The sequence below is a fragment of the Styela clava genome, chromosome 12 (assembly GCF_964204865.1).
Source record: "Styela clava chromosome 12, kaStyClav1.hap1.2, whole genome shotgun sequence".
NCBI classification, from domain to species: Eukaryota; Metazoa; Chordata; class Ascidiacea; order Stolidobranchia; family Styelidae; genus Styela; species Styela clava.
Genome location: NC_135261.1, coordinates 7,681,164 through 7,825,342, shown reverse-complemented (window position 1 = coordinate 7,825,342; position 144,179 = coordinate 7,681,164). Strand labels below are relative to the sequence as shown.

General features: G+C 34.4%; 16 protein-coding genes and 1 long non-coding RNA gene across 23 annotated transcripts in view; 11 read left to right on the top strand and 6 right to left on the bottom strand.

Annotated features, from left to right (window-relative positions):
* LOC144411658 (uncharacterized) overlaps positions 1 to 341 on the top strand; it is a 3,298-nt gene extending 2,957 nt beyond the window's left edge. For both annotated transcript variants that reach the window (XM_078118571.1, XM_078118570.1), the window contains exon 6: positions 1 to 341. This exon is cut by the window's left edge and continues 67 nt beyond it. In XM_078118571.1, coding sequence (XP_077974697.1) covers positions 1 to 321 — 321 coding nt within the window. In that variant the 3' untranslated portion in view covers positions 322 to 341.
* A 3,820-nt stretch (positions 342 to 4,161) lies between these two features.
* LOC120329878 (lactadherin-like) lies at positions 4,162 to 10,597 on the bottom strand. Its single transcript, XM_078118383.1, has 7 exons — positions 10,579 to 10,597; positions 8,107 to 8,168; positions 7,814 to 7,829; positions 6,957 to 7,199; positions 6,661 to 6,786; positions 6,381 to 6,559; positions 4,162 to 5,986 (listed from the first exon to the last, which is right to left on the bottom strand). The coding sequence occupies exons 1-7, from the start codon at positions 10,595 to 10,597 to the stop codon at positions 5,849 to 5,851; spliced, it is 783 nt and encodes a 260-aa protein (XP_077974509.1). The 3' UTR covers positions 4,162 to 5,848.
* Positions 10,598 to 11,091: 494 nt separating this feature from the next.
* On the bottom strand, positions 11,092 to 14,237 carry LOC144430583 (lactadherin-like). Its single transcript, XM_078118600.1, has 5 exons — positions 13,894 to 14,237; positions 13,544 to 13,573; positions 13,138 to 13,251; positions 12,348 to 12,517; positions 11,092 to 11,754 (listed from the first exon to the last, which is right to left on the bottom strand). Exons 1-5 carry the CDS (start codon positions 14,201 to 14,203, stop codon positions 11,617 to 11,619), a joined length of 762 nt encoding a protein of 253 aa, XP_077974726.1. The 5' UTR covers positions 14,204 to 14,237; the 3' UTR covers positions 11,092 to 11,616.
* Positions 14,238 to 15,104: 867 nt separating this feature from the next.
* On the bottom strand, positions 15,105 to 18,306 carry LOC144430802 (lactadherin-like). Its single transcript, XM_078118930.1, has 5 exons — positions 17,950 to 18,306; positions 16,687 to 16,716; positions 16,057 to 16,185; positions 15,636 to 15,805; positions 15,105 to 15,404 (listed from the first exon to the last, which is right to left on the bottom strand). Exons 1-5 carry the CDS (start codon positions 18,236 to 18,238, stop codon positions 15,267 to 15,269), a joined length of 756 nt encoding a protein of 251 aa, XP_077975056.1. The 5' UTR covers positions 18,239 to 18,306; the 3' UTR covers positions 15,105 to 15,266.
* A 3,977-nt stretch (positions 18,307 to 22,283) lies between these two features.
* Positions 22,284 to 27,166, top strand: LOC120329597 (uncharacterized). The gene is made up of 8 exons (XM_039396257.2): positions 22,284 to 23,216; positions 23,570 to 24,201; positions 24,428 to 24,542; positions 24,708 to 24,809; positions 25,071 to 25,242; positions 25,440 to 25,665; positions 25,886 to 26,008; positions 26,561 to 27,166. The coding sequence occupies exons 1-8, from the start codon at positions 22,390 to 22,392 to the stop codon at positions 26,716 to 26,718; spliced, it is 2,355 nt and encodes a 784-aa protein (XP_039252191.2). The 5' UTR covers positions 22,284 to 22,389; the 3' UTR covers positions 26,719 to 27,166.
* Positions 27,167 to 29,264: 2,098 nt separating this feature from the next.
* On the top strand, positions 29,265 to 31,029 carry LOC120330497 (uncharacterized). Its single transcript, XM_039397466.2, has 5 exons — positions 29,265 to 29,387; positions 29,551 to 29,636; positions 29,966 to 30,136; positions 30,469 to 30,712; positions 30,874 to 31,029. The coding sequence occupies exons 1-5, from the start codon at positions 29,286 to 29,288 to the stop codon at positions 30,937 to 30,939; spliced, it is 669 nt and encodes a 222-aa protein (XP_039253400.2). The 5' UTR covers positions 29,265 to 29,285; the 3' UTR covers positions 30,940 to 31,029.
* A 7,710-nt stretch (positions 31,030 to 38,739) lies between these two features.
* Positions 38,740 to 49,832, bottom strand: LOC120330196 (G-protein coupled receptor 84-like). The gene is made up of 9 exons (XM_039397058.2): positions 49,643 to 49,832; positions 47,959 to 48,159; positions 45,269 to 45,397; positions 41,889 to 42,090; positions 41,121 to 41,246; positions 40,830 to 41,038; positions 40,254 to 40,347; positions 39,891 to 40,027; positions 38,740 to 39,784 (listed from the first exon to the last, which is right to left on the bottom strand). The coding sequence occupies exons 1-9, from the start codon at positions 49,810 to 49,812 to the stop codon at positions 39,619 to 39,621; spliced, it is 1,434 nt and encodes a 477-aa protein (XP_039252992.2). The 5' UTR covers positions 49,813 to 49,832; the 3' UTR covers positions 38,740 to 39,618.
* A 14,956-nt stretch (positions 49,833 to 64,788) lies between these two features.
* On the top strand, positions 64,789 to 67,970 carry LOC144430355 (uncharacterized). 2 transcript variants are annotated; one of them, XR_013479484.1, is made up of 3 exons: positions 64,789 to 64,905; positions 65,602 to 65,793; positions 66,572 to 66,968. It is a non-coding gene; the product is annotated as an uncharacterized LOC144430355 (long non-coding RNA). The 2 variants fall into 2 exon arrangements; XR_013479483.1 differs by lacking the exon at positions 64,789 to 64,905 and adding an exon at positions 67,746 to 67,970 and having other exon boundaries at positions 65,463 to 65,793; positions 66,572 to 66,730.
* An 804-nt stretch (positions 67,971 to 68,774) lies between these two features.
* Positions 68,775 to 77,319, top strand: LOC120329589 (uncharacterized). The gene has a single exon (XM_039396246.2). The coding sequence runs from the start codon at positions 69,429 to 69,431 to the stop codon at positions 72,390 to 72,392; it is 2,964 nt and encodes a 987-aa protein (XP_039252180.2). The 5' UTR covers positions 68,775 to 69,428; the 3' UTR covers positions 72,393 to 77,319.
* A 4-nt stretch (positions 77,320 to 77,323) lies between these two features.
* On the top strand, positions 77,324 to 80,686 carry LOC120329590 (N(4)-(Beta-N-acetylglucosaminyl)-L-asparaginase-like). Its single transcript, XM_039396247.2, has one exon. The coding sequence runs from the start codon at positions 77,340 to 77,342 to the stop codon at positions 78,387 to 78,389; it is 1,050 nt and encodes a 349-aa protein (XP_039252181.2). The 5' UTR covers positions 77,324 to 77,339; the 3' UTR covers positions 78,390 to 80,686.
* A 9,843-nt stretch (positions 80,687 to 90,529) lies between these two features.
* On the top strand, positions 90,530 to 93,098 carry LOC120330277 (NEDD8-conjugating enzyme Ubc12-like). Its single transcript, XM_039397162.2, has one exon. The coding sequence runs from the start codon at positions 90,895 to 90,897 to the stop codon at positions 91,441 to 91,443; it is 549 nt and encodes a 182-aa protein (XP_039253096.1). The 5' UTR covers positions 90,530 to 90,894; the 3' UTR covers positions 91,444 to 93,098.
* LOC120330275 (fanconi-associated nuclease 1-like) lies at positions 93,014 to 111,676 on the top strand. Of its 4 annotated transcripts, none has more exons than XM_039397156.2 (15): positions 93,014 to 93,166; positions 93,607 to 94,394; positions 95,261 to 95,434; positions 95,934 to 96,151; positions 97,068 to 97,189; positions 97,811 to 97,953; positions 98,959 to 99,108; positions 99,897 to 99,988; positions 101,355 to 101,604; positions 101,975 to 102,114; positions 102,451 to 102,574; positions 103,042 to 103,188; positions 103,782 to 103,892; positions 104,120 to 104,248; positions 111,466 to 111,676. In XM_039397156.2, the coding sequence occupies exons 1-15, from the start codon at positions 93,016 to 93,018 to the stop codon at positions 111,607 to 111,609; spliced, it is 2,883 nt and encodes a 960-aa protein (XP_039253090.2). In that variant the 5' UTR covers positions 93,014 to 93,015; the 3' UTR covers positions 111,610 to 111,676. The 4 variants fall into 4 exon arrangements, 3 of the variants coding, with proteins under 3 accessions (XP_039253090.2, XP_077974423.1, XP_039253091.2); XM_078118297.1 differs by lacking the exon at positions 111,466 to 111,676 and adding an exon at positions 107,143 to 107,689; XM_039397157.2 differs by lacking the exon at positions 111,466 to 111,676 and adding an exon at positions 104,911 to 107,127.
* Positions 107,827 to 109,683, top strand: LOC120342578 (uncharacterized). Of its 2 annotated transcripts, none has more exons than XM_039411464.2 (3): positions 107,827 to 108,081; positions 108,564 to 108,683; positions 108,937 to 109,683. In XM_039411464.2, the coding sequence occupies exons 1-3, from the start codon at positions 107,996 to 107,998 to the stop codon at positions 109,085 to 109,087; spliced, it is 357 nt and encodes a 118-aa protein (XP_039267398.2). In that variant the 5' UTR covers positions 107,827 to 107,995; the 3' UTR covers positions 109,088 to 109,683. The 2 variants fall into 2 exon arrangements, with proteins under 2 accessions (XP_039267398.2, XP_039267397.2); XM_039411463.2 differs by having other exon boundaries at positions 107,847 to 108,084; positions 108,937 to 109,655.
* A 368-nt stretch (positions 111,677 to 112,044) lies between the features above and the next one.
* On the bottom strand, positions 112,045 to 114,761 carry LOC120330276 (putative MFS-type transporter C09D4.1). The gene is made up of 3 exons (XM_039397161.2): positions 114,062 to 114,761; positions 112,994 to 113,655; positions 112,045 to 112,903 (listed from the first exon to the last, which is right to left on the bottom strand). The coding sequence occupies exons 1-3, from the start codon at positions 114,358 to 114,360 to the stop codon at positions 112,506 to 112,508; spliced, it is 1,359 nt and encodes a 452-aa protein (XP_039253095.1). The 5' UTR covers positions 114,361 to 114,761; the 3' UTR covers positions 112,045 to 112,505.
* Positions 114,762 to 117,822: 3,061 nt separating this feature from the next.
* On the bottom strand, positions 117,823 to 118,731 carry LOC144430448 (uncharacterized). Its single transcript, XM_078118382.1, has one exon. The coding sequence runs from the start codon at positions 118,729 to 118,731 to the stop codon at positions 117,823 to 117,825; it is 909 nt and encodes a 302-aa protein (XP_077974508.1).
* A 12,514-nt stretch (positions 118,732 to 131,245) lies between these two features.
* Positions 131,246 to 132,550, top strand: LOC120329983 (putative methyltransferase DDB_G0268948). The gene has a single exon (XM_078118857.1). The coding sequence runs from the start codon at positions 131,268 to 131,270 to the stop codon at positions 132,156 to 132,158; it is 891 nt and encodes a 296-aa protein (XP_077974983.1). The 5' UTR covers positions 131,246 to 131,267; the 3' UTR covers positions 132,159 to 132,550.
* A 6,987-nt stretch (positions 132,551 to 139,537) lies between these two features.
* On the top strand, positions 139,538 to 140,164 carry LOC120329876 (putative methyltransferase DDB_G0268948). The gene has a single exon (XM_039396669.2). It carries the CDS (start codon positions 139,538 to 139,540, stop codon positions 140,162 to 140,164), a length of 627 nt encoding a protein of 208 aa, XP_039252603.2.
* The last annotated feature ends 4,015 nt before the right edge of the window (positions 140,165 to 144,179 follow it).

Below are 144,179 nucleotides of genomic sequence, written 5' to 3'. Positions count from 1 at the left end.
GAGCTGTACACTGTTGTCAAGAAAACAAAAACAAAAAGTCAAATCAAGGAAAATGTTTTATACGAAGCAAATTCTGAACCCGAAAGAGTCGGCGACATTGAACTTTATACCATTGTAGACAAGAAAGGACCAAAAAAAGATGTAAGTGAAACGAATATAACAGAAAATATATTGTACGATGGAAATACAGACGCACAACCTGGCGAGGGGGATTTATACACAGTTGTCGATAAGAAAAACAAGAAGAACAACTCCGATAAAACCACCAGTGCGGTAACAGGAGGCGATGTTTACTCTGTGGTTGACAAAAAGAAAAATTAAAAATTTATCGTTAAAAAGATTTGTACGAATCTGTTTATAGTCAAAATTTTCAATTTCTAAGCAGAGTGTTTGCAACAGAATAAAGAATAAAATATGCTTGATACCCTTTTCTTTGTAATTGATTATTGTGAGTCAAATATGATTTTAATTCCTCATTTTAATTTTATATATATCATTTATCAGACGTAATCACAAAAATATTTATATCCATTCAGACTTAATATCGTTCAGGATATAATATATAATAAATACATTTTTGCATAATATAGATTTGTAATATTAACTTGCAGCACGCATAGTCTAGTGCTTCTGCTCTAGATGTCACCTTTCCCATCGAAAAGTTTAGATGATTAAGTCTCGGTAACATGTTTCTCCACTTCTACCATTTTTTTCATAAAAAAAACGAGTTAAAAAATAATAAAAATCAAAGTTGAAAAATTAAAATGATGTAAATACTATTATACCATATTTTATTGTAATAAAATAATAATAAGACGCTTAAATATATGTTTTTGAAAGTTACGTAAGATCCAAAATTGGGGGTCATTTGTTCAAAACGTCTTATCGACTATCATAGCCTAAAAATAATATCCCACTTTGAATTGAGACCAATTTAGCCTTCAACTTCGAAAAGATCATCCCAAGGAAAACGTAAAAATATTTTTATGACAAATGTGTATTCTGATTTCGTATATTGTTGTACTTGATTGCATCAAACTGCAATGGAATTACATGCTATGCAATACATGTATACAGGGGTGGTCGTCACGTCTTGATCTCGAGTAGTCGATCGCGTCTAATGTTGGGTTGGGTTAATTTGAATTTAATATTATTCCCCAAAAAGTTGCCTTGAACCAGTTTCATGCAGCGCCTGTTGTGTGTTTTTAAACAGGAAGAATACAGTACTGTACATGCGCAAAATACGATATACACATACACTATTTGAGTCTGGGAAAGTCCGAGATAGAGCATATTATTGTGCGTAACAAATACAAACTTCGCTGATGCCAAGGTTCTGGCAGGAATGAACGTGCCGAATATTGTGTGTCTTGACTGACAAACAATCCTACAATAACTTTTGCAGTATGTGAAAGTTATTGTCTTACTCCAAGAGTAGTTTGTTTAATTTTAAAATTAATTTCTACTCGCAACGGCAGCAGTGACATCAGAATGCAAAATTTTTTCTAATTCCGAGCGAGCGAAGAATTGGACTCGGAGGAAATTGTAAATTAGACACTGAAGTTTGATCAGTCATGTAACATTTATAGTTTGAAAATATATATTTTTTGCTGTTTAAATAAGGCATAAATACTAATACAAGTTTTTACGATTTACGACTAAAAATTAGACAGACTGTAGATCCGAATTGTACTATTTGAATACATCTTAAATAGATGATCGAAAGCAGGTTGGCCACCCCTGCTATACATGTTTAATTCAATGCGACATCCATTGTGATTCTGGTCTTAAACTGATAGAGGTTTGTAAAATCTTCGTCACCTTTCATTGCCATTGATCACGAAAACAGCCCTTCTACCGGCATTATAATGTACTAAGCGTAAGATGTATTAGTCGAGTCAGCCATTTGCTGTAAATATTAATACAATACATACCTCGGTAGGTTTGTGAAGTCAGAACACAACAACGGCTAAAAAAATGGATTCGAAATTGAAATGAACAACAACAGACTGGTGAAATTAAGCAGATCTACACTGAGGCAAGATGCGAAAGGTCAAAGGTCATTTAAAATTATTCCCAGGAACTAACATAAACAGTAAAATTACATTGATTTTCAAAGAATAAATTAATAATATAAATAATATAAGTAAGTGGCCTCCTAGCTTCTTTATATCCTGAAAATTCGAAATTTATCGGGCCATTAGTTGCGAGAAGAGCGATTTTTCACAAAAACAACAATCACAAATTCAACAGCAACAACCGCAACAAAAATTTAAGCGGAATAATTCATATTAAATTCTAAATAATCCACAAATACACTTCATGTCCAATGAGGCCAAATTTAACGCAATACGAAAAATTTAGTCTTACCTGCGTATGCCAACCATGACTTTAGAATACAAAAATGAAACCTTGTGATAATTTTGTTAATTATTTGGTGGGTAAAAAATGAGCGCACGGTCTCGCCATATATTTTCCTACCAAAAATACTACATAGGAAACTGCACATATCCGGAAACTGATTTCGTTTCCTATTTTGGCCTATAGTAGTTGAACTGTATTTTGCGTATTCACACAGGCAATTAATAATACGGTGACGTCTTGAAATATTTTTCGTCAGACGTAATTGAACCTCATTGATAATCTTTTCTTTGAAAAAACATGCTTGATTTTGTTAAAAAATACGTCATTTTAAGAACATTTTTGCTTCGCTTGAAAATATGAGAATAATAACCGACAAACTGACTCACTCAATAGACCTAAGGTTTTTTTGACTATATATCGCTGAATACGTGATTTATGGGCAAACAATAGTTTACAAATTGGCCGAGTGATGAATTATCCGAAGCTGTGCCTATACTTATACTATATATCTATACTTCTTTCGTCCTAGTCCTGATGGAACACCTCATCACTGTTATGATTACTAACCTTCAGACACAATATGACTTGCGATAAAACTTGTAATACATTAATATTTTGTGAAGCTCTTAAAAATTTCGCTACGAGCAAAGCTATTAGTATGTCGACGATAAAAGAAAGTCAATCAATTCAGAATTCTTTTCTGATTGAAGTATCGAATCCAGGATTTGAATTATATCAGATTCCAAACTTGCGATTGTAATGTTAATCTACTGCGTTGAGAACAAAGGTATAGCATATTGATCGAGAATTCCATTCAGTTTCGCAGTCTATTTATTACACTTACCGGTACATCACGCTGGTATTTTTATTGCGTGCAGAAATATAATCATGTTTTATAAATGGAAAATATACGACAATATGTGGATGGAAATTGCATCAGATTTATTACAGAATTCATTATCATAAAATCCTGTCGTCAATTTGTCCTCTTGTTGTCATGGTGAAAGCTGGTTAATTAAACTTCAGCCGTCTTATATGAACTATATGAAAGACTTACTCGATTCGTTGTAGTTAACTCATTGTTCCAAATTTTAATAAATTTTCAAACCAGAAAAAAACATGTTGCTATATCCTGTAAATACTCCGTAGTTGCATTACTCGTGAGTCATTTTATACCGCAACAAGACAAATGCGCAGTCATACACTTGACTCATACAATAATATCCGTTGATATGATATTGTTTTTGCTTGTATACTACCAGTTATCAGGCTACCATTAAAATACAGGCGAACCAATTAAAATGAAATATTTATACACTCCACTCTGAGCAGGCGTTATTCGAATGAAGCAAGGCAGCAATGCTCAAAGGTATGGACACGATGACCAAAACGAAGTAGTAGGGATATGCAATCTTTAACAGTATACTACTACTGGTACCGCAGTTTCACGACTTTGCCTGACCCTGATATTGTAACGAACGCAAACGTGGAACTGCCACAAGGTACGCAGGAATTTCGGGAATAAATAAAAGTAATACCCCTTCAGCGACAAGAACAATTATTAACAACTTTATAAGTCCAATGGCAATTCATGTCCAATAAAGATGATATGTTTTGTAACCATAGCTGGAGAAATATATACGTCAACGTGGATTCACGAAACAAAGTATTCCAGCGAAACTTTAATAACGTGTTAGAATAAGAGAGAACTGGCAGAATGTATAATACTGTCATAAAACTTTTAATTGCACTTTTAAAGTTATTTTTAAAGTATATATCAAACTAATATCTGTCCATGTCCTTGCTTTTCGTAGGCTTAAATTACAAGGAGTTAAAAATAAGACAATGGCAATAAAGCATATGGTGTTGTTCTACACATTCCACATAGTCAACTGTATAAAAATCTGTGATTTTGGTAAAGTAACTTTTGACCTGCATTTAGACCTGAGTACTCTTTTTTTGCAATGCAATTTTTTTCAAGACGTGTGCAAAATTCGTCTGCAAATTTCCGAAACTGTACAATTTTATTGATCTCATGAATATTTTAAACAAAATTCGTAACGTAGTGTAACTTAGGGGAAATCTTTTCCATTGATAATAGCTTTTGTGTCTATGTAAGCTATTCATGTTTACCAGAAACTTTCTTATCAATGTGTGGGAAAAACCAACTTCATGTATACTGCACAGAGATAATAGCTTTTGTGTCTATGTAAGCTTCATTCCCATCATAAATGGACTCATGTGACCTCCACCCATTGCATCTTTATTTGAAAAAAGTATGAGGGCTATGTAAAACTGATTTTGTTTTGTTGCAGCAATATGTTTTTGGACAGTGTATTTAGGAACAATACATGCATATTGCATATACGCAAAATAGCAGGAAAAATACAGAAAAAAGGCACTAAATAAAAACCACGTTGAAGAAGCAGAAATCATTGAATGTGAATGTGAACAAAGTGAACAAACATGAAAACAAATTGTTGGAAGCTAGAAAAGGGTAAAAAAAAAAAATTCGTAATCGCTCTGTACTTAGGATATAGATCTTCAGTCTCAAAGAAACATACATATGGTGAGTATGAAAAGATTACTTGAACGCTAAATTTGCAGTCGTAAAAAAAATCAGAAGTAGTTATATACCATAAAACAGTTGCTGAAGGAAAATTCCAAGACATCAGTCCCCCCCTCCCAAAAGAAAAAAAATCGTCGATAAGAATGCCTCAGCCGAGTTGGAATAGCCCATACAGAAAAAAAATATGACGGCTATGAAACAAAAAGCTAAAATAAAAATGAAGTGTAGATAGAAGATTATTTAATCGTTATTACTGTATTCGATTGGTATAATGTCCTTAGCATACACGAATACGTCAGACTTATGTCCAAATATTCAAAATCCAGATGGGAAGTCAGTTATATAACGTACAGTACATATTGTCGATGTATGTTCGAAACTTCCAATGCAAATAATTGGAAGAATTTCGATCAATTATTTTTTTAAAAAGGCCCTTAATCGCAACTTTCGCTCCGTACAAGTCGTTGTACAAGCTTTCACGATGCGACAAGAGGCCAAAAGTTTTGTCCCCCTAGTGTGGCCAGCCATGTAAGAGTGACGTAAAAAGTTACATTTTATGAACAATATTTTCAGTGTTACAAAAGAAAAAAGGAGAAACAATAAACCTCGTGCCAAAACTAAATTTAACCGCAATCTCAACAGATTTTTTAGTTTTGGCTCTAGTTTGATGGTGGCAGCATCCGACGCGTCAGCATGAATCACCCAACGGGCCGGATTTGACCTACGGGCCATAGTTTTCCCATGTCAGGGCTAGGCCATTGCGCTCCTCTATATACTTATACGTATATATATCTATAAATATTACATAATTATAAATGTCCCAACTCAAATTGTAAATAGTAAATTCCGAATATGAAGTGTATGTGGCGTGCTCCAAATTCCATATTTATATTCCAAAATTCCCAGTCTCCTACTTTAGCATTTCAAAAGTTCAATTCGCATGCTCATCCATTCATTGTAAGTAACTGGGTAAATTCTGAAATATATTGCAATGATAGGTTTCAGGAAGTAGTTTTTTACGATTGTGTTTTTGTCCGAATTCCCCGGGAAAATCTAAAATAAGGAATTTATTAAATTTATTATCATAAAATGTTATTTCAATGCTGATAATAATGAGAGCTCTTTATAAGAAGTTTTCAAGTTTTTAAACCAATACATACAGTGGTTCACAAAAGGTGGCGCTCCCCACAAAGGGTGGCGTGAAAATAATCAAAAATAGAAATATTCGTTAAATTAGATCTTGCCCGTTTTATTTTGGTTATCTGCATTTGTAAACTTTCGAAATTTTTTTATTATTCTCTTTCCATCCACGTATTTTTGCATGAAACATGCCTTCATTGCCTACTACAATCTACGCCTTACTATCTATTATTTGTTCCACACAAGTCTGTATGAAACAAGCGTTGATGTATTTCCAAAAATCAAATAATGTAATATAATTATGTACCTTGACAGTCCCATTCTCTTCATACATACGAAGTTCCGTGGCATCATTTCCATACGAAATTTTGTAAGTTCTTACAAATTGGTGGCAACAATTGAATCTTCCTTGCGTTGCTATGCCCGTAATTTTCGTTGGAGTTTCCAAATCAACCTGCAGCCAGTCAGTTGGGTTGTTCGGCGTGCCTAAAAAAATATTATAGAGATTCAAAATATTTCTATAAATAAATATGGACAAATGTAAAAAAATCAATTGAGGTGTTAAATATAAAAAATAGAGCACTCACTGTGTCCTGCGCACCAAGCTACCGATGAGTTGAGAGGAGCGTTTGTTACCCAGCAGTCTTGATGAAAAGATGATGCCGTAATGCTTGATATGGGAATTTCTCCAGATGCAATTCCAGCGTAGCAAGCTGAATATAAAAGAAAATACAAAGACGATGCTTAAATATACGAACACGAAAACCAAATAAAATGAGAACAGGGAGGCCAAAGAATTGGAATAAATAAAAGTAATAGTTTCCGAACTCATCCTAATAAGTCTTGAAAAAAATTTTGTTTCATACCAAAAATTAAGACTTACTCGGTCTTCCAGTCGTCGCCAAATTTGTGGTTGACGAAGTCAGAGCAACAGCCGTGGAAATAGCCTTAGCTTTGCTGGTAGCAGCATTATTAGCGCTTCCTTTGATTGTGGGAGTGGTCAGTGGGGGTAACTTAACTCTATTGTGATCATTACGAATAAGCTCTGCCTTTATTTCCACGTTTTCAGTGTCAAAATCTTCATTCAAGATAGAGGTGATTCTATTTCTTAATTCTTTTTCCAGATCTAAAAATAATTTGATTAAACGTTGAGATTTTAAATACAATAAAGAGTGGATTAAATTGAAAATCAAACTGTCCGCATTTCAGAATAAGACAATTACACGTTATGCAATTTACATTAGGCTGAAAAACGACAAATTTCAATATCTTATTATATGTATATTTTATAAAAGTTTGTCATATGTTTATTTTTCAAAATATGTTCTCTCTAAATTAGATCAATCAATTCGTGAAGTTCATACATTGAATAAATTAGACAGAAAATACAATATTTCATAACTTTTACTCTATAAAATCTGAACTATGCACACATATATTATATCATACCTAATAATACACTATATGCTGAAATATATATATCATCATAATACAGTAATTAAATTTTTTTGTGACGTGATTCCATTAATTACTGGGTGACACGCAACATGCAGTAGAAGTGATATTTGATTGAAGAACGCTAATGAGTAACGTTGATGAAATAATGTATGGACTGTTATATTTTTTTCATAATCTTGTAAATTATTCAATCACAACGAAAGCAAAATTATCTGAATAAAAATCGATAAATGATGAAATAAAAGCTAACAATATTGATGTGAAAAAATAGACTTTGCCCACCTTTCAAATTTGTAGACTGAAAAATAAAAATATCACAATAAATAAATTATATTGAATTATTATTTCAACAAACGTATGAAGTAATAAATTTTTATCTGAAAATATAGGACGACTGTTCAGGATTCTCAAATCGACAATACAAAATGTATTGTGACGTATTATTAGAAATAAATGTAAGAAATAGATATTTCTCTACCATACAAGCTGAGTAAACAGTTTTACAGTAAAAAATTCAAATATTTTTGACACATGTTGACATACATCGGATGCTTATTTATTTTAGTTTTACTTACCTCGATAGTGAATTCAAAATATTTCCCACCGCATGATCCACAAGATTGTTCCGTAGTTTGAGCTGAACGATAAAAGCAATTAATATTTTTGTCAATGGGTTGATTAGTAATATTTTTACAGAGACTATCGATTACGGTATCCACTGAAGATTAAAATATTACAAAACGCCTGGTTATTACTGTAGGAAAAAAATGTAGTTTTTTTTCCATTGCAACCAAGTTAAAAGCAAATTTATTTATAATTGACAACAATGAACATGTTATCGAATATTACGATATAAAATATATAAACTCGTATCTGTAATAATGGTTGCACGCCTCTGTGCTAGTTGATTAAAAGATCAATCCAGCTGGCAAGTTTAGTTTTTGAACTAATTCGCATCTGGTTTTCGCGCACTGAGATCACGGCAAAAAGTTTGGTTTTGGAGTCTCTACATGTACGTTGATACTATGCTACATCAACATCTTTACCCTACATCTGACCTAACTCAATGTCCAACTGCTCTCAATCAAAACGATATAGAATGTTACCGTGTGTACTCAATCGCCTTTTTAAATTCAATTAAATCGAATCAATTCGTGTATCAGCAAAAGTTTTATAGTTTAAAAATATATTATTAATTACCTCATTAAATTTTTGTGCGTATAGTTGCAATAGCGCTATTATTTAGTTTAATTACTGTGTCAACTTTTATTTCCTGGTTCAAAAATTATGCAATGTTTACTGCAGTGTCAGGTAATGGTATAACGAGAGAAATATCTTGCTCGGATTTTACTTAAAAAAGTCAATTATGTATAAGTTAGGTTTGATACTGCAATTGCATAAAACATAATTAAAATATGTTCAAATATTCTAAAAAAAATACCTAAATAAAAAATAATAATATGTCAATACATATTATAACAAATTAATTAGAAATAAACCGGGGACAAAAACCAAATGCCTCGTAATCAGAGAGTTATTCATAAACTTGCACAATGCCTCAAATATAGATTAGTAGTTCCTTCTCCATACGGTTTATCGAAAAGTAGGTTGACCTTCGACCTTTGTTTTACCTTACTTATCCTTTTCTGTTTCTTGTGATGGGTAAATTTTTATTGACCAGAGCAGTGGTTCTTAACCTTTTTTGAATAATTTACCCCTTTATCAAACAAGGTTACAAGATTTACCCGAAATACATCAGATATTAAAAATTCGTCAGGTAAAGTATAAATAGCTCTAAATTCAGACGCGAAGTCTCTCTCTCTCTCCCTTTCTTTTTTATACCCCGTCTTCGCCTCTGTATTGGGCTTCAGTTCGGCGTGAAAAATAAGAGAGTGGGGTTCGATGGGAAAAGAGTGGTGTGGCAGGGGGAGGGGGGGATGTATGCGGTGGGATATTGAAGTGATAGAGAGTTGAGAAAATAGTTCGGAGTGGGAAAATGAAATCATCGATCACAAAAAGCTTTCAGGATGATTTCTCCAATCGTATGTGCTTTTTGCACAGAACACTCTGGGGAATATAAAGACCATCGTGAAAAAGATACGTCAACTCAATATATAAAAAATCGCTCTGATCAGGGGCGCAGCTAAGATTTAGACACAGGGTTAAAATCCATTCCCTTCTGAAACAGTCGTCGCGATTACGCGCTCGTTAAAAGACCCCACTTTTGCAGCCGACTTTCCTCAATTCCCTGGCAATTATGAGAATCTAAAATGTCTTTCTATAGTAATTTAATTGTGTTCAACGTAACTTGCGCTTGTTTCTTCTTACGGCAAAGGAAAAACATTACTACTCTAAAGTCTAAATTACCAAGGTAATCTGCAAACATGAAAATATGAGATGAACTGCCCGATTATATTTAGCTTTGATCCTATTTTTTTGATTTTGCGAATTCGTAATCGCCGTTAGAAAAGATCTGATATAAATTCACATAAATTACAATTTAATTTAGGGCAATAAAAATACACATGAAATATATTAGTAAATCAAAAATACATATTGCTCGCCTCGAAATCCCCTCCGAAAGGCTATTGAAGTGCCTTCGCCGCGAATACGCCACTTTCTCAGCAGGCACAATTGACTGTTTTTCGATTTCATTGACGCTATGGATTCCAACGCCGACTGAACATAATGTGTGCTATAGACACAGGAATTTTTGGGATTCACAATGGATAAAGAGGCGTTTTTAATCGTCGCATGCCTCCTATGACAAAACTTCTATTGTTTTGGGTTTTATTTTTAGTATTTTATATTGCCGATTTTCAAGCAATAAATTAGCGTTACTAAATGAATAATCCAAAGCCAAATAATTAAATTATTTTTGTTTTGACATATCCCCGCCGATGAACATAAGACATACTTTTGTTGAAGGAAATATGTGATTTAGCGAGAATAAACACCGACGTTAAGGTGTTTACGACCAAAATAACAAGCCACGCTGACAAAAAGATCGACGATTATAGTAAACTGCAATCGCACACGTTACTAACGATTTTTTGAGTCCTCCATGTCTTTTAAAGGAGGGGGGTCAAAATTTATTGAAAAGAACTCGACTTATTTATGGGTGTTGGTTTCCAGTTTCGTTTTAAATAGGACCACTATTAATAAATAATACGCTGACACTGATTTCTCGTAACAAAACAAGCAAATAGATATGTTTTGCGTTTGTTCAAAATATTTTTTCCTAATAACGAAATTTACCCCCAGGAATGAAGAAATTTAGCCCCAGGGGTAAATTTACCCCAGGCTAGGAAATGCTGGCACTAGAATAATTGTTACACTATCATATCAAAGCAATCTGAAGACAAATTTTAGATTTAGGATTACGAATATTTATTTTATTTATGCTGATTACTATTTTTGTACCCTTCAACTCCTGTTGATAGGATATAGCAATATCCCGTTACGTAAGATTTTCACATCTTTTTCTACGCAAGTTTCTTCATGGAAAGGCCTTGAACTGAACGCGGGATAATCAGCTGCAAGAAGGCGCACGATCAATGTAAATTTTTATTATGTATTCACAACGCAATATGTATTAAGTGAAAAATACACAAATTTATAAACTATAAAATTCAACTATAACCCACATACTGTGTGAAAGTTTAGATGAATATTTAGATAGATAAATTATACCTTTTTCTCGCTATTCTCTTAAATTTTGATCGTTCGACTCATTTGGATTACAGTACAAAATAGTTTCACGACTATGAGAATTCAAAAAAAAAAACATAAAAAATTTGCTTAAACATTTACAAAATTAATTTGTATGGAAAAATAAATTAGGCCAGTTAGTCACAATTGATGAAATGAAATTTCTTAGTTCTATATTCTCTTTCAAATATCGACCTAATAATAGATTCTTTCTATTTGGTTCAATCTTCTATCAATTAAAAAAGGTATTTTAATATAAGTTTTCTACATTATTGCTTTCCGTGTTATATATATTTGTGGAATGTTTTAAATTTTACAGAGTGATCATTCAATCTTTTTAATGTTTTTGGATTTGATCGTAATTCAGATGTTGTTCAGCAATCTAACAACTCTATGCGCATACTTCTCCAATCATTGAATGCAAGAGGATGAATTCTAAAGTATCGCGCAGTGATGGATTCGCGGAAGTATCTTTTCACGATCGTGTTCTTGTCGGAATTTCCGGAGAATATCTGAAAATTGATACAAAAATGAAAACATTATTGATTTAGGACAGATTTTATTAATAAATTCTTACCAATATTTTCCACATCTTATTTATTGCTACAGCTTTTTATTTGGTAGTCCCGTAGTATGTGTACCAGGTTATGGTTAGGCTATGATTTTATTTCGATTTTCTGTATTTTAGTTCTATTACGAGTTCGGGGACTGTCTGTGTTAGCCAAGTGAATATACCCCCTGCCCATAGGTTCCAGTTCTTTTAAACAACTTGATATAACGTAGGCGAACAAAATTAGTTGCCTCCATATTGGTACACATACTTCTGGAGCGCCGTTTATTTTATAGTATTTTCAAAGTCCTCTCCATTGACATTTTATAATACTAATCAGATACAGGAACGTGTAAGCTTTTTATTTACTTCACAAAGAAGGAATTCATGTCTTTACTATAAAACGACAAATAAAATGTCATTTTGCTGATTCCAAAAAATACTGTGTGAAAAATACATGTGATACCTTGATGATTGCGTTACTGTAATTTAAAGCACTTTTATGATGTTATGTTTTGTTCATTGAAACATGTGCAAAACATTGACAAATTTAACCTTCGGTGATCCATTTTCTTCGTATATTGTGAGATTGCTCACGCTATTTCCATATGAAACTTTGTACGTTTTTATCCATTGGGGGCAACAATCAAACCTTCCTCGCGTTGCTATGCCAGTAATTTGCTTTGGACTTTTCAGATCAACCTGAACCCATTGGTTTGCGTCATCTGAATAGCAATATAATATAGAATAATATATAAAAGTATAGTATTTCAAATATTTTGTTATGAAGAGTCGTGAGTACAGAAGTTATACAACAAGACGAATTAGAAGAGAGACCTAATTAAGTTACAAACTAAAAATCACATTGAAGCCTGAGAGAAGTAGAAAAAAAAAACCATGAGTGCGATGCTCAAATATATGGACACTAAGACCAAAACAAGGTAGTACGATGCAATCTATCACAGTAGACAAATAACATCAATTTCACAGAAATTTTTTGAAATAAACAGAAGTAATAGCCTTCTAGCAAAAAATTCAATCTTCGACCTCTGAATATTTCGAAGCAATTTTCTCATAACAATAAGAAGAAAAAAATACCAACAAGAACAACAACAACATAATAATAAAACGATCCATATGTACAATTCCAATACAATAAGAAAGACACCAGAGTTCAAATATTACTGAGTAAGGAAGACAACTGTGTAGTGGCAAAAAAAGGAAATGTGCTGAATATATGTGAGGTGTAAGTAAGAAAATGGGGCAAAAAAACAAGTATAAACAAGCAATAGGAAGGGTGAAGAAGGAGTACGAATAAAATGAAGAATAACACAATGACACTCACTTGTTCCTGCACACCAAGCACCGCCGGAATTGATATGAACGTTTTTCAGCTGGCAGGATCCATGAGTTGATGAGGCCGTAATTTTTCCAGAAGCAATTCCAGCGTAGCATAATGCTTTGGAGTTGAAAGAAAATTTGAAGTTAAAATAATAATCCAGCTTGATAGTTTCATATAGATACGTCTCACCAGAAGTATGTGCGAGAAACTATTGAGTTCGGTCAGGGGTTATCAGAACAATTTATTTTATTGTGTCCTTTTTGTGGTCCCATTTTAACGCTAAATCCTGGCATTACTATGTTATCATCATTAAATGCATTCCATATTAACATAAAAAAAATTTTAACTGCGAGAACAGAAATAATATACCTCTGTTTTATATATATCATAAGTGAGATATACATGTTACCTGATCTTTTGCTGACCATTCTCTGTGCATCTGAAAAATCGAAAAAGAAGGATAAAAGTTTGGCTGTCATACTTAGCTTTATAATAATTATTTTTCATGTCTTTACTGTGCCAAACCAACTGCGGGAAATACCAATATGTTAGTTTTGTGAAAAATGTGTTCCTATTGCACCAGAACATAGAAATTTTATTCGATTCCATCGATATTTTAAAATTCCTGTCATGATTGGTTTATTTTATTCTCAAAACCGTGGCCCCGCAAAAAGTTTTTATCCTATAATGAGAGGATCTTTGTTATTACAATTTATTATGTAAATCAGCTATTATTCCCAAACGTTATAATGAACTGACGCTGTAATTCTCTTATCTGTTGCTTGAGTTCTTCCACCACACTGAGATCACATTTGCAAGTTCCTTTTGGCCCACTTGGCCCTCTTGAACCAAAGGGCCCTCGAGGTCCTGCAGGCCCTCTCTTTCCGGGTTTTCCTTGGCAGGTACCAATAGCACACGACGAGTCAGAATTTCCATTATCACGATTTAGGATGTTCTGTATGGCGGACAATTTAGATTGACAAGACCCATGTTCCTGACTCAAAGATTGTTTCCAAAAAATGGCAAAGAGTAAAAATATTATAATAGATATTTTAAAATTACAGCTCATTTTATTTTTTTTCTTCTGAAAATGTAAAAATACAATCTTCAAATTATTAATATGCTAAATATTATGATATAAATACTCTGAAAGCGGCTTACAATGCGATGCAACCTCGGATAAAACCAAAAATATAATTCTGCCGAGCATATGCCGAATGTTGACGAACATTCAAGTTGACGAGGAAGAATTACCTTTGAGGAATGGGTACAGGAAGGAAACCATCGAGCTTAATAAGCTGTAACCAAGCCCGCTTATTAAGTGAAATGTAACAAGCATAGGTACTGCAGAAACATATTAACAGTTTCCTTAACGCAATATCTACGTAATCTTGCAAGATTTGAATTTTTGCATTTATTGAGCGTTTGTTATTATTATGTTGTTGTTGTGGTTGTTGCTATTTTTCTTCTTATCGTTATGGAGAAATCGTCATCCTCCTAGACCAATTGCTTTTAAATTTTCACTGGTTAAAGATTGTATTTTTCGCTAAAAAGCTATTTGTTTTATTCTGTGGACTTCATGGGATTATTTTGTGGAATTCTGTGGACTTTATGGATTCGTTTTTTGTGTTTTATGATGTAACAAAAAATTGCGCACCTTGTGGCGGCTCCGCGTTTGCGTTAGTCGTGAAGATTGTGGTGCCGGTGGGATACTGTGACAGCTTGCATACTCGTACACGTTAATATATATTCGAGCATCGCTCTCTTAATAAATGTTGATATACTAATCACTTTAATGCTTTGGAGTTAAAAGCAGTAAAGGTGCGCATTTGTACTAACCTCATCACCTAACTATAATTGAACTGACTGTCGACCATCAACATTTTGATTATTACGTTTGTATACCTTACTTTCCTAAAGTGGAACTCTGAAAGTCATCTTCTTTAGAATTAATACAAATCTTCATCGTTCTTTGTACTATGTTTATTGAATTTACAATTTCGTTCAATACAAGCATCCCGTAAAAGCGTTATGAGGCTATAAAATTTCATTAGTATATTACAATTTAAAGATATAGTTGACGCATATTGTGTAACTAGTCTCTACTGATCTTCCAATATTTTTATTCTTTCTCAACAATCCAATAATTCGATTCGCATACTCATCCAACCTTTGAAAGTTACCGGATGAATTTTGAAATACCTTGCGGTGATTGGCTTCTGGAAGTAGTTTTTTACGACTGTGTTCTTGTCAGAATTTCCCGAAAATATCTGAAGCAAATCACAAAAAGAACATTAAAATAGTTCAAATTTTCCCCCTTGGTTATTCAATTAGTTCAATTAGTAGATTGATTGCAAAAAAGTTATTTTGCATATTATTTACGTCTCCCTTTCATCAAAATTAGATCGACATTTTCAACAGTTCATTTTGCAGCAAGTGATATTAAATTGAAAATTCTTACAAATCGCACAAGTTGGCCCTCATGATAAGCAGGTACTGACCTTTGCTGATCCTTTTTCTTTGTAGGTCGTTAGACTTGTGACAGTATCGCCATAAGATATTGAGTATGTTTTGACAAACTGGATGCAGCAGTCAATTCTTCCTTGCGTTGCTATGCCCATAATTCGTCTTGGAGATTTCAAATCTACTTGCACCCACTGATTTACATTGTCTGATAAATATAAACATTTAGATTGAGTCAAAGAATTGTTTTGACATGAGATACGTGAAAAAAAAATACATTAAAATCGGGAGTTTAGTTGTGAGATTCACTGAGTTAGATAAGTTTGATAAATTTGAACATTTTTCAGATTGTTAAGAGCCAAATGATTGCTTTGACGCAGAGGTATTTGAAAAATTTTATATGAAAATGAGGTGTGAACTTGTGAGATTCACGAAGTTGGATGAATATATAAAACTCACTTATTTTGGCACACCATGCTGCACCTGAGTTGAGTGGAACGTTACTTAGTTTGCATGTACTATGAACTGATGATGCCGTAACACTTGCTATTGGTATTTCTCCAGATGAAATTCCAGCATAGCATATTGCTTTAAAACAAAAAATATAACAATTTTTGTTACATATACAGTGCTGATTTGATAATTACGGTATTTATGTTTCTGCATAAACTACGATTAAGCTCAAAGCAGATCATCAACACGCATGGTCCATATTTGAAAATTAAAAACGTACTTGCAAACTGAGAAAAAATTAAGTCAACATAGAAATCTATCAGGTTATCGAAATATCAATCAAAAATCGTTAATTGATAGGGTGAAGGTTGTTTTGAATTTCTTGCTTTGCAATAAATGACACATTTTTTTTTCGAAATTTAGTATAACAAGTATGGCATCATATGTGGTATTTATGAAATTATAAATAAACGACAGGGAGATAATAAATTGATAATAAATAATTGAGATAACTTCATATTTACAAAAAAGTTGAAAATGAAGTCGGTTTGTCTCTTTCAAAGTCTTGACTTTGTATCTGGTGTTATACCGACGAATATTAAATTTGTTCAGTTAGGTTTAAAAGAGTTCACTTACATAATTTTTTGCTGACAAAACGTTGAAATTCTAAGAAAACAAAATACACATTATTTTTATTTTTAAAGTTACTACCGATTGAGTTTCAAGATTCAATTTATTTGGCCGAATGTCGGTTTATTTGTCGAATGTAGGTAATAATACAGAATGTGATCACCATATCATCACTAAATCAAAACTAATTTGCATATTAATCATTAAATTAATCAGTTCATGCTGTACGATCCCTGGGTTGTGCTGGGCGGATAGAATAAGTAAATTTGATTTACTGTTTGGAAAGATCCTTGCTCGAAGCAAAGCTGATTTCCGCTTTTACAAAACGACATTAATATATTTTTATTGTAGATTTAGGTTTAACTAAAAAAGTTCAATAACGCAAAACAAAAATTTCCAAATGTTATTGTAGCACCTGAGGCGATGAAAATTGAGCGTATTCAGTGAACATGACCGGATTTAGATTACAAAATTTATTCGTTAAACTGATGCGGTTGAGTTCCGAATGATAACATCGACCCAAATTTGGCATGCAATGTGAACGTCATATATCTCAAAGGATTTAATTTCCCCTTTCTTCTAAAAAGTTGAATGTTTACATTCTCTATAGTCTACTATCTTTATTTGTTGATTACAAGTAGACCCGAGTATTATGTAATATTGCTATTTTTGTTGTTATTGGGGTTTGTAAAAAAGTTTCAATGCAACTACTGAATTAATCAATTTTCTACTACTTTCATTTCATTTCAAATACGTTCCAGATCTCGACGTCAATTTTTCACACCAAATTTTGTTTTGCACGTTATGTAACTTTACGTCACGCTTGTCCATAGGTTTTTATATTAAACTCGTTGCCTATGTAAGGCCTTACTAGTATCTCTGCGCCAATTTCGTATCCACCAAGAAGAGAATTGCTCTTTTCTAATAAAACATTATGCGTGAAATATGATGTGATTTTCTGTGTTACTCTTTATCCAGTTGCAAATATACATTTTTTTGTCATAGATACCGCTGCTGTTTGAAAATTATTGAGAGTAAATCTGTGTACTGATAAAGTAAAAATTGGGAACTTTAAAAATTTAATTTAACAACGTATAGTATTGATTTATGTGAGTCGTTATAAAAGGCCGCAGTCGCACAACAATGTCAAATCAATCCCCAATCAAGGTAAATCCAAAAAGTTGAAGAAAACAATTATTGCTTGTATGCTTGATTTTTGAAATTATTTAAAAAAGCATTTTCAAACAGGCGGTTACAATAATAACAGACCTTCAAGTTCTTTAATTCTTTCTTGGAGCTTTTCAACAATGCTAATATCACATTTACATGATCCTGGGGGTCCTTTTCGTCCCTGGGGGCCTGTGGGCCCAATCGATCCCCTTTTGCCAGGCCTTCCTTGACACGAATTCCCACATACGTTGTCACTATCTTTATTTAAAAGTTCTCGCACAATGGAAAGTGTGGTCGAACAACTTGTTCCGACTTCGTCAGCAAATGACACATGCATCAATGTCCAAAGAGAAATCAAGCAAATAATTTTCCACAAAGTTGTTATCATGTTGACTAAGAAAATGACTTTTATAAATATGTAATTATTAATTGAAAAGTCTGTCAATTTTAATGTTAAATTTTTTCGCAAATTATAACTGGAGTCAGTTACAACAAAAGGCAAGAAGAATTAATATTTTTTTAAACTTTTGGTATTTTTATCCTACAAAATAACTGATAACTGATAAATACGACAGGTATATAAAGTTCAAAATTTGCAAAATATTCAGACATTTGATCTTTTAGGATGTTATCTTATCCCAAAAGTTTCAACGGTGAAAATATATAAGCTAAATAAACTTTTGTATCGTTTTCAGTTGGGAGATTGGTCAGAATGATTTCACGATCTCACAAATTGAGCTCACTCTGTCCGGCTGGCAAACTATTCTCGCCTGAAAAATGCTATAAACAGATACAACTGTCCATGAACGACATCACCAACGTTTATCGTTCACCATAGAAATCAAAAGAGATTTTTCGTTAACTTCAATTGCTGAAATGCAACCAACGGCACTAATGGGGATATTTTGACTTTTGTTACTCATTTATTTAGTTATTTATGCTTAACTATAGCTGTTCAATAATATCTCTATTTATTTGTTGGTCCCAAATTTGGATTTGCTTGCTCATGCTGAAATATACAACCTTTCTACGAGTTTTGAGGCCGACAACGAAGCGGTATTTTAAAAACAAGTTCATTCCAGTCAACTAACGTTCACAAATAAAGTTTAGTAATTCAGAGACAAATGCAACAAATGCTTCGTGTTTTTGATATCTCTCATTTCAACGCTCTTTTCATTCTCTGAAACGCATAATATCTCTTGGAATGACACATTCCTATTCCTATTACTTATCCTTACGTAGCATCAGATAATCTTGTCCCTCGGGCTGTATCGGAATCAAAAACGTTCATTTCATAATCACAATAATTGTTATTTATTGCATATTTCGTATCCGAAATTAAGCACATATTAGTATGATCATGAATTACGAGCTAAGTTGGTGTCAATTAATTCTGTGATTTGAACGCACGCAATGAACCCAATTGATGACGCAAAAAATTAATCCGAACTTTTGCGATCACAGCACAGCATTGGTAAATAATAACTGGGAAAATGCATTAAATTCCTATCCATCTTTACTGTCAATTAGGCAATATACACTAAATCTTAAAAACAAATGCGCATATGCCTTAGGTTAGTTCAGCAGTGCTATCACCCGTCTACACATATCAAATTCACGGAGTACAACGGATGTTTAAGATAATTTATTGATAAATTTCATTTAATCGGGCCACAGTAACTATATTAAAAAATCTCTTTATTTCAGGCTGAGCCAAATAATGTTACAGATATTAAGGTACTCCTGAAGTATGCGCACCAAGATGTCGCATAACCTGAACCCTAACCTGGTACACAACCATAGTTCAGGTTGTGCGCCATCTTAGTGCGCATAGTTCAGGAGGTCCGATATTGATAATTAACAACGCTGGGTCGAATTTTAGTCAATATATGTGTCTTCCCTTCGTCTTTATTAAATGACTGAAAGGCATTTACCTGATACAATAATATCTCTATGTGAGATTGCAGAAGAATTTATAATTGTTTTTTTCCCACAATATGAAGTAGGTTCTGGGAAACTGCCTCGCATTTAAATATTGTACATATCAATACCAATTTACCTTTTTGACAATTTAACCAAAACTGTTATCACACCTGACGTCGTTCCATTAATTTCCCCAGCCGTACAGTTGTTTTCAAATGTCTCATCATTTGATTCCATGCACATCCTCAAAATAAAAAAAATAAAAAAGAGAGCGATCCCTAAATATATGGACATGGAAACCAAAACGAAGTTAGTAGGGATATGCAAACTTTTACAGAAGACTACCGGTACAGCGGTGTTCACAACTAACTCCATTGCGGAACCACCACAAGGTGCGCAATATTTGATGACGACATTGCGCACAAAATAACAAATCTCATACAGCCCACAGATATTTTCAAAATAAATGAAAGTAATAGCCTTTTAGCGAAAAAAAAAAACAATCTTTGACCACTGAACATTTCAAAGCAATTGGTCTAATGGATAATGAGAAAAGCGATGCAAAGACGAGAACACCACCACCAACAACAACATATTAACAAAACGATCCATATGTACATTTCGTGTCCGATAATAGTTTGTTGCTAACTAGCAAAAAATTATCAGCGTTCGGACCGAAACGACAATACATGCATAAGACAAAATTCTCAGCATAAATTAAAAAAAATCATAGGTATATTGTATACGGATGATATGAATATATTTGTATATATTCTAAAATATTTGCATCAATATCATCATTTGAAAAGCTGTCATTTTTAAATTTACAGTACGTACAGACGACAGGATAATTTTGCACAAAATTGATAGACAACTAAAAATTTGTTTACTTAACTTCTGTCAATAGATTTATTGCAAATTGCAAAACCGCAATTTTAGTTTAAACGGAAAACAATTAAATGTAAATAATTTGCTGTCACTCATATACATATATCATATACATGGAAGTTTTTGTCCTCTTTTCACTCTTTCTTCTAATGATTTGATACATACGTACTTTAAAATTCGAGCAAACTAGATACATAGGAACTATTATTTAAATATCCAGATAAGACTCTGCACGAGATAGTGAACGCGGATTTCCTAATTTTGATTTTCCAAGCCCAACAATCATTTAATGAAAATCAGTGTCAAATTTGCAATAATATTCAAATCGATCCTCTTGAATTGAATTTTACTTTGTGAATGTATAGAATATTTCCCACTATAATATAAAATTAAAAAGTTTAGAGATATGTGATTAAGTGCATGTTGTAAGTAAACAAGGTTTTGTAGTTACTTGGAATTTTATAAGTACTTTCTATAGTACCAAATGTTTCTACTTAACAGAAAGCTAAAGCTAAAAATCGTCTACTTCAAATGGGATATTTATATAAATACGTTTAAACATCGTCTACTTCAAATGAGATATTTATATAAATATGTTTGCAATACATTCTAATTTGCAAAAATAAATATGACAATGTCATAAAACAAATGTTTGACAATTTATAAGTTTTTATTCCTAAAGCTTTTGTTGGAAATAATACCACATATTAATTTTCATTGTGTACAAGATGCAACCAAAACTTGAAATAAGATCTTTTGCAAATATTAAAATCTATATAAATATATTCATTTAATCTAATCACTTTAGCAGCTATTAATTTGAAAGTCATGGTATTCAATGCTAACGACATTGGCAGAATTATATCAACGAGGAGCGAATCATTTTACACTTCGAGCACGAGGCGATATTCCGCCACATTGTCATCACCTTAGTTTCAGTGACAAAATTTCTAGTCAGTATGACGAACACTTTTCAGCAGGAAGTCCAGAAAGCCAATATCTTAGCAAAGTAAAAAAACTTGGAGTTTGAAAAAGCAAGTTGGTAAGTGACAGAGAAAAGTGTGATTTTCAGGTGTTATTTTGACAAATATCAAGGTGGCAGAAAAATATATATGTGTTAAGTTTGTATAATAGGAAAAATATTCAATCAAATTTTGATTTTCATTATTATTATACCTGGATTCTAAACTTCACGGTATTGTAACTATGTAACAATGAAAATATTTTTCAATGTAATCTAATGAAAACCACATTACATTATATGTCACATAAATTTAACAAATTTGTTAAAATTATTCTCTCCTTCTCCCACTGAAAAGCTAAATCAGCCTGGCTTTCTTAGATTTCCTCTGAATTAATGAGAACTTTTTTCCAATGCATAAAAAACTCACTCAATTCAATAATAACAATTCTTTTTTGAAATATATCATATCGATCGCGAGATTGATGGGTATACCACTGTGTGTGAACAGTTGATGGTACTGAGAAATGAAGATCTATATTTATTTACGAGTGTACAAAATAGTATTTTTCAAAATGATTCATTAGAATAATAATGCAAATATAACTTTTTTATTAGACCTATTGGAAATTGATTTTTATTTGTATTTATGCAGTAGGTAAAATAAAATAGTAAGTGAATTTAGTAGATTAATCTACAAATTCAACCTGGTTGGTTTCAGAAAACTAAGTTCCGGGCCGCTGTTTATATTTAGTTCAAAAACAAGTATGGATACTAGAGAACCAACAAATATGCTCATTGCCGAAGAGAATAACATTAATCAGACGTTAGGAAATGACACTGAGAGTTCTCCTTGTACACAAATAAGTTACAACGACAGTTTTCAGAAGGCATCACATTTTTTATCAAAAATATATTCATCTCATGATGCAGAGTTTCCCGAACAAAATCCCGTCAATGAGGTCTTTGAATTTGAAAATGTGCAACGCAAAATGCGATTGCTCTCTAATGAAAATCAGACTCAAGGGCAAATTTCGGATAATTTTACTATAGAACATCTAATATCAACAACCCTCAATGAAAGAAAAAGATTTCTATCGCATAACGAGCATTATTGCGACTCACCAATACCAAAGCGATCATACATGGAGATTTCAACGAACAATGTTGATGAATCAGTTTACATCTCAGAAAACAATGTTTGGACAAATACAAATGGCATAGTTTCTTATGAAAATACATGTCCAGATTATTATGAAAACAATCCCACATCTGATCAAGCTAAAGTTTTCTCTAGCTTGTCAAAGATGAACGAATCACCTCACACAGCTGAAGAGAACAATTTCAAGTCAACGTCTCCGGACAAAATATTTTGTACTTTAAATCATTCAGTCGATAACGCACATACTGATTTCCATCGACTAGAAACTTTTGGGGGTCTTTATTTGGACAGTGAAGATATGACGATCCCAAACCCACTCGCAACTGAAACTTCAAATATCAATATGTACGGTCATTCAGACGCTCTAAGTATTCGCCAACCAGACAATTCATCAGAAATATTTCATCAATACAGTACAGGAAATTATAATAGGTAATTAAATGTATACATTAAGAGAAACATTTTTTGCGTTTGGTGAAAGGTTTGATTCCAGTTTAAGGTTGTTTTGCAATATTTTCAAATCGACGTCAAAGAAACAGTATATATATTTTATGTTGAATTTTCGGTACGTCGCCATCGTGACACACCATATGTGAATTGTGAATTGAACATCAATTATTATTTTGGGATCAAGCGATTCGTGTTTATCAAAATATATATATTAGTAAGTGTTAGGATTATTAGAATTAAATATAAATATTATTCGATTTATGTTATGCTGATTTTTTGACAGTTGCAAAAATAATATTCCTAGAATGACTAATATTGTGAATAATTTTTTTCAGTCACAACTACGAACTAGACAAGGAAGACAGACAATTTAACGAACAATCGCCCACTCCCAAATTCGCTGAATTACAGGCGCATCTTCCTACAGTGGATTGTTATTCACACCAGCCACACCCTCACAATTCCCACACACAACATGGTCCTAATATATATTCTGGCATTGACAATATTCAATATGACGTCAATGGAGTTCCCACCCTACCTAATAACATGGGGACGCCATATAACGAGGACTCCTGGAACTGCTCAAACTTGCCAGTTCAGCAACCTTATTTCGTTCAAGAAACTAACAACGATTCTTGTTCTAACTTTGAATCCAACTATAAAACTCACTTTAATCAATATTGTAACGATGCAAACTATAACACGGAGACGATGCCAAACGATATGTACAGATTTTATGAAAATTCAAATGACTATGCCGCCAATCTTACGGCGCTTTCAGAGGCTCACACAATGATGTCAACAAATCAAAGGACTGAAGATGAAGACGATGACGTAATTTTAGTTTCAGAATCTCCTGCAACGTCTCAATGCGCATCACAACAATTGAATTATACTAATCAAAACATTATGGTTGGCAATTCACATCGGATGAAATTTTACAACAACGAACATGTTCCCGCAGGTATAAATGTGTTTGCAAAATGTTATCGACAGGGTTCATTCAATAGCACTGAAGCATAAAATGCAACTTAGAATTTATAACTTTCAATTATGCTGTTGATGAAAATTAACCTTTTTTGTAATATAGGCATAAAATCAGAGAGCAAACCTTGTTGAAAATGTCTGGTTTTTTATAAGTGAACTCTTCTTCTCGATTGATGTAATATTATATAATATTTATTATTCAGGTCTTCCGAAGTTGAAAGAATATTCCAGCTCAATTCAACTCGAACTTTTGAGTCATGAACTCTGGCAGAAATTTCACGAAATCGGTACGGAGATGATAATCACGAAGGCTGGAAGGTGAGCCTTGTGAATTAATTTAACTGGAATTGAGTCGTAAACTTTAAACTTGTAGTTTACTTCATTTAAGGTAAAATTAAATTCTTGAAATAAGGAATTATCTTTTTCAATTTTTTGGATGAAATAACCCCAGTCACTCAATTTTGTATTGCTTTTTTTTTTCAGACGTATGTTTCCAACATTGAAAATCAATATTACTGGCCTTCAACCACAAAGAAAATACATAATGGCTGTGGATGTATTACCGATTGATAACAAAAGATATAGGTACGACAAAAATATCGTTGAATGGTTTTCGCTTACTTGAGTTTTGATTCATCCTTGTTTATATGCTTTATACAATTTGAATCTTTCTCATTTTTATTTTTTTTGCAATTTTTCTGCAATTCTTTTCCATATTTAATCACGTCACAGCAATAAAATACTTTTACCTTACTTTTTATCATCACTTCTTTGACTCAGTTCTCTCGTTTCTTCTTTCGCCTTTCTTTCACATTTCTCTCTTTCTCTTCTCCTTACATTACCTAGATATGCTTATACAAGTTCCCAATGGATTGCAGCTGGAAACGTTACTTCGGATGTTCCAAAACGTACTTACGTTCACCCAGAGTCACCCGCTACAGGAGAAACATGGATGAAACAAACAGTCGTTTTTGATAAAATGAAGCTGACAAACAATGAAGGAAACGAAAAAGGACATGTGAGACATATTTCAGGATTGTTTTTTTTGCATTCATTTTAAATACATGTCCCATTTCCCAGCCCGATTTTTTTTAATTTCAATACTTACAAGTCGAATTGATATGAAAGAGTTTTAATGGCTCATGAGTTCAGTTTCTATAATTTTGCATACATGCTAGCACGATTAGGAACTAATTGAGTACTTTCAATTTTCAGATCATCTTACATTCAATGCACAAATACCAACCTCGCATACATTTGATTGAGTGTGAAGGAAATGGAGTGCGTGAATGTGAAACGGTAATTCTCACGCAAAGCGTAGACACATCGCAGGAAAACGTGATCACGTTTGTATTTGCCGAGACACAGTTTACCACTGTTACAGCTTACCAGAATCAACAAATAACGAAATTAAAAATTGATAAAAATCCTTTTGCAAAAGGTAAGATATGTGAATGTCCAAATTACAATTATTGGCCTAAAAAAGTTTGAAGTATTGGAAATATCCGTTTAGTCTAGAAAACCCCGATAATTGAAAAAAAAAAACAGAAAAAATTATCAGTTCCAGAAATTATAATTCGGCAATTGCAAATTTTAGTTGATCCTGTAAAAGAACAAAACGAAATTATTTTATAGACTAATGTTAACTTTTGTTTTGCAAGGTTTCAGAGATACGAGCAGAAGCTGTAAGGCACAGGATACTGATAAAGCATCTGGCATCACACAATCGTGTTCGTTGTTTAGACAGCCGCCTCCTCCAGTTGTTACTATCGGTCCAAATCATGGTGTGTATAGCATTTTGAATACCCATATTTTGGAATTTTAAATGCCTTTCATAGTAATATAAAACTCAATGTACATGTGTCTTCGTTTGTCCCCGTTATCGCGGCTGACTTTAAGGTTTGATTTTGTGCAGCATTTGACAGTGAATGAACCTCCTAATATAGTGATTCTCTTCTGTCATAAATTACAGCAAACTTATAAAAAAATAAAATAATTAATAAGAAAATAAATTTTTGGCAATGCCTTCATTTAATTTTAAAGGTTTAATCTGTTGTAGATTCATGAATTGATTATAAATTGCTTTATTAATCCCTTTGCAGCGTTAAGTATGAAACGGTGTTTTTAAATTAACGAACATTAACTTGTGGTCACTCGCATTACTTTCAGCATTGGACATATCTTCCATGTGATAAATAATAGGATGGATCAATGCTGCATAAGCTTTGAGAAATTTCTGTTGACAGCTCATCATGATATCTCTAATTTTTTATTTACTCTGACCGTACGCCGGCGCGTAAGAATATAAAACAGAATTTATAATTTTTATTATTTAGATTTTACGAACGCAACGGGGAATTTTCAACTACAAAATGTGAATCAAACTCAACCTATGCAAGCACAATACCAAGCTATGGCTCACTTTAGACCGACATCTACAATGGAGCAACTTCAGCAAAACGAAATGTCAGGACTCGTGAATTGGGCCTTATAGTTACATTAATATGAGATGTCCAAATAAAATAATATAATAAGGCGATCTTGAGAAATCATAGACCGAAATATATGTTTAAGCGGGTCGGAACGTTTTCACTGTGAGTGAAAAACGAAATATGTCATGTTCTATAAGTTTGAAAATGTGATTATTTTTAATGTTTCATAAGTTTACAGGACAATTGTATTTGTAAAATAAAATAACATGAGATTAAATCGAGCAATAACCCTGATAAACTGAAAAGTTATAAAAATGTTACGATATAAAAATGTGCATTCAATTAACTGTGTACTCCGTGATATTACACAGCGACAGATGTTCGATTTTCTGTCCTGTCGATAACGTGAACTCTATATGATCTATCAATTTTAGTTGTCTCTCAAAATTTACTTTTTTTGTCGTTTTTACATGTTAAAATTCAACGTGAAGAATATATTTTATGGGGGTAGACCCTTTGTTGCTTTAACAAAACTGTTTGAATGCAGAGATGCCAGGTTACCGTTCAGGTTTATTGATGCTGGCAGTGATTTCCCATAGGGCTGGATATACCTAAAAATTCCTGATTTTCAGTATTTAAAAATAACAAATACTATATTCGTTTGTACGCGACGTGGCATCAGGCCAAATGCAATGAAAAACGGTACTTGCTAGATTCAATGACGATCAAAGCTCCTCGGTGATGATTCGTATAAAGTGAAGTCATAAACCATATGCTCCTTATAAAAAAGATTTATAAAAAAAAGTTATAAAAAGTATATCCAAACTTCTGTTATATTAAACTGGATAAAGGTGTACTTTATAGTAGTGGTATATAATTGCGCTGCAAAACAACATTACATTTGATATAACATTGAGTGATAATGATGCTGTTTGTGAACCAGAAAATAATTCAGAAATTTTGTTTGAAATCGATTGGGTTTCTGCGGGAATACCTACTTATCCTTCTTCTAGGCTTTTGTATTGGTGGATTCGTTTCGTGTGGAAGATGTGAATATCCATACTCATTAAGTTTTCAGTTGGAGAATATTTTTATCTCGGGGTAAAAATGAGATGCTGTGTGACAAAGATGAGTAAACAATTACGACAGTCGGTTGGTTTCTTCGTTCTTATACAAACAAAGTATTGTGATCAAACTCAAAAATAACGTTGTAACTCTGCATTCAATTTATAAATACATTGGCATAATGACAGATAAGATCTTCAAACGACGAGACAAAAATTTGTGTAAAATACTCAAATTATTTAAAAAACTTAGTTTTTGAAGTTTACTCTAAATTTGACATGGACATTTTCATCCAGTTTCAAATTATTTTATATTTTATAACAAATCCAGTGAACTAAGAGACTGATTTTGTTTAATATAATCCAGGTCCATTTTGCCACTTTGTAAAAGCCCATCAGAAATTCCCCCATTCATTCATAACAATGGGATATTTGTGTAGGGATCATTACGCAGTTCACTAAAGCTACATTTAATTAACGCTGCGGTTAGTATAAGCAAACTGTGGCTTATAATTCCATAAACAGTTTAGAGAAATTAAAAGCACTTCATGTCCTTATCAATACATAATAAACAAAGTTCTTGTGAAATGTCAAAATTGTTCATTGACATTCATTCGCATCCATAACCAAAGCTTGATAAATAGTGCATCAACGTACAAGTCCCTTTTGATTCTCTGTTTCACTTCATTGTTTGAATATGAAACGTCGCATGTTCTATCCCGACTTACTTAAGCAAAGCGTTGGGTTGGTGTAAACAGAGCATTATGAAATATATAAACATACGCGAAGATTATTGGTATTATTTTAACAAAGCCCTTCAGTGAAAAATCAAGAAAATAGTTCAGAAGAAATTAATACTCTTCCTTTTATCAAATATATTAAGATATCTATGACAGTTAAAAAATATTAAGAAAATATATTTATCCTATCTCATAGTAGTGTATAGTAGGTAGACCAACATGCAGAAGCAGAAACTTAATTACTTCAATGTACTGTTTATCCTTTGTGGTTTTGAATGTAGATTCTCAATAAACAAATTTAACATTTTCGTGAGAACTCCGTTTATTATACCACAATTAGTACTTTAAATATTTTTAATACAAGATGAGTTTTATAAGATTAGGAAACCTCAGAAATACAATAATAAAATGTGACCTTCACGACCTACGTAAGGAAACTTACAACGAAAAATAAACTTTGTCCCAATCTTCAACTAAATATGAGAAATTGCCTCTGATTGGCCCACGAATATATGCGGTATTTTTCGTCCATATTAAATCTTTCCCTCGTTTGTTTAGATCCGCATATTGAATCAATATAATAGATTTTTTATAATAATAAACGCCAGTTGTTTAGTCAGTTCAAGTTTACTGAAATAAGTTGAGAATATTTTTCTATCAAGATTTGAAGAAGATATCAAATTTATTATAGATTTCGTTTTATTAACATTTAGGTTTTCGCGCATTTGGCTCATAATGTGTAGGTTTAAAATAGTTAATTAGAACTTGTTTATGTAATGTTATACTTATGTTTCAGAAAGCTTAGGTAAGGAAATATATAAAACAATGAAGATAATAATCTTTGTTCTTCTGATTGTTGGGGTCTGCGGATACAGAAACGAGAAAGAAGTCAATCTTGAAGAATTCTATGCTACATTTGATCATGAAGTATGTTAGTAGGATGTATAAATTTTGCAAATATGTATTCTTGTTCGACATTTCGCCAGACAAAAATACTGAGTACATTAAAATAATTGTTTAATTTCCAATCTTAAAAAAGTAAGTCTGAAGATTTCCATCGATCTATTGAACATTGAAATGCCATTTTCAGATCACTGTCTACTCTGCAAAAAAGTTTGATTTCCCGAAAGAAGAAGAACTTGATTTCAAAAGCACTCCAGAATGCGGAAATTTCGAGTAATTTGTACTTTTAATTTTGAAATAATTTTATTTTTTATATTAAACCGAGAACATTTAATTTTTCTTCCTGCGTATTGGTTTTAATCATAAATGCATCCTCGAATCAAATGAAATTTTTATATAGGACGGCAAGTATAGATCAGTATACTATCATCAAAATCTTTTCATGTAAACAACAACATATTTTGTATATAAAACATATCATAGGTTTATTTTAAAATTACATTCTGTCAAGAAAAATGACGATTTTGCTTAGTGAATCTGATATACTGATAAATCAATATGACGTTTTTTTGCAACCGATGATGAGACAATTTCATGTACAGAAAATTCCCCAACCCGAAAGATTCATGTCCTGCTCCAAAAGGCTACAGCGGTGACTTTGTTTCTAATTGCAAGGAAAGAAAATGTATTCAGAAATCCTTCTACGGTTCAACAAAATGCAGAAAAGTTATTCGATTATTTAAGCCTTTTCCTCACGCCGCAGTTGAATGCAAGTAAGTTGCTTGGTTATTCAATTTCGTAATGTTTGATTCAACACTATTACGAACACTTTATAAAATGATATGTGCCGTAAATATACACAATGTTCTCAATATATACATTGTTTTGAACCAAATATATTTGATACTAAAAACTAAGAACACCAGGGCAATCAATTGGTATAATCGCGGATGTACATATTTAAAAAGGTATGTTCTCGGTGCATTAAAATAGAAGAAAATGCCCAGTTTGTCATTTGTTGTGTCAACTTGAATACTAAAAATTGTGTCAACTTGAATACTAAGTTGTGTCAACTTGAATACTAAAAAAAATCATTTTTATTTAGAAAAATGTATGCAAGCTGTAAGTTGGTAAAATCCCACGACCACAAGGAACCACCAAAAGACGGGAAACCCCATTTGTATCCGGAACCCACGAAAAATGAAGAACCACATCTTTATCCCGAGCCAGAAAAAGATGAAGATGGTAAAGAGATCTCTTGTAAATGCTACACTATTTGGTGCTTCCGTGATATACAAACAATCTACGAGGAAAACGGGAAGTTATACAAAGGGAATGTTGTTATAAAGGTGCGTTGTTATGATACCTGATTAGTAATAATTAATTATAATACCTGACTTTTATTGTATTTTAATCCGAGCCGAAACTACGCTGGTCAAGTGCCAGCTTTTCCGGAGTATTTTATTTGTGATAATAATACCGAAATGATCAAATATTAACTTATTTCCAGACACCATGTGGATGCGACTGCAGGACTGCATACGATGGTTATGGTTATTCCGGAAGAAGAAGATGAAGAAATAGCCGATTTTGATAAATATTCTTTCATGTACAAATAATCATTTATGTACATAAATGATTTGAAATATATGTGGATTACAATAAATGGACTCATGAGTCTGTCTTGTCAGATGATTAATCAGAAAATCAATGACATAACCTTGCCTGTGGCGTTGTCAGAGAAAAATATTTGCGGTTGAATAACGCATTATTTTGTCTCAAAAAAAAAAAACTGGAGCAGCGTAAAATATTTTATACAGTGCCTCTAGCCGTGGGCGAAATACTTGTCCATTCCCACCCGCTTTACGTGCTGCTAAGTGATATTCTCTATATTCTAATATAGAATTTTTCTTCAAGTATATACGAAATACTAATACAAAAAAGGAATTTGGAGTGTAATGTAAATCAATAATGCCGAAGGATTGGCCGCGAATCTGACATGACTTTTATTTTTCATTCGAGCAGATGGCCCATCTCCACCTTTGTACGCGACGTGGTATCAGGTCAGACGCAATAAGAAACGGTATGTGCCAGATTCAATGACAATCAGTATTCCTCGGTGATGATTTGCACAAGTAAAATCAAAAACCATGCCTTATTTTAAAAGTGTTCAATAAAAAATGTTATAAAAAGTTGATTCAAACTTCTGTGATATTAATCTGGATGTAGGTGTACTGTATAGTAGTGGTATATAACTGCGCAATAACATGCTAGCTCCATAATAGCTGTTATTTCCATCGTGACTTGAAACATTTGTCCAAATGTGTCTTTAAAAATTAGAGAACACAAAACAACAATACAGTTGATAAAAAAAATTAACTGAAACAATGTTGACCGTAAACCAGAAAATACTAAAAATTAATTGTTTCAAATCGATTGGGTTTCTGTGAGACTACTTATCCCTATTTTATGCTTTTGTGCCGGGGGATTCGTTTTGTGTGAAAGATGTAAATATCCACAGCCATTAAGTTTACCGTTGGAGTATATACAGTAGAGAATAAACAGAAATTTTTCAGTCCAGGGTAGACAAGAGATGTTTTGTGAAAAAGATGAGTAAACAACTACGACAGTTGGTTGGTTTTTTCGTTCTTATCCAAACAAAATATTGTGATAAAACTAAAAATATTGTTGTTTAGTTCAAACAATTTTTTCTGTAAGATTCATTAAGGCAATAATTATTTTTCGGAAAAGCTATCCCTAATCTAGAAAGCAGTTTTTATGCAAACAGTCTGCAACTCCTACCGTCTTGTGGATTCGTTCAACGAAGTGAAGTCGCACAACATGATAGGACGTCCATTAAGGTTTCATATTTTTTATTGTTCTGTTATTCACCAATAAACCATGATTTGGTTTATGTCTTGTAAGTTCTGTCACAAGTATATGGGACTGACGGTCAAATTTATGCTAGGCTATGCGCCTAGAATGCGTAACATCGGGTTAATTATTGATCTTGCACTGACATTTGAATAATGATATAGCGGCGTTACGTGTTAGCAAATATCGATGCGCTCTGTTACACATGCGGGATAAACGAAAAGTCTTGGGTGACGTAATACGCATTGTTGGTAACACCACGTCGCCTTAGCGACGCAGTCGAGGCTACAGAATATTGAACATATTTGCCTATAAAATGTAAATGTCTCAGTGTAAATTCATTGCGAAAGTGCCCATAGAAAGATATTCAAAATCTCTTGATATAGTGTCGATTGCACATTAGGTATTTTTTATACAACGAGCGTACAGATTTGTTCAAGGAAAGGACTGAGGGTTTAAAAAAATTTTTTTGGTATTTAAAATTTGCTTTCACATAATATTTTCATACGCACTTAAATTCTCCTAAAACATACGAAAAATATAAAATTGAAATCACGACATGAATAGTCCCATTCGCCAGCTTTCATGCAGTATGTAACATTTGGAATACTCATTGCATGTGGTTCATTAAACATGAGAGCAGAAAGTTGATTGATCATGACACGAGTTCGAGAAGTTTTTTTTTTATATCTTATAACAAATCGAGTGAAATAATTGACCGATTTTGTTTATTATAATTCAGGTCGTTTTTCCCACTTTGTAAAAGCCCATAAGAAATTCTACCAGTCAAAATATACAATTACTGTATGAAGTTTTCAAACCTATATATAATTAATTATATTTTGGCGTTTGAAACACACAAACAAGTACAGGCATTTTTGGTAAGGAGGACAATCGTTTACATTTTTAGGATACATTAAAGATTCATAACAATAGGATATTTGTGTAGGAATTATTACGCAGTTCACTAAAGCTACATTTTAATCAACGCTGCGGTTAGTAGAGGCAAACTGTGGCTCATAATCCCATAAACAGTTTAGAGAAATTGAAAACACTTTCATGTACTTATCAATACATAATAAACAGAGTTCTTGTAAAATGTCAAAATTGTTTATTGAGATCCAATTGCATTCATAACCACGGCTTGATGTATAGCGCATTAACGTACAAGTCCGATTTGATTCTCTGTTTTACTTCATTGTTTGAATATAAAACGTCGCATGTGCTATCCCGACGTACTTGTGCAAAGCATCGTGTTGGTGTGAATAGGGCTTCATAAAATATATAAACATACGAGAAGATTATTGTTGTTATTTTAACAAAGCCCTTCAATGAAAAAACGAGAAAACCGTTCAGAAGAAACTAATGCTCTTCTTTTTATCAAATATATTAAGATATCTATGACAGTCTAAAAAAATATTAGGAAATTATATTTATCCTATCTCATATAGTAGTGTATAGTAGGTAGACCAACATGCGGAAGAAGAAACTTAATTACTTCAATGTACTGTTTATCCTTAGTGGTTTTGAATGTAGATTCTCAATAAACAAATTTAACATTTTCGTGAGAACTCCATTTATTATACCACAATTAGTACTTTAAATATTTTCAATACAAGATGAGTTTTATAGATTAGGAAACCTCAGAAATACAATGATAAAATGTGATCTTCACGACCTACGTAATGAAACTTACAACGAAAAATCAACTTTTTCCCAATCTTCAACTAAATATGAGAAATTGCCTTTGATTGGCCCACGAATATATTCGGTATTTTTCGTCTATATCGAATCTTTCCCTCGTCTGTTTAGATCCTCATTTTGAATCAATATATTAGTTTTTTTATTAGTTAGTTCAAGTTTACTGAAATAAGTTGAGAATATTTTTCTATCAAGATTTGAAGAAGATATCAAATTTATTATAGATTTCGTTTTATTAACATTTAGGTTTTCGCGCATTCGGCTCATAATGTGTAGGTTTAAAATAGTTAATTAGAACTTGTTTATGTAATGTTATACTTATGTTTCAGAACGCTTAGGTAAAAAAATATATCAAACAATGAAGATAATAATCTTTGTTCTTCTGATTGTTGGAGTCTGCGGATACAGAAACAAGAAAGAAGTCAATCTTGAAGAATTCTATGCTACATTTGATCATGAAGTATGTTAGTATGATGTATAAATTTTGCAAATCTGTATTCTTGTTCGACATTTCGTCAGACAAAAATACTGAGTACATTAAAATAATTGTTCAATTTCCAATTTTAAAAAAGTAAGTCTGAAGATTTCCATCGATCTATTTAACATTGAAATGCCATTTTCAGATCACTGTCTACTCCGCAAAAAAGTTTCTTTTCCCGAAAGAAAAAGGACTTGATTTCAAAAACACTCCAGAATGCAGAGATTTTAAGTAATTTGTACTTTTAATTTAAATTAATAATTTTATTTTTGCATTGAACCTTGCACTGCAAATATAGATCAGTAGATATTAAGGTTTTACGCGCATTTTGCTCATATTGTGTAGGTTTGAAATAGTGAATTAGAACTTGTTTATGTAATGTTATACTTATGTTTCAGAAAGCTTGTGTAAAAATATATCAAACAATGAAGATTGTAATCTTCGTTCTCTTGATTGTTGGAGTTTTCGGAGACAAAAAGAAAAAAGAAGTTAATCTTGAAGAATTCTATGCTACATTCGACCAAGAAGTATGTTAGTATGACGTATAAGTTTTGCAAAAATGTATTCTTGTTCTTCAATGCGTAAGACTAAAATGCTGAATATATCACAAAGATTATTCAATTTCCACTCTCAAAAAATGTAGCTCTAAAAACTTTTTTGATCTATTTCACATTGAAATGCTATTTTCAGATATCTGTTCACTCTGCAAGAAAGTTTAATTTCCCGAAAGAAAAAGGAATCGATTTCAAAAACACTCCCGAATGCGGAAATTTCGAGTAATTTGCTTTTAATTTGAAATTATTGCATTTTTTACTGAACCGAAAACATTTTATTTTATTCCTGCGTATTGGTTTTATTCATAAATGCATCACCGAATGAAATAAAATTATTTTATCTTTGAAGGCAAGTATAGATCAGTATGCTATCATCGAAATTTCCCCATATAAACAACAACATATCTTGTATATCGAACATATAATATGTTTATTCTAAAATTAAATTCTGTCAATGAAAATGACGATTTCGTTTAGTAAATCGGATATATATACTGATAAATCAATTTGACGTTTGTTTTCAACCGATGATAAAATACTTCAATGCACAGGAAATTTCCCACATCGAATTATTCATGTCCTGCTCCAAAAGACATCGGCTGCAGCGGTGACTTTGTTTCTGATTGCAAGAAAAGAAAATGTATTCAGAAATCCTTCTACGGTTCAACAAAATGCAGAAAAGTGGTTCGATTATTTAAGCCTCTTCCTCACGCTGCAGTTGAATGCAAGTAAGTTGCTTGGTTATTCAATTTCGTAACAATCAATAACGCATCAATATAAAATGTTAGAATTTCAGCGATATTTGTTACAAACACTGATCAATGTGGAAGTGTCAACATATGTGAGCAGAAATCGAAGAATTTTAGAGCTACTTTTTTTGAGAGTGGAAATTGAATAATCTTTGTGATATATTCAGCATTTTAGTCTTACGCATTGAAGAACAAGAATACATTTTTGCAAAACTTATACGTCATACTAACATACTTCTTGGTCGAATGTAGCATAGAATTCTTCAAGATTGACTTCTTTCTTCTTTCTGTCTCCGAAAACTCCCACAATCAAGAGAACGAAGATTACAATTTTCATTGTTTGATATATTTTTACACAAGCTTTCTGAAACATAAGTATAACATTACATAAACAAGTTCTAATTGACTATTTCAAACCTACACAATATGAGCAAAATGCGCGTAAAACCTTAATATTAATAAAAAGAAATCTATAATAAATTTGATATCTTCTTCAAATCTCGATAGCAAAATATTATCTACTTTTTTCAGCAAACTCGAGCTAATTAAACGCCTGGCGTTTCTTATCATAAAAATCCATTTAAGTTGATTCAATATGAATGATCCAGACGGACGAGGGAAAGATTTAATATGGACGAAAAATATCGCATATATTCGTGGGCCAATCAGAGACTGTGTCAATTTCTCATATTAGTTGAAGATTGAAAAAAAGTTGATTTTTCATTGAAAGTTTCATTACGTATGTCGTGAAGATCACATTTTATCATTGTGTTTCTGAGGTTTCCTAATCTTGTAAGCTCATTCTGTATTGGCAATATTTAAAGTAGTAATTGTGGTTAAATAAACGGAGTTCTCATGAAAATGTTAAATTTGTTTATTGCGAACATGCATTCATAACCACAAAGGATAAACATTACATTGAACTAATTAAGTTTCCTTTCCCACATGTTCGTCTACCTACTATATACTACTATGATTTAGGATAAATATAATTTCTTGATATTTTATCAGAATGTCATGCAAATTTAAATTATATCAAAAAAATGAATTTTAATATTTCCTTCTGTATACCTTTCTCATTCTTTCACTGAGGGGCTTTGTTAAAATTCACATCTTATATGTTTATAGCTTCATGGCGCTGCATGCCAGTGCGAACAACTTCCCTTTTTTAGCATCGAAACGGATTTTTTTTTCGCTAGTAAACTTGGGGAAACGACTTCTCCATATGAGCTCATCTACCTACCGGGTGTATATTCATTTGGGCGAATTCTTCGATTTCTCACATATGTTGACACTTCCACATTGATCAGTGTTTGTTCTGCAGTATTGTCGTAACCAATATCGCTGAAATTCTAACATTTTATATTGATGCTAGGAGACATCTGTTTTTGGACACGAAATGGCCCTATAAATCGTTTTATTATTATGTTGTTATTTTTAGAATTCTTTGTAAAGTTCATGTTCTTGTTGTTACGAAAAAATCGCTTTTCCCTTTCACTACTAAACGCATTGCTTTAAAATTTTAATTGATAAAAGATTGTTGTTGTCGCTAGAATGCTATTTATTTCATTTATTCCTATATGTTCTATGAATCCTAGGATATCTGGTATTTTCAAAATTTCGCTGTAATATTTTTTATTCACGGGAACACTGTTTTTAATCCGCCAAGCGTAACGGCTGTCGGTGACGCACTGTAGGTAGGTACGGTAAGTTAGTGTAATGTTAATGATTTAATATCACAGTTGTGAGTTTAATCATTTGTATTTTAATTCACGTTGGTACAAGATGCATGGATAATCATTATCGCGGGAGCTGGCAAAGCTATTGCATTCCGGGCACCGGTACCAGAAGTCACGATGGTCTACAGTTTCAGCTTCGTCCAGTTTTTTTTTTCTTTTTTTTTTCTTGGTGATTGTTTGAAAAAGTATATTAAAATCCAAACCCTAGCATTCTTATTGATATTGTCTGAAAGCCTTAACTAAATTCTTCGAATTATTGATAATTAAATTTTTTGATATCTAATTCGATCTTGACGTGTTAATAATTTGGTCCATCGTTAGTCATGATACCATTGTTTTTGACAGAATATCTCGAAAAAGTGTTTTAAATTAGATTGGTACTACCACCATCTCAATTTCTGGTTCCAGATTTGCATGAATAAGCTCAAAACCAATTTACGTTTTTCATAGCACCAATAATTTAAATTACGTGTATATCGATGATCATAAGATCGGATATGCTCATAAAAAGCGGAAAGTTCATTTGCATACTTATAAAATACAGCTTTTTATAACTCCATTTCTAATCCAAACTATAGAAAACTGGACGCACTGATTTATACACCATTGAACCAACCAGTTACAATAGCAACGCACCTTTTAAACAACATGTTTGTGTGTGAGAATGTGAAAATCGTTATACGTGGCGTGAAAAAATAATTATAATTTATATTAAAATGAAAAAGCAATTACGACAAACTGAGTATTTCTTTCAATTTTAAACTATAAATTATTGACGCCCGGCATGTTTGGAACTTCAGTAATGTAATGATTGATGTTACTGCATATTTTAGAAAGAGGAATGCAATAATCATTTTTTTTCTTATTCAAATTCGTTCCAGAAAAAGCTCAACAATAATATCTTACGTACAACTATCATGGGATATCACGCTATTACCCTTGGTATCACACCCGATGATATGTCAAAAATATCCACACGTTGATCTCGTATTTGATATCGAAGATTTAATTCCTCATAAGTCGAAGGATTATCATATGAACACCAATTTATGAGTGCGGATCGAAGTTTAAATCGTTTGAATATCATTCTACCCATTACAGTAGTTGGTACTATAGAGAATGAAAATAATGGAACCAAGTTTCCATACATGATTTTCAACATCTGTGAATTACAATTAATTGGAGCGATAAAGTTTTTCATTTTTCTTACGCTACATGATTAACCAGAAAGTTAATAATGTAACTTATCTCTGAGTAATTGTATCAGTTGACGTTGCATTTACTAGGACAAACACAAAGACAACAAAGCTTCAGAAATAAATCAACATTCAATTTATTAACAAGAATACCAACAATCAAATTTCCTATTTTTTCATTTTTTTTTATTTTCACATACATGCCTTATACTTTACAATGAAACTGATAAGTGTGTGTGGGTGTTGAACAACTCATATTATAGCATTGTAAACTATGAATCCCATGTTAAAGTAGAAATGCAAGATAAAAGTGTAATATTACTTGTCAAATGATTGAATGAATTATGATTTAGTGCATTGTCGTATATTTGGTAAGCGGCGGAATAAAACTAGGGGAGTATCAACGGATATCTGCAGTCTGATATTTTATTATTGTGAGTATGATGATAACACTGATATTGTAAAAAAAAGGAAATAATGAAAATAATAAATAATGAATTTAAACAAACGAGGAGGAATAAAAAGACAACATACGATTGAGATAATCGTTATATTCATAAAAATGCATTGGATATTCATGCATACAGATAGATATTCCGTAAGGAAGTATAAAATGATTTTATCATATTTCCCGGACACAAACTTGTTTCTATACTGTGATTACAGCTCACGGTAGATGAAAATAAGAGGAACTTTTCTAAAACCATTGTATGTCGAAAGTTTACCACAAGACCGTCAAATTGCTAACATTGACATAGTGGGGATATTTCTGCCAGAAAATTTCACAAAAAGAGCATTTCAAACAAAGTCAATTTCACATTTATTGTGTTACAGAATACAACAGAAATCTAAGTACGATCAATCCATATAATACAAAGTTTGAAACAAAGAAAGAATATCTTTGCCTTGCGAAATAAAATGGTTGAATTGGGAATGATGGATACAATCACAATAGGAACTATATTTAATGATGATCTAACGAAAATAACGAAATCACACAACGCTTAATAATTTTCTTGTATTCATTCCGCATGCGGCGATGGAGAGCAACATACACTAACGGATTGACGCAACTGTTGAACCATGACACGTTTGATGCTGCCATGTGAAACAACGGACTCAACGATTTTCTGTGGAAATAAATAAAAAAAACACGGGTTAATAAAATGAGAAAGACGGCAAATAAGTGAACAAAGCTAAAAAATTAACAAAAATAGTATGACAATGCATACGCACCTCGATGGTAGAAGATTAACAACGAGACTTGGTAAAAATAAAACTGTAAATGTAATCCATATGATTACACTAACATATATCATTCTCTGCTCTTTGTTGAAACGTTGCTGCTCTCCGACAGAACAAGAGCGGTTACTCTGAAATATGATTATGAGAGTATTTACTGAATGAGTTTATTAAAAGAACTCTGGGTGAGGGAACCAAAAAGTGAGGCATAAAATTCGAAAAATGTCTACAATCTCTAGCAACTATTATGAAGGTAATTGTAACTTCTTTAATATGGTAATTTATTATCAAGTTGAAGGCACTTTTTTCTGTCTTTTAAATTGTTATACCTGACATTATTATCAATGGGAAACTCACCAAAAAGCTTTTGTTCCTAGCGGCACTATTTACGCACTTATTTGCGTAGTCGTCCTCTTTGTTGCGGCAAATTTTCAACAACTTTTTCAGACGTCTAAACATAAAGTAATTGTGGTTTAGTTATACTATAAAAAATTCAAAATACTTTCGGTAAATATGTTGTGAATAATTCTCTATAAATACAAAAGACCAATGCTCGTTTATATGGATACGAAAGCCGCGCACCAGTACCGGTATTTATGTCTTCACTGAGTTTGCTGAAACAATCGACGTACAAGCGCAACGGAATAAAGTGCTCCGTACGTCATAAAAGATGTTCACGTACATTGAAATGAAGACGCAGAAATATGTGTATAATACCAGGCCTCTTAGATATTTAAAAGCAGTTATAGTCTCTAAGTGAACTCTTTCATCTTCAATTACTGAAAATTTCAAATTGAATTGTTCATCAGTTACCGTGAATGCGATTTTCCCCAACAACGAAACCACTAACGAAAAGAAAATATCAATATTTACATCCAGAGTCCACTAATTTTTTTTTACGTAAAACTTTCAAAACAAATTAAATATTCTAACGTTTTTTTCTCAGTATGTTCTGTTTCTGGATATTCCATTTCAAAATCCATTCTGTGGTTGTTATTCTCAGTTTGTTTCATCGAATCTTTTTTCTGAATCATGTGTATAAGTTGTTGATCTGTTGATGAGCGATGTTTCGCTAGAACAGGGCTGTCGCATCCTTTGTTCAAAACAGTTAATTCTCCATACCGCGCTGATTCAATCCGTTCCTGTGCAAATTTTAAATTATCGATAGAAATAAAATTAAATTTCGAAAGAAATAATACTCTATCGACGTAAAACAATACACACTCTGTATTCTCTGCATCCTGCATTCTCTCTTAGTCTGATATTACTCTGGTGCACTCGTTTCCATATGAATATATACGCCACAATCATTATAACGAGCGGTAGGAACTGAAACACGACTCGGACGACCTTAAAAAACAATAGAAGTAGTAAATAGCTGCAAAATGTAATTTTTTTTATTCACTATTTCCAACCAAATGTACTCAATGTGAGCAAAATTACATTTAAATATCTGAACAGTCATAATGGATGTTTTTCCCGATTATCGACCACCTCGTTTTACTACAAAGTCATTGCTAATGAGCAGGATGTTTTAAGAGTGACAAAACAGTCAAAATATTCGCACTCGCTCATAAACTTTTTTCCGCTGAGAAGGGCATGTTCATACATGGTAGAAAATCTAGAGCTCATTTTTCTACATATTCGTAAGTTTTTAGTTTTTGAGAGTTTTTATAATTTAGGTATATGAATAAATGAACTCAATGGTCATTTGTTTCAGAGAAATTTCAGTTTGGTTTCAGTGATCATAAACTAAGAATCCATAGAATTTAATGGTAATGCTGCGATAGACTATGCTAAAATTAGCTTCTAATTCTTTAGATGACAGGTAACTGGATTTTTTAATTAAAATGCTGATTATGATCACGTGAACAGGTGAACACTCTTAAAATGAGAATGAAAAATTGCAATGGTGAAGGATAGTAAGAATTGTCCTGGGTTTTGGTTCAATAGTCGGGAAAACATCCATTGAATGCAACAATAAAAATATACCTGCATATAAGGTCCCCATCCATCGATATTGATGAAGGTACAGAGAAATTCACGTTCCTTCCATCCGATTGGCGTTCGCGGTATTCCGTTTGAATTATTGATAATTGCCGCAACAAGAAACGGTAGAAGAAATGCTGGTGCAATCAACCAACTTGACAATAAAATCACTGACGACCATTTTGATGAATAGAGAGTCACGTATCTGAATGTGGTAAATGAATTACGCTATAAGAAAAATCAAAATTCAAGTCGGAGATCGAGAATTTTATAAACAAAATTGACATTTCATGACCAGGGTTTTCGTAAACAATTTTCTCATTGGAGAGAATTGTAGAATTGGCCCTATGGGAGAAACAGCGCATAGAATTACGAGCAGTGGTCATTGTAAAGTACTATACGCAGTGATTACATCAATTTAAAGTTCAGAGCAGGAATTTGAAAATCTCAAACAAAAAGAGTGGAAACTGTTTATTTAAATTGTAATGTCACGAAAATTTTTGATATTCTGATATGCCTTTCACATCTCCTGAAATAGTTTTGATTACGAGTCATATGATTACTTTTCGAGTGTCCAACTTCAGCCACAATCAGATTTTTGTTTTGATTAAATCATGTTACATCGGCCAAAAGTGAAAGATGATATTTTGCTGCCTTGGGAAACATGGGTTTGCTTGTGAACTTTGTGACCGAAAGACGACAAAATAATATATTTTGTGAAAAATGTTTCCTATGCTGGCTCATTTATATTTCAATCAAGAATAATACAATTATTTTATATCTGACTTGTCAAATTTTTCTATATTAAAAATATACATAATTAAACGGAGTGTACTTATTTTTGCAAATGCATTTGCATAATCGTATTCTGACATTTTTCAGCCGCCATTGAATGTAAATTATACAAGTAAGACGTCGTTCAATATATTGATATGACCTTTACGTAGACAAGAATTAAAATATGTCGGAAGCTGAATACAACGCAACCTTCACATCATAACAGATACGTAATGATAGACGGGATACAGTTTGAGAACACGAAATATTCATCAGATGTGTAGTGAAAAATATTCCGTAAACTTATCCATATTTTCTGGATTGAAATTAGGCCACAGCCTCGCGCAGTAACCGGCAGATAACTGAATATATCATGCCAGCGAATTTTCTTTTTTCTTTCTAACCATGTGAACATTAATTATTCAAGATTAAAATGTTCTTATGAGATTAAGAGTAGGGAATTTGGAGCAATGTTGTCAAAACAATTTCGACAAAAACGATTCAAAACAATTTCGACAGTAGTTAGATAGGATTTTTCATATAATAAAAGGTGAAAAATGAATATACGAACATCTAACTAATTTCTCGTCTGCGATACATTGGTCTGGATTGCAAAGAAAATGATTCAAAATTATTTTCCACGATACTGTGTAGCAAAGCCATATAAACTGTGACGCAGATGATACTGATTTCAAGACCAACTCACTATAGCGAGTTCGGGTAATTTCATTCGAAATAGTCCAGATATATTCTACTTGATAAATAGTTAAAAACGTCTTAGTCAAAGAACGCTTCGTATGAAACACATGAATATTCCATTCCAATGTCAGCATACTCGAATGCTTTTTTATTGTATTATTTTTTGAACATTCCAGCACGCATGTTTTTAAAAATGTTTTCAAGCTCTTGTAAATGTGATATAAACATTGAAATATGATAAGGAGGAAATAAATTGGATCTATCGCCTGAAAAATATTTGTGTTTCTCTAGTCAACGAATGATATTGCTTTTGAGGTTTGCGGGCCATTTCTCATATTTGGTCAGATATTTATTTAGTCACGATAACATTTCCCAGGATATATGGCGGACAAGATTTGGTCACTCATTTTCAAGTAGTTCCTTTTTTTATGTGCCCCAGCTTTTTCTAGTTATTTATCTTATGCAGAAGCGTGGGACCCTATAGCGATTGCAGAAGCGATTACACAAAGACTTTTTTATTTTTATATTTCAACATTAAAATCAGAATTTTTGAAGCCAAGAAAACAATTCGCCAGTGCGTCAATCTCAGTATCAGATTTGTGGTCAATATCGAATGCGTAAGTGCTTGTACTGAAAGAAATTATTGGACACGAAATGGAACTAGGGATCACCTTATCTTCTTCAAATGTTACAATATTTAACTTCAAAATACGCAGAAATATAGTCTAATTCAGTTGTGTGCCCTCAAATTTCTTTAGTGATGATCTTAATTTCATCAGTGGTTAGACATATTGATCGGGTGGATACTTATCAGTCGCTGTTTTCAATAAAGTAATTATATTACTGTACAATAAGTAATTCTACAGGGAAATAGGACTAAAAAGATATGGTGACTCATTTGAAATTTCAATCAGACCTATTTACATTTCTCGGTGGCATGCAGTATGTTCGAATTTAATCATTTAGATTCGCATAAATATTGAATTTTACGGGTTAGGAATATTCCAATTTGGTTCGCGATTTCACTGCGATTGAAGATAAATACAATTCACATTCCTACCGGCATTCCAATAGCATTCCTACCGGCACTGCTTTATTGTCATGAATGGTACTCTGTAAGCGGTTATACCGCAGATGCGAAAATGTCACCATCTACTGCATATCAGTCTAATATTTGAATGCCTAGCAGAATTGTGGTATTCGTTTTTGTAAACCAATCTGAACGGCTAAATGCAATGACCACAGATTCATATGACTATAGAAATTTTTATATTTTAAATGCTAGGTGAAAATATTTAGATCTGAAACAAATCTGTCTGTATTGTATTCATCTAGTAAATACCGTATTTACCGATAACATAATAAATGAGCAATAATTCAATAAAACTAAAAAACCTACTAACATGTATATCCACTCCAGCCTTATGCTAAACAGGCTGTTCATGAAGGTGTATTATTATGAACATTTTTGATCAACACAGTCTTTTAAAAGACGCTTTTTTCGCGCATTTCACACCAAACAAAATCATGTTTCAGCATCCATTGATATCGAGATAGCTATCATTCTTGGAATAACCGGAATCTTTCCGGTTCAGCCCGTCTCTTCAATGTTTTACACGCTGGGTAAGTTTATAATGTCTCTAATGTGAAACTTTCAATTTTTAGAACGCTCACACACTCACTCACAAATTCTGTATAAAACTCACTTAACATGAGAAAATTCAAAGATATTTCAATCGCACTTCAATCGCTCACCCATTCACCGCACCAAAATTAATTACCTGTTATTGTACAAAAATTCAATTAAACTTGTTGGGCTATAAAATCGCAAGATCTTTCAAACGACGCGGTCGTTGAATGTCAACGTGCTTATCACTCATTGCATTCATCGCATGAGAATTAATTACCTGTCAGGAAACACGATTCCAACAAATCTATTCATTGTGATTGCAAGAAGACAAACCACTGATGTGTAACCGCAACAAAAATAAAAGAATGCTTGAATTGAACAGGTTACGTGATCATTTCCAAACGGCCTGTAACAGAAAATATTTTTATTGAATTTTCAAATATAATGAACTGTCCCGCTGTCTTTACAGCAGCCTTTGCGGAAAAAGTCATTCAAATTGAGATCACATTTCTATCCCTATTTCTAAATGTTGGATTGAAGTTACAACGATTTTTCGAGTCGTGTTTGAACTAAAGTGAGGTTCGGGCATCATTATTAAGACTTCGCCAAGAAACAATTTTTGGACCTCTCGAAGTATGCGCACCAAAATGGCGCACAACCTGAACTCAGGTTGTGTACCAGGTTAGGGTTCAGGCTGTGCGACATCTTGGTGCGCATACTTCAAGAGTACCCAATTTTTTCCCAATCCCTATGATAATTATGCTTCAAAAATCAACCCTTCTGTCAAATTGGCAGCTTGACACAGGAGAACATTGACATGGCGATTGCAACATTTCACCATACCTACACCTAAAAAGCTGAGCGCTAGGTTTGGGGTCCCAGTTAGGGTTGGGGAATCATATGAAGATACCCCACCTCAATCGATCAGGCTACATCATGTGAAGATCTCTCCTTCCCCTCAAGTCAGTTCGGGGAAGATAAGCATTTGATCCGTAAAACGAATTTGAAAAAATCTTCCAAAAAGTTTGTACTTACTAATAAAAGTAGAAACAAGAAAAAAGGTTTAGAATAAAATCACTGAAGTATATTTTCTATGTTCACAACACAATGGTGATGCCCCGGACAATATGAGCCAATAAAACGCCAAACCGTTTGGATAAACAGTACCGATGCATCTACACCTTCGTAAGACAAACGCCATTTGTGTATATAAGATTTTATTTTTGTTTACTTTGTGAGTATCCCAGACATAACAACAGTCCTAAAATACGCAATGGCCCATCTTGGTAGTCATACGAAGCTACTCATAGTAGACAACTGGTATGAAGAGATTTGAATCGAATATTTTTTTAATGAGAATTATAGGATTTCCATCAGAAATAGCAAATATATATTGGAAATGTCATTTGCATCACAATGCAAATATCAAATAAATTAACAGTGGGAAATGTCAATATCGTTCGATATTTTATAGTGAAAATATGACAAGTATAATATTTTATAATTTCAAATATTTGATAGGTTTGGATTTTCCAATTAAATAATTATTTTCAGAAATATAAAATTAGAGCTTGAAGTCTTTATGCGCAATAAAAAAAATTATTTATAAAAGCTAGTTTTAAAACAAATATACATGAAACAAATATTTTGGCTCAAAAATAACAAAGTCAGATAGTCCAATTTTTGTATATATATGTATATTTGTTCTCGTTAACGTCAGTGTTGGATCCAAAAATTTCTGACTTTGAAACAAAATTCGTTTTACAAAATGCCAGTGTTTTGACAACACTAAGACAAAGATATATTTAAGAGACTACGTACGGATTTGATTGCTTACATCGCCGCAGGATAACATTTCAGGATTTATTTCGTTAAAAATAAGCAATTTGCTTTCTTTGTGTCACGGTGGAATTTATATTAGTGAATATCCAATTAAAGATGAAATAAAAATCATCCTAATTCTAATTTATACGAAGTAATATTCGCGCGGATTTTAAAAGTTGTCTTTGTATAGACAAAATTCAGCTATATGCCGGTGTGAATGTATTGTAATATATATATATACAGTATACGGAAACCTTGGCTAATTTTGTAAAACTACAAAAATCCTAATAATTTTAAAAGTAATTCAACTGGTTTACTCAATTTTGTTAGATTGGACATTTTATCACCTCGGTGTAACATTACATCGCTTCTATTTGTTTATGTTTGGTTCAGGTTAATTAGTACGCCAAATAGTGAAGGTATGGCCGGGTCTGAACAACGAAGACAAATTTTGATGCACAGCATCAGTCATCTTAAAGATGTTGGCATTCCCGCTTCTGCTGTAAGTACTGTTCAACGTCATTAGCGGTTACGTTATGAGTTGTTGATGTAATTTGTGGCGTTAATTAGGTAATGAATGTGCCAGTACTGCTTAGGTCAACCGTGAAACCTTATATTTTGTAACTTGATAAAGGCACTAACTCCAATATGATTCGCTGATATTGTTTACATTTGATTGAATAAATAAAAAAATAATAATATAAAATTATAAAAATGCCGAAAATGACAATAGCGCTTAGCGGAAGGAGTACCCGCATTATCTCAGCAAATATGTCCCTTTTTTATCCTTAAAGCTAAAATGTCCGCATGTTTCACATTTTCAACAGACTGTAAATGCGATTACGGTAAACAAGTGCCGGAAGGTCTTAACCTTTCAATACAAAACTTGCATTGTTTCGACCTGTCTGGCCAGATTATATTCTACGCTTTTGTCTGGGTAGTAAAATCGAATGACAAAAAAGGCTTTTTGAGTAAGAGGGTAAATTAAATCATAAATCAGATGATTTATCGTTTAACCCTCATTTCCCTAGAAGGGTTCAATGTCCAGTCACACTTCAGAAATAATTGAAGCAATTCGACCCAGCATATTCACAATTAACACGCTTCAGTAAACATAGTAATAAAATTTCATGCATAACTTACCATTCCATGTATATATATCCTGCAACGTTGAACGGCAACATACAAGATGCAGTGAGTAAATCGACCAAACTTAAATTAACTATGAAAAGATTGAAAACATTTCGTCGCAGTTTCCTGTTTTTACAGAATGCTATTATTGTCATTGAGTTTCCAAACGTTCCAAGAAAAATGGCGAATAGGCCAATTGTGACTCCCAGATATCTGTAAAACATTTTGTATATCTCGATTTCAATAAAATAAAGGAGTGAAAGTTCCAATTGACATCAAATGTAGTCCGCGATCATATTTTAATCATCAGTTCACACGTAATAATAAAACCCATGACAGTGACTATTAAAAGTATATCAATAGACTATCTGTTAAATGCATTTTAATTGTATAACAGTGGAAGACGAATTTCACATATTTGAGAAATATTCACATCGAGAGTTAGGGTTTTCCCCAAATTCTCACGAGTCATCGCCGTAAGGTACGAAGCAGGCGACTTCATTTTCGATGACGTCATATTTAGTTTCGTTCGTATTCGTATTTTCGGACATCTCGATGACCTCATAATGATCGATGTGCTTACTCAAACCCGTCGAATACAGAGCTTGTATTTACGTCTATTTGTGCTTATTGGATAACCAATAAGTTTGTGACGTACACAATAATATTATTAAACAGAGTTTGAATGGAAACCGAAAACTTCCACGACTTAATTTTTCAAGCAAGGCGCTCGTAGCGGTGAGGATTTTTACCATGTTCTGGACAACGATATGATAAAGTTTCTGGAAAAACATATAAATCGAGATTCATGACAAAACTGATAGTTATTTTTTCGAAAGACTACAAAAATAATATTGATGGGACAAGAAATTCCTAAAATGCCGGCCAGTAGTATCGTAAATTAACGGAGCAATTATTTTTATTTTTTTTTGGTAGATTAAAAAGCAGTCGTGAGAAGACGATATAAAGACATATTCGATGTTAATTATCCTAAATTAAGGGAATTATATTTAAACAAATTTTGTAACTAATCAAATTACAACTATGCGAAGTAAAAGTTGCGGCACTCTTGAAATACTCTACTCCAATTATATAATTTCAAGTTTCAGAATTATATATTTCACAGCAAATATCGACAAATTTTACTTCATAAAATCATTTTTATTCTGGAATAATGGCAATTTTCATTGAAAACATTGATATTAAATATCTAAACTATAACGCAGTCAGCCCGAACATTCAAACTTATGGTCAGCCAACGAAGGCTGGCGTTGCCCTGCGAAGAGTTCGTTGGCAGGCGGTATACTTTTCCAAGTTAAAATGCTTAAACATTTTTGTAACATTAGAGACATGTGCTATCGGGCGGTATAAAAAAATAAAATTTGTGTCAGATTTATGATATTTTCTGATGAGACCCTCAAAGTTTACACAAAATAGTTCAGTATGCAATGACAAAAATTGCATAAATTGTTCCAAAACATTGATTTTTGAAATCCCGTTTTTGTTCAGTTTTAAACCAGTTGCAATGCGAAAAAAGTTTATTGTCCCTGGTTTATGTTTATATCAATCCACCCATGTCCACCCGTTGCTCACAATAAAAAGATCCCATTGAATAGTTGAATAAATTAAATTATTCGAAAATAATCATATTTCACGCATGTTAAACCTTATATATACAGAAAATAACAAAATTTACCGGAAGCTTTCTTGTCCTTCATTCACTCTGAAAGCAGTTTGATTCGTTGTGTCGAAAATATTATTCAAAGACATCACAGGAGTTGTTGTTCGAGTAATATTGTCTTTAGCATACTGATAATATCCAGATCCCGAACCTTCGTCTTCGATTAAAAAATCGTTTCTACTCATTATTTATTTATTTATTACAATCTAAAAGAACAGAGAATTTTTTATTATGCATGTAAGTACACTCTGTAGGATTAAAGAAATCAATGATTTGAAAATTAAATTATAAATTATATGTTTGAACTGCACGCGAAGGTCGACGGTTTGGTTTTGAAGCTCAAAAGAAAATCAGCATGAACTCTTGCACTGTTTTTGTATTCATGTACTTTTAGTTCAAAAAGAGTCACATTCGTCAGTAACCTTGGGCTCCCGCGCCAGGGGGCAAAACGGTATTTATCAAATGAATACAAATAAGAAATAATAACCAAAATAAAAAAAAGAAAATTGAAGATGTGTTACAAGTTAACACGTCAAAATAAGAAGAAGTGTTACGGCTAATCATCCTGGTCCAGCCCCTCAAAAAAATAATTCAGGTAATCTCAATGGATTGTTTCAAACTCACATTTTCTTGCTTTAATTCCTTTGAAAGTTTTTTTGGAAACATACAGATAGAGTTTCCACAGCGAAAATTTAAGGTTTGGACTCTTAACCTGCATGCGCCACCGTGACCGAAGCAACTGCACGATACGTGAAAGCTTTTATATTTTATGCATAGTTTGGGCCGGTGAATCGTCGACCTTCAGACATTCTCTCGTAACGGGGCGCAGTGGCAAGAAGGTAATTGTTGTTGTTGTTTTGATACAACGGGGTAATTGGTAATGTATACCACTGGACACTGCAAAAGGGATAGCTCAATTCCACACAATTACGCAGGCACTCCTGCGAAAAATATGTCGTCCTCAGTATTGGAAAAATCCCACCCGACGCGGAACTAGAATGACTTTAACGAGTAAGAGTATCGTAACGACTAGCCTAATGCATGAACAAATTGTTACAAAAATTAATCTGAGATGACTTATATAAACTTAGTTAACTAATTCTCACTTCCTAACAATGAATTAAAATCCGAAATAGTGCATGAAAGCTACTTTTATATATTCGCGTAATACCAGAATAAACATCTGATCATGGTCAAGCTCATTTCACTTAAATGAACATGACGACAGATTCCAAACGACAATTTCGTCATTTTATCTTTCAAACATTCAAAACAACAAACAACGGTCGCACGTATGCCTACTGTTAGAAGATTCAACATTTATAACATAACAAATATAATAACATAATATTATAAGTTCGTTCTCTATAGAAGCTGAAGCACAGTTATCCTTCACATAAATTGATTGTATTGTATCTTATCTGCGCGTTTGTAACAGATAAAATAATTTATTTACTGTAAAAAAAAAATAATTTTACGCACTTGTAAGCAGTAAAAATTGTCTTAAAAGAGTCCTGTGTTTATCTGTGGTACCGCTTAAGCTGAATGTGAAATACTAAAAATCCGAACCAATATGGCCACGTAAATCGCAACAGCTCAAGTAGGAATCATTCTCCAAGGTGGTAGTTAACGTTCTTCAGCAGCGCGTGTTTTTATGCTACATAGATCTCGAAACAGAAAACTGTGGTCCTATTGCTACTCAAAGCAATTTATTTGTCATTGTCCAAACTTGAGTATGAATTCCGAAACAAACATTTTCAAGACAATCATTCTTAGGCCGCTTTTAGATTGAATGAATTTCTCCTATAATACTAAGTATTTTTTGGGAACTCAAATAAGATATTTTTTATTTTGGGCTTTTATTTCAGAATATGGGCAACAACAATGCCCAACATGGACCCGCTTTACTCTTTCAGTACTTTGATAGATGTTCCCCAATGCCTTTATCGTTTTATTCGAAAGCCATTACAAAAACGCTTAACTCTTATAGTGTTGTATTTCCTATCTGAACTATCAAAGAGATTTGTCTTTTTCTGAGCTGCGTATTCCGCCACCGATGACAATACACGCAGTACATCCCAAAATTATATCGACTTGATAACCAACCGTTCTGTGTGAATTTTCAAGTTACATGCACAAACATAAAGGTTTTACAACATTTCTATCCATTCATGATTTGGTGTCGTCTCCGAGTTAAAACTACAAATCCCTCGATTTTTTTATTCAAAAATATAATGATGTACATTTGATAATACGATTCTCTCAATGGAGGTCTCAAAGTGAACAGCTTCTACTCAGAGTTTATACACAGATATTTTTCTTTTCCGTTCCAAAAACAAAAATCGTAATTGACTCAAGGAATTAAAATCTCGAAAACTAACAAAATAGAGTAAAATAGTACACGCATTTCCTGATTTATTTCAGATGTTAGATTATGATATACTCAAATACTTAATATTTTAAGGCTGGTCTATTTTCAAGTCTTAGCCTGAATGAAACACACACGAAAACCACACGGTTGAACGACCGGAAAGTAATGTGAACACTGTGGTAATATTAGGTCGCAAATGTTATTATACGGTACGGACTTCATTGAAATGTAAAAAAAAAATTGGAGTTGCACAGTATTACGCCGTTTGTAAAGTGTCATAGTTCTAAAAATATTTGTATCGCGGACTGGATATCGAGTCATAGATATTATTCGACACCTATGACCATGTTTATGATGAGCACATCACTTTTAGTCGGAAGAATATTGAAAAGCAGTAACTTCCGAAACACATTAAATTTAGCTTTTGATTGAAACGTTTTGGGTTAAACGACACGGAACGAATGTAGATTTAACGGTCTGCACACATGAATATAAAATTACCATATCAGCAATAAGGAAGGAGTATTTTGATTGCAGAGAAAATTTAACACAACGATGGTAATTCGCTGTTTTAATGCATGTCACGACACTAGAGCACTGAGTAGATGAACTTTTTTTTCATGTTTTATCGGAGGGGAAGCAATTGCGAAGTTCACAGATAGAAGCTCGATTTTGGTGTTTTTAGGTTTGATCGATCAAAGATAAAAATTGGTAATATAGATTGAAATAACCTCCTATTCATAGCCGAAATCAATATTCCAAAGAACTGCCCAAAACTGACAACGCTGCGTCATAGACGTTGCATTATTTAAGTATAACATGAATTACCGTCGTGTATTAAAATCTTAAGTCAGCTTTGTAAATCTAAATAACATTATTAGTTCAGTAATCGATTTCCACACTTCTGCCAGACGCAATAAAAAGAGATGATAATCTACAGAAGGCTTTACAACTTATTTGTAATCGTAATCCGATCAACCAATGACATTAAACAACATGATGCGCAACTCCGGCATTTTTGGCCGAAGATCGTATTCGATAGCACGCTCCAATGCACATACTTGACGAGACGAAACCGAGCGGATGTGTGTTGCTTTCAAGGCATAGCACGAATGGTGTTCGAGCCTGCTTCGACAATTGTTGTGGTTTTTAATGATATGTGGAAAATTGAAGGTAAAAATAAATCGGAAAAAAGTAAGGTTAATACTATTGTTGTATATCACACCCGGGCATCGCACTGTTAAGTACATGCGGAAAAGCCAGCTTTTGTCAAATACTACGAAGTTATTAATTCAGTACGGTACGTAGTTGCCCATTTGCCGAAATTGCATATTTACTTACCCCTTATGGTTTCAAATAGTTCGTGCACCTCCATTTAGATTTTTTTAATCAGTGAGGATATATACTTATTGCTGTAACATACTATTGCTCATTCACTTTTATTTGCGTATTGGATCAACGGGTTAACAAGTTCACCTAAAATTTCACTCATACCGGTCTATATTGTATAGTCTGATCTCTCAGGTATTTGGAGCCACGAATGCTTATAATTTTCTGACTAAACCCCTTCATTAGTTGGTTTATATACCAAATTCAGTAAAACATTTTTTACAAAAAACATAAGATATTGGATTTATTAGCTTTTCCATTCTGAATCATATAGACTGCTTTATTTATTCTTAACGAAAATTAATACATCTCCTCTCCTACAGATGTGAAAGTTGTGAACAGACCTGTCTAAGCATTGTGAGACTCCTGCAGCACAAGAGGCAATAGCAATAATAGTGAGTATATCAATCAAGAAATTAGGCCGACATAAAACAAAACTTTCAACTATTCGTCTAACCTCAATTTCCTATTATTTATTCACAGGACAACTGTAGCTGAAGGGGCGATATCAGAAGTCTGGCGACATATCAGTGACAGTTTGATTCCAAGGAATATGATTAGAATACTCCATAAATGTTTGCAATAGAAGAACAACCTATGGAGGAATGCAAAGACATTTGACCCTCCGGTAAAGTTGTGTATGGCCCCTACATCCTGCAGGGCTTGAGGGAAATAACTAAAAATTCCAAAGCGTAAGACTGCATAAGCGGTCTTCTTTGTAAAAAGGCACAAAATATGCCAGACATACTTAAAACAGCTTTGAAAAATGAGGATTACGGTTCACTGACTACACCTGTGTTATATTTGGTTCATCAAATTTTGGTAGTACTATAGAAGAAATTCAGAAAAGGGTATAATCATGATTCATGATAAAATAATGTTATATATTTTGGACAACTTCAATCTAGACCAGGGATGTCAAACTCGCGGCCCCAGAGAACTTCCAGTGCGGCCCTCGAACGCTTAACAATAATTGTAATAGTATTTTGGAATTTTTTTTATTTAAATGTAAAAGATTTTTCAAACCTTTTAAAGTGAAATTGAATATTCACACAGAAAACAATTTACTGAAAGTAGTTTTAGAAAGTTAATTTTTTTTTGTTCACATTTTGACTCAATTAAGAATACACATCAAGCTAGCAAAAGAATACTGAATAAAACACTTGAGTGATTAAATTAAAGTACACGAAGAAGGTGGCATTTTCGAAGAAAATGGGAGTTGCAATATTTCTGCATTTCACAAAATTCTGAAGAACATTGTTTAATTTGTCATATTTCCATCAGTACAATGAAAAACACAATAAGCTCAGCAGTCAATATGACAAATTCGAAGACCAACTCCGAACAGAAAATTTTCATGTGTTTGTATATTAATATAAATATACAACGACTTAGTTACTAAAAATCAATATCAATAATAATTCAAGCAATCCTATGCCATGCAATGTAGCGTGAAATGTCTTGTCGAAAAAATCTGTCATTTGTTTTTTTACTGATCTATACATGAAATGATAAAAGTAACTTTTTTGCATTACTGGAATTAATTAAACTTTTGCAAAGATACAGATTAACCCATGATCATGTGACCTCGTTAGTTAGAGTTGGTACTATAAAATCATTTCAGCCTGGCCTTGGTATGCTGGTGACACAAAGAAGATGCCAAACGTCAGGACAAATGTAATTAAAAAACATTGAGTTTATACTGTAGTATTTTTGTTAATTTTAGGTTCATATATTTAGATTAAGTCATTTTTAGTGTATATATTATTCGTTCCTTAACCAAGGCTTGTTCAAAAATGATTTTGATGGTTGTACATGTAATTTTATACAGTAACTTGCAATAATAGTGGAATGCAAATATTAATATGTAATTGCATTTGAAATTAAAGAAAATAATGAAACTTAATCCAACTGATTAGTTGCATCACAATATATGTCACAAACTAAAACTATCTGAAAAATATCTCTCGAGTATACATTATCAAAAACTGTTTGCGGCCCTTTTTACAATTTCCAACATGCAATGCGGCTCTCGAAACCCATGAGTTTGACACCACTGATCTATTCTAGACGATTCAAGCATTGCTTTGGGAAATAATATCACTTCAATTAAATTGAAAAAAAATCTCGCTATATTAAATACAAAACCGTTGCTATCATAAAGGTAAACCAATTCAGCCACTCGGAATATATTGGCCTTCACAAAGCAATGGAGGCAGAATTGAGAGTTCATGAGCTATGAACTTTTGTTCTTTTCTTTGTCTTGAACTTTCCATACTCCACAGCCTCTATTAATTTTTTTTTAATTTTAATTACCATGTGATGGTCATACATACTGTATCTTTGTATTTTCTGTCATGATGTATTATCTCAATGTGTCAAACTTTTAATTAGTGTGTATATTTTGCTTGCAGATTACATGAATGTATTGTCTTGCTTATTACCTCAGCTTGGAGTATTGACAAGAAAAAAGTGCCCGTAAATTACGTAAAAAATGTTTAACTTTTTGATATAATCAGAATTCACATTTAATAGGAATTATAAACAGCCAACAATCAATGAGAATTATATGCAAAATTCCTCAGATTGAATTTGTCTTCTAAAATCGGAGGAAGGCACAACATATAGGTAGTTTCCATTCACACAAGTCTTTCAAGAAGACTTGCTCGAGACAAACTAAATGAGCATCGTCAGGTGATTGGTAAGGCTGCAAGTTGAATCAGCCCTGCAATCTCCTGCATAGAAGATAATATTAATTAGCGGGCTATGAGCTAAATTCCTAAATTTAGACACAAACCTATCTACGAGGCATTATGTACCAGTAATGTTACCTACGATTAACTGAATATGTAATATGTCTAATAAATCCACCTACTAAAACAAGTTCGATAGGTGCAAACTTTGTGTTATGAAATTGTATCACAGCACCTTTAAGAGAAGTAAAAACAGTTTTGCTGTTTTGTATGACAAAACCTCTTTAAATGAAATTTCAATGTTTAAGCGCAAACATTAAAATTACTAACTTTGAACTTTGTCATTATCTGCAAAATGTTTCACACAAATCTTTACGCTATCGCGTTTGTAATATTCTCTGATAAAAAAAAACGTCTATGATGTTCAGAATTACTCTTTACAGCTTGTCTGCCATTCCAGCTTTCCAAATGAGCAAAACTTCTCAGATATAGAGATTATTTTCTTTCGTTACAGGCGCAAAAAGGCAGGTACTACACGTAAAGAAGACGCCGAGTAGCAAAAGCAATCGGAAAACCGTCGCGAAAGGCGACGAGAAATATGTGCATTGGAGCGTATCATGAAATACAATCTTTCGCGTGTAGTCTTATAGAGTGACGTCAGAGTTGCCTATCATGTTGTTTAATGTCATTGGATCAACTCACAACCAGTGGCAAGAAATCAATACGCTACAAATAATTTATACCGACGCAGTATAAACACATGGCATTGTGGCCTTGTCAGTACACCAAGTTAGATCTTTCAATGTAGGCATGACTAAAGTTTCATTCTAGGTGTTTCCCGCATTTTAATTGAAAACCATAAATCTTATTTCACGTTTTGCGAACCAAAATCGCTGTTGTTGATAACTGTTTGTTTGCATTGATAAGCTCAGAAATTGGTTTTGTTGATATGCGGTCTGCTTACAGTAATTGAATTCTGCTGTGGGCGATCTGCAAATGTAAACGCCTCTTGAAATAAAGCCCGCATAATTATGCGGAAAATTTTCTGAAAATCTTTTCTCATCACAAAAACACTAGAATGAGCAAAACATGCGTCAACACTTCTATAAAAACTACATACGTTAGACTTTTTTCTGTCGCTGTTTATTTGCCAATTACTATCTTGCTTACTTCTCACCTATTTCGAATTTTTCTATTTATATTTCTTGTAACTAATCTACTGCGATTACATCCGGTATTTATCTTCGTCTTCCCAAACTGGATCTGAGGATTTATTGGGCTGAGAATGATCATTACTCACTAAGTACCTATCATACATAATTACAAATCAATACTGTTGCAGATTGTTGTAAAATAACGAAACTTATATATATATACTCAAAGTGTATATATATATAAGTGTGTATCTTGCTTGCATTTGCAATTATTATCGGCGATTACTAGCATACAGAACTCAAAAATACCACGCTTTTTAATAGTGAAATTTAGACACAAATTAAACTGCAAATAAAAAACTATCTGCAAGTTTTTACAAGACCGAACGTTCAACTTATTTCTCTCAGGAAACCAAATCCACATTTAGGTTAATTACATATCACGATAGCAAAGGTGCTAATTGCTATCAACGAAAGTTTTAATTATCTTCTCAAATACAAACAGCATCGAGTAAATTAGTTGACTACGCACTGTTCGCTCGTGGCGTATTCCAGATATCCGATAGATATGTTCATCGCACTAGAATCTCGCAGACTGGCATGATATGAAGTTATTATAATTAAGAAAATGATCCATAATTAGCCATGTTAATTGATTATCAAATCCTAATCGTGATAAATGTCTGAAAACAGACCTTAAGCTCCACCTAGATATTAATTAATATGGTGATTTGCTATACTAGAACATAGCCACTTACGAAAAATGAGTATCAAGATTCACCATAGTTTGTGTGCTATAACTAATATAGTATAAGAAACAGTTTTTCTAATTAATTCAACAAACGCAACAAAATAGTGAATATAAATCACTGTCTGTGAAATTAATCTAAGTTTCTAAATTTAACGAACACTTTCTTCATACGTTCGAAGATTACTAAAATATTCTTTTGCCTCAAACCTGTAACATTCCCAATCATGAGACTGAGCAATGTTGGAAACCAATAATGTCCTGTCGCAGTAGAAATTTCAATATAATATCATAATCCGCGGAATTGAACTCTGTGAACATGTTCAGGAGGAGATTAATTAATGCGAATGAACGAAAATACATGTCGAATGTTACTTCAGTAGTTACATTCTGTGATATAGGGTTTCTATACGCAACCAAGTACCCAGTATTATTTTAATTTATTCGATTATTGAGTAGTTTAGACTGCAGAACTACTCAATGAAATCACCAAATTCAAGAACGTAATGTACACTAGCAAAAGTCAGGGAATTTATGCAGCTATGCATTACCGCGCTCCAAAGAGTGGGTGTGTATATATAGATTAGGCAACGAAAATCCAATTACTCTGCTGTTATTTCGCGAACGCGTTTACGCTGCCAGAAACAAATGAAAGTAAATCGAATTTTAGCAAGTTCATGCAGATTTACTACATAAACCGCAGTGACTACACCACTGCAAGAACTAATTATAAATCACCATGGAGAATATCAAGAAAAACTACAATATAACAAGGCAACTGTCATGATATTTATTGGTAAATGAATCCAACAATTGTGCATGCTGTTGCTGGCGTGGTTTTATATCTCATATCACTCTCTCTCTTTTTCTCACACACACACTCTCCTTCGTTCTTTCCGTGTCCATTATATACAGCTCATTACTTAACAAATATTTGGGACAACTCTTTTTTGCCACAGAGTATATTCTGTAAATAAGTGTTTCAAATGATCATAAAGATATATAATTATATACAAATATATACTGCTCTCGACAAAGACGCATGACCTAAAATTTGCAACGTCCCAACATAGCCAGACTGACGGATTGTGAACTAAAAATCATGTAGAGGTGGTGAATGTTTTCACGAAAGTAACGCTTTAGTATAATACAAGAATATGGAAAGAAACAACAATTTTCAACAATTGATAATAAATAAATTATGATTCATAAAGTTTATGATAAAAAAGTGGAAATCATAGAAGTATGACTAATCGTTCAATCTAGTAATATTTTTAGTATGTATGTATGACTACGATGGTTCAAAAGGGGAGAAACGCAGGGCAAGTAATCACAGCTTGTCTGTCCCGTGATTTCAGAATGCATTTTACGTTACAAGTAATTGGATAGAATAAACCGCTTTGAAATGATAATAATAACGTATTCATAAATTATTATTTATTGCGTTGATACAACAAACATTCAACTTGATAAAAAATCTGGAATACTGTCAAAATGTAAAATGTTTTTCTTGTTCAAAATTGCTATTATTTGAAAGGATATCACATCTAGGCACCTAATACACACTCATCTTTAAAACGATGTCGAATATTTTGCCTGTGATACTATCGCTTAACTAATCCCATATGTACGTACTCCATGTAATATACCATGTATGGATATAAAAAATCAATATAGTGTGCGACTTGTGAGAATTGTATTATCAAAACTGTCTGAAATTCTCTAATAATATTAATAAATAAATAGCTTTTAATTCGCGCACATTATTAGTCTATTGCTATTCGATAATAAAAAATATTATGACGTTCAACTGAAAACACAGATGTAGAAGAAAAATTTGACCTGCAGTATGGTTTCCGGTTAACTTAATATTTCTGGAAAAATATGATGGTGAAATATAATTACAAAAATATGACTAACATTATTCAAAAAAGCTGACTGGCTTAGAAAAAACAACTCAAAACTAGAAAAAAATGCCGCAAAGTATGTTATTTTCAATGTTTTCTAAAGCAAAATTACGCTCAGTAGTTCAATTTAGTCACATTGTCAATCAAAATCCTCGATTACGGACCAGGTTGCACCAGCTAAATTTAATTGATAAGTTGTAAACTGGCCTCTTTGATTGAACGGTCTTAACTTGTAATTAATACCAATTGACAACCTTGCGATATAGACTGATTGCTGATTACCGGATTGCGTAAAACACACAAATAATTATTGTGAAGGATTAGCTTTCGACGATAACATCACATGGATGTGGACTCAAGAATGGTAATGAAATTTTATTTGAGTAAAATATCCTGAATGCCATACAGTAAATGAACGATATCCAATGTAGCTGCCCCAGTACGCTTTATGAATTTTGAAAAAGGTAAATACACTTCGCTTTTGTTCTTTCTACTTTCAATATACGTTTAACCTATTTTGTTAGTAATCTCTCATAGAAAGTTTGATATTAGGACACAATACCCTTATCTCATTGTACGGAACTTATCACAAATAACTCCAAGATGGTGATCCGTTTGTGCTAATACATTCTAATACACACATGTTGCAAATTTCAAAAAACCGACCACCTGGGAACACTAACTCAAACTATCCGTAACACAACAATATGGTACATAATTTTTACGACTGAAGTGTGACAAATTGGTGGTTTTATTAATCTCAAAACTTCTATTTAAATTACCAAACACCGACTACGCTCGAACCATGAGTATATCAAGGATAAAAGCGATGCCAACTGTTAAATAACATCTTTCATACATGCATTCGCATATTGGAAATTTTTTTACGCAAAAGTTACGAGTATCCGTCCGCGTTTCGAGGCCGAAGGGCACATCACGCCTCTCGATCAATTTACGCTATTTGAAAGCCGGTAGTCGCATTCTGTCACTTTTGGATTATAGTAAAATGGCAATTAGTAAAGCGGAGATTAATTAAGTGTGTTTATTTGTCTCTTCTGTTTGTTTATGACGTTGTATTGACGGGTCATTGTTACCCAATCCTTGTCGTCGTGTCGTATTTCTAGATCTGTGAATACAGGTTTACATTTCGTGTTGTCCATTGTCAAGCCGTATTACCAAAGCTAATTTATTTATAAATATGAATGTTTTGAAATATTAAATCAATGCACATATCCACACAGATTTGTTTATTTGAGAATCAATAATCTCATTTAATTTAAGTTTCTGAAATCGTATTTACGGAGAATAAAGTGACGCAGTCTTGCCGACCACAAAGCGAAAATCAAACTGCGCCATTTTTAATCGGATACAAAAAAACGAACCATTCCCCAGAGTTCGGCATTTACATATTATGTTTCTGTGATCGAACCCGAGAACCATTTCCTACGCTTCGCCATATAGGCTAGCACTAAATAATACAATAATTTTCAAAAAAGTAAACAAGTGATCATGTTTGGCTGTAGCATACACATCTTGTGTAGCTGCCGAAAAAATCAAACCGACTGTCTAGGATGAATCTAAATAGCTCTTCATGGAGAATGCCTTCAAATAGCGATTGGGACCGTCCATAACGTGTTCATATGCGACGTCACATTTTTTTATTATTCGATGCGTTTCATTTCGAATAATAAATCCGAATTGGGAAGTTTGTCTTATGTTCTCTACGATGTGTAATGCTATAAGGATAGAAAAAATGTTAAATGAATGTAGTAATTACTCATATTTTATTATTCATAAAATTAGTCTCGGTTATGCTGCCAGTAGTAGAACTCAAGCGACATCTCGCGACCACGTTATTAAAATGGATGAACGAAATTCGGAAAATGGGGACCGTGTTGTTGCATACTTTATCGCAAAGTTACTGCTATTATTAGATCAATCCACACCCAATACTTCAAAGAATTATAGTAACCATACATATATATCCCAAAAATTGAAACTTTCGTGAGAGTCATTTATTGTCGAGTGATACTGGTTATTAAAATACCTTGTGATATATAATATTTAGAATATTCGCTCAACGCTGTGTGCCATGGCGATCGATAATAGAATAATTGTAGTGCGGAATTGCTAGAAAAGGGTGAATGGCGCAAGACTTGAAGCAGTTAAAGTCATCACAGTTGGAGAAACAGCTATGAACTTTACCCGAATTAAGTTTTTGGCGAAAAATCCCCGCATTGCGGTACAATAGAAACCAATCGCATGCCACCATTTTTCTTTAATGCCAACTGCACACGTGAAGCTATGTACCCTTCCCTGTCCGTAAGAGTTTCCGCGAATTTCTCCAAGTCAAAGTAACAACGTCATTTGAACTTATGTGACAATGTAATATGCAGTTGTACAGAAATCAAATACTGTTAATATTTTTTGATGGTAGGCTAAATAATTTTAAAAACAAGCACACTGCTCAGCGCGTGAAATACGACTTTAAACCACTGTCCCCCTATCGAAGTGTTTTGTTCAAACTTAAAAATAGGCTCACTGCACTGGCACAAAACTCACTAGCTAGACCACTGTTTCTTAACCAGTGGGCCATGGCCCACAGTAAGATTTTGAGGTTGGCCACAGAACTGTTGAAAGTTGCTAGTTTTATTTATGCCACAATAGGTAAGTTTGATTGTAGCTGAAATCAATGACGATGATGTTTCTGCTATTGAGAGGTAATTCTCATTCTAATTATAAACGTTTCGGTGGCCATTTTCGCAGAAAGATCTTGATTTTTCCTGTAGTTTTCCCCTTGCAATGAAAAGTTAATGGGCAACAGGAATTTTTAGGCAACAAAAATGGGCCACGGAAGAAAAAAGGTTGAGAACCACTGCTCTAGACAAAGTAGGTTGGATACAGAAATTGTACTTTGTATTTGCCTGTATATATAATAATATTCTTACCTATACATAGTTATGTATACCTTATAAACTATTTAGAGTGTGAGTATATATTTACTGCTAAACCCAATTTGCGAATAGGGTCCCAGATAGCACAACTACGTTGGGCCAACGTTATAATCCGCCGGCAGCCGTTGTACGCGGTTTTACAACCATCTACCATGGTAAGGCCATCATTGGCATTCAACGAAACACGCCATAACGCGATGAAATTGGCGCGCGATTCGAATATAGCACATGGGGTCGCCATTCATTTTGGCGGTACTCGTAATCGATATCCTGTTACGAGGTTTTTGCCGTGGATTAGACAGTGAAATTGAACTTTAAATGCTATCATAGTATGAATGGCGAAAGTAGAGATAGTTGTAACCGTGTAAGTTAATCTCATGGTACCGGTACAAGTACCCTAAGTGCGTTGTCAGATCACAGTTCATAAGGGTGATACCTACGGTAACGGCACCATACCGGTATTACATATTTATCCCTGGACACCGTAGGTACCGGTACCGGTAACGATAGGATAGGATTTACATATTTATCCCGGGGGAGAGGAAAGCCGATAAGACGGCTTATCCATATGGCGAACCACGGCCTCTCGTCCGGTTACCATTCCAAGTCGGGTATGGGATTAGTTTTTTACTGTATTGTTTGTTTTTTTCGGAAGCATGGACTTGGTGGTGGAAGAAGGCGTAACCGACCAGCGGTTACGTGAACCACCCAACGGCGGCGAGGAGTCCGGCAATCCTCTCGCACATAACCATCCCTGCATGGGATTCGAACCTGCGAACCCACGCAGAGTAATTAGAGGTGCGGTGACGAGCGTACCGGTATTCCTAACGCTTAGCCCGTTGAGCCACACCGCTGCGCCGAACGAGATGAGGTACCGTACTTGGTCTTTTGGCATTTTTTTGTTAAACTTTCTTAGGCTGCCATCTCTCATTTACCAGTTTTCGTTATCGAGTACCGGTAAAAGTTACATATTTATCCCTGGACACCGTAGGTACCGGTAACGACAGAACGAGATGAGGTACCGGTACTGTACGTTACCATACTTGGTCTTTTGGCATTTTTTGGTAAACTTTCTGAGGTTGCCATCTCTTATTTACCAGTATTCTGGTATTCGTTATCGAGTACCGGTATTGGTCCTTCATCCCTAGATATGATTTTTTATATTTACTTTATTTGTCTAAGTCCAAACATTTCCGCAGCCCAAATCCAACCCGTTGGACGACTTAATCCAGTATTCTGAATAGTTGCACATTTGTGAACCTTCTGTCTGATGAATTTCAACAAATCTAAATACAGATCTCAATTGGCTGAAATCTAGCTCAAGGATAATTGTTTTCCCTTTTTGTTTTTATAACACTTTAAATAAAATTTTGTTTCTAAAGTATAACTTTTTACGCCACACATGCGAGATGCGACATGGCCCGCCAGTCTAGGTGCGCAAAATTTTTGCACGTGGTCCGAGAACTTTGCCCAACCCTGCTCTAGTTCATATTTTCAGCTTTGTTGAGAAATAAATTACTGATTTCTGAATAATATCTATTTTGTTTTAAAATTCAATAGAATTATATTGGGTATATATTAATATGATTTATTATCAGTATATAGGCCTATGCTATGTAAGCTTACCCAACCAACCCTAATTAAGTGTTATTATATTTTAAAGTGAATTGGAAAGTAGACCGCTAGCAAAAAAGATTCGGGCGACTGGGCGAAGCCCATCTCTGTACAATGACTGCCAAATGTGCATGCAACTGTGCAAAGCCCAGCGACTCTAAAAGCATGAAGTATTTTACGGCACATCCTTTACAAATGTTTGGACATATTTTGTGTAATATCCATTTTTTTTCCGGTCATTCTAAATAATTATTACCGATTAGATATCCTGTCAAGTGTCAATATTACCATTGTAAGTTTAATGATATATACCATTTTTATAATACAGTAATAGGCCCTATGACAATGAACTGGAAAATTCACCTGCTTCAATTCCCTCTTTCACACAATCATACACTGTGTCATTTCAAGCATCTCAGTGTTTCAATGTGGACAATGCCCAAAACAGGTGTTTTTGTTTTATAGTTTAATAGTAGCTCCTTGCATATCTGTGCCACAAAATATTGCACTATAGCTAGATATATCGGTTGAATAATTACCTAGTACAACATCATGTGGTTAATACCGTATTTTCCGACGAGTAAGTCGCTTTTCTAGACCCAAATTTTTGGCCTGATTTTGGGGGGGGTTGTCTTATTAGGCAAGTATGATCATTTTCATTTTTTTGTCGCCTTATTATTGAATCCGGACAATAAAACACCTTCGACGATAGCATCCCCCACGTCCTCTTCTGGTTAGTTTGAATAAATCGACATTCTCGTGCTGTGAATCTGGAATTTCAATGCTGCGATTATCATATATGGATTGAATATTACGCTACAAGAAAGAGTCATTATAGGCTATTTTAACCAATGCGCAAACGCGGCGACCGCTCGAAAGGCATTGCATGGTAATTTAAGATTCCCGACGTTGATGCGATTTTACTACCCCGACTTATTAATCGGTTATATGCAAAAACCCATTTTTTCAGGCTTAAAAACAGGCCTCGTCTTATTCGCCGGGTAGACTTATTCGCCGGAAAATACGGTAATTAATATTAATGAAAAATTTATATTCTGGTATTTAGTATAGGCCATTCGTTCACGTTTATCATCTGAAAGACAATCATGTACTATACATTGGGTAACACTAACTTGATTTTCAGAGATCAAGCCATGCTTCAATCCAGTCCATGGAAAAATTGTTGGGACAGGCGGTAGAAACTCTTATGCTACAAGCTACGGCATCTGCAATTTTCCACTGATTATAGTGTGGACTCGGACATACCGGAATTGATGAAATTCATTGTCTGATTACATTTTGATCCAGAATACATTCAAGGATGAAAAAATGGCTCGTAAGTTGAATATTTTTATAGGCTGATTACGGACACTTTACGGCGGTGGTTCCCAAACTTTTTTTTCCGCGACCCCAATTTTTGTAAAATCACAAACTACAGATACTTGCGACCCCACAAGGAAAAATCATTAAAAATCAATTTATTCTATTCTGAATATTCTATTTAATCATTCTGATGAAAATCGACTGTAAGTTTGCAGGGCGTTGGTGTAACGTGGTTGTACTTAACTGTTTAGTTCAGTGGTTCCCAACCTTTTTACCCCAGCGGGCAAGCAAAATTAATTTAAAAGAGTTCGCTGACCGGTAACACATGCCATCGTATGAAGACCACGATGTAAAAATCTCTGAGATTCAGAATATTTGTTTAGTTTTAGTACAATGTTAAAATATTGCAGATTACTCCATAATTAATTCGAAAGCTAAACAGAACATGAAAGTAAAATAGGTGAAAATACCTTTGCTGGGTCTCATCTTATTGAGTGCCTTTTATTTTTTGTCGTTTTGTTTTTGACTGCATGAAGCGCTTCGAAATTATGTATGAAATACAATATGCCCCATATTTTCGCTTTGTGTTCAAGGAAGATTATTTAAATGTCTAAATACGATCCGATTGCAATATTAAAATTGTTCACTTTTATACGAATGCGATGTGGACAAAACACATATGTGTTTATTTTAGAGTAGATACTCGCGATAATTAACATATAGCTTTTGCAACGGATGGAAACCTTTTCATTAAATGTATTCTCATAATTGTGCTTATTTACTCATTCCAGATAGGATATTTGTCAAGTCTCGGAGGTTGCTCCAAGAAAGACTGGATTGGAAAATCATGAGCTCAATTATAACAAATTTACTCGCCCGCTCTTTCAACTGTGCTGGACGCGGTGGATAAGAAGGTGTGAGTGGGACGCCCTTAGTTTCTGCTATTAAAGGTACCGGTATGTAATATGTTTATCATATTGTTCCACCATCTTTCTCTGCTCTACCCTCTTCTATTTTATAAGTATAAGATTATTTTGACTCCAAATCAGCTTAAGATAATTCATAAGGGAAATGAACAAAAATTGATTAAATAGAATCTGACAATCTGGAGTGAAAACAAAACCTTAATTAAGATTAAAGCGTAAAGAATATAAGGTTTTGCCAAAAAGATGCCTATCGTTTTCATGAATTAAATTAAGTTATACACACACAACAACAACAGAGATATAATAAAATAAAAACAGGCGAGAAAATTTAGATAAGTTGGGTATATTAAACTAATAAACGGACTAGCAAACAAAATGTACTTGCCAGTTGCCACACCATTCATTTTTATCATTATGATTGTTAAATTGAATAATGATTTTGTAAACAACTCTGAACAGTAAAGAAATTGAATGTAGATTTTGTATACAAAAGTGAACAGTATAGAAAAATATTTATTAAGGAGATATCGCCAAGCTGATTATGGTTAGAGTCAAGTGCCAAATTGCCAATCCAATGTTGCCAGAGTTTGGTGCATAATGGCGAACAGTGGATTTGGAACTTATTTGTATCTTCGCAACAGCAAATGATGAAGTTACAACTAAATTTATTGTAAATCAATTAAACAAATAGACTAATCATGGTGCATGATGTTTCTAATAAGATAGATGAATTTCAACAAGGAATATTTCAAGACATTTTAGTCAGATAAAATCTCAAATCATCATTATTCCCTCCAACAAATATTCCCCTCAAAACGTTGTCTACACCCCCCTTGCGGAACCAAGAATTTCTGTATTTCTCAATTATTATCGTCTTGTCAATGTAAGCTTCACTCACACATTTGCGACTGCAGAATCTTGGCTTAAGATTCCCACTCTGAAAATTTGTTGGGATGCAGTCATTAAAAACTAGGCGTTGAACTCTGGTGCTGTAATTTGCTAATACTGCAATTTAACACAGAATTTTTATATTTTTCAGCTCTGGATGATCTGGCAACGAACTCCGATTAATTTTATTACATGTATACATATTTGTAAAATAAAGACATTTTGCTATCTTTTGTATTTTATTATATAAATAATGTTAGATTAGTGGGAAATTTCTATGTAGTATAGATCCATACCCTGTCTGTACAACACATCGCCTAACTCGGCCCGACCTTATGCCACGATTGTATTACAACGTGTCGCCTACGTAGGCCCGGCCAAATTTTACGATTGTGTTACAACGTATCGCCTACGTTGGCCCGACCGTTTGCCACGGTTGCATTACAGCGAAAGGACCGACGTTGGCCCAGCGGCCAAATCTTCGCTGGAACATGGTTGTTCGCCATTATTGGGCCGGTGGTTCGAACAACGTTCGGCCATGGTTGTTCCGACGTAGTTGTGCTATCTGGGGTTCTTCCCAAATTAAACCGATAACAGAAACATACTTTTTATCTTTTATATAGAGTGTGGGACAAATATTCAGAGAAAGATTGGAAACCACACGGCGATTTTAGTTGGTAAGCTTAGCGGCAACAAGTCGCTGCTCAATAATCAGCTTTGAGAGAGAGAGAATTGTTTTATTGTTTCGTCAAACCAGAAAACACATACAATATATATATGATAGCAAAATGGCCCCCCCGCAACTTACGTTCTGCAGTGTTTCCTATGATCGAATACCGATTTTACTGGTTGTTAAAAATACAATTGTACAACTTTCGTGGTCACGTTTTTATTAATTATATCCTAAATATTTTGCTTGCCTTGTGTGATACCGTTCGTACGGTGTTTTATTTCCATGTATATACCGCTTTTCGCGTTAATAAGTGAGTCGAGCTAAATATGTCTGTGCCATCCATATCGATTGTGCTCGGACGTTGATGAAATTTGTTTTTACATACGAAACTATTTTCAGAGTATGCGCCACAAGTTTAGTCTGTCCTGTGGTAAATTCGTAACGTTGCGACCACTTTACGACAGAATTGTTTGTTAAATCAACGCCTCCGGCAGGATTGTTTTCTAAACATGTGGAATTCCGTACGTCACTGCACCTTGAAACTTTGGTCTGTGGTGAAGCAGAGGCCAATTTGGCAAGTTATTGCGCTCTTATAATAAACCTGATAACTTTGCTAATGAGCAGTCAGGTTGCCGGATATCCTCGTCAGATGGTTAATTTGATGAAAATAGTTCAGGAGAAAGTTAAACGGGAAAATAAAGAAAAGCTAATCCACGGCCTGGAGCTATACAGACGTTATCATGGAGCGACCTGTCGTCAAGCCTGCGTAAGGGCTTCGTTGATTGGTTGAGTTCATTTTGCGGACAGCGCAGAGGTTAAAGTAGGCGTTCCAACTTTTTACGGCGATTTTAATTTTTCATGAATATTTTGGTGCTTTGCATACTGTAGTTGCTTAATCATTAAAGTAGAACGACTTATAAAGATTAGCTTATGATTTCATATCGTTAATACGGATTATTCTCTCTCAGAATTTTAATCAAAATTTGATTCGTACCCTGCTACTTTCTGAATTATCAGCTTAGAGTTGTTCGAGTGTAGTGGATTGTCGGCGACTGTTTACATTGGCTCCTCGCCGTTTTATTTGATTCTTCGAAGACTAGCAGCAGTTTTTTTTATCGTAAAATGGAACATATGTAGCTTTGGAATTGACGAATAGGTAAAATGAACGCGAACATCGAACACATGTTAGATACCGGCGGAAGAAGCTTGAGTGCGGCGGATCGACGTTTTGTATCCCTTCTTTTTGGTGAGCTGGAACAATTCCAATATCAGGCACCAAAAGACAGGGCATTGATGTTTCATCCCCTTCGAGGATATGAGAGATATTTAATCCATAAAGTAACCGAAATATTTCCAAAGTTAACAAGCTTCAGCATTGGAGATGATGCGACACGAAGAACTGTTGTGTGCTTCAAAAGCAAGAGAAAAGAACAGCAAATGCAGTTTGGTCAGACTTCACCAGAAAAACGGCCTCCATCACGAGGATCTACTAAAGAACCAAAGAGTGCAAGGTCACCGTCAGCAAATAAAAGCAAGACACTGGAACCCAGTCCGCAGCGACATCGTCGTCGATCCTCCGAGCCAAACAATAAAGCAAGACCATCAAAATATGATACTTGGGCCGGTGGAGACCCAAGGGGAAAAAGAAATAGGGGTTTAAATTTGGAAGGTCCTGTTGTTAATGGAGAAGCAGAATACTCTCGAAGCGATGCAGAAGGAATAAAACGGGAACCTCGCCAACCGCATGAGGCCAAAAAGAAATATCGTTCAAGGCGATCCAGATCTCAGCCTCACTTAAATGAGAGAAGCCGAGCTAAACATCAACGCCCTTATCATGATGATTCATCAGATCGCCAATTTTCTGATCCCGATACCCGTGGAAGGAAGGCTAGAACACGACCTTCATCAGAAATAAACAGTCCTGAGAAACGTTTCGATAAACATAATATCAAGCCTGTCAATTCTTATGAATCTGATAAACCAAATTCGAAGCGAAGCCTCCGTGACTCTCAAACGTCTTCGGAGACTGATTTGTCAGCAAAAGATATCCGTTTTGGTAATTCTGACGTTGAAAATGATGAGTACCCACCATCTTACGATGATATGACAACCAACAGTACAAAAGCTAAAAGCAAAGCTAAACGAAACATGAGGCGAATTAAAAGAACAAATTCCACAAAATCAATGCCTTCTCTAAACAATAGTGACAAGCGAACACCAGCCTCACCTGTGTATGTTAACAGTGACGCAGCTGTCAGGAGAGAAAGAGAGCATGCGACACATCATCATGCTTCACCAGTATTCATGCGACCGACAAAGCAAAACTTGACCGACACTGAAGATGGAGCGAATGACTCACATTCCAGACCGATGAGTAATGAAATTTCAGTTGAAGTTCTTCAACCACCAAAGGGCCATAGAAAGCATTCTTCTGATGACAGTCGTAGATCGAGTCGTCATCGAAAACCATCAGATAATGATAATCGGAGATCAAGCCACAAAATTTCTAGTGATGATACTAGACATCCTAATACCGGAGAATCTTCACCTTTGGATTCATTTTCACCCGAAGTGCCGCGTAAAATTCATTCTCAACCTAGTATTGAAACTGTACCGTTTGAACTTGCTTCAGGATTGGAGGAGCAACCTGAGGTACCTAACGCTAATGAATTTGCAGAAGAGCCGGAGCACCTGCCACCATTTTCTGCCACTACATTAGTGAATGGTATTGAAGTGGATAAATTGAATAAAGACACTCAAACCGATCTAAGTGGTTCATTTATTCAAGCAATGATGGCAACGTACAATGCCCATCTTGGAGCTTTTGACCAAGTAACGCAGCCTCCAGATTCTACATCCACGTCTCAACCAACATCATTACATCCATTTCCACTCCCAACATCTTCTACTGGGACGTCAACTCCCAGTGCTGCCTCTCCCTCCTCTCCATATGAAAAGCTTGGTGAGTACATGTACAAAGCGATGCTCAATTTTCAAAATATGTTAATTGGAGGAGGAGCATTGCCACCATCGCATGACTTCAGACCTTCAAATAGTACTAACCCGTACACTCCTCCAGCTACAATGTTCACGGCAGCTCCTGCCACGGTCCAGCCTCTCTATGTACCATGGATGGGTGCATATTATGCAGAACCTAGCGCAGCACGTCCGCAGAACATACCATACCCTCCTCCACCAAGTTCAGATCCCTGTTGCCATATGCACCATCATTTACATCAACCAGAAAATGTTTTGAATAAAATGCCTCCGCGACCACAAGGCAGTTTAAAGGATTTGAGAAAAGAAATACGTCTCGATTCAATGCCACATGATGATTCTGGGCATTGGCAAGGAAGTAATGGCTTCAGATTTTCTGATAACCCTGAAAGAAAGACTTCCAGTACAGAGCAGCCAACGTTATCATTTCCATCACGTTCTTCAAAGGCACCAGATGGTTTTGATTCTGATGTTTCATCAGAGATAACAAATCCTGAGATTACAGTTGCAGAAGGTGGCGATGGGGTAATGGTTTATGTACGCAATAGCAGTAATCGTTCAAACAGCTCAGCTGGAGCGTCTGTTGGAGAAAACAGCTTACTAGGAGCAAGTGGAGATAGTTTTGCTCGTGCAAGCCCGCTTGGTGATGATGAAATTTCTTATAAAAAATCATCACCACTGCTCAGTAGAGGCAAGCGTTCAAAGAAATCAAGTCGTAGAAGCAGTGGGGAAAAAGATGTTTCTCACCCTGATAAATTTCCGCAACCAAATGTTCAAGAAAAACCAAAACAGGACTCTCCTAAAGATAAAAAGAAATCTTCAAAATCTTTGAAAACAGAAAAACCAGATCAGAATAGCCCTATAAATACTGAAGAAGAAGTCATTTTTTCTCTTGCAAGTGCTCCTATTGCAATGTTAGACGATGATGATGATCTTATGGATGGATCAGCAAGCGGGTCTTTTGCTTCAAGTCATTCCGCACTATCTGCACATCATGATAAAGTATCAAACACTTCAGGCAATCATGCAGATTCTACAAACTCCCTTGTGGGTGAGGATTTAGCTCCACTGGTAAAGTTCGATGACGCTCTTGAAATATCTTGTCAAGACGAAAACGCAGAAGACTGAATATATATTGTATAAAACACAAACAATGGCCAATTTTAATTAAGGTAAACTGCAATTGAAACTTTTTGCTTCATTATAGTGTCATTGTGTATACTGCACAATTTACATACTTGCAAGTTGCAACAATTGTATAAAATTTCAGAACAGCAGGCATTTGCAATTGTATTATTAAATGTTTAATATGGATATATCAGACTGTGATATTTTGTGGATCATCTCTTATAATTGAGTTTAATTCACCTAATATTTCAGATCATAAATTGAGTGTTTTTTGAATATTGTGAACGTTTTTTTGTAAGAATCTCATCATCTTTCTCTTTTTTCGAAGAGTCGTTTTAATATGGCCGAGCGTAATCATATGTAAGATAGATCTCTGTCTAATCCAACAATTTCTTCATGTTGCGAAATTCACTCTGGGTGTCCTATATAGGTCAATTGGTCTGTCTGCCATTTGTGAAAACAATGTCACTCAAGATATGGCACTTAAGTTGTTGACAAAAGACTTGGTGAAATAGGTTACCAGAGTTCACTCGTATCAAGCTTGATCAATCAACTTGTCAGCATATATGTCCATTCAACTAAGTCATTTAAATGGGGTTCTAGGATTTTTAATGGCCCTTAATCTTCAGTTTGTGTCACTTGATGATTAGCATTTATTTGAATCTTATGTTTTGGAATATTCAACCACATTCAAAGGTAACTTGCTGCACTTTATGGGGCGTGGAAATCCAGTGACACATGTTTTATAAGTAAAAACAGCTAATTTTTCACACATATTTTGGCTTTCATATCTGTGAGATATAGCCCTGTTTGTCACTATTCTTGTATATTAACCCCGTAAAACTATTCCAGCGCTTGTTTACTTCTATAACTTAATCAACGAAATAAATAAGAACAAGTTTTGTACAAATCTTTTGATCAATATTTTTATACTTAATCTCTATTGATTTTTATTTTATTGTATCTACGGTATATTATGAGATGGTGCTTTTTATATAATAGATTTTGCCATGTTACGAATGGGCGGTACATTGAAAAAATATATCAAGAATGCTGTTAGAATCATGCATGTTTTTGTACTTGTCCAGATACGGGCAAGCTAGCTTCATGCCTTTCATACACCCAAAGCAAGCAGCTTTAGGTCGCCAGTTTCTATTACTGTGAGATTACAGTAAATTTTTTGCTTTTGTATTTTTTGTGATTCCCTCTCTATATTATGCCTTTGTGTTCATTCAATTTAATTCCATATAAAGTTGGATGTTTGATCATACGCATATACGGATATTCAACTGGTAAGAAAATGTTAAAGAAAAACATTTTGTACTCGATTGAGTGATACTGTGCTTTATGGCTTTACTTTTCCTTCAAAGCCACTAATTCAGTTTTAGTGAATTTGAGTGTGCTTGAAAGCAGTATGCTTGCCTGGTTAATTTAATTTCTATGCTTTCAGCCTCATATCGAAAGCTCCACTTAGTGGTTTCTCCTTGCTATGCTATTTTGGGTGAGACGGAGTCAACAGCACTTGATAAGAATAAGTGAGCTTGAACAAATTCACAATCCTTATGTCGTTTTCATGGTTTTTCAAGAAACAAAATATGATAAAGTTGATAAACATCACGATCGACCGATAAAATTATGATCACCTTATTGTGAGCAATTGTTTAATGCGGTGAAGATATAGGCTTGCATGAGAGCTCTATTCTGTATTTCAATTTAAAACTTCTCATTTGCCTGCCATGATTTTACATTTCGCTTTTTTTAATTATGTAATAATTATTAATTAATTCCTTGTAATTATTATTTTACTGTGCCATGTTGTATTGTATAGTACATTTGCTTTGTTTGAATATGTCGATGGGTAATTGCTCATGTAGTGCATTCCTGCCATTTATTATTGTACATAGATAGTAATTATGTCAGTTTCTTTCAATTTTAGAGGTCATTGTGTCATTGATGAACATCTTCTCACAAACATTTAGTTTCGCATGATTGAGAAATACTGAAACCGAACAGAATGTTATGTTTGTATATTTTGCCTGAAGGCCAATAGTTTGGTGATGTATTACTCTTAAGTCTTGCCTGAAGATTTTATATCGAACCACACCCAAAAGTGGACACAAGAATTTTATTTGTTTTAGCGAGTCTTTGCTTGTCCAACGGTCTGAAGCGGGCTTGCTATCATTTCATTGAAGAGTCCCAGTCTTTGCACAATAAATAGGAAATATGAAAATTGAATGCCAATAAATTAAAAACCTTTGGGCAGGCATTATTATATTTATCTAGTTTTCTATTTTTGTTCTACGATTTGAATTTATGTTCAGAACATCTTGTAAATCTGCTCATCTATGTCTTATTCATTTCTATGTGGTTCTATTGGAGAAAGTGGCATGAAAAGTAGACGTCTAATTACAACGTTCACAGGCTATAATTAAAAGCAAATTTTAAATTTGATCTCTGCTTACGTGACATTGCTCTTATGCTTGGATTAAAATTTGTACTGATGTCATTTGGTCTGCGCCAAAATGAATTTTTTCAAATGTGTTCGGATCTCCGAAATGTTAGCGCAAATTTTTTTTCCTGGTCTTTTTTGATCTTTATACTATTATTATTCTACTGAGCCCATTTTTTAATAATTCACCACAGTCTGGCTTTTAGTTAATCAAGTGAAACGTCTGTATTCAGCTATCGTTAATGTTCATTATATTTGAATGATATTTCGTATCATAATATTTACTTAGAGCTTGATGACAGTTCACAAAAGTATTAAAATTTCCATTTTCATATATTAATGAAATGTAAAACCCATAGATTATTATGGATGATTTACGTTGACTACTTCAAATAAAAACTCAAAGAATTGTGCCCAATGTAGCTGAACCAGGTTAGGATGTTTTGTTTATTTTTTGTTCCATCTGAAATAAAATGCGGTTAACGTAAATAAATATTGTGGCCTTCTTGTCAGACTTTTCAATCACAAATAATCGTAGCACCATGAAATACAGCATAATAATATGAAACTTTTTTCATTCAAGGTAACTACCGTAATATTTTTCTTCATTGAAATCCAACTCATACTTTTGTCCTGGTTTCATTTAAATGCTATTTATGAAATCGTTTGATTTTGCGCTAGATATCTGGTCCACTGAAAATATCCCATTTCATATCCCTCATTTCATTTTTATTATTAATTATTCAAACTGTTAGTTGGTGCATTGTGGTATATCAATTTTGATTCAAGCTATTTCTGTAATTTAATTCTTCGTCATTTATTTTCTATTTGATATCTAGTTTCATGATATAATATTGTTAACAAGAATTGTGTTTTTGCTTTCGAACAATTATTAAATATTCATAAACAACTTATGGAACAGCATTAGTATTACGGTATACATTTTTATACTAATAGCTCTCTTGAACAAAATACTCTGTAAAAAGCCATAACTTGCATTTTCTTGCTTATTAAATACTAATAATTATTTTTGTTTATATTTTTTCCCTCGATGGAATGGAAACTTTTGGGCATTTTTGTAGTACGAATTTAGAAATGAGCTAAACTGGTATACAAATGGATTCTGTTATATTAGTATGCTGGCTATTAATAAGTTACAAATATTATGTAGCAAATAATACAAATAAGAAACCCATAAATATCAATTTTTCTTACACATTTTTTTTTAGTTCAATTTAAGTCATACTATTAATTAAAAAAATAATTTATAATAAATTTCCCTTCAATTGATCTAAAATATTGTATCCATTTCATCTAGAGTTATTGGATGAAATTTATTAATTTTTGACCACATTTTACGACTTACAAGATCATGAATTAATATTTACTCAAGAATGCTTGTCATCATTATATGTGATAAACTAGGTTAGGTATGAAGGTCATGACACATTAATCATACAAACTATCAGGTTTTGCTGACTTGCTAATCATTGTGTATTTACGTTATTTCATATAAATAGTTCTTTTAAAATAGTATTGAATTACTTTGATATATTATTTTAAGAACTTTATCGGAATCGCTGAATAGCCCAACTATCCTTTTTATGTTATCTACACTTTGCTATTTTAATTTGCCTAGAGTTTTCCGCTGTCATATTCAATTGTAAGGGCTTATTTGCTGTTCATAGCTTCACCATTTCGGCTGATTATATTGGTCATTGTTGTATTCAAAAGTCTTTGGCTGATATATAACAGAACAAAATGAACTGCGTTCCAGTATACCACTCGTTGTATTAGTCTTACAACACTGCTAATTTTAATTTTATGCGGGATATTGTGAGATATTTTAAGTGCTTCGATGCTGTGAGATAGATTTCATATGCTCTTAAAATATTCATAATACTACCTTGTCATCGTTAGAAAGCCTTCCAACTACATAATGTAATTAATCATGTTTCACTGAAAACTATGGGAATGACGAAATAGCCCTCAAGGTCTGAAGGCTTGGTAAACAGTAGACAGTATGCCCTGAAGTCACGAATGCCAATAACCAGTTATATAAAACAAGGTTATTGGTTAGCAAACAGGCGTATGTTTACCACAGTTATTACTTACATACCTTTACTACCATTTTAAACATATTTCTTTTCTTGCTTGGATGTCAAATACTGGATTGTAATTGTCTTTATGTTCTCATGTTCTTGGCCCATCTCTGGTTTAATATATTAAATTGCTTTTATAGAAACATGCTCAGTTCAATATAAATTTGATAGACATTTAAAATACAGGCATTCACATTTTCTTTGAATTGCTTTCAATATTTATCTGCTCAGCTGGCTTTGTATTTTGCTCTACTGAATGTAAACACTTTTGTGAGTGATTTCGACCTTTGACCTTTATTATTGTGTCGTTTTTGCCAATTTGATAATTGATATAATTTCACATGGTGAAAACTGCTATTGTCTCTGCACTTTTTAGCTTTAGACTAGTCTGTAATAATGTCAAATGGGGCAGTTCTCCAGTCACTGGTATTTGGAATCACTGTGATTTCTGGTGCCAGTGCTACTTTGCCTATTGTTGCCAACACATGGCCATGGCCACAAGCGACTGACGCTGGGTGGAAAGCTTTAATATCATCGTCCGATTCAAACACAGCAGTACTTGACGCAATTCAAGCAGGCTGCACAAAATGTGAAGAAGATCAATGTGATGGCACAGTGGGTTTCGGAGGCTCACCGGATGAAAACGGTGAAACAACACTTGATGCTTTGATTATGGATGGAACAACATTAAATATGGGTGCTGTCGGTGCTCTTCGACGAGTCAAAAATGCCATTGGAGTTGCTCGCCTCGTTCTTGATAACACTGAACACAGTATGTTAGTGGGTGAGCTTGCAACAGAGTTTGCCGTGCAAAATGGATTTAAAGAAGAAAGTCTTGCAACCAACCATTCCACAAGTATGTGGGAAAACTGGAAGAGTAAACAATGTCAACCAAATTATCATATTAATTGTATTCCTGACCCAACCACATCATGTGGACCCTACCATCCAGCAAATCTCCAATCAAATAGTAAAAATAAAACTGGTAACATCAGGCCTGACAATCATGACACAATCGGCATGATTGCAATTGATAATAATGGTAAAACTGCTGCCGGTACTTCAACAAACGGATTAAATCATAAAATTCCTGGCAGAGTAGGAGATTCGCCAATTCCTGGGGCTGGAGCTTATACCGATGATGATGTCGGTGCTGCCGTGGCAACGGGAGATGGTGATGTAATGATGAGACTTTTGCCGACATATCAACTAGTAGAAAACATGAGGCAGGGTATGTCACCAGAGGACGCTGCTAGGGATGCCCTCAACCGAATTTTAAAAAGATATTCGACTTTTGAGGGCGCTCTTATTGGTGTAAACATAAAAGGTGAAGTTGGTGCTGCATGTACAGGTTTTGAAAATTTCTCCTTTTGTGTTAGAACTGCAAAAAGTACAAACACGATCATTCATTCTATACCTTGTGTTAAACTGGATAAACCTAAATGATTTTGCTTATTTTTTTGCTGAATTTTTTAACCCCATTATTTTTGTCTTATGCAAAAAGTGCAATTTGAAGTCCATGAAAATTTTTTTTATCTTTTACCCTTGTAGAAATCCAAATTTTATGAATTTGGTTTTGAGCATGAATGCCGCAAATTGAATTTTTATAGCTAAAAAGCTATATATAGCTTGGTATTATTAATGCTACAACATATATCTGACTAAAATTCACTCTGAAAATAATACTTTCGTTACATATTTTTGCTGAAAACCCCTAAAATGATATATCAGTTTGGTAAACTTAAATTCATGTTTTCAACGGTATATATTGAATGTTTAATTAATAAGCATTATCCTGTTAATGTGTAACATGCTTAGATAATGCACCTGATGTTATTAAAATATCACTCATTAAAATATCTTCGAGTAATTGAGTCATTTTATTCTTTACAAACCCCGTATTCTTCACCAACACATGCTATCAAGTCTGTGGTTTGTATATTTAATTTATTTTGTATTACTGCAATTTTACGAACACTAGCGGTCCTTCAAAATTGAAGTTGGACAAAAACACAGATCGGCACCAAACTGTGATGCTTTTCATGAGAATGAGTGATAAAAAGTTTTCATGATCTTGAATATTGACTGTTACTATGGTATCTTCTCATATTACTGGGAATAAGTCCTGTGTTACTGATAAGCTGAATTCTTTTTAAATTGTTTTTTTATGTTATATATTTGTACTCAGGTAAGATAGTATCATTAATATTTCAATCAATATTCAATATTATTTTTCAACCATTATCTCAATAAATATTTTTCACTGATGTATGTAATTCTTTAAAATGTTGACATTTTATTGAAAAAATGCCATTCAATACAAATATGTACAACATGATATGGCTATCCTCTGAATTTTTAAATTGTATACTCATTTATTGCGAAGCAAATTTATTTTAAAAACAATCTCGATGAAAGACGTAGGTCAATTTTTTGGTTGTAACTCAAAAATATATTATCAATTTTCTCTTTCCTAGAAACACTTTCAATTAAATAAATCTACTCGTGACTCAATGTTGCAGTTATGAAGCTTCTATTTCCAGTCAAAATATTTGTCACACTATATTTTGTAAAACAACCCTCCCCTCGGAATAACATTCCGAAATACCATGTTAATTTAATTCTGTCATGCGTCTGTCTCATGCTATTTTCAGATATTTCAGGCATCGGATGTCACATCTGAAAACATGTAAACATCCAAAAATTTGAATTATTGTGAAACTTGACTGGCTCTGAAAATTGCTTAATGAAAGATATTTGGATTCAGTAAGACATAGATCATAATTGATTTGTATATGTTGAATCATATTGTGAAAATGTAATTTACCTCTTTTAGCCTGTTACTTGGAGCAGACAAGCGTTTCCCACAAGCAAAAACAATTTTCTATATTACACTTGAGAGTTTTATAAGGTCATAAGATTCCATTATTCTAGCCAAAATTTTTGTGGCTTATTGTTGAAAAAATGCAAATATCACTTTTTTTACAGCTTCGTTTTTCTTAACTGAAATGCAAGTAATAAACAGCCAGTACTTAACGTAGTTAAAACGGAGTTGTTATTGCCCTTTGTCGCATCTAATATTTATTTTTTCGATATGTATTTCCTCTGAGTGTGGGTTGATTTCACTCCTATTAGAATTCTTATCAAATTATCATATGCCAAATGTTTTTTAAGTTTTTATATATTTTTTTATCGAACCTTGCTGCCTCATTTACATTATTACATATGAAAGTTATGAAAAGTAATTTGGTGTCACAGTAAATGTTCATTGAATTTATTTTCTCAACTATCACTTATGCTAACCCTAACCCTTATTATACTTTTTCTGATGAATTTTATCGGACTCAACTAGACATTTTAAATAAACGAAAATATTATCATAATCATATTCTCCCTTTAATAATATGCGTCCATTCTATTTTAAAATATATTAAATTTCCGTCTGCTAACCACGAGACTGTATATTATATGTTTGCATGTGGCGTCCAAGCTTAAGTGTTGATAAATCGAAATATGTAAAATAATATACCTTGTACCTAATTGACGAAACATGCAAGTCAAGTAACGTGAGGAAAAGTGCCACAGGCCGTCTAGCATGGCCATGTATGATTGAAACTAGTAATACTAATATTTATGTTATGGAGGTTTTGAATTTTTTTTACTCACGAACTGTCATGTTAGATGCATTTAAACTAAACCAAGGACACGGTTTTGTGAATTTTAATAACTGGGTTAATGAAGGAGTTCTGCATTTTCCAGGGAAATATTCATTTATGATTTAAAATGACTTTATGTCGAATTGAACGTTTTCTCGTATTTTGTATTCTGAGATTATATATAATACCAATGAAAACGAATATAGCCTTCTGCCATCGCGGGCATAAAAATGTGTGGAATTGCGAGCCACCGTTCAAGGTTGATGCAACCTTAAAATTTAAGGGGGCACCAGCGATGCCACCTGGGAACTACCTACGAAGAGACGATAAACGCTTTCAATTTCTAATTAGAAGTCTTTCGCCAATCTACTGCAAGTATCGTCCTAGCTTAAATTGATTAAAACTAACGAACATCAACATTATTAATCGTTTGTCGTGTGAGTAACTTCCGCGAATGTTAGTCCGCTCCCAACGCTGAGCGTCACCGTTTTGATCCCGATTTAATTAAAGACGAGATCCTGAATGTCTTGCGCGGAAAACCCCGCTGATTCAATTGTCTGTTCTTAATCATTTGCCAAGAATTCAAAACCAACAAGAGATATTCCCAAGGTGACTCACCACAATGCATGCTATGCATAACAAATGAACTTGCGGAACGAAATAGCATAATGACGTATGTCGAGACTTACCTTTTTGTCGATTAAAGATACGGCAATGATGAAAATGACAACACACGGGACGGAAATTCGAATGGAGTTCGCTTTGTGACATGAAATAGATATTCGTTAATCGGACGTGAACGTTTCAGATCACATTTGAATATAAGTGAAAAGCGCTACTCAACTTCTTTCAACCGGGCTTCAATTTTGGGGGCATCGCGTTAGTACATGAATATAAGTGAAAGACACAACGACATAATCTTTAATTGGGCCTCAAGCTTGGCAACATTATGGTGAATCATGAGTATATGTAAAAAATTATTCTAACGGGATTTAAGCTTGTGGGCATTGTGATCATACATGGCTGGTGACGACATAGGCACGGAAGAAGTGGGAATACAAACAATCTATGCGGACACCATTAGTCCGGGAATAGAATATCTTACCAAGTATTCAAAAGTAGGAAAAATGTCACGTAAGGTAAAGCGTTTTGCTACTTGGAATTAATTCGACCAAAAGCAGCCCCGCGAAACGTGTTACATACTTGAAAGGTTAAATTACTACCACGAATTATGCCGGGACCAAGACAATTGATTCATACGAATTCGGTAGGGAGCGTAACATTTTTCGCTTGTCCGATGACTTGGCTAGCAATTTCCGTACTATGCCGGCCAAATGTACCTTTCAGCTCCTAATTTACTACCCAGGGACTAATATTTTATATAAATAAACACCAACAAGCGTGCGAGGAATCGCATTTATTGTGTCTGCGACGAGTGCGAATTGATTTATCCATCATTCAAGCGCAGAGCAATTAAGTAAATCGCGTAATAATATGCGCTTTTAGTGTAAAAGTACACTCCATTACCAGACCAATCGACCAGCCATGTTTCGGTGAACTTGTTTTAAGGACTGTTTCGAGCATTCAATGGGACAAATCGATTAATCGGCGCCATTGATGAAAGACTAAAATGTTTTTCCTCCGATGTTCTGCTCGATGCAGAGTTGAATGCGTGATTAATTCTGGTCGGATCGTATTATCGATTTAGTTTGCGCAATTAGTGTTTTAAAGGTTTTAAAAATTTCACGGTTACATCTGACAGAAAGTCAATGTTCATAGGTGGTCTGAATATAAAATTGTTCGAGTTTGCCATTTCTTCAGTCACGCAGAATGTTAAGCCTTAGGACGCTGGGCCCGTATATTGAACAAGGAAACATTATAATGACTCTGAAATCTTGCGTCGTCAAATAACACATAATCTTCAATCGAACTGATGGATACTTCTAGTATGTCCTCTAATAGGAAAGTATGATTTCCCACAACCAATTAAGAAAACGTAATTCGGTAATATAAATCAGTGTATGAAAACGATGCCATTCAGTCGTATGGTACACGCGATACCTCCAATCATAACATGTCAGACGCAAAATAAATAATCAGCGGCGGTCTACCGCGATGGGCTGAATAGAATATCGAAGGACCGTGTCCGATTTGGAGTGTATCGTTATATTAATAAACGAGGCGATGAGTGTTGAATTACTCCTGTATTGGACGTTCGAAATGTTTGACGACATGCGCACGTGCCGTTCGAGAGGTTTTCAAACCTACTTGTTTCATTAGACTATTATGTACCTATTACGTCAGAATGCTTTGAATGGTTAACTCCTACAGATAACTTTCAAAATGGAAGAAATAATATTAGTTTAAAAAGAAGATGTTTTCTAAAATAATATTAGCAAAAATAGCTCACGTCACGACGTAACTTTACGCGGGCTCACTTTCTAGACGTGAGTTCGAAATTTGAAGAAGTAGGCCCGTATTGCCCCCCCCCCCCCTCCACACACACACACACACACTAAAAAAACGAATGGACTCAAAAATAGGATGACAACGATGGGCGCTTTAAATTTATATGCTAACGATCTCCTTATAGTCGAAATAAACTCTCCGACAGGATAATTATACATTCTCGACGCATGCAAAGCAGCTTTACATTATTGTTTAATAAAAGTTTCAATTTCCTTATTAGCGGAAGGAAGATGTCAATGTGGCAAAACCTGTCAGAAGTTTTTTTTTGCAATAATAGGTTACATGACTGTTGTGTCAGGAGTTTTTGTTTGACTGCGCATTGGATTTGCTGTTTCTGCTTTTAGCGCGTGACTGCAAAAACATGCAAAGTGAAAATTGCAGGTTCTATGTAACAATGGTGCTAACTTGAGCCCACGATAACGCTTAAGTTCAAGCGCTCAAAGAATATCAAAGTCGACGCTGCATCTGGGTGTAGGTCAACAGAGAGTGTTAGCTCAATGTTGCAGACTGTTCTGAAAGTTGTTTACTAAGTCAATTATAAATCGCAAAAGCTGCTACTTGTTACAGATTATAAGTAAAAGTGCAATAATGCAAGGCATATTTGTTTGGCATGGTGTTATAGGGAGAGAATGACCCTATCTGCGCGTTCACTTGCGTGTTATTTAACACACGTTTAATAGAGTGTAACTCCATTCTGAAATCCTCAAAAGTAAATGAGCACACAATGTATTGAATGCCAAATGTTCCTATATTGAAATACACCAGGGGTCTCTAACTCAAAATATGTCGCGCGCCACTTGTAGGAATTTACTGACGACGCGGGCTGCAAACTAACAAATTATATACAAAATTGTTATACCAAAATTAACAAAGTAAATCTGAATATATAATATTTGTTGAAATTACCCTTGAATCTCACACCAAACGAGACATGAAACATATTCGTTTACTTGTTTTGGATATTTGGCACCGTTTAGTAGCGTCGAGAGACTCGATGTTTGGCCTTATTTTGCGTTGGTTTGCTGGTCTTTGTACAGAGGTCTACAGTGTTAACTTCAACTCATAATCGCGTGATGGTGACTTCAGTCATACCCTCCATGCCAATGAAGTTTCAGAGCTGTAATTTGTTGTGTTCTTTTTTTCATGCCATGATAATTTCCGATAGAAATCTTTTCATCGCGACAAATTCTGATACAGATATTGGTGGTTTGTACAACTATACCATAAACAAAAAACTTCGTTTAAAAAGAGTTTTTTTGATAGATCGAAACAAAACAGGTATTTTCTCAACAAACTGTTGTGAAAATAAGATACCTCAGTAAATGGACTTCTTTCGAAAGCGCATGGTTGCACGAAGCGTCAATCAACATGTATACGTTCAAGTCACATAAATGTGCTATGGCACCATGAAATTTTTTTCAAATTGCGCAAAATATGAAATTTTAGTTATAGGCAACATACGTACGCACAAGTATATTAGATAATAGATTGAATTTAATTTTAAAATAATTAAAAAACTCAAGGCTGCAGTAAAACGTCATGGCACCAGAAAACCGACGTATTAATACCTGTTTCTAGGTGCGAGAGCTGAAGGTCAGCCCAATTACTGATAAAAAAAAATATTATTCATGAATAAAATTATCTTTCCATCTTTTGAAATGAACGGATTTACGATTAAGATCCCAAGTATTTTTTTTATATTGAAACAAGACTTCACAATTTAAAAAAAACTTCAAAATGAAGAATAGTTTAGAATTGAATGTCGAGGCCCATGGGCTTCAGCCTACCTCGCTTAATGGTAAGTCCGATAAATCATGCATGTTATAATAGTCAATACATTATTTGTGCAGTACCACGTCCAAATAACAAACACAAATAACAAACACAAATGTCATTAGTTTTTAAAATATTTCCGAAGTATTCAGAATCAATCAGTTTGAAAATCGCAGCTGGAAATAATCCTTAAATTAAATATATTTATATTTCTGCCCGGTAACAATCGAATCTTTGAATATTCGATTAGTACGATGAAATTAATATAAATAAAAGTAATAGCCTTTTAGCGATAAAAACAATTTTAGTCATTGAAAATTTGAAAGTAAATGATTCAGTAGCTAATTAGAAAAGCGATTTGTAATAATAAATAAAAAACGAAATACTAACAGCAAGGACAAGACCAACAACAATATAATCATACTAATTACTCATAAACAAAAATAAAAAACGATCCATATGTACATTTCGTGTCCAGATATGCGAAAAATAAGTTTTGACATATTATTTTCATAATTTATTTTGCAGAAAAGGCACCTTATCTTTATATTTTTCATATAGTAAAGTGAATCAGGTTCGTATCCTTGTAGTGGGGAAATGTTCTTGAATTCAAATATTTTTAAAAGAAGGGTGTTGATCTCGCTCGTAGAAAATACAAAGATTTTTGCTTTAAGGTGGATCTCCAAACAAACCATTCAATTCAAGAATATTTTTCGAAAAAATCTTTTTTTTAAACAAGTCAACCATTTTTTTCAACTTTGATTCTTTTAAATGTTGAAGAACCTTATGACAAATTTCTGTACTCGAACTCGAACCACCAACAAAATTCGATCTAACTTGGGCCTCTCGACCAGTTCCCATTTCATGTTGGGTATTTGTTTCAGCTGCATGATTTGAATCATACAGAAGCCGTAACTAACCGTGTGCACCCACTTTCGACGGTTAGAAGTCCAGCAATGAGCAATCCCCCTCAACCTAATTAGCCTCAACGGTGATGGAACAAGATACGAGTTTCACTTTTATCATTAGGAAAGAGTGGTCGATAAGATGACTTAATCATATGACGAACCAAGATTTCTCGTATGTCACCGGTCACAGCCCATATCGGGGATGGAAATATTTACTGAACATTAGTTCCAGGTTTAAAATCTATGGACTGGATTGTGTGGTAAGCTGTACCCGGCAAGTGGTTACGTAGCACCATACAACGGCGAAGAGTCCAGGGATTCTCTTGAACATAATTATTCTCATAGTGTTGGGCATAGGATAGGATTTACATATCTATCCCGAGGGAGAGGAAAGTGTTTATATATAGTGCTCAATCATATGACGTACAACGGCCTCTCGTCCGGTTACCAGTCCATGTCGGGTAATTAGCTATTTATTTTTTCCAGATGTCTGTTAGTATTTTATGTTTGACTTTTTCTCAGTATTATTTGATGTTAGACTCACTCGATACGCTGATCGCGTAATAATTTATTGTTGTAATGAAATACAGTTTGTTTGTCTCTTTCATTTCTCTCGCAAGTGCCGACAATAACATTATTGAATGATTTTGGCAATAGGATAATCATATTTAATTGTAACAAAAATGAATTAGGTTGTGAAAAAGTGAGAATACGTGCGATAATAATAATGGCGTAAGGTGGAACGGCGAGCAAAACCGAAGCGCGTGATCGGCGGTGCGTTTGGAGACCACGTATTACCCGTGCGGCCGCGCAACTTTTAAAATAATGTGAGGTGCTCCGAAGACGCTCTCGTTTACCTTAATGTAAGAAAACAGTTGTAATATCGGTAGCTAGAAACCATTTGTTCGAGTTAGACTATGACACTTTTTATGAGTAGAAAATGTTCGTATTTTGTGATAGGTGTGCCGCAACCAATGACATTTAACAACATGATGCGCAACTCCGGCATTTTTGTCCGAAGATCGTATTCGATAGCACGCTCCAATGCACATACTTGACGAGACGAAAACGAGCGGATGTGTGCTGCTTTCAAGGCGTAGCACAAATGGTGTTCGTGCCTGCTTTGACAGTTGTTGTCGATTTTAATGATATTTTGGAAAATTGAAGGTAAAAAGAAATCGGAAAAAGGTAAGGTAAATACTATTGTTGTATATCACACCCGGACATAGCACTGTTAAGTACATGTGGGAAAGCCAGCTTTTGTCAAATACTACGAAGTTATCAAATCAATACGGTACGTAGTTGCCCATTTGCCGAAATTGCGTATTTACTTACCCTTTATGGTTTCAAATAGTTCATGCACCTCCATTTAGATTTTTCTAATCAGTGTAGAAATATATACTCATTGCTGTAGCATACTATTGCTCATTCACTTTTATTTGCGTATTGAATCAAAGGGTTAACAAGTTCACCTAACATTTTAATCATACCGGTCTATATTGTATAGTATGATCTCTCAAGTATTTGGAGCCACGAATGCTTGTAATTTTCTGACTAAACCCTTTTATTAGTTGATTTATATACCAAATTCAATAAAACATTTTTTACATTAAACATGAGATATTGGATTTATTAGCTTTTCCATTCTAAGTCATATTGACTGCTTTATTTATTCTTAACGAAAATTAATAAATCTCCTCTCTTTCTTCAGATGTGAAAGTTGTGGACAAACCTGTCTAAGCATTGTGAGACTCCTGTAGCACAAGAGGCAATAGCAAAAATAGTAAGTATATCAATCAAAAAATTAAGCCGACATAAAGCAAAACTTTCAACTATTCGTCTAATCTCAATTTCCTATTATTTATTCACAGGACAACTGTAGCAGAAGGGGAGATATCAGAAGTCTGGCGACATATCAGTGACAGTGTGATTCCAAGAAATATAATTAGAATACTCCATAAATGTTTGCAATAGAAGAACAACCTATGAAGGCATGCAAAAGCATTTGACCCTCCGGTAGAGTTGTGTATGGCCCCTACATCCTGCAAGGCTTGAGGAAAATAACTAAAAATTCCAATGCGTAAGATTGCATAAGCGGTCTTCTTTGTGAAAAAGCACAAAACATGCCAGGCATACTTAAAACAGCTTTGAAAAATGAGGATTACGGGTCACTACACCTATGCTATATTTGGTTCATCAATTTTTGGTAGTACTATAGAAAAAATTCAGGAAAGGGTATAATCATGATTCATGATAAAATACTGGTATATATTTTGGACAACTTCAATCTAGACCAAACTCGCGGCCCCAGAGAACTTCCAGTGCGGCCTCGAAAGCTTAACAATAATTGTAAAAGTATTTTGGAAGTTTTTTTTATCTAAATGTAACAGCTTTTTCAAACTTTTTTAAGTGAAATTGAATATTCACACAGAAAACAATTTACTAAAAGTAGTTTTAAAAAATTAATTTTTTTTGTTCACATTTTGACCCATTTAAGAATACACATCAAGCTAGCAAAATAATACTTGAATAAAACACTTGAGTTATTAAATTGAACGCAAAGTACATGAAGAAGGTGGCATTTTCGAAGAAAATGGGAGTTGCAATATTTCTGCATTTCACAAAATTCTCTGAAGCACATTGTTTAATTTGTCATATTTCCACCAGTACAATGAAAAACACAATAAGCTCAGCAGTCAATATGGCAAATTCGAAGACCAACTTCGAACAGAAAATTTCCATGTGTTTGTATATTAATATAATTATACAACTTTTTTGTTACTAAATATCAATAATAATTCAAGCAATCCTATGCCATGCAATGTGGCGCGAAATGTCTTGTCGAAAAAATCTGTCATTTGTTTTTTTACTGATCTATACATGAAATGATAAAAGTAACTTTTTTGCATTACTGGAATTAATTAAACATTTGCAAAGATCCAGATTAACCCATGATCATGTGACCTCGTTAGTTAGAGTTGGTACTATAAAATTATTTCATCCTGGCTTTAGTATGCTGGTGACACAAAAAAGATGCCAAACGTCAGGACAAATGTAATTAAAAAACATTGAGTTTATATTGTAGTATTTTTGTTAATTTTAGGTCCATATATTTAGATTAAGTCATTTTTTTAGTGTATGTATTATTCTTTCCTTATCCAAAGCTTGTTCAAAAATGATTTTGATGGTTGTACATAGAATTTTATGATTTTTTGTAATAAATACAGTAACTTGCAATAATAGTGGAATGCAAATATTAACATGAAATTGCATTTGAAATTAAAGAAAATAATAAAACTTAATCCAACTGTTTAGTTGCATCCTAATATATGTCACAAACTAAAACTATCTTGAAAATATCTTTCAAGTATACATTATCAAAAACTGTTTGCGGCACTTTTTACAATTTCCAACATGCAATGCGGCTCTCGAAAACCCATGAGTTTGACACCACTGATCTATTCTAGACAATTCAAGCATTTCTTTGGGAAATATTATAACTTCAAATAAATTGAAAATAATCTTGCCGTATTAAATACGAAATCGTTGCTATCATAAAGATAAACCAATTCAGCCACTGGAAATATATTGGCCTTCACAAAGCAATGGAGGCAAAATTAAGAGTTCATGAGCTATGAACTTTTGTTCTTTTCTTTGTCTTAAACTTTTCATACTCCACAGCCCCTATTAATTTTTTTTTTAATTTCAATTACCATGTGATGGTAATACATATCTTTAACTTGTATTTTCTGTAATGATGTATTATCTCAATGTGTCAAACTTTTAATTAGTGTGCATATTTTGCTTCCAGATGACATAAATGTATTGTCCTGTTTATTACCTCAGCTTGGAGTATTGACAAGAAAAAGGTGCCAGTAAATTCTTTGTTATAATCAGAATTCACAATTAATAGGAATTATAAACAGCCACCAATCAATGAGAATTACATGCGAAATCCCTCACAATAAATTTGTCTAATAATGTCTAATAAATTCACCTACTAAAGCAAGTTCGATAGGTGCAAACTTTGTGTTATGGAATTGTATCACAGCACCGTTGGGAGAAGTAAAAACAGTTTTGCTGTTTTGTATGACACCCTCTTTAAATGAAATTTCAATGTTTACGCGTAAACATTAAAATTACTAACTTTGAACTTTGTCATTATCTGCAAAATGTCCCACACAAATCTTTACTCTATCGCGTTTGTAATCTTCTCTGATAAAAAAAAAAGTCTATGATGTCCAGAATTACTCTTTACAGCTTGTATGTCATTCCAGCTTTCAAAGTGAGCAAAACTTCTTAGATATAGAGATTATTTTCTTTCGTTACAGGCGCAAAAAGGCAGGTACTAAACGTAAAGAGGACGCCGATTAGCAAAAGCAAGCGGAAAACGGTCGCGAAAGGCGACGAGAAATATGTGCATTGGAGCGTATCATGAAATACAATCTTTCGCATGTAGTCTTATGGAGTGACGTCAGAGTTGCCTATCATGTTGTTTAATGTCATTGGCCGCAACTATTTAAATAGCACTGCCCTAGATGCTCTAATATTTCTGCGTCGATATTACATGAGATAAATACGTGATTTTATTGTCATGCAAGTCGTTTGAATTTTTTACTTAATTCCGAAAAATCACGGGATTATACGGCTCAATCCCGGGATATCCCGATACCGTGATTTCAAGAACTGGCTCCGAAATCCCAACCCTAGTGGTGCATAGAGTCTTGTTTAGTGTAACTAAAGTTTAAGTTGTTTGTTGTTGTTAAAATATCTATATTTTATATTACTGAATACCGTACTAAATTCGTAATAAATTTTTGGTAGTGTTTTTTCTAGTTACCCGAAGTTGTCATAACGTCATATGCCATTCTCAATCATTTCGATATATATACACACCACTATCTGAAAGGAGAAGTTACTTCTTTGTTTATTCCCTACGATCGCTTTGTCGAGATTGACCATTTTAGCCTGGGTGTTGTCTTTGGTCAAGATTTGTCTCAGACAGTTTTGGGGCCATAATTTGAAGCCGGAAGAAAATCAGTGAGATATGAACCAATAACATTTGTGGGAAGAGAATTGAGAGCGTGTATGGGTGTAGACTGTGCAGTTGAAAATTTTTGATCAGAACAGAAAAACACGAAGAAAATGATAAAATTATTTTCACTAAAACAGCAAAAGAAAAATGACGAAGCATCGGGGGCTTCATCTGGTAGAAGAAAAGCTTCAGCGGCTCAACTTCGAATTACTAAGGATTTAAATGAACTGCAGTTACCACCTACATGTAGTACTATTTTCCCTGATCCCAATGATTTACTGAATTTCAAGCTTATCATTGCCCCTGATGAGGGGTTTTACAAAAATGGTAAATTCACTTTTACATTTAAAGTTGGGCAAGGTTACCCTCATGATGCCCCAAAAGTAAAATGTGAAACCATGGTTTACCATCCTAACATTGACCTTGAAGGAAATGTTTGTTTGAATATTCTCAGAGAAGATTGGAAACCTGTTCTTACCATTAACTCTGTCATTTATGGGCTTCAATATCTTTTTCTTGAGCCCAACCCTGATGACCCTTTAAACAAAGAAGCAGCGGAGATGCTAACAAAAAACAGACGTGCATTTGAACAGAATGTATACAAATCAATGAGGGGTGGTTACGTTGGGAGCACATATTTTGAGCGATGTTTAAAATGATTTTTTTGCAATGTTGATATGTATTTGATATCATTTTGATGCCTTTATAATGATAGTTTATTTATATAGGCTATTTGGTAAGTTTTACCATTGACACAGAATAAATGGACTAAGGTTGCTTTTGACGACTCGAATAAAATACTGGCTATTTTGTAAGACATCTTTTATTTCACCATACGTTTTATATTTATTTTGCATAATTCTGGTTACTCTAAGTGGGCTTTTGTGTAGAAAATTCAGACAATGTTTTATTATAGAATTGATTGAAATTTTATCTTTCCAATGAAAACAAATTCATATCTACATTTGGTCAACTTTTAAAAATAACTTTCTGTCTATCGAATGACATAATTTCCAACGATTTTCGAAATTCAACTTATCTATATGCTCTGAAATAATCTGTTGAAATTTTTGAAACACCTTATAAATCTATTCTTAACATTTAACATAACACAATGACGAAAAATGCATTTAATTTCTTATTTCATCCATATCATTTAAATATCTATCAATATGCATTGTGGTATTTGATTTACAGTCACAATCTTAAAAATTTAATTTTGTTGCTTGAGCTTTCTAATAATGTTTTGTATGAAAATGCTACCTGTGCAGCTTTATACCATCGGAATTTTAATCCAGAATTTAAGATGTGATTAATACTGATTGAAAATATACTAAAATTTAACCAATGAGTAACTGTTAAGTTGTCCTCAAACATATCTAATTTTTCAAATCAATTTTAATATGGTGATTTTTTTTTGTTCATTAAAATTTGTGAAGATGATTGGTTGATAAAAAATAACCCAACAACTGTATCACTGATATTAGTATGTCTATATCTGAAACACATTTCTATTTTGATTATTTCAAAAAATTCATTCATGTGGCAAAAACATGCTATAAAGCCAGTTTTTCGATCAAAATATCCTACACAGATATTAAAATCAAAATATTTTGACAAGGGATTTGTTATCCTTTATAGCAATATTAAAATAATGTTCTTTAAAAATTCCTCTTTTCAATATGATGAGACAAGTGTCCAAAATATTGGTATTGGCCATGGTTTTATTTTCTGTTATTTATGTTAAGACGCATAATCAGAATCAGTATGATTGTTTTGAACCATGCTAGAATACTTCCCAAGTTCATTATTTTTGGTCAGTCAATGATTTTGTTCAAAATCATTTTAATCTTTGATAAATATCTTATCTGCTGCTGATAATCATTGCAGATGAGGGTCCATGTTTTTGTCACTGATAAATATTTGAGGTTGAAAAATGTAGCAGGTGTCTAACTTTGTGCTATGTGCTCAAATGTGGTTATGTAGGCTACCTCAAAGCTGATGAGCAGAATATTCCCTAACTTAATAAAATAATAAAACTCTGGCATTTTTGTGTTGTATTGACTATCTGCTTTTTTAATGAGGTGAAATACCTGTTTGTGACAAAATTACATTCTTATATGGAAGCGTGATATAATAGCATAGGAACCTTTCCCCCATTACGCAATAAATTCCAATTGCTTCTCAAAATTTTGTTTATATTCTGATGAATTGCTCTCTATACCACACCTATGAGCATATTATATGTGACTGCATGTCTCTTTGTATTTTATTTCAATTCACATTGCTTATTGAAAATAAATAAAATACTAGACCAATCCAATCAAGAACAAAATGGAAAATACTTCAAGAGAGCTTTTTTTTGGATAAAGCCGGAGAAAAGTAAAGCACTAATTTGTTACGACTGTATTCTTTTTAATATCAATTTTGCAAAATTACTAATCACTTTTTTTGCCCAATCTGATCGAAACATTTAGCTTATATCAAGCTACAGTTTTAAGCCATCGTTTTAAGTTTTGTCTTATGTTTCTATAATCAATTCATGATTTTTAGGAATACGGTAGTTCAAAATAGTTTTACATTAAAATTATCATTTTGGGCATTTGGCAGCTTGTATTCGAATAAGCTTTAATAGAATCTGAAATTAAACAAACTCATAATTTAGTTAGTCATAATTTTTCTGCACCATAAAGTTCTATCAAATCAAAGAGAGACTATATACATTATGCAATATTTCAAAATATTTTTGAAATTGCGATTTTTCAGTTTTAGCCATCATTTTAACACATCGATTTTATTATTGTGAATTTATTTGTTTCTAGGTGCAATGTCTGGAAAGAAGAAAAAGACTGTCACTACAAATCCAAAGTCATCAATTTTGAATTACTTCTCATCACAATGTAAAGACAGTGCCAATGAAGACACTTCATCTAAAAGAATCGCAAATATAAATGGGAATAATAATAAACGAAAGCTCAAATCTAGAAACACCTTTAGTAACACAAACAAGAAGCCAAAAATTTTGAACACTGAACTAATAATTATTTCATCTGATGACAGTGCTGATGAAAACATTGATGTCAGACTGAATGAAAAAAGTAAAAAATCAGTTGCCACAATTTCTAAAAGAAAAGGCAGAAATAATGATGATAAATCTTTATCCCCTCAAAAGATTGTTCCAGAAATAGTCAATCATGAATTCATTCAAAAAAATAAAATTGCAAATTCTATATCTGACGTTTCGCCACACCACGATGATGAAAAAATTTCTGACTTAAATTTATGTATTTTAAAGACCGACACAAAGCCAATAATAGATGATTCAAAAATCACCGGAATTCTGCCAAATGCGAACACATCTGAGGCTGATGCATTATCTGCTGAAGACTCATCTTCCCTAAATGAAGATAAGGAAGAGAAAATAGCGTACTATCTTTTAAATTTCCGACAAATTTTGGACACTGTCTTAGGAAATGAAGATGATCGCTCCATATTTGAAGGATCTGATGACATTTCGTGGATTGATAAATTTAATAAACTACCTCTTCAAGCTCAGAAACTTTATGTCAGATTATATCATCGTAAAGTAGCTTGGCTTAGATTAGAGCAGGTACGTATGCTAAAATATAAATATGAAGAAATATAATTCTCTATTTTAATAGTAGATAGATAGTTCACTCCTATTGAGACTGTGAATCTAATCATCAAATTTAATGTAATTCAATCCAATGTATGTTCATGCTTTTACTGTGCGTTTGGGGCTCCCGAAGTATGCGAACCAAGATGGCGGACATCTGAATGTAATATGTGTACTAGGTTAGGGTTAGGCCATAATTTTAGCTATAAATACTACGGGAGGCTCTTGGCTAGTCTTCGAACTGATAATAGGACTAAAATAAGGAAAATTGGAAAAAAATTATCGCCTAACCCTAACTTGTTACCCATGTTACGTTCCGATGTCCGCCATCTTGGTTCGCATACTTCGGGAGCACCGTGCGTTTTATATAATATTGTTTGAATACAAAAAAAACTATCGGGTCTGCTGTAGCTTTAGTTCGTTTTGCATTATGTAAAAAAAAATGAGAGAATTAGATTTGAATGTATTTGGGTACTTGCTTACCGAATGAAGATGGAAACCTTCATATGATGACCAAATTTTCACTAGAGATAATTTAGAAAAGTATAAAGTTAATAACTTTCCCGGAGAGGCTTTCATTCATGGCTACTAAAATATTAAAGCTTCTAATTTCAGTTGTTTGGAAAAGCTACACTGGCAACAATACTATCAACAACACAAGTTTAGCAAAATGATCGATCGAAAGGGCCATCTTTGTTAGCACTTTTTTGTTAGTAGTATGGGCTGTAATCCCACAATATTACCAATATATAATCTAATGATTGACTAATTATTCTAGAAGCATTTCCCCTGTATTATTCTAAATTGAATGAAATACATTTACTGTTCATTCTATACAGATTAACTATCCTGATATATCAAGCAATATTCATCGAGTATTGAAGAAATTGGCAGACGAAGGATTTTTATTGTGGTTTGATCAAAATAATAACAATGATTTGAGTTTGTCTGATGTTCTCAAGCTTCTACCTGCACCTAGTCTCAAAGATCTTGCCAAGTCTTTCAAACTAAATGTAAGTATTTTATACTTTGTTTTCGAAAGGTTTTGGAGGTATAAATGGTTAGCAAACTAAAGTAAAATTACTTGAATTTTCATCATTATTGTGTCATGGGACTTTTCGACACTCAATGTTCTTGAGAAGCTTGTTCGTACAAAGATGAGTTTTCGACAACACATGGTAATACACTCATATCATTCTCATAAGAGTATATTTAGGTGTGCAGTTTTGTTTCCTGTGGAGACGTTTGTCACTGTTTATTAAAGGGCCACAACTTTTGAGGGCCCCTGGGCACTAAAAAAAATTGGGTATATTGTTTCGGAGTTATGTTCAAAATTGTGAAACAGTGGTCAAAAGGTATCTATTTTCACTGCCAAGAAATGTTTGTAACGTTACATGAACTATTCCAAATTGATGATGCAAATAAAAATTGGGAAAATTTCATTCAAAGAAAATTCTCAATAATTTATCCTCTTATTTCAATTTGTGTAAATATTAGTGTTTCAAATTCCAGGCCAATGGCAAACAGAAAGTTCAGATCCAAAATGAACTTGAAGACATGTGTAGAAAACAACAAAGTGTGCTTGGTGGATTTTTTAAAAATAAAAAAGCTCAGGCGAAAGGGACTCACCAGAAAAAGTCAGGCTTGGGTAGCAACGTCATGAAAAGAGCTAGCAGATTGCTCGGACCTTGTTATAAAGTTGCTTCATATCCAAGAACAGTGTTTAACAGGTAAACTCCAGTTTACTATACATTGTATTATGTACAAAAAATGCTCGACTCCTTTGAGTCCGTGCCACACAGCGTGATTCATATGATCGTTGGTTAGTTATGGCCTCATCCGCTTTCTGAGATCAGGCCATTTTTGCCGTTTGCTGCAGATAACTACCGATATGCTAAATCCCTTTATCTTGTTTATTTCAACACTGAAATGAATTGAATTCTGGGCAAATACAAAATTTATCTGTTTATTTATCCATTTTCCACAATGAATTCGACTATAGGCAGAAGAAAAAAGTATGTTAGAAAGAATATTATTAAAAGAAAAAGATGAATCAATCATATGGGATCCATGCATGACATGGCCTCTTGTCCAGTCATCAGGACCAAAGGGCCAAAATCTTTTCGGTTCAGCCTCACCAACCCGATTTATTACACCCTGGATGGGGTAGTGGGCAAGGGATTTAGGATTTAAACCTAGTATTTTTAGCTTGCGATGCCAACATAGCAAGTCCAAGAATTTAATCATTAGGCAATTGGGTACTCCCGAAGTATGTGTACCAGGTTAGGGTTAGGCTATATAAGTTTATTTCGTTTTTCCTCATTTTAGTTCTTTTAGTTCGGGGACTGTCTGTGTTAGCCAAGTGAATATCCCTCTGCCCCATAGGCTTCAGTCCCTTTACACAACTTATAATAGGCGAATAAAATTAGTTACTTCCAAATTGGTACACATACTTCTGGAGCGCCGGCCATTGTGCCTTTAATTTCAGATAATTCCTAAACATTGATGAATATAGGTCGATGTAATCACCGAGAATCTTTGTTTGTTTTGCTTTCTATTTGTTAAAATAAAATTCTAGTCAAATTTTTAATATTTGTTCATTAGCTTAGCATTTCATAATTGTTGTTTACTTACCGTACTTTCAAGGGTACTTCTGGTATTTGACGTAACACGTGGAATTGATGATGAAACTGAATGCTCATTAACTGGTTCTCAAAACGCTATGGGGCAGGGAAGACACTTGCAATTGTCTGCTATTTTGATGGCAGGTAAGATTTACATATATGTGTTGATTTGCTTGTTAATTGTAGATGTTGTGGAAATATTTATTTTCTCCACTGGTAGTTGACCAACCAATTACAAATTTTCAATACTTGAGAAGTTGAGATAGATGGTTTTTAAGCATTTATAAAGACTATCATTTTAAAAGACTTGTTTTTTCCAGAATTACTTTCATGGGACCTATAATCATATGGGTCCTGTTATTTCACCCCAAATTTTACTCTTTTATATTAAACCAATGGTAATACTTTAATAATATAACATGTGAGAACACTTTTTCTGATTTTTCACTTTCCTGTCCATTTGTCATATTATGTCAACATTTTCTTACTATTGGACATACTGTTGTGAATATTTTATATTGTTATTATTCTTCTGCTACCGGTAAATACGTACAATGACTAAAATATAATTGAAATTGTTTACAGACATTTAAACCATAGACGTTACAAAACTAATGTTTAAAGGTCACATCATCATAAAACGTATTTATGATAAAAACCATTTCAACCAATATGACATTTATAAATATTTTTAATAAGATGCTTTTCTCAATATACATTCTGATAATTATTAGCAATGCTATTCATGAAATATTGCCTTTTCAGGCATGGGAAGGGTGTCATACCCATCATGCGTTGTGGATCGTCCTACACCGATATTCAGCAGGAGAAAAGACCTTTTACATTATGAGACGGCATTTCAATTTCAAACTGATATTTTAAGCTGTGTGGAGACAGGAAATTGGCAGGTATTTTAGATTTTATTTTAATTGAATTATATTGTATGAAAGATACTCCTCTTCTTGTGGAAAATTAATTATAAACTCACGGTTATTGTTTTTTTTCATATAAAGTGCAAACACAATAATGAACCTAGGTTATGTATAGCGCATTCCAAGGTACAACAGTACCAATGGTTCTTGCTAAAACATAATCGGTGGTTTACAATGACGGTTGAACTCATTTCGTGAAATTCAGGGTTTGCAGTGGTTCAACCAAGGATGTGTAGTCGCAGCCAGGCGTGTTTTAAATGGTATTGGAGTATTTTTAAATTCTCTGTTTTCGAAGATGGAATTCCAAAAATTTAATGGCAATACCCAAATTCAAATTTTTAGACGCAAAAAACATGAGTGGACTGAGCATTCCTAACAGACAAATAAAGAAAGTGCCAAAGTGTTCGTTATTAAAATTGTAAGCTGGCCACGAAGTCATATTGTTCTGTAACTTGGAGTTGTTTGGAACTTGAATTTTTACCAACTATAAGGGTCGGAAGTCAAGAGTTCGAAATCGGAAATCGTGTGTAAATTTTACTAGATACTTAAATGCAGATAATCGCTCATTGATTGGCAATCTTTTAATCAATTATTGCTGGCTTGGGCTGTTACATAGATCGCTTATGTACCCACAAAATTGGCTTGTGTGCTGTGATTGGACTAAATAAGTCATGTGGACTGCGAATATAACTCGCTAAGTACTGTAGTTGTAGTTGAAGCTCCTACTGAGGTGAAAATTTGACTTTCTAAGGAATTACTAAACTAAGGTCTCAATCTGATGTACCCCCTGGAAGGTCAAAATGTACCCTAATGGGTATTGACTGATTCTTATACTGTACCCCTTGGAAAGTCAAAATGTACCTCTGGGGGTACATGTACCCTAGTTTGGGAACCCCGGATCCAACTCAAATAAATTGTAGATTTTTATTTTTAGAAAATCCATAAAACAAACAAGAAAAAGCTCTGATTGTCTTTTTCCAGGGGGCTGCTGCATTATGTGACTCTGCTCACTCTGTTCACATAGACATCAAAGAAAATGATAAAGAATCTTTAAAACATTCTGAAAATCTACCTCAATTCTTACGTTGTTTTACTGCGCAATGGACATACACACGTTTGAGGTCATTGGAGGTGAGATGAGTCCTCATTAATGCTGATTTAGGTAATCCATACAAATATACTATTTTTGCCCATACAAGTAGGTAGTTGATGTTAAGCAAGAAAGATACTTGTTGTTTTAAACCTAGTATCCAGTTTCTTATGACCAACTTGTGGGCGCTCCAGAAGTGTGTGTACCAATATGAAGGTTAAAGGTAACTCATTACCTACCCAATTTATTTAACCCTGAATGGGGTAGTGGGAAAGGGATTTAAACCTGGTATTTTTAGCTTGCGATACCAACATAGCTAAGTCCTACTTTACATCAAGTTGTGTAAAGGGACTGAAACCTATGGGCACAGAGATATTCACTTGGCTAACACAGGCAGTTCCCAAACTCGTAATAGAACTAGAATGAGTAAAATTGGAATAAAATTATGGCCTAAATATAACCTGGTACGCACACTACGGGAGTACCAACATGAGTCCTGTCCATAGGCTTCCGTCCCTTTCCACAACTTGATATAAAGTAGGGGAAAAAAATTAGTTACGTCCATATTGGTACACACACTTTTGGAGCGCCGATTTTTGTCCTTCCAAAATAAAGTAGCCGCCTACGTGTCAGTGCTTACACAAGAGCCTTTTTCAAATTGAAAGGCATATAAATGAGTTGTATGAAGAAAACCTGTATGAAAATTTTATGAACAAAATGTTATATATAGGCATTCACACAGATTGAGGCCTTTGTGGTGTCTGTTATTTTCATTATTCATAAGATATGTTCATTACTTAACAACTTACATGAATCAATTTACTTTCAGGTTGAGGTTTTACAGAGATTAAAGAATTACAAAAAAGCAGTAGAAATATTGGAAGAATTGTTAGACCAAAGAATGTATTGCGTTTCAAGAAGGTATGATTTCTTTGCATATCTTAGTTGTATGATCAGCACATTAAATTTTAATAATCTTTGCACGAGACGCGAGACCAACAACATAAAGTACTCCCGTAGTGTGTGTACCAGATTAGGGTTAGGCCATAATTTGATTCCGATTTTCCTTATTCTAGTTCTATTACGAGTTCGGGGACTGTCTGTGTTAGCCAAGTGACTATACCCCTGCCCATAGGTTTCTGTCCCTGTACACAACCGGATGTAAAGTAAGCGAACAAAATCAGTTACCACCATATTGGTACACACACTTCTGGAGCACCTCTTCTGAATTTGTATATAAGCCTTCAAAATTGTATTTGTTAAAAATATTTTGTGCGGATTGTTTGTTTTTCTTAGTTTCTAGTTTTACATTTGCATTCTCTTTATAGTTTTTTTATTCTACTTGTTTTTCTCCCATTTTCTTTCTTCAGTGCATTCTCTCGTGATAGTTGTATATTTATTTTTTTAAATAATCTACACAGTAGTCTCAATTATGTATACTGTCGCATTTAAATAATCTACACAGTAGTCTCAATTATGTATACTGTCGCGACTACTGGTATTAAGTAGTTGAGCCTCATTTAGTTACTTTTTTGTACTAACCTGTATCAGCTAGGTGTCGCTGCTTGAAGACCTCTATAGGTCCCTCGCGACTCGGGTCACACAATTAACTCGATCGGTATATTTTATTTGTTGTAACATTTTTTTTTATGCTTGTTTTTTGTGATGACAAATAAAAAATTGATTGATTAGTAATTGGAAGAATGCCAGAATTAGTTAAATCCTGAGATGCAGTCTTCTGATCTGGCGTGTGTTAACACTGATTTTTACCATAGCAATGTTCTCTTATATGTAGAAAAGAATGAGAATTTTGGGTATTTGGGACTTGGGGTTTAAATTGCGCAGGCTTAAAATGTCATTGTCATTGGATGCCTAACATTACTAATAAAAAGGGAATGCTCCAATATATACACACGAAGGTTAAAGATCATATATAAAAGTGTTCTCGTGAATATAAGGGAAACAGCAAAATTTGGATGAAATGTGGAGCCTATATTAAGACTCTGATTGATGATGTCTTTTAAAACTATGAACAATTTGAAAATGTCCGCACCCAGTCCAGCTCTACCCTCTTAGAAAAAAAAACATTCATAACAAAAACTGTTATATGTTTAGGTTTTCTTAAATTATCTGTTAAATACGCTTGCTTTTGAAGTTTTTGTTGCTAATTTTATTTTTGAATATATCGGCAATCATTATAAAATCTAATCATGATCCACAAATAATAATCTTGATCCTTTTCAGCACATAAATTTATTATTCATATTTTTTCCTATCATGTTCTCAGGGGCCATTGGTGGGAGAGACTTGCTCTTAACATTGATCAACATTTAAAAGATCCAGTACGTTCACTAGATGTCATACATGAGTCTTTACAAGATTCTGATGTTCGTGTCGGCCACAAGTTAGCTCTAGCACAGAGAGTAAACAAGATTCTTACGTCAAAAGCTGTGAAAAAGTTACCGCAATTAACAACAACTTATAAAACGAAACTGAAGCCAATAATCGATAGACTACAGATAGAAGAAGCTCCTGTGGTTGGTGTTTTTACCTTAATTTCTGTTTTCTGTCTTTTTCAATATTGAAATATATAGAGGAGTTATAGATTATAAAAAATTGAATGAGAAAATTATTCTCACTCTAATTCATATCATTTTTTACGAAATGGTTTTGTCGGCCATTTGTCTATACAGTAATTCCTAAACTGTCATTTTCTATTGGCCCCCCTTTCAAACACTCTCAACATTTGTAACCCCCTGATTTTCTATAAAAATATCTAGTTTTGCTTTTATCACGTTTACATGAGTTATTCTCTGTACTACATTTAATAATGAAGTTACCCCCAAGAGGTAAGTATGCCCTCAGTTGAGAGTGAGACCCCTGCCATAGAACTGTCAATATATTTAGGTTGAGATTACTGGTCGTTTATTACCTGGTGAAGTTCAGACTGGAAAATCGAGATTTCTGAGAACAGAACATGAAGATGACACAGCAACTGAATCTACCGTCATATGCTCTGTAGAAGAGTTGGCTTTATCTCATTACAGGTAATATTTACTAATAAATTGAAGATATTTAACTTTAGGTTCATTCAACCGGCCAAGCTCAGCCGTGTGGCGCATTGTTTGCGCACACTCTCGCCATCGCACCTCTCAATCTCTAATTACCACTTGTGGGTTCGCAGGTTCGAATTCTGTGGGTATAATTATGTATGAGTGGAAGGAGTACTTCTCGACGCCGTAAGGTGGTTCATGTAACAGCCATTCTTTCTCAGCCAGAAAGAATATGTAAATCCTATTCTATGCAAGGCTATGTTGTCGGAGAAATTTACACCAACTTCCACAAATTGGCATGGTGTATAAAAAGTGATTCGTCTTTTTCAGACATCTTGGGTATGATTTCGGAATCCATGGTGAAGGCGGAACGTTTTCAACTCTGTTCTGTTTATTTTTATGGGACATTATTTTTATGCCTGGAATTTCAGATGTATTCAGAACAACGTACCAGGTTAGATCAATATAAATCAAAAAATTAGTTTGTATTTATATGAATTTCACTGTTGATATTTACCTATTTTATCATAGTTAACTGGAATGGATTTTTGTGGAAAATGCATGAAATCTTTTCCTTAAAAGGAAACTTGATATAATGACATCAGATTTTGAACCATTTTTGATAATATGAAATTTTTTTTGATTTATAAAGAAATAGTCATGCATATCAAATTTGACGTCAAATTTGCGGAGGACAGCTATTTTTTTCAAAGCAAATAAAACACAATTACCTAAACCACAATTTCTGGATCAACGGTGAACGTCACACCAACGAGCACCACAGATAATTTGACAAACTCACTTATCTGTCTTTTGTTTGTCTTAATTTCAATATGATGATTTGGAAATTCTTTAAAAATAAATTTTGTTAAATTAGCGAGCAAAACCGCTTCATTCAGAAATGAGGTGCATTGTTCACAGACCCATCCTTTGGACTATCATACCGATGATTTTTATCTAAGACGTCACAAAGCTATTGAAGAGAGACTGAAAATGATTGAGGATTTGAAGGATGATGACTGTGTTCTGATGGATTGTGACAAAGATGAAAAACTTGATGAATTCGAAGTATGTACTTTAACATGAAGTGCTAAGTTTTTTGATTTATTGAAAATTATCAATTTCCTGAGTTCATGTTATGAGAATGATGAATGCTACAATTTTGTCTGCTGTGCTCTCATATCAACGCTTAGACTAAATCTAGTAAAATATTATGAATTTCTCAGTTCTGAATATTCAAAATAATATGCCTAAAAGTATGATATAAGAGTTGACTCATCTCGTTAGACGTTAGGAACATGATTGCCATCGCTTACCTGATTACGCTTCATGGATTCACGTATTTAATCCTGTGGAGAATAATTAGGAGTACAACAGTAAAACAAGAGCCTTCATTCAATTTCTGAAAAATAAATCCTAATCAGCTGTACGGCATATCCAATATATGGTTCTTTAACATGACCCAAATTAGAATGAATGTGGTTTATATTCTATATTCGAAAAATATAATTTCAGAATGCAGTCGGAAAAAGGTTCTCATTTCAGAAAGGTCAGAAATTACCTGGTTTTGTTCGTCCCTGAATCAAATTTGAATTTTATGGTAATGTTTCTAGAGAGAGATCGTAATTTAATCTAACATTTAAATTATATTTCTACTCAAGGATGAAGCGTCAACTGTCTTAGATGTAATGTCAATGACATGGGATGTGGAATACGGGAAAGCTTGTGCCGGCATGAACTGGGACATATTTGCCAGCTTAGAGGAGGCGAAAGTATGTCAATTGTCAAGAATATCTAGCCTGACACACGAAGTGATATCTTGTGATAAAATTGCTTTCTCTTCCAACTTATGGAACATTATCTTCAGTATATGTAGATGGAAGGAGTCTCAATAGAGTGGTTATTGCATTTAGTTTTTCGAGTCATGTTGGACTTGACACTTCATGTTTCATTTATTGAAACATGAATGGGAACACTACATCTACATTTTTCTATTCAGGGTTTTGTCGCATGCATTGGTGGTAAAGTTTTATCTGGAATATTCCGGCGCCTAGCTAAAGATCTTCGTCATACTAGAAGTGGATTACCAGATCTAGTTGTATGGAATCCAATACAAAAAGTTTATAAGGTAATGAATGTGGTTTTTACCATCTTACATACAAATTGCAGCAGCCACGCAAGGCGCTCCTGAAGTGTGTGTACCAATATGAAGATAACTAATTTAGTTTGTCTATTTTATATCAAGTTGTATGAAGGGACTGAAGCCTATGGACCTATATTCACTTGACTAACACAGACATTCCCCGAACTGGTAATAGAACTAAAATAAGGAAAATTGAAATAAAACTATGGCCTAACCCTAACCTGTTACACACACTACGGGAGTACCCCCTGTAATGCCGTGCTTAAAGGCAGTATAAAAGAAATCAAATTTCGATACATAAATAAGATTTTCCTATTTATCACAGAGGAAATCTGATAAGATGATTCATCACTTGGTGAACTGTGGCCTCTCTTCTTCCGGTTACCAGTCCATTTTGTGTATAGGGATAGTTAGCTAGTCATTTGTTTCAGAAGCATAAACTTGATGATGGAGAAACCAGCGGTCACATGAACCAGCAATCTTCTTGCACTCAATTATCCCCACAGGACTTGAACCAATGTGGGTTCTTAGCGTGGGTCACTAGCACTCAGCACGGCACGCCACACCCTGTTTATTCTTGTGGTTTAATGAAAAAGTTGAAACTAGAATTCCATAACGAATATTTTTTGGCAATTCCTTTCTCGTAGATGGTTGAGGTGAAAGGCCCTGGTGACAGATTATCAACCAATCAAAAGCTTTGGATTGATGAGCTGATGAGATTGGGGGCAAATATTGAAGTCTGTAAAGTAATTGCTATCGGAGGAAAGAAATTGTTGAAAGAATGAACAAATTTATTTTTGTCTTGTTCATTATGCAAGATTCCAATATTTGTAACTGGTAGCATAGTTTTGGTGTCTAAAAAATATTGTGCCCCATTTGTCTCTATTGTTTAAAACTCGCTTAAAATGAATACTCTAACCGTCTTCCAAAGTATTATATATGTCATAATCCAGAACAAATTTTACATAATGTGCTTACTTGAACCATTTTCCCCACAATATATATCTACTCTTAACCCGGATCAGGGACAAGTGTAGCAAACTGGGACCACAACATTTTTGAGGCACAGGAATAATTTTGTTTCTCATTTTCAGTATTTTTTTTTCTCTGCCTAGTTCAGTCATACACATTGCACTAATGAATTGAACAGCATTGAGATCAATGCAATAATCAAGACAAACTATCATCAATGTCCATTGTTGGTATTTCATAAAGCCTTTGATACCTCAACATTTATAGTTTTGCAATGTAAATTCCATGAACAATCATTCTGTTTCATATTTGTGCCAAATTACTATTTTTTATTAGTATCGTATTTGCCAGATCATATTGGTACTTTTTCATTCTATATTCGAAGGGCGACTGTGACTGTTTAAATAAAATTGGGTACTTCCGTAGTGTGTGTAACAGGTTGAGGCTAGGTCATAATTTTATTCCTATTTTCCTTATTTTAGTTCTATTACGAATTCAGGGACTTTTGTGTTAGCCAAGTGAATATACCCCCCTGGGCATAGGTTTCAGTTAATTTACACAACTTGATGTAAAGACTTACTTTATTTACTTGTATTTCGAGTTCGGGGGACTGTCTGTGTTAGACAACGAACAAAATTAGTTACCACCATATTGGTACAAACACTTCTTGAACGCCTAAAATTGTACACTTTGAATGTGCCTTGTGCAAAGACGATATCGGCCTCAAATTATGGCTTGTGGCCGTAATAACAGGACGATGGGGTCGGGAAAACTCACAATCGACGGTGTTGAAAATATCCACCAAAAGACTTATTCGGTAACAGCTCCGTTTACATTCATTCACTACACGCAAACGTTAACAAAAATTCTTTAAACACACGAGCCACTTTTAAAGCCAAATTTTGAAATTCCTAAACGCGTCTGGCTTTTAGAAAAACCAGAGCATCCTGCTATTTATGGTTTAAGTCAAGGGGGTGCAACCTTTATTACAGGAGGGACAGATTCAAGTAATTGGGTGAAGCCGCGGGCCGCACCTTTATTTAAAAGATTTTTTCTTATAGTTTCAGGCAATAAAAATGTTATATTTTGTTATTGATCTTACGGTGTGTTATGGTTCCTTGCTGTAATGGTGAGTTAAACGAATTCAATGAGAAACACGTTTTTATAATATTGTGTATTTTGCAACTGGATTCTGCTAGCTATTTTTACTAAAATGACACTAGCACTCGAGTACTGGTATAGGCTTTGCGACGCAAAAGGATTGGAATTGCTCTCACGTAGCAGAATAACTAAAAACGTGTTTCGCGGGCACACCATTCAAAAAGGGCACTTATCTGCGGTCCGCACAATATTTCCTTGCGGGCAGCAGTTTAGACATCCCTGTTTTAAGTTATAGGAGGATCTTATCGCCTAGATCAGGACTTCCCAAACTGGGGGCCGCAAAGAGAACACCAATTTTACAAAAAGTACTGTATATATATATATATCTGTTGTACTTTTTCAGACACTTGATTTGAAATGCAATTATTACAAATAGAGTAAACCAAAAATTTCACGATTACGATTGAATACATACACCATCGTACCGTGTTTCGTCGAAAGTAAGACAGAGTGTTCAATTTTTTTTCGCAAAAAAACACTAGGGCTTATTTGTGGGGGATGTAGGTAGAGAATAGCGAGATTTTTAATATACTAAAAGTGAATACCGATTTTCATTTATTTATAAATAGCACGTTTTCATTTAAAAAAAATGCTACATTAAGATTGTTCAACATTTAAAAAGTAGAAAAGATTTCTTGCTATCGACTGGGACTAAGTGGTTCTCGAACTTCATTGTATTGTGACGCCCTCTAAAAAAATGCTCAAGTTGCCACTCCCTTTATATTTTATTCATTTTCAACATTCAGGCTTGGTCTTATTTTCGGGGAAACACGGTTGAATCATCGCGCTTGGATAACAGTGAATATTCTGATCAAGACCCGATTCCTCAAAAATTATGATATTTGTGTCAAATATTTATTTATTATTTTACTTAATCTAAATGTTTTATTGTTTCTCATTATTGCAAATGATGTGTGTATGATATCATTTGCTGAACCAAGATTATCGAACACGAGTGATTTTTTATGATTTCAAAGAAATAGGCCTACCATTTCAGTCCGGGATATGAAATAAAAGTTAGCCTTTTGCCTTTATTCATTTTTAACATTCAGGCTTGGTCTTATTTTCGGGGAAACACGGTTGAATCATCTCGCTTGGATAACAGTGAATATTCTGATCGTAAGACCCGATTCCTCGAAAATTAGGATATTTGTGTTAAATATTTATTTATTATTTTACTTATTCTAAATGTTTTATTGTTTCTCATTATTGCAAATGATGTGTGTATGATATCATTTGCTGAACCAAGATTATCGAACACGAGTGATTTTTTAGCATTTCAAAGAAATAGGCCTACCAGTCCAGTCCGGGATAGAGAATAGCGAGATTTTTAATATACTAAATATGAATACCGATTTCCAAATAAAAATCAAAAGGCATAAAGTACACTTTAAGGGCCCTTTCACATCTGTTCGCACCACTGCGTTGACGCACCTTCAAACCTTGTTTGTTTAACTTAATCGTGCGTTGCTGCGTTAACGCATCATTTCGACGCACTGCGTCAACGCAACGAATTCTCGAGGACACATTCTTTTGCGTTGACGCGCTGCGTTAGTCGAGATTTGAATTGGATTCAGGTGTTTGTTCTGTGGTTTGGAGATGACATTAAGCAAAAATCAACGATTGGGTTTACTGTTGTGGTTGAGAAAACGGGAGGATAAAAAAAGGAGATGGAAAATAAGAAGGTGGTGAGTGCATCCTATTTTGCAGAGAAGAGAAACTAGAGGTGGTTACCGGTACCGGTACCGTCTGTACCGGTACGGCACACTGGTACGGCAGCACTCTGCAGCCCTGGCACCAGTGCCGGCACCGGTATGCTTGTACGATACCGTATTTGCAGTGGTTTGTAACAAAAATGAAATTGCTACTTGCATGGTTCTAGGTTTATCTGTTATGATAACAATGCAGGCTTCCTGTACTATAATTACAAGAAAGCACATAACATTGTACTCCTGGCTATTGTTGATGCTTGGTAAATATTAAACCTGGTTTTGTATCACTCTAGTTAGTATTTATAAAATGAATTCTGTTACTTACCACTCGTGGTTGCTTTATATGAATGAATAAATTGAAAATCAATTATCTTCTATTATGATTGTGTGGATTCTACATAGGCATTTAATCCAAACAGTGCCATCAAAAACTCGATGAAATTTATATTTTCCAGTTATAAATTCCTTGCGGTGGACATTGGCGCCTACGGAAGAGCAAGTGATGGGGAAATATTTGCAAACTCCTGTTTTGGGCGTCGCCTGCAGAATGGAACTTTGAGTCCACCCTCACCAAGGTGGGTTATTTAAGCTAATACTTCGCTTAGACTTAATGACTGTTGATGTTTTTTTCTATAACGGAACAGGCTTTAATTTTCCTTTACACCCAGTTAATATCCAGTTTGATCTGCTTTATCAATAATGTAAAACAGGCTGATCATTTTTACAGCTTATTAATAACCCATAATAATAAAGCATGTTTATGCTGAAAAACCTCCTACCTAAACCTCATTTTGTATTTCCGTCTGACTGGGGCATATCTATTTTCAGGACATTGCCATTAACGAATGGGCCAACTGTTACCTTTGTTTACCTTGGTGATGAAGCGTTTCCACTGAAAGAATATTTGATGAGACCATTTCCTGGCAATGGTCTTTTGCAAGAGAAGAAAAATTTTAATTATCGCTTATCACGCGCATGACGAATGGTGGAAAGCACATTTGGAATATTAGCCAATCAGTGGAGAGTTTATCACCGACCAGTAGGCCTACCTTTGAAGCCCAGCAATAATATTAACTCTGTTATAAAAGCAACATGAAGCCTCCACAATTTTTTGAGGAGAGATGTTGATGGAGCTGCAACAGTTGACGAAGATGTGAGAGTGGTCACTCAACTGCTGCATGACATACCCGGAAGTGGTGGCCTTGCAACACAGAACGCTCGCTCGGTTCGCAACTACTTTTCGAGGGAAGGTGCTGTGCGCTGGCAAAGGCACCATTGCTGATCTTTGAACAAATGTATGGGCGATTAATGAAATAGAGAGGTGTCACAAGTCCCATACGCTAGTACAAACTACAAATAGTTCGAACAAATGTTTTCAAATATTTTTATATTTCCCCAAATTCAATATTATACAATAGCTCGTGGATTCTAACTTTCGCCAGTTGAAACCGTTGAACTGGTAGCCTGCATAGAGTATCTACCAGGCTTATTGCCAACTTTTTAGCATCAACACTTTCTGTATGTGAATAAAGGCATGATTATTACATTGAAAATCTGTTGTGTGACACAAAAAGGTTTAAGGGCCTTAGAATTGAATATCTTTGTTGACAACACTCATTATAGTTTCATCAAGGTCCGGTTGTTTTGTAAATGGACCTTTACCTGATGCTGATGTCATCCAACTGGTGTCCGCACGTGATAGGCATTTGGCTTCGCCATTTATTTGCATGTTATCTGCATCTTCAAGCACCACGAGGGTGACGTCTTCGTCAACATCTGAAGACGTTCTTTGAAACAAAGGGAGTTTCATTCCGTAGGCTAGAGATTATCAATATTGTTGCATCTGTCACCTAAACAAATAATACATACGTTCTAAAGTCAACATGTTCATCCAATAACTTCAGTATCTCCATAAACTTCCACGCCCTGTATCCCCGCGCTGCTGCCCCACTCCTCGTAGCCTCTATTTCCTTTCGCTTCTCTTTTCTAAATCTATCCTTCGTTGACCTCCATCTGGTCTTACACTCTGCCACTGCAAAACACGAAAGTTTAGTCTGCTGATAGTTTTGCATCGTTCATTTACATAATTTTTCTTTTAAAATATGACCTTTTGACTCAAAATGCGTTGACGCACCGCAGTGTGAACAAGTTCAACGCACTGCGTAGAAAACTAACGCAACGCATTGCGTTGGTGTGAACGGGCCCTAACTATGACAAAATTGTGTTTTATTTTGAGGCAGCATATTTTTCGTGTAGGTGCGCCGCGAGTTTTTTTCTGATAATTTGGCGCAGCACAAACCGCTGCCTTATGCTATATTTGATCAATAAGAGTGGATAAGGACCATGCCATCGGCCAGACATCGTAATTCATCATTTAGGCTTGCATAAACAAACATTGAGCCACGGCTGGACTTGCTATGCAGCAAAATGCATTCGCACCCAGTACACCGAATAACTAACTGAGTAACGTTAATCTGAGTAAATATGTGCTTGTTTTTGTTATTGAGTAGGCCTATCAAAAGTTGAGAATTGGCTGTGTCAATAAAATATTAAAAATGCATATTTCAAACTGTTCAGCATTATTAACGTGAACGCGGGCCGCGACCGAAAAATATTAAGATATATATTAAAAGGGGCCGCGAGCTCAAAAGTTTGGGAAGCCCTGGCCTAGTAGTCAGTGGTTTCCAACCTTTCTACCCTGGCGGACCAGTAAAATTAAAGTAAATGTACTCGCGGGCCAGCAAAAAAATTGAAATGACCGGAACCGAAAAGAGTAACATATATTTGCGTAATATAATGCAATAAAAGGCACTCAATATGCTCCTAGACAAAAAAGGCACACGAAGAAAAACTATCAAATAATGTGTCGGTCAAAAATTGAAATTGAAAATGGGTGAAACATGAAATAATACCATATATTTGGGTAATGAAATGCAATGCTGATCACCCATTATGCGTAAAAAAGGCACACGCAAAACATCTCACATAAAAAACATGTACATGCCAAATCACGTACAAACACAATTAACTCTAGTGAGAATTTTGCTGTTTCGTTTCTAATATAGGATTGCAAACGAGGCCTCGAAAGTTCTGCAACAAGTTGCATTGCAGCGTGCAGCCAATTTTTTTGCTTCGTTTTAATCAAAGCTAGTGATATAAAAGTTTTTTCGCATAACGCACAAGTAACTGGTTTGAAAATACGGACAACAGATTGATTGCTCGATTACTTAGCGATATTCATTATCAAGAGATATCCGAAATTGTGACAGTGACTCTTTTTTAAATCTGGACTGTAAAGTAGAATCACAATTTTAATCAATCTTTTTCATTGGGTTTATCATATTTATACCTCTGCAGTTGATCGACGCCTCAGACGGAATAAATTTACATTACGATGACAACGTCGTCGATAACTTTGGCACCAGACTCGAAATCCTACTCTGCCTGCTCAAAATACTGGAAAAGAGCTCTGCGGCCTATGCTTTTTTGCGCGTCTCGTGAACCACCTGCAGGGTCGCAACAAGTTCATGTCTTACTGGAATATTATACTGTGCTTGAATGTTTTCTGGTTTAAACAAAGAAATATGCATACCCTTTTTATATGAATGGTCACATTAATCAGGAAAAGCACGCGTGTCGATTTTTAGGTTTCTGAATCTTGCGAGATTTGAAGGAGCTCATTCGCGGTGAATCGGAGCCGAAAAAGCGTAATTACTCGGCGTCAGGATGTCGCAATATGACGGCGAAAGAGAAATTGCGTAATGGACCAATGCAACGTCGTTTTAGGTAAAGCTATTGAGACGGCATAAAAACAATGAAATTTCGCGTGGACCGGCAAAAAAGATTTGCGAACAGGCACCTGGAAACCACTGGCCTAGATGTCATACATTGTGCTCATTGGCATAGACTGCATGCAATCTAAGGATGAAATAAGCACAAGATTATTTTTATAATTCTGTTTATTAATCAATACACATTTTACAGTACTTGCATATTATAGGTGAGTAAGTGAATGCTGATAATTGCTCTGGTTAAAATGTCGAGATGAATACAAACTATATTCGTAGAAGAACCTTTGAGAATCGCAACTACATTTCAAATTTTTTTCTTGAAGGGCGCGAAGTGTGGAAAATTGTATTTCTACGAATTTTTAAGAAATGGAATGAAATGTTCGAAAATTACCAACAGTGAGGAATGTTAAACTTATATTTATAGATTAAGAACATTCGATCAAAAGAATGCAAAAGTAATTATAAAAACGTTTCGAAATATGGTTGCATCAAACCCAAATCGCGAACTACAATATACAATGTCTTTATGTAATATTTACAATGTATAATAATTGTTCATCCATGAGGGAGTAAAACTCAATTATCACACATCTAGTAGGAGCAACGTCAATGGTTTTCATTGAGTCTATCGGTGAGCGTTTCTGATTTGGTTTTGTCAGTCTTTAGTCGTTTGTAATCTGGACTCACTGATAGAATTAGCAACATTGATACAGTGGCAACTGCAGTCGCTAGGATTGTTGCACTGGGAACGTTAAACTTTTCCTTTACTGCTCTTATAGCACTTGTCCAAAGAAACACTCCGAGGCCAGCGATGCCGCCGTATATGGACATCATACGCAGCTTATCACAGGGATATGTTGTTTCAACTAGAAGCTCCACATTGGCTGTAATCAATACACTTTGACCGACAGCCGCCACGCAGTACCCAGTGTATATCAGAGAAAGAAGTTTGTAGGAATGTGCATAATAAAGGCATAACAGTGACAACGCCACTCCGGCAATACCTATAAAAAAGCAAGGATATAAATGATGGAAGTGTTCAAACTGTATTGTGTAAACTGTGTGAATTAAACGAATCATCGACGCTTACTTACCGACGAATGCAGTCAGCTTGAATGCTTTGTATCTATCCAAGATTTTCCCCGTCGCCATTGCACTTAAAGCGGACACAGCTGTCCTACTAATTGAAATATAACCAGGTGTAGTATTATCCAACTCAGGAAACGACGAGAGGACGAAAGAAGGCATCAGATATACCACGTATGAAAGTGAAACGCTTGCGAAGAAAAATGCCGCGCTAATAAGAACAAATGGTTTTGAATTTACAACGTTCCATATAGCGCTCAAGCGTCTATTATTCGTCATATTTTTTGCCGAATCCGTAGTTGATAAAATAAGTTGTTCTTGAGATCGGCTCGGAGGTGACGGCGGATAATTTTTGCAGTAAAGCGCTCCAACTATAAGAGCAATTAAAACGATGGTACTGAATATCCCATTTGTTGCGGTGAATAGTATTGTCGTTGAAGTGTATTCCTCAGTTCCATTTGCAGTAATATGCACTTTTGGAATAGTGTGTGGATAGATCAGCGAACCAGCGATTCCAGCTAATTTCATGAAAAACTGTGGCAGCGCGAACGCAGTGGCTGTTTCATTTTGCAAAAACCAATTTGCTGCTAATACAACTTGCGTTGCGCGAAGTACGCCCATGATCGAAGACATCATGATTCTTCCAACAGCAGTGACGTAGAATAATTCCCTAAAAACAAATAAGTCACAAAATAGAATATACAGCTGCTAGGAATTCGCAATTCAACTGTTTTTCGTTTCGAACGGTACCATATTTTGTTCCAAAAACTAAATATTTAGTGTTGTGTACAAACTCCTAAACCATAAGCTTAAGTCACAAACCATTCGATCTTCGAATTGAAGTCAAGTTTAGTCTCACCAATGATTAGTAAAAGAGTTTAGACTTTAGATTACCAGGGTCTCTGATAAATGGTGAATCGAGTCGAGTTAACTACGCGAGCTTCCCAAACGCTACTATACTGAACACTTTTAATATGCAAGTTTAGTATTTTTACTTTACATATGATTCCTACCAGCACGAACAATGGTGTACCCATGCATCTACACATCTTATTATTAATTATTAAAAAGTTTACCTTGAACTAAATCCTATTGCGCACATTAAGGAACCAATCTCAAGTGAAATCAACATTCCCAGCATTAAAGCTTGCAAGGATAGAATATCGGCAAAGTAGGCTGTGCCTATGCCTACTGGAAAAGCAATTAGCTGTCCAACCATCGTAAGTATATCCGCTTGATAGGGAGTGATGGAGAAATAATTTGCAACGACATCGTGTAAAATAGCAAATCCTGTTGTCGTATAAATTTGCGTGAAAGAAATGATACAGAGTATCATCAACAAAAGCCATCTTCGGGCGTACGATTTGTACTCCATTTTGATTTCTTCGGGAATGTCGTTTACGAATTATGCTTCTGAAATAAATTGTTAATGAACAACATTTATTAGGAAAATCTGATACGTATGAAGGTGGAGGAGGAAAGTCTTTTTCGATTAACCACGAGATTGGTTCAATTCAGTACGATTTAGTGGATAAAAATCAGACACGACAGATATCACGGTGATGGGATTGCTTTTCGTGATAAATGAGACAATTGAAAACAAAGTTAAAGTAGCATTATATATTGCACTTCGGTTTAGTAACTACAACACTACGGGAAGCACTGTGCAACGGATTTAAATGTGTTCATAATATAGATTATAGACAAATCGCAGTGAGTGTATTTTTAAGTTTTGTTGCTCTCAGATGCCTTCAGTAAACCAAAACTTCCATTTGGACTTTTTGGGATGTAGCCAGCTTTTACCGGTATATTTCTGAATATTCATTACTCTAAAATTGAATTTGACCACAAATATTTATAATGATCGTCATCGTAATTATTCTCCTCGTTCCTCTCAAAAATTCTAAAAATAAACCTCAAAGTTATTAACAGGTTATAGGAATGCCATCTATCTTATTGCTTTCAATACATTTTAAAAATAGTTTATATAATCCAGATAGTAGTCTAAATCCAAATTCATCCTTGTTGCGCATTTGCATAACAATAGCGATTCATAGCGGACGATCTCGCGACTCCACTCCCCCGAAGTCAGACCCTGTCACTTCTTATATAAATTTTAAGATTCGACACTTACGGGGTATTTCAAACATATTCAATATATCTGTATGGCATAGCAAAAGCACAATGGCTTTGCGTCGAGCTCTATTTGCTTTTCGTGTGGAATAAAATGTCACATCTGAATGATTGGCTTTGACAATCGCATGTGTCATATTCGTGACTAAAATATATGTGCTGCAAACATCGTGTGAAAGAAAACATTGAATTGTAGGCGATGAAATTTTTTCGAGGTTGACAATATGTGACAAAGAATACTTTGGAATAAATTTATCGATCTTTTTCTGCAGTTGAATTGCACGCAACAACTCCGAGTGTTCAACCGCAGGCGGGTAAAAACTTAAGCTGCGAATCAATGACGTGATAAAAATTTAAACTTTTGGTAATCAAAATTGATAGTAGCCAGTTCTAAAGTTAACAAAAAGTCTAAGATAAACAGAGTTCGTCGTATTCTCTTAGCAAATGCACAATTTCCTGCCGGATCATTTATGGTGCCTTTAAAAAAATAGGTCGTGAACAGGTATAGCGTCGTATAGCAGCACCTGCCTAAAGTAACAATATACCTTTGACAAACGCGCATCAATGATTTGTGAATGAAGTAGCTGGTCGAAGACAACTTTGTTATATTGAGTATTATAATATTTATAATTGACTTCATTCGAAAACCTAAATCAAGTCTTATATAGTAGCAAAGCAAATCAGCACATTATAATAATATACACAGTTTTTTTTTTTTTTTTTTTTGGAGGGGGGACTTAGCGACGGGAAAAACGCAGATTAAAAATGAGAAAGAAATCATACACGAGTCTCCTTCGCACTCCCAATATTTATTAATAGAAGTCGCTTCCAACACGATTGTATGAAAATCGCAATAAGCCAGGGAAGACACGGGGTCACTGCCACACGTAACTTTAAAGTAGGGGTCGGAAACCTTTTGTTGCTCCGCGGGCCAAAATCAAGTTTTACAAATCTTGGCGGACCGCACATATTTTTTTAAGAAAGTTAAAAACTGAACGTGTGGCTGATGAATTACATTTTTCACACAGATCAGAAGTTGAAATGTTGGATTTTGAATAGCGGGTGAACACTGCCACAACTCGTGGACCCAAGTCGTCTTACTATGCAAAAATTTACGAATGATATTTAATGTGACACTTGGTGTTGCATTACCCTTGACATCAGGTAACACACTGGATGAGGCCAAAATTAGAGCATTTTTAAATGGGTATCACTAATCCCATTTCTACGCACTAAAAATTTCATTTTGGTCCAGTAATTGAGAAGAAAAGCGATTTTTTCATAACGATAGGAAGAAGAAATTAAAGAACAAGACCAACATAATAACAAAGGATCCATAGGTCCGTCCACTCTTTGTCCAACTATCTGCTTCTTGAGCGTAGATTATAGAATCAAATGATGGTTAAAATCGCAGCCGCCGTTTTGTCGCTAAATTTCAGTGACAATCGCGGGCCGGATCATTCTACACCGCGGGCCGTAGTTTGTCGAACCTTATTCTAATGTCTTCATCTTTTGGTTCCGCGCAATGCGTCTTTTTGTTGTGTGGTAACTAGTTGAACTAACCTAAAGCTGGAGTTCGACTTGCGTAACACTAGCTGAGGATCTATTAAAGATTGAAGAATATAGTTATTATGCATGGTAGTATCGTGGGCATTAATTAATATTTTTCCTTTTCTCATTGTCTAAATTGTGGTTTGTCCCTAAAAACTAGCAGCAACTATAACTGTGTCCCAGTTTGACTGAAAACACCGCAAACCCCACAGTTAAGTACGCAAAACAAGAACATGTCATACTTATTTCTAAGACAAAATAAGTACACGAATCAAAAATAAGCACCTTTCTTAGCAATTAGCACATCGTTGCCTCATATAAGACGCGGGCTAGAAAATAAGCACAAATCTTAGAAATAAGCACGATATGGTAACCCTGTCTATACAGTACAGAATAGCTGACTTGTTTGAAGTTGGAATATATTTGTATGTAATCTGGAAGCGTTTTGTTTTCTTACAAATGTGAGAAGTAGCATAACCTTTGATTCAACCATCTGAAAATCGTAAGAATGTCTGAGTGAAAATAGACTAATTCTATTGCCTTACACTGAAGGATCTATTCACTACATATATATCGTGAATATCGAGAACAGATAAAAAAAAAAAGCCAGAATATTCTACAATACAGTTGCTTCTAAAAAATCCTTCACCCAATGTGATTTTTTACATAAACAAAATTAAAAAAAATGTCCTAAATCAACTCGAACATGAAATTTTCTCGATTTTCAACCTGCGATTTTCAACCTTTTTGGCGGTACGAAACCCCAATGAAACGTCATGGAGGCTCTATTACTCATGTACAATTAATCATCTTTTATTGTCAAAATTGTATGGGCTATACTATACATATATAAGCAAACATATCACGAACAGTAACGTTTTTAAAGTTTAAAAACAGTGAAAATATACAATAACAAAAACAGTATTTGGGAGCCTAGCAAAAACTTGCGAAATCCCTGGACTTCACACTACGAAAAGCTTGGGATGGGACGTTTCCCATGGGAATTCCATTACCACGTACAAGCCTGATAATGTTACTTTTCATGAAATAATTAGGTTGGGCTAACAATCGAAATTAAAACAATGAAATATGACAGATTGACAGTATACATTTATATATATTTAGTGATTTTCTTCAATAAATGCAATTTTGCTCATAAAACTCTGTCGGGTCTGGAAGTGACTTGCTTTGTAAACACAAAAATGGGAAACACCTCTTCAGATTTTAAAAATATTTTCTCATCCGATAAATCGTTTCCGAGCTTGAGTGCTTGTCTAATGTTTTGGTCAAAAATCTCGAGAGGATCTTTAGCCGGCTTTTCTTGTTTCATAAAAATGACGTAGTCACCCAAAGTGCGGAAAACATTTTTGAGTTGACAAAGCGTCATTTCTCGTCCACTTACTATTTCTTGAAGCTTTATTTTAGATGAATTTTGGATTTGATCATAAATTTGTTGATTTCGTCGAATTGCCGCAAAATTATTTGGATGTGCTTTCACACTGATATAAAAATCTTCAACAATCAAATAGAGCAAAACCATCTTTAGTCTCCAGTCAGTTCCTCCAACGCGGAAGCCTGTAATATTTCCCCAATTAATTACATAGACAGCACAACATCCGCCAGGTTTTAGAATTCGTTCACATTCTTTTTCAAATAATTTTAGATCAAGAAAATGAATGGAAGAAGCGCATGTAATAAGATCAACACTATTGTTTTCCACAGGGAATTCATAACCTTCTATACATTCGAAAGCAACGTTTCTACATTTGTTCAGTCTTTTTGCTTCCTTAATTTTAGCTTCGCTGATATCAATCCCCAGTATTGATTCAAAAAACGATGCAAAAGTTTGCGTTGACAATGTTCCACTTCCACATCCTACATCCAACATTTTTTCAAACTTTCCTTCTTTATTTTTCGCATTGCAATTTTTCTCTAAATACTTGATAATTGTTTCACGTACCGCGGTGGGGTAGGGGGGGGGGCGATATATCGCATACATATATGCTAATTCTTTATCTTCATACAATCGTATGAGAGTCTTATCGCTGCATTTCGACGCCATTCTTTTCCATGGATTTCTGCAATTATGGAACTGGTCTAACCATCCTCTTTATATATTCGACTTGCAATAATTGATCCAAACTTTTTTAAGAACGCGGTCTGACACGGCAACTTTAGATCTATCACTAAACATGAACTTTTCGATATTTTCGGAAAAGACTACACGAACGACATTTATCAAAATCTGAACCCCGACAACAATTTATGAAACGAAAAAGTGGAGCATTTACAGTAGTCTGAACTTTAAACGACTGTTTCACCTTATTCACCGGCCCTGCAATTATGTATCACTGTCCGATCAACCAAATTTTACTGTCAAGATATTTCCAGGGAATTCATTCTGAGCTCTATTTTTTCAACACAATTGACCTTATTTTTAAACATGTACTAGACAATGACTCGACGATCATGTAATAGTGATCGATATAAAATGTGAAAGATGGTTGGGAAGTGTATTCCACAACGTTGGTATTTCTTGCGTGCGATGAACAAACAAATTTTACTGTCCAGATATTTCCAGGGAATTCATTCTGAACTCTATTTTTAAACATGCACTTGACAATGAATTTGCGATCATGTAATAGTGATCGATATGAAAGATGGCTGGGAAGTGGGTGCGTCCGAAGTATTCGTACCAAGATGACGCACAACCTGAACATGGTATGTGTACCAGGTTAGGGTTGTTCAGGATGGGCGTCATCTTGTTACAAATACTACAGGAGCGCCGGCTCCGCCACAACGATGGCATTTCTTACGTGCGATGAACAAACAAAATTTACTGTCAAGATATTTTCAGGGAATTCATTTTGAGCTCTTATTTTAAACATTTACTTGTCACGATATCGGATGAAGAATGAGGTAAAACTCATATCTGAGGGCGCATAACATCTTCCATATAAATTTGTGCATAAGCGGACAAATTTCATTATTAGCCCTTCTACTTAAAGTTTAGAATTTCAAAATCTTTAAATAAGAGACAATTGAAGATTGTTAACATTCACGGAATTTTCTTGGATACAAGAAAGACAGAAAGAAACATGCAACTACTTTCAAAATAATCAAAATGTAGTTATATTTCAAAATGAATTGCTGTGGTTTTAACGTTAAAAAGTTTTAATCAATTTCGTCGCAAAACCTGGGCTTAAGAACGTAACAACTATTGAAGCTTTTTAAAAATTATCACTAAAACCGGGATGCGGACAACTCGCCTATATTGATAACACTCCGATCTACAGCAGTGACGAGTTGTCTGTCTTAAGTGACATATTTTGTTCATATTCAAAAAATAATGGAGTCTGTTGTAACGTTAGCGCTGTAAGACTGCTGACATTATACAGATGTCTGCCTTTGTTGGCGTTACTATGTCTTACACATATTGAATAGGTCAACTCGCCAACCATATTGCGTTTTATAACTTCAGAAATGATCTCCTTAAAAGCGTCTTCACAATGGCCATTTGAGCTACAACGCCAGCTACGTATTGGGTATCAGGCGTTCGACGCATGACGTGAAAAAGAGAGAAATTAAAAAAAAATTTTGGAAGAAGTTTTCCAAGTCTGCGACCTATAGTAACCTCCGAGGAGAAACTAGCATTAAACTTTAAATAATTTTATTTAATGATTCTAATAATTTAATCACTACAGATCTTACTACATTAGTTATTTGAAAAATATCACAAAAATTCATTCCAATGCGACATTTTTTTTAATTTACGCTGTCATCGATTAAGAGAAATCATAGAATAAAAGTTGCCTGCCCAATAATTTCAAATTTATTGGCATTTAGTTAAGTTTAAAGACTGGGCCTCCTCCATGAAATCATAGCAAGCCCGCTACAGACAGTTAGATAAATCTAAGACTTTTGGACAAACAAACCTCGCTAAAACAAATGAAATTCTGGTGTCCACTTGTTATTTACTGTCCACTTAAGTTATTCAATGGCAGTGTTGCTCGATGGTAAATATATAAGTATCACAGCGTAAAATTTGGCAACTTCTATATTAACACGTAAGTAAAGTCACGATATTATAAACTCCACAAGCGCAGCTTTCTCACTTTTAGTTAATTTCTGATAAAATAAATGTTATAAAAAATTGTTTGTTTCGTATCAGTAATTTAATCATGCGACCATGAAAGTACTACGTGCCGTTTGAATAACATTTCTTAGTTCACTTTAGTTATGTATTGCATAGGTATATGCTAATTATTTATCTTCATACAATCGTATGACTCGTATGAATACCTTTCTTTCTGTATCGCTTTTCTTTTCGATGGATTTCTGCACTCATGGAACTGGTATAACTATTCTCTTTATTTGATCGACTTGCAATAATGCATCAATATTCAATCGATCAAAACTTTTTCTGAGGATTTAAACTTATTCATTTATTGACATGGACGTTTTGCCCAAACGTTGTGTTTTCCTTATCAAATGTTTTAAATGGCCTTTCATCCGTTGCGCAAAATTTTCAATCATTGTAATGTAATGCGGAAATCACTGGTCGCCTCCATCAACCTTCCTACATCGATCTAGTGAACTTCAGAACTTCCTCGGCACCATCACGTAACGTTCCGTATTCACCGTTTGGATTTTTTAATTTTGCCATGAAACCAATACGGATTGTATATGCCATGTTTGGAAATGTCTACCACTTTCGTGTATCTAATTGAAGGTAACGGTCTCTGTACGACTTTCTTCGGAGCTGCTGTAAATATTATTGTTACCAGTGGCGGCGCGTGGTCATTTTGACAACCGGGGCAAGCTACTGCGGGACCAAGTCACCCCCATCTACGGGGACAGGATGAGCGCTGTAAGTTCTCCCATCATTTTATGAGTATAAAAACCATTTCATCGGTAACAACCAATCGGCAAAAGCGACAATTTTCAACGATAAGAAAGTGTCTTTAAAACCGGTCCAAGTCAAGGGATTAATAAATATAGACATAGTTTATTTTAAAACCTCTTTCAAAAGGAAAGGCAATATTTACCCAGATAAATACAATGACATATTAACAGAAACTTCGGGAAAGCAGACAAAACCTAAAATAAGGTTTAAAACGTTACTATGAAGAAAGGAAAGGTAATGCAAAGATAAGGACATGCGTCGCTCACTCATAGATATATATGCTGCTAGACTTCTACTGCTTGAACATATATGCAACACGCCGCGGTTTCTTGGAAGCAAAATGCTCAATAACGCGCTGATTAAAGTCATGCATCCCAGAAATAACGTCTCTGTGAATGGATAAAACAGCCAAGGAATTTAATCTATCTTGCTTCATTGTGTTTCTGAGATACGTTTTTACGCTTCAGCGTGCTGAATGTTCGCTCTGCGTCGGCGGAAGAAATAGGCGTCGTCAAAATGATGTCCAGAAATTTTGCAGACGCCGCAAAGGTAGTTACTAGAGTGTTATCTATGAGGAACCCATAGAGCGCGCAAGTTGATGTGATGTCCAAAAAAGTTTGATTGGTGTATATACATCGCAATTCATTTTCCAATTTACCCACGTTTATCATGGGGTAAAATTTGGAGACAGTAGCCAACAAATGGATGGGAAATTGACGTGCAAATTTTGAAAAATTTTTGGGGTTCATCAAAGAGAACGCGGCAAGGTGTTCAGTGCGCAGACGATCGCCTATTTGATTCACCAGAATGTCACAGCATTCCTTTGCAGACAAAATCAAACGCTGCGTTGTTTGCCCGCGGCGTAAAGAAGCACTCCATGTATCGTCGTATTTTATTGTTTCCCGGATACGAGATACAGCATCGCAGAAGTCTGAAATACACGACTGCACAGACGCTCCATCCATTAGCCTTGACTGCAATGCGCCGTATAATACATCCACGTGATAGAATATTGTGGAGAAAAAAGAGAGAAAAAATGAAAACTCACCATCTTCTAGCAGACGCTTTAGACCTGCCGCCTCCCTCACAGAGCGTTCGTCCCAAACCGGAGAGCTCTGAATGCCATTGAAACACTCAATGAGCTCAGACCTAATTTCGGACACGCCCTGCACCACGCGTGATTGGAAGTTCCAACGTGTTGGTGCACAAGCTGGAAGACGGCGGCTACATATCTGGCGAAGGAGGTCAGAGCACTTCGGCGAAACGGAAAAAAATGAAGAAAACCCCGAAACATTTGCAAAAAATATACGGACGAGAGGGGTATCAAGACACATATTTTTAATAACGAGGTTAAATTGGTGTGCATAACAATGTAAAAAATGCGCATGAGGAAAATCTTCTTTTATATAAACTTGAACACCATGTTTCGACCCACTCATGACTGCCGCGCCGTCATAAGTTTGAGCTATCAATTTTGACTTCGCGTTGTAAGGCTGTAACACTTCTTTCAGTACAGCCGATATCCCGCAAGCCGTGCGATCAACGATTGGTACAAAGCTGTGAAATCTCTCGGTAGGTTTACCATCTTTCACAAACCGAAAAATCACAGCCAGTCGGGAAACGCACGTGATGTCAGTTGTCTCGTGAGACTGAATCGAAAGGAACTGGCAATTCTCAATTTCCAGAGCCAAATGTTGTAAATAAATTTTATACATTGAGTCGAGCAAATCATTTTGGATATCCTTAGATGTCCCTTTCGAAACACATGCGGCATCAAGATGATCTCTCAATACTGTATCTAGGGATGCGGTGTATTCCACCATATCCAAAAATACCCCTCTATTAGAAGAGCCAGCCCGTTCATCGTGCCCACGGAGGGACAGCTCGTGAACTTCAACTTCAAAACATCTATCAATCGACCGAGAACATGGCGGTTTTTCTCGACGTTTTGGTTGTGCCGACGAATAGAAACCGCGCGTCCTTCATCCAACTGTGCTGCAATATTAACATTTCTGAATGTTCGGTATTTTACTGCATTGTCCAGATGCTCCATAGAAGATTGATGATCCCTGGCACGCTCGGAAAGATGTTTAAGATCTCTAAAACCAAATTTACACCAACGTGAGTCACGGGCGATAGCAAAAAGTAGGCAATAAAAACAAAAAAGTGCATTTTTGTCCTCGCTGTAACACAACCATTCGTGTTTTTTAAACCAAGTTTCTGCGCAGAATGTACGCCGACGCTTTCCTCCGTAATGGGATTGTTCCAGTGAACAATTTTTTGGTTGATAAGGCCCAAGACGTTGTACCTCTGATTTTTGTTCCAGCGGCAGCTGCGAAAACGGAGTGCGAAGTAGTGCATCAACCTTATTCATTATGAGGTCTAAGGCTAAGAAATGCGAAGCCGGAAAGAAGTGAGGAGCTCAAAAGGAATGTGGAAAATCGAAAGCAAATGGACCAAAGGTCTCTAACTGATTCAAATAGCGAAACAAGCGACAAAAACGAAGGCGAGGAAACTATCAACTCTTCAAGCAACCAACGAACGAGAAGGAATGCGAATATGTCAACACGTTGTTGTAAGAAACGTCGGCATTGTGTCGTCATAATTTCGGGGCTAGCCCCGATCGGCCCCGATGATTTAGTAAAAGAAACAGAAAACAAACGAGACAAATGCGGCGAGTGGAAGATAAAAGAGAGAATACGATATACAATGAACAACCGGGGCAAAATCGGCGTCGCCCCGTCGACGTTCGGCGAAGGCTTTGCGAGCGAAAAATGAACCATGTCGGGAGAATATGGCTAGTGTAGACATAGGCCGCGAGCCGAGGACATTTATCTTTCAGTTTCGTAGCGCACATCAGGTAACTACCTGAAAATGATTTTAAAATGTTCCTTAGAAATTTAGTAACAAATATTGCCTTGTTCCCACTTCCAAAAGTTGCACGTTTTACAGAAAAGACGCTTTTACTACAATAAATATGTGTTACCATCTGTCCTATTTTCTCTGCTTTTCCGGTATCATGGGCCAATGAACGCAGACTTCTGCACGACGTAACAGTCAAGTTAGTCAGCTGTAGGTGGATCCCCAGTGGTCGGATGAATATCAGATGTACTACAACTGCTCGCTTTTGCGTTGAGTAGCCTTTCCATAGTTTTTCAGTTACCGGTAATATTAGTTCAGTTATTCTAAGGAGGTGTTGAAAAGTATGGGTAAGATATTAAACACTTGTATATCCTTACCATAAATAGCAATATTAGTTGAGCACTAGCTCATGAGACGTTGTTAAATAGGTACGGAGCGGTAACTCCAACCAAGGAAGGCTAGACCTAGAATAATATGTCACAAACAACGATATTTTCTGGCTTGCATGAAATGTTTATGATTAATTTAATGACTCTTCTTGACTATTCAGCAGACTTATACTACTATATAGGCCACAGCATATTTGGAAATATAAATGAATGGCTGTTTCTGTAATGCACGATTGTGTGAAAGAGAAGAAATTATTCAATTTCACTAATGTCGGTTGGTCTAAATCTAAATTCATAGAGTCGACAAGAACCTGGGAAGCAATGATAAGTTATGCCGGAGTCGCGGAGTGGAAAGAAAGGTAGCATTGGAAACGATTGAGAGGTGAGAAATCAAGTTGTAGACAAACAGTTGATGTTTTAAAATATAGTCTATAGTCCATACTCATACTGTCATAGGACATTTCAGACTGTGATATATCAAAATTTAGTGTAGATATAGTCTAGTAATGGTATGCAAACACTGCTGGACTGTAGTACATGCAATGAGCATATATACGCTCATTTAGTACATCAGATAAAATGCATTATGTATTCAAGGTATTAGTTAGTGTTTAGGGGTATTTTTAAACTCATGCTGCTCCAAATATTATTTTCTTCCTCATTTTAGATACTGTACTACAAAAGAAAACGGCAATGTTCCACCAATCCGACCTAACGCAGGCTCTGATCCCTGCTGCTATCAGTGCTATAAAATGGATTAAACAAGAAGTCTTGAAGCTTAAAGGTATATGAGAATCATAATAGTTGCAAACAGCTTAGATGGGCTATTCATATTGAAATACTTTAGCACTTTTCTGCAATTGGAACTGCCCATCAAATTCATGTTGGAGACTTCATTGAGATTTTCAATTCATTTTTTTCCCTCGACTATGAAGATCTTTTGAGGTTAACGAGGCATTAATAAATAAAGCTGAGGAATTTGAAGAGGATATGAAGAATGTAAATGATACCAGGGCACGTCTATTTAACACTGTCAAGTGTCAAACCTAAGGATTATACTCTCCACCCAACAATGATTCACTGAAGAAGCATGTGGCCCTCAAATCAGTTCTTGAGTTGGCAAACTGCAAGTGTAAGAAAAATAGTCAAAATAATTTATGAAAGTGTGCCAAAATCAACTTAAATTGCACAGATTTTTGTTTTTGTATTGACTGCAAAAATCACAGTACACTTATAGAGGAAAAGTCGATTTTTGAGATAGTGGATTTCGAAAACAATTCAGAAGAAAGTGAATTAGATATTACAGTTGATTTAATAAGTATCATTTATTTGTTGTTTTTTCGGACATTTGTTAGTGTCGTAGTCCTGTTTCTAGAAATATTATTGCCTTTGTTCAAATACATAACCACATAAACTAAAAAAAGATTAATTGTAAATTGTAATATTTCTGTTCACTATTTTATGTACATTCATTTAATTTTTTTGACTTTTGCTGTAAATTTCTAAGTGAGAAATAACTGATTTATTTGTGTTTTCGTGCTCACGATGTTAATTTGTGACTTCATTGCTTAAAAATAAATACGTTTGATAGCCTCTATAAAATGGATGTAGCTTTTTATGCTGTTCTTGTTGTAAACTGCTTGTGGTTATTACATAAAATTTATTCGCAAATGTGAATCAGCGTTGTTGGTGTCGCTGCTTTCGAGCTCACTCCCAACTCCTGTCACACAATTAAAGTATTTTTTGTTGTTGGTTACATGTTTGCCATATTTTTCGTAATCTACCTAATACATTATGATTGACTGAGGAAGTCCGATTTTGGTCAGGCAAAACATTACAGGAATACATTTGTGTTTGTGTGCTGTAGGGCTCTCGAATTGCATAGTTCTTATGTATGTGTTGTGAACTTATGGTTATTGAATTTCCGGGAACCTCTTATATTCAATTTCGCACCAGGATTGTGGAACAAGCTGTAATGCGTTCATTATGTTCGTTTTCACACAAAACTGAAGAATTTATTTAGTTACGGTACCAGATGTGCGCTACGAAACTCATTTTCTGGGCGTTTTCATGGCTTCGTCTCACGGCCCATATCCGTGGTAAGGATCTACAAGTGTTTAATAACTTACTTATACATTTTTCAACAACGTCTTAGCATAACTTAACTAATAATAACTAAACAGGGCTATGGAAAGCATGCCCAACTCAGCGCAAGGTCGAGCAGTAATAACTAATATTCATCCGCTCGCTAACAGCTGGTTTAATTCAATTGTTACGTCATGCAGAAGTCATTGTTCCATGCCGAAAATGTAGAGAATATAGGACAGATCGTAGCACATATTTCTTGTAGTAAAAGCGTCTTTTCCGTAAAACGTGCAACTTTTGGAAGTGGGAACAAGGCAATATTTGTTACTAAATTTTTAAGGCACATTTTAAAATCATTTTCAGGTAGTTACCTGATGTGCGCTACGAAACTCACTTTCTAGGCGTTTTTCAGGGCCTCGGCTCGCGGCCTAACAGTCTGTGCAACCGATATTGAGGTATTTTTCGAATATTTTTTATTATACCGAAAAAACAACCGGGGTATTGCCCCGGTTGGCCCTATTGACGCGCCGCCACTGATTGTTACTATTGACAGAAGATATTCCGCTTCAGCAGGAGACCAAGTGAGTGATCGACAATTTTTCCCAACGAATGCAAGTCTGTTTCTAATGCCAATGTTGTAACTTGGAACATATTCTGAAGACATACTTTTGGTACAAGCGTCTTTGATTTATAAAATTTTGGGGTATAATAATACACAAACAGAAGTTCAAGCGCAAACAAAATTGAATACTTATTAATATCATTTTCAGAGGAGTAATTGAGAAATTGGTGTGACCCAAAATACGACATAAATGATATTCACCTGATAAAATAAAAAATATAAACAATAGCAAATTACTGGTTATAGTAATGCTGTTCAATTTACCGGGTCTTTCGGTGCTACTATGCGTTAAACGCAGTAGATATATTGTTAGATTCAATGATTTTCCTGCACAAATCTTGCGTAGAAAATGCGTATGAATATTCAATCGATATCCAACAGAAATTACTAGAGGGCGAACAAAAATTGAACATATTTGTTTTAGGACTCAGCGTTGTGTCCTAGATAGTACATACAATATTCAATTGAAATGATGGAAATATTTAAAAAATAAGTTGGCTGTAATTATATATCACAAATTTATTTACATACAAAAAGCAGTTACACCTGTTAAAGGACAAAAACTTTTTCTTAGTCCTTGGCCCCTATTCAATGTATTCGATAAAAAAACAGGCTAACTGTCAGTTATTATCGGAGAAAACATTGCATTAATAAATGTTGGTTCTATATCTTACTGAATGAATATAATACGCCACGTGACATGTCCGGTGCTTGAAGTGCCTAGTTTCAAATTTTAATTATTTACATCCCACTATTAATTCTTCAATTGTTGCAAAATAATTCGAACTTAAAATGATGTATTCGTCACAATAAACATCGTGCAAACCCAGAGCTTTTCTGATGTTGTTACCAATTTTTTCCAAAGGATCAATATTTGGTTTACCTTGTTTCATTAAAGAGATATAATCGCCAAATGTCCCAAATATGTCCTCAAGCTGGCGTAATGACATTTTCGTTTCGCAAATGATTTTTGAGCAATTTTTTCGTTTTGTTTTGTATTTGATCGTAGGTTGGCCAATTTCTGTTCAGAGCCGAAAAGTTACATGGATGATCATGTGTATATTAAAAATTCAGCTATGAATGGATTCAACATTATTTCAAGATGTTTGGAGTTACTTTCCGGTTTGATTACCTCTTTAATGCTTCCAAAGTTCATTATATAAAAAGCAAAACATCCACTGGGATTCAAATATTTTCCACATTCTTCTAATAACTCTATATCAAGATAACGAGTCGATGTTGCACAAGGGATGAAATCAACTGTGTTGTCTTTTATAGAATATTTGTTTGAACTTGCCCTCTTGAGTGTTGATTAGATGCTTTTTCTTTAATTATCCTATAATTGATTCATGTACAATGTGAGGGTATAGAGGTCGTTATTTGGAATAACTTTGTTCTAAATCTTTATCTTCGTAGGCGCGAATGAGCTTGGTGTTCTCATTGTCTGTGTTGGGCTCTTCCTTTCTAATTACTTTGCTATTACGGTTACGATGAAAGCCATTTCCTGAAAATATATGTTAATTCAGGCAGCTGGTTATGGAACATGCCAGTGATGTAATGTCTCACAGGAAAACAATAATTACGAGTTGAGCAATGGAGGATTAAATGTTAGTCGTAATCTATATCAACTAATGAAATATTTTACATGAAGCAAATAAAATATCAGAGTCAGTCACGAAAATAAATTCTTTAAATTATGAAATATCTAGCTACTCCCTGCTTCAAAGTGAGTGGATAATTCGTTACGTTCTTGAGCCTAGGTTTTTTCGACAAAATTAATTAAAACTTTCTAACATTAGAATCACAACGCGTTATTATAAAATATAAATAATTTCAGATTTTTCAAAAATTATTAAGTGGTTATTGCTTGTTTTTCCTTTCTTGTTTGTTGTGTTCTCCTTGATGTAAACAAATTCTACAAAACCTAAACAGTTTTTACTATTGGCATTTATTGAAAGCTTCTGAAAACTTGAACCCTGAGCAAATGGCTATTAATGACCTTCATATGGTAATACGCAAAATTATATGGAAGATGTCATGAATACTCAGCTTAGGACTTTGCCTCATCCTACGCGTGATATCATGACAGTCTAACAAAACTTCTTCTTTGCTTATTATGCGTCGAACTTTTTCATTTGCAAATTTGGCCAATCGTATCCGTCTTTGAAGTTGCCTCTAATTCAGCACGTTCTATGAGCGCCTTGACCATCTGTCACGTTTAACCTTATTTGCAATTTATTGTTTGTTCATCACATGAAAGATATAAAAAGAAACTTCCCAGACACCCTTCATGTTTCATATCAATCAATATTACATGATCGCTTAGTCATTGCCAATTACATGTTTAAAAATAGAGCTCAGAATGAAGTCGCGAGAAATAACACGACAGTAAAAAGTAAAAAAAAATTTACGAATGTAATTTTTTATGTAATCAAAGATAGAATTTTTTTAATGATATATTTGTCATTGTTTGACGTCTAATTTATCGAACTTATAAATAATTCATGCCTTTAAATATGGCACTTTTTGGCTCAACTTTTTGGCTTTTGTTTTTCTAAAATGGGGGTCATCAAATCTTCTTTTCGATTGGTTCTGATAGATGATCATTTGGAAAATGGATTTTGAATTGCTAGCTCTGGTATTGAATAAAAAATTTGAAATAGGAATTCGGGGACAAAAACTAGCTGCACATATTTTCACATCAATAACAAAAAGAATCTATTTTTATTTCTGTAACTACTGGAAAGACTAAGTTTAGTGTTACGGTGCGACCCGTGGTTGCACCAAGTTATTCGTATCTATCACTGCTGTATTGAAGGTTGCACACCTTGGTCTATACCAATGTCTATTCTTTATATATTCGACTTGCAAGTCGTCAATGTTCCAACTAGTCAAATTTTATTTTTACACAGGCTGTCGTGATATTTCTATCGACTTGAGTTCTATCATCGAACATAAAATTGACAATAATTGAATACTCTTGTAAAAGTGATTGATTTGAATAATGGAAGTGACTTCATTCTGATTTCTATTTTCAAAATTGGTAATGACAATGACTAAGCGATCATGTGATAATGACTGATATAAAACATGAAGGGTGTCTGGGAAGTTTCTTTTTATTTCTTTCATTCGATGAACAAACAATAAATTGCAAATAGGTTAAACGTGAAATGCGGCCAAGGTAATTGTAAATCGTGTTAAATTAGAGGCAACTCCAAAGTCGGATACGACTGGTCAAATTTACAAATAAAAAGGTTTGAATAATAATAAGCGCATTAACAAAGAAAAAGTTTTGTTAGGTTGTAACGATATATATCACTCGTAGAATGAGGTAAAGTTCATAGTTGAGTATTCATGACATCTTCCATATAAATTTGTGTATTACCAGATGAAGGTCAACAATAGCCCATTTGCTTGGGGTCAGGTAGTCAGAAGCTTTTAATAAATGCCAATAGTAAAAACTGTTTAAGTTTATAGAATTTTTTTTAGAACAGAATACAGGAAATTATTTTTCAAAAAATCTATATTTAATTATATTTTATATTGAGGTGTTTTGGCATCGCGTAATTATCATTAAATTCATACGGAGGTTAGTCCGTAAATATTTTTTCCTGTGAGACTATTGCGAAAGTAACTTATAATATTAAATCACTGGTATGTCCCATAACCTGCTACCTGACTTAACATATATTCTCAGGATATGGCGTTCATCGTAATATAGCAAATTAATTATAATGGAAGAGCCCTATACCGACAATGAGAACACCAAGCTCATTCGCGCTTACGAAGATGAAGATTTAGCAGAAATTTATGCAAAATATCGACCTTCCTACCCTCACATTGTACATGAATCAATTATAGGATATTTGAAGAAAAAGCATCTAATCAACACTCAAAATGGGAAGTTCAAACAAATGCTAGATGTAGGATGTGGAAGTGGAACATTGTCAACACAACCTTTTTCTCCGTATTTTGAATCAATACTTGGAGTCGATATCAGCAGCGCTAAAATCAAAGAAGCAAAAAAGTTGAACAAATGTAAAAACGTTTTTTTTAAGGTGATTGATAGTTACAAATATCCTATAGAAGACAACACAGTTGACCTCATCACTTGTGGAACATCGATTCATTATCTTGATATAAGGTTATTTGAAAAGGAATGTGAAAGAATTTTGAAACCGGGTGTATGTTGCGCTTTTTATGTAATGAACTTTGGAAGCATTAAAGAGGTGACCAAACCGGAGAGTGACTCCAAGCATCTTGAAGTGTTGTTGAATCCATTCATAGCTGAATTTATGATCGACATAGATGCTCATCCATGTAACTTTTCGGCGCTCAACCGAAATCGGCCGATCTATGATCGAATACAAAACAAAACAAAAGATTTGCTTGAAGAAATCATTTGCGAAACGAAATTGTCATTACGCCAGCTTAAGGACATATTTGGGACATTTGGCGATTATATCACTTTAATGAAACAAGGTAAACCAAATATTGATCCTTTGGAAAACTTTGGTAACAACATCAGGAAATCCCTGCGTTTGAACGATGTAAATTCTGACGACTACATCATTTTAAACGTCGAAATGGTTTATCCCATATACTTGTTCGCAAAATTAATTTGATGCATTGAAATTGCAGTAGAAAAAAATGTTTAAGTTTGAAGACATTTTGCAAAAATTGAAGAAATAATAGTGGGATGTGAATGAAATAAAATTTAAAACTAAACACTTCGAGCACTGGACATATCCACCGACGTATTGGATTCATTCAGCAGGATATACAACCAGTATTTCTTAATGCAATGTTTTCTCCGATATGAACTGACCGTTTGCGTGTTTTTTGAATATTTACTAGGGGCCACAGACCAACCCAAAAAGTTATTTTTCCTTTAACGAGTGTAACTCTATCTTGTTTCGTTTTATATGTACATAATTTTGCGATATCTGAGCATGTTTATTATTTATACAATATATATATATATAACTACACCCAATTTTGTTTTGAAATAAGTCCATTATTTGAATTGAGTTATATTATCTGGTTTTAGGACACAAAGCTAAGCCCTAAAACAAATATGTATCGTTTATTTTCGCCCATCCGGTAATTTCCATTGGATAAGAAAGTTTCTGGTTGTCAATTAATGAACTTAGGTCCTCATCATTTGAAAATATATGAGCATTTTTTATGAAAGATTTGTGCAGTACAATCATTAAACTCAGAAACTGAATCCCCCTCAAAATCCCCCAAGTTGTTCTAGTCGAGTGAACGAGGTCCCCACCCGTCGTCACACTTCCTCCTTATCATACTTTTCTTAAATCGCTTCCCCAGCCAGTCAAGGGCATAATTTGATATGTAGGGATCATCCTACTGAAATCATTAATCAACCCAATTTATCCCTCTACAACCTACATTCTACATCGTCCAAATGGCACCTAAAACTTTCTCATCACCGCCACATTACGCTACATATTCACCGCTTGATTTTCGTTTTCAAACAAACACGGACCAGTTATGCAATGTTTGTACTGGGTGTAACCCTCTCTGTAAGACTTTTATCTGAGGTGCTGTACCAAGGTAATCAATATTTATGCCATTGACATACCCAGATAACAGAAAGAGCTCTTCAGCAAAAAACTTGGAGGGTGATTTACACCTTTGCGAAGCGGATATTAGTCTGTCTAATATGCTTTGGAGGGAATTTGGATTATATTCCGGGGAAAACACAACGTTCATGCAAAAAGTCCTACGTTTGGGTACAATCATGAACAAACAAAAGTTCAAGTGTAAACAAAATCAAATAATTTACTTCATTTCAGTGATCTGGTTGAGTTTACACATTTGCACGACAAATAATTTCAATTTCCCTTGCTACAATTTCCACATGAGTCCTGTTTACTATCAGATAATGAACAAAAAATTTTATATTGAATGTTCATGGTATTACTCGAAAGGGGGGCACGAAGGGCACGAAACTCAGATAACAATAACTCATTAAGTCTTATTCCCTCAATTGAAGGCACTTTGATTTCAATCTACATTTGAAATTTCACATAATCAGGAGTCGGCCTCGCTTTTTAGTAGTTTTGTCATCATGTTGTTGTTGGTATTTTTTTCTATGCCTTCCTCACCAACTACAAAACCAATTGCTTTGAAATTTTTAATGATTTAATATTGTATTTTTCACTAGAAGTTTATAACTTTTAAGTATTTCAAAAATGTCTGTGGGGTTTATGGAAATGTTTTAAGGTGCAATGACATTAAAAAAATTAGAGCACTTGTGACGCTTCCGCGATCGCGTTAGTCGTGAATTTTATTATTTAACAATAAAAAAGGAAAATTTTCTAAGAAACAAGTATTCAATCGTTAATCGTTAGGTTGCGTAAGCTTGGAGACTCAACATGCCTGAGCCTAAAAAATATATCTTCAAAATCTGACATCGGTCAAACAAGCAAATATTATTGAAAATCAAAAATCCTGGTCTCGTTTGCTAGCAAGTCCAATTTTAATCACTCATGAGCGTTGTTATTGTACACTATAACTCCACTCATAAGTTTACTTAAACTTTTTAAACATTTTTAACACGGAAGTTACTCATTATCTTTCGAATATCCTTACAGCTAAAACGTAGAGGTTTCAAGTACGATGAATAAGGTACCCATTTGATATTTTTTCTATCGGATGTAAGTCTGTCCCTAATGCCAAGGTGATAATTTGGAACATATTCTGGAGAAAGCATAACTTTTGTACAAGCGTCCTAGATTTCTGAAACTTTGGGTAAAAAAATCAGCGAACAGAACTTCGAGCGCAAACTACTGTAAATTGAATTGTTTCCAAATGGCTATTTAAAATATTAATGTGTCAGTTTTTTAGGTCGCCCTCTATTACCGAAAAAAGCAAGTGAAAAAGTGAATGCGACGCTTGTTTAAAAGAAAACGACATACAATATATATGTCCATGGTAAAATGTAAAATATGCCTTAGCAGGCTGAGATGTAAAAACAAAACAGGGCCAAGTTCCTAATGATCATTGTATTGCTCCAGCAGCCACGACTATCAAAATGAATAAGTTTGAATGTATTATCATGGTATCACTCATGGTACATGGTATGCAACAAATTACATTTAGTTTTCTATATCGGATTTATTTGTTAGACATTTTTAAAAATGAATTGTAATTATAGAACTTGGATACACGAACAATACAAATTTAAATGGATTGAATTTTTTTTTGGTTTATTCAGCTTTAATAAGAAGATTCCTAGAATATATATCTGTCGTCAGAAGATTCTCATTCTCCATTCCATGATCACAAAACGTATATTGTATTATTCATCAAATTATCATCTATGACACACAAGCACGGAAATGACACCATTTTAACGTTTGACACTGTAACTTTAAGCCAAAGCTCAAACAAATATTTGATTTGGTTTTTATGTTGCATCAAAATACAGGCCGTTTTCTGTGATATATATACAATTTCTTGGAGGTATAATTTGAAAGAATTTTGATTTTAACATAGATTTGTTGATTGCGCTTTATTGCCGAACTATGATTAGATTGCGTTTGCACATGGATACCAATTAGATTGGGTGCTACTTTCCTATGTCTTCTGCCAGTTCCTCCAACCAACAAATAATTTTGTATTATTTCGCAAATTAATTGTATTGAGAGCATAACCTCCATCGCTAAGATTCAGAACTCGTTCACATGCTTTCTCAAGCAATTCTAGTGTGAGAATAAAGTGTCACGTGCGATGAGCTCAAAGCTGTTGTATCCTACAGGAAACTATTTATCAATTAGAAAGCAACGTTGATTATTGCTCCAGGCACCGCAGGCAGAGTAACAATGAGGATGTGATATCTGCATACATATTGGTTGTATTGTGGCTCTGCCTTTCAACGCAATTTGAGACCTCATTATGGATTTTTGTAATTGTAGAACTAGTCTAGACCAGAGGTGTGCAACCTGCGAATGTGACCCACAAGGAAAATGTGCCAAATGCATATTCTAGAATGAGACAGATTTGACAGGAAAGTATTTGGAAATGAATCTTTTTACCGATAACATCTCGACCAAAATAACTTTCCACATTTGAAAAAAGTCACAGAATAGATCACTTTTTGACTCAAGATATTGGGATAAAACTCTTTTTCTAAAATGGGCGTCATTAATTCTCCTTCTCGATTGGTTAAGACAGACGAACACATGGAAAAGAAACTTCGAGTTGCAAGCTCTGTCAGTAAATAAATAATTTGGATTAAGTATTCAGGGAAAAAGCTAGCTGCACATTTCTCACATCAATAAAGGTCTCGAACCCCTGATCTAGCAGACCAGTGTCTATTCTATATATATTCGTGTATATGTATCACGTCGTCAATATCCAATTAGTCAAAGCTTCATTATACGAATGCTGCCGTGATATAACTAGCCATATGAGTTCCATCGTCGAACATAAAATTGATAATAATTGAATAATCTTATAAAAGTGATTGATCTGAATAACGGAAGACTACTCGGAAGTGCGTAGGCTGTAGAAGAACATGATTTCTTGCATGCGATGAACAAAAAATAATCAACAAGAATTACGAAAGAGTTTGATCCTAAAACTCTTACTTATAAGTTCAATAAATTAAATGTCAATCAATAACAAATCTATCATTGAAAAAATAATATCCTTGATCACGGTAAAACAATTTACAAACATAAAAACCTTCCACTGCCGAGATATTTCTAGTGACTTCATTCTGAGCTCATTTTTTAAACATGTAATTGACACGACCAATGATCATGTAATTAGTGATTGATATGAAACATGAAGGGTGTCCGGCAAGTTCCTTTTCATTTCTTTCAACAATAAATTAAAAATAAGGTTAAACGTGAAAGATGGTCAGGGCAGTCGTAAATCGTGTTAAATTAGAGGCAATTTCAAAGACAGATACGATTGATCAAATTTGCAATTGAGGAAGTTTGACTTATAATAAGCTTATTAAAGAACATGACGTGTTGGTAGATTGTTACGACATCACACGTTGAATGAGGTTAAGTCCATAGCTGACATGACATCTTTCATATAAATTTGCTTAATACCATATTGAGGTTGATAATAGCCCATTTGCTCGAGGTTCAGGTTTTCGAAGGCTATCAATGAATGCCATTAGTAAAATCTGTTTGGGTTTATAGAATTTGTTGAGAACAAGGAAGACAACAAAAACCACTTAAAAATTTAAGATAAATTATATTTTATAATGAGGTGTGTAGTTCCAACGTTAGAAAGTTTTAATTTGTCGAACAAACCGAGGCTCAAGAACGTAACGAAGGATCGACTCAGATAATTTATCCACTTTATGTAAAATACTTCATTAGTTGTTATGAAATTACCAGTAACATTTATTCCTCCATTGCAATAATTAATTCACCACGCTATCATGGATTTCATATATATTATAAGTTAGATTATTTCCGAATTTACACCAGGAACACCACGCAGTGCTGTTAATTAAAATTTGAAACTAAACTCTCCGAGCACTGAATATATACTGCGGCGTAATAGATGTTATTATGTAGGATATAGAACCAACATTTTAATAATGCAATGTTTTCTATTAACTAACCATTTGTGTGTTTTTGATGGAGTACATTTAAAAGGGGCCAGGACCAAGAAAAAGTTATATTTTTTTCAAAAGTGAAACTCAATTTCGTTCCGTTTTATATGTTCATAAATTTGTGATATCTGCTAGCATGTTCATTATTTGCTATACTGTATATATATAAATAACTAAAGCCAATTTTGTTTTAAAAATATTTTCATTATTTCAAGTGAGTAATGTATATACTATCTAATTTTAGAACATGAAGCCTAGTCCTAAAACAAATATGTTTAATTTTTGTCCGCCCATCTAGTAATTTATATTGGATATCTTTCGGAAATTTCTGGTTATGCAATAACAAATTTAGGTCCTTATCATTTGAAAATATATGCGCATTTTATATGAAAGATTTGTGCAGGAAAATCATTGGACCCAACAATACATATTTTGCGCATAAGGCTTAATAGGCTTGAAACATTTAATATAACAATTAATTTGCTATTATTCATATTTTTTTACATTTACCATGTAAATATCATTTATGTCGTTTTCTTTGAAACGAGCGTTGCATTCACATTTTTATATGATTTTTTCGGTTTAATTTTGTTCGCGCTTGAACTCCTGTTTGTGTAATAATATACCCCAAAGTTTCAGAAATCTTGGACGCTTGTACAATAGTTATGTTTTCTCTGGAATATGTTCCAAATTACCACCTTGGCATTAGGGACAGACTTGCATCCGTTGGGAAATAATTGTCAATCAGTCACTTGGTTTTCTGATGAAGCGCAATATCTCCTTCCAGGACATGTCAAGCACCATTAAAGTTTCCGGGGAAACGGCACCTTCAGTCGTACAGAGACCGTAACACCCAATAAAATGCACGACATGGGTGATCATTTCCAAACATGGCATAATCGGTCCCTATTGGTTTAACGCAAAAATGAAAAAGCACAAACGGCGAGTACGATACCGAGGAAGTTCTGGATATCACTTGAACGATGGAGAGGGGTTCATAGAGGTGACCAGGGGCATCAGCAGCACGAAGTCACACATCAAATACACATTTGACTGGCTGAGAGGGCGATTTCAGGAATGACGGATCAGCAGTAACGTCGAGTGGGTGCCTCATTCATCGCACTCGAACCCCACACAAAATCTAAGTTGTTCAAGTCGAGTGAACGAGGTCCCCACTCGACGTCACACTTCCTGCTGATCAATCTCTTCTGAAATCGCTCTCCCATCCAGTCAAGGGCGTGGGGATTCGCCCTGTCTTGCTGATATCATTAATCAACTCAGTCTATCGCGCAATAATGCCCAGAACCTCCTCAGCGCCGCCACATTGCGCTCTATATTCACCGCTCGATTTTCGTCTTCAAACAAACACGGAAACAGTTATACAATGTTTGGACAAGGCTTCCCATGCTTTGCAATATATTGAGTGTAATGTCTCTGCAGGACTTTTTTCGGAGGTGTTGTACCAAGGTAATCAATATGTTTGGCATTGACATATTCAGACAGCAGAAAGAGCACTTCAGCAGAAAACTTAGAGGTTCGTTGACACTTTCGCGGAGCGGATATTAGTCTGTCTGCTATGCCTAGGAGGTTATTTGGATTATATTCCGGAGAGAACACAACTTTAATGCAAAACGTTCTATATTTGGGTACAATCATGTTTAAACAGAAGTTCAAGTAGTCTGTCTGCTAGTGTAAACAAAATCAAATAATTTACTCCACCTCCACTAAGTAGTAGGAAATATGTAGGTTCCGTTTTTAAAGTGAACCTGTATATTTAGAGGTATCTTCAAAGAATTATTCATTGATTCAATAATATTTCTGTACATTTACAGCACATGAAACAACACAAAGATCCCTTTTCTCCTGCACTGTTCATCTGATAAATAATTTTCTTCGCTCAAATTGGCATTTTCACATAAGTTCAGTTTACTATCAAATAATAAACACCCGATGCTATATTGAATGTTCCTGGGATTACATAACGGCAGCTACGCTTCTAGAGGCACCAAAATCAGATAACAAAAAATATCATCAACTCCAGAAAAGGCACTTTCAATCCACTAGTGATTTCAATCTACATTGGAAATTTTACGTAATCAAAAGACGATCTCGCTCGCTGTTTATGGGTAATTTTGTACTACGTAACGTTTTGATCGATTATTGCAGTGGAATATATAAAGAGAAGGGTTAGACCAGTTCCATTGGAGCAGACATCCATCGAGAAGAATGGCGTCGAAATGCAGCGATAAGACTTTCATACGATTGTATGAAGATAAAGAATTAGCATATATGTATGCAAAACATCGACCTTCTTATCCTGCTGCGGTACGTGAAACAATTATGAAATATTTAGAAAAAAATAGCAATGCAAAAAATGAAGAAGGAAAGTTTGAAAAAATGTTGGATGTAGGATGTGGAAGTGCAACATTGTCAACGCAAACGTTCACGTCGTATTTTGAATCAACAATAGGGATTGATATCAGCGAAGTTAAAATTGAGGAAGCAAAAAGACTGAATAAATGTGGGAACGTTGCTTTCGAATTGATTGATGGTTATGATTTTCCCGTGGAAGACAATAGTGTTCATCTCATCACTTTCGCCACTTCCATCCATTTTCTTGATCTAAAATTACTTGAAAAAAAATGTGAACGAGTTTTGAAACCTGGCGGATGTTGTGCTGCCTATGCAATTAATTGGGGAGATATCACAGGTTTCAGCGTTGGAAGAACTGATTGGAGACAAAATAGGGTTTTACTCAATTTGATTGTTGAAGACTTTTATGTCAATATAAAAGCACATCTTAATATTTTCGCGGCACTCAGACGAAATCAACAAGTTTATGATCAAATCCTAAATTCATCTAAAATAAAGCTTCAAGAAATTGTACGTGAAAGAGAAATGACGCTTCGTCAACTCAAAAATGTTTTCCGCACTGTGGGTGACTACGTCATTTTTATGAAACATGAGAAGTCAACTACAGATCCTCTCGAATTTCATATTTATATTCGAATTTTACATTTTTAATATCATTACAACATCATGAGATAATGAAGATCCTGAACGTAATGCCTGAGCTTCCCCAGAATTCCATCTGATTTTGACAGTCTCTTATGCAATTCAGTGGTATGGGTTTTCAATTCAGTTTGTCGTCAATAAGAAGCCCAAGATATTTAAAAGAGTGGACAATTTCAAGTCTGAAACGAATAATTTTACTTGATAGATTTGCATCTTTGGTTCGAGTTTCAGAGCTAAACAACATGACTTTGGATTTTGTAACATTCACAGTGGGTTTATTACATATCATCCAATCACTTTCTTTTACTTTAGTGTTCTCCTCGGCTTGGATTGAGATTAAATTTTTTGCACTGTCGAGCAGGCAGGCATCATCGGCGAAATGTTTGTTCAATAAAATTTGAGCAGTTTGAGAGATCGTTTATAGAAAATAAAAAAAATTCAGAGGGCCCAGAACGCTTCCTTGAAAAATTCCGTAGTGGAAATATACCTCCACATATTGATATCGTCCAGATAGTAAACACTTAATGAATTGCCTGAAACCCAACTCACACAAGATTACAAGCATTTAAAGTAGTCTACCAGCGGCTCCGCACGAAAACTGAAATCCACGTATGAAATTCGAAATATTTCCATCGTTTATTGAGTAATGGGGAAAAGGCGTCGTCGATGTATTGTATATATGTTGCTCAACACCATAACCTAGTGGACCTATATAAAAAAAACACAACGTGATTAAAATAGAATGTGTTTTTCCCGATGTGCCCAATTCGACCCTCCAAGCATTGAAGGGTTAACCCACGCTGTCGTGACATATCTATCTACTCTAGTTCTATCAACAAACATGAACTTGACCATGACTGAATACACATGTAGGAGGGATTGATCTAAAACGTGAAAGATTGTTCGGTAGTACGCAGCAGAGAATGATTTCGCAGATTAAACAATAATTTATCAAGAATTGCAAGGAATTTAGATCTTGATACTGAAACCTATTTATCAGTCAAGTAAATGTCGAACGAAGACAAATGTATAATAGAATAATATGCTTGATCACGGTAAAATGTTTACAATCATAAGGATCATTTGTCGTGGTATCCGCTCTGATTAGTTTATTATAAGATTTGAATAATCTTTAATTTTTTTAGTAAAAGACTATACGAACCACATTTATCGAAATCTGAACGCTGACAACAATTTAAGAAACAAGAAAGTAGCGCATTTACAGCAGTCTGAACTTTAAACGACTGTTTGGCCGTATTTACTGGCCCTGCAATTATGTATCACTTTCCAATCAATCAAATTTTACTATCGAAATATTTCCAGGGATATTATTCTGAGCTCTATTTTCAAACATGTAATTGATAATGACTTGACGATCATGTAATAGTGATCGATATAAAATACGAGAATATCGGTCAGAGACCTATGACTTATCGATCAAAAGTAAGAGGATCCCCCAAAACAGCGCTCTTACTCCGCTTTCCACAACGTTGGTATTTCTTGCGTGCGATGAACAAAAAAAAAATACGTGCATGGTGATCGCTAATCGTGCCAAATTAGAATCGATATCGAAGACGAATGTCACTGGTCAAATTTGAAGATATCGACGCGTGTGCAAACTCGTGTTTTCGTCGGAAATCCGCAAGTGAGTTGTGAAATCCGATCGTTTGATTAAGCGACGCGCACGTGACCTGTCGCCTCGCCTGTTACCAAATTTTCAAATAGTAAATTGCTATTCTAATAATTGAATATCCGAATATATGCCTAGCCCTACTCAGTAACCAGTAATTATTGACTCGGTTATTGCTATGTGAATAAATTTCATTCCATGTGTTATGTAAAGTCTAACGTAAATCGGAACTTGGGGCTGATAGTTAAGTTTCGCACAAACGTTTGCGGCCCGCAGTGAATTTCTGGCTCGTTGCGGACTCATTCAAACGCTCCGTGGACTCATTTGAGACCTGAGACTCGTATTGGTAAACACTGGTATAGATATATGCTAATTATTTATCTTCATACAATTGTATGACTCGTATGAATGCCTTTCTTTCTGTATCGCTTTTCTTTTCGATGGATTTCTGCACTCATGAAGCTGGTACAACTATTCTCTTTACATGATCGACTTGCAATAATGCATCATTATTCAATCGATCAAAACTTTTTCTAAGGATTTAAACTTATTCATTTATTGACATGGACGTTTTGCACAAACGCTGTGTTCTCCTTATCATATGTTTTAAATGACCTTCTCGGCGTCTGTGGCAGACTTTCATCCGTTCGGGTTACCTAAAATACGACATACATGATTTTTACCTGATAAAATTACTGGTTATAGAAATGCTGTACAATTTACATGGTTTTTCGATGCTACTATGTGTTATACGCAATAGATATATTGTTGGGTCCAATGATTTTCCTGCACAAATCTTGCAGGATAAATATTCAAATGATATCCAACAGAAATTACTAGAGGGGGCCAACAAAAATTGAACATATTTGTTTTAGGATTTGGCGTTGTGTCCTAAAATTAGATAGTATATACAATACTCAATTGAAATAATGAAAATATTTAAAAAAAAATTGGCTGTAATTATATATATATTGTTAATAATAAACATGCTAGCAGATATCACAAATTTATTTACATATAAAACGAAACAAAAATGAGTTACACTTGTTAAAGGACAAATAACTTTTATTTTTGGTCTGTGGCCCCTAGCAAATGTATTCCATATACAAAATCTCGCAAGTGGTCAGTTAATATCGAAGAACACATTGCATTAATAAAACGTTGGTTATGTCCCACTGAATGAATCCAATACGCCACTGGATATGTCCACTTGAAGTGTTTAGTTTCAAATTTCAATTCAATTACATTCCACCATTAATAATCCTTCAATTGTTGCAAAATAATTTTGAACTTGAACATTTTATTTATACTACAATTTCAAAGCATTAAATTTATTTTCCGAAAACGAATATGGGATATACCATTTCAACGTTTAAAATGATGTAGTCGTCAGAATAAACATCGTTCAAAGGCAGGTTTTTTTTTCCGATGTTGTTACCAAAGTTTTCCAGAGGGTCAATATTTGGTTTACCTTGTTTCATTAAAGTGATATAGCCGCCAAATGTCCCAAATATGTCCTTAAGCTGGCGTAATGACATTGCCTTTTCGCAAATAATTTTTTTGTTTTGTTTTGTATTTGATCATAGGTCGGTCAATTTCTGTTCAGAGTCAAAATGTTTTATGGATGAGCATCTGTGTCAGCATTTCAGCTATGAATGGATTCAACAATACTTCAAGATGTTTGGAGTCACTTTCCGGTTTGGTTACCTCTTTAATGCTTCCAAAGTTCATTAAATAAAAAGCAAAACATCCACTGGGATTCAAAATTTTTCCACATTCTTCTTTAAATAACTCTATATCAAGATAACGAGTCGATGTTGCACAAGAGTTGAAATCAACTGTGTTGTCTTTTATAGAATATTTGTTTGAACTTGCCCCCTTGAGTGTTGATTAGATGCTTTTTCTTTAATTATCCTATAATTGATTCATGTACAATGTGAGGGTATAGAGGTCGTTATTTGGAATAACTTTGTTCTAAATCTTTATCTTCGTAGGCGCGAATGAGCTTGGTGTTCTCATTGTCTGTGTTGGGCTCTTCCATTCTAATTACTTTGCTATTACGGTTACGATGAAAGCGATTCCCTGAAAATATGTGCTAATTCAGGCAGCCAGTGGCGTAGCATCCACCCCGCGGTCGCCCCAAGCGGTTAAAATTTAGACGTTTAAGCCGCAAAACCAAAAGCTGCATTGCAAAAGCAGTAATGCACATCTTATAATGTTGATGTTAGTTCTGCCGTAAATATATAAATCGTTTTGTTACGTAACAATGCCGAAGTCGTCGATTTTCGGCGTCGTGTGGTTTGATTGCACCGGCCACCGGCACAATTACGAAGGCTGTCAGATTGATGTCGAAAGCAAAACCTCTTAGTGGCGCATAAAAACGAAGAATAAAGG

What these genes read in the sequence shown, in the direction of transcription:
- LOC120329878 (XM_078118383.1), bottom strand. An exon ending in AGCTTGGTGCGCAGGACACA is followed by an intron (nt 6,560 to 6,660) that starts GTGAGTGCTCTA and finishes ATATTTTTTTAG; the next exon opens with GCACGCCGAACAACCCAACT. An exon ending in AAGAGAATGGGACTGTCAAG is followed by an intron (nt 5,987 to 6,380) that starts GTACATAATTAT and finishes TCCTTATTTTAG; the next exon opens with ATTTTCCCGGGGAATTCGGA.
- LOC120329589 (XM_039396246.2), top strand. Translation starts at nt 69,429, where the DNA reads ATGAACGCGAACATCGAACACATGTTAGATACCGGCGGAAGAAGCTTG.
- LOC120329590 (XM_039396247.2), top strand. Translation starts at nt 77,340, where the DNA reads ATGTCAAATGGGGCAGTTCTCCAGTCACTGGTATTTGGAATCACTGTG.
- LOC120329876 (XM_039396669.2), top strand. Translation starts at nt 139,538, where the DNA reads ATGTTGGATGTAGGATGTGGAAGTGCAACATTGTCAACGCAAACGTTC.
- LOC120342578 (XM_039411463.2), top strand. Translation starts at nt 107,996, where the DNA reads ATGACATTAAGCAAAAATCAACGATTGGGTTTACTGTTGTGGTTGAGA. An exon ending in AGATGGAAAATAAGAAGGTG is followed by an intron (nt 108,085 to 108,563) that starts GTGAGTGCATCC and finishes TATATTTTCCAG; the next exon opens with TTATAAATTCCTTGCGGTGG. An exon ending in TTGAGTCCACCCTCACCAAG is followed by an intron (nt 108,684 to 108,936) that starts GTGGGTTATTTA and finishes ATCTATTTTCAG; the next exon opens with GACATTGCCATTAACGAATG.
- LOC144430448 (XM_078118382.1), bottom strand. Translation starts at nt 118,731, where the DNA reads ATGGCGTCGAAATGCAGCGATAAGACTCTCATACGATTGTATGAAGAT.
- LOC120330196 (XM_039397058.2), bottom strand. Translation starts at nt 49,812, where the DNA reads ATGAGTAGAAACGATTTTTTAATCGAAGACGAAGGTTCGGGATCTGGA. An exon ending in GGATATATATACATGGAATG is followed by an intron (nt 45,398 to 47,958) that starts GTAAGTTATGCA and finishes TTTCTGTTACAG; the next exon opens with GCCGTTTGGAAATGATCACG. An exon ending in GAACATACTGAGAAAAAAAC is followed by an intron (nt 40,348 to 40,829) that starts GTTAGAATATTT and finishes CTTTATGTTTAG; the next exon opens with ACGTCTGAAAAAGTTGTTGA.
- LOC144430802 (XM_078118930.1), bottom strand. Translation starts at nt 18,238, where the DNA reads ATGATAACAACTTTGTGGAAAATTATTTGCTTGATTTCTCTTTGGACA. An exon ending in AAGAATTAAAGAACTTGAAG is followed by an intron (nt 16,717 to 17,949) that starts GTCTGTTATTAT and finishes TTGTTTTCTTAG; the next exon opens with AATTTCAACGTTTTGTCAGC. An exon ending in AAGAAAAAGGATCAGCAAAG is followed by an intron (nt 15,405 to 15,635) that starts GTCAGTACCTGC and finishes GATTTGCTTCAG; the next exon opens with ATATTTTCGGGAAATTCTGA.
- LOC120330277 (XM_039397162.2), top strand. Translation starts at nt 90,895, where the DNA reads ATGATAAAATTATTTTCACTAAAACAGCAAAAGAAAAATGACGAAGCA.
- LOC120330276 (XM_039397161.2), bottom strand. Translation starts at nt 114,360, where the DNA reads ATGGAGTACAAATCGTACGCCCGAAGATGGCTTTTGTTGATGATACTC. An exon ending in GCAATAGGATTTAGTTCAAG is followed by an intron (nt 113,656 to 114,061) that starts GTAAACTTTTTA and finishes ATTTGTTTTTAG; the next exon opens with GGAATTATTCTACGTCACTG. An exon ending in CAAGCTGACTGCATTCGTCG is followed by an intron (nt 112,904 to 112,993) that starts GTAAGTAAGCGT and finishes GCTTTTTTATAG; the next exon opens with GTATTGCCGGAGTGGCGTTG.
- LOC120329983 (XM_078118857.1), top strand. Translation starts at nt 131,268, where the DNA reads ATGGAAGAGCCCTATACCGACAATGAGAACACCAAGCTCATTCGCGCT.
- LOC120330275 (XM_039397156.2), top strand. Translation starts at nt 93,016, where the DNA reads ATGAGCATATTATATGTGACTGCATGTCTCTTTGTATTTTATTTCAAT. An exon ending in CTTGGCTTAGATTAGAGCAG is followed by an intron (nt 94,395 to 95,260) that starts GTACGTATGCTA and finishes CATTCTATACAG; the next exon opens with ATTAACTATCCTGATATATC. An exon ending in TTGGCTTTATCTCATTACAG is followed by an intron (nt 102,115 to 102,450) that starts GTAATATTTACT and finishes CGTCTTTTTCAG; the next exon opens with ACATCTTGGGTATGATTTCG.
- LOC120330497 (XM_039397466.2), top strand. Translation starts at nt 29,286, where the DNA reads ATGAAGATAATAATCTTTGTTCTTCTGATTGTTGGGGTCTGCGGATAC. An exon ending in ATGCTACATTTGATCATGAA is followed by an intron (nt 29,388 to 29,550) that starts GTATGTTAGTAG and finishes TGCCATTTTCAG; the next exon opens with ATCACTGTCTACTCTGCAAA. An exon ending in CACGCCGCAGTTGAATGCAA is followed by an intron (nt 30,137 to 30,468) that starts GTAAGTTGCTTG and finishes ATTTTTATTTAG; the next exon opens with AAAAATGTATGCAAGCTGTA.
- LOC120329597 (XM_039396257.2), top strand. Translation starts at nt 22,390, where the DNA reads ATGGATACTAGAGAACCAACAAATATGCTCATTGCCGAAGAGAATAAC. An exon ending in TAAAAATCCTTTTGCAAAAG is followed by an intron (nt 25,666 to 25,885) that starts GTAAGATATGTG and finishes TTGTTTTGCAAG; the next exon opens with GTTTCAGAGATACGAGCAGA. An exon ending in TACTATCGGTCCAAATCATG is followed by an intron (nt 26,009 to 26,560) that starts GTGTGTATAGCA and finishes TTTATTATTTAG; the next exon opens with ATTTTACGAACGCAACGGGG.
- LOC144430583 (XM_078118600.1), bottom strand. Translation starts at nt 14,203, where the DNA reads ATGAGCTGTAATTTTAAAATATCTATTATAATATTTTTACTCTTTGCC. An exon ending in ACAGATAAGAGAATTACAGC is followed by an intron (nt 13,574 to 13,893) that starts GTCAGTTCATTA and finishes TCGATTTTTCAG; the next exon opens with ATGCACAGAGAATGGTCAGC. An exon ending in AAGAAAATGGATCACCGAAG is followed by an intron (nt 11,755 to 12,347) that starts GTTAAATTTGTC and finishes ATCAATTTTCAG; the next exon opens with ATATTCTCCGGAAATTCCGA.